This window comes from Ammospiza caudacuta, chromosome 6 (genome assembly GCF_027887145.1).
Source record: "Ammospiza caudacuta isolate bAmmCau1 chromosome 6, bAmmCau1.pri, whole genome shotgun sequence".
Lineage (NCBI taxonomy): Eukaryota > Metazoa > Chordata > Aves > Passeriformes > Passerellidae > Ammospiza > Ammospiza caudacuta.
The window spans coordinates 37,014,884-37,159,062 of record NC_080598.1 but is presented as its reverse complement, the minus strand read 5'-3'; the positions used below and the strand labels follow the sequence as shown (position 1 = coordinate 37,159,062).

The 144,179-nt window shown below is 37.5% G+C and overlaps 1 protein-coding gene across 4 annotated transcripts; it reads left to right on the top strand.

Moving 5' to 3' along the window:
• The first annotated feature begins 40,161 nt into the window (after positions 1–40,161).
• STXBP6 (syntaxin binding protein 6) lies at positions 40,162–138,473 on the top strand. Of its 4 annotated transcripts, XM_058806400.1 has the most exons (8): positions 40,901–41,029; positions 47,449–47,525; positions 72,898–72,996; positions 77,143–77,328; positions 113,261–113,391; positions 115,190–115,355; positions 134,096–134,253; positions 135,406–138,473. In XM_058806400.1, the coding sequence occupies exons 4-8, from the start codon at positions 77,175–77,177 to the stop codon at positions 135,427–135,429; spliced, it is 633 nt and encodes a 210-aa protein (XP_058662383.1). In that variant the 5' UTR covers positions 40,901–41,029; positions 47,449–47,525; positions 72,898–72,996; positions 77,143–77,174; the 3' UTR covers positions 135,430–138,473. The 4 variants fall into 4 exon arrangements, with proteins under 4 accessions (XP_058662385.1, XP_058662382.1, XP_058662383.1 ...); XM_058806399.1 differs by lacking the exon at positions 47,449–47,525 and having other exon boundaries at positions 40,817–41,029; XM_058806402.1 differs by lacking the exons at positions 40,901–41,029; positions 47,449–47,525; positions 72,898–72,996 and adding an exon at positions 40,162–40,326.
• Positions 138,474–144,179: the final 5,706 nt, after the last annotated feature.

Sequence of the window (144,179 nt, the reverse complement as noted above, 5' to 3'; positions counted from 1 at the left end):
AACTCACTGGGAAAATGGAAAAACAAATCCACTGAGATTCCCATAATTGAACAGCAGAGGGAAGTAGAGGGCCAATGTCAGTACAGTTCCAGCTATTGGACTTCAGCAGGGCTATTTTCAGATTACACTAATGACTCAATAATGACTGGAAATTAGTGACAGTTTCTGTGCAGCAAAGTTTGCACCCAAATAATACCGAAGTGAATTTTAATGAGCCAGGTGACAGGAGAGAACGGAACAAATGTTTTAAAAGACCATAGGTATTACAGCGGCCTGAGTGGGTCGCTGCTGGTGAGAGAGAGACGGTGAATCTTGTATCTTGATCAGAAGGCTGAATTTATTAATATATGATATAATACATTATAATTATACTAAAAAGAATATAGAGAGAGGTTTGCAGAGCTGCTAGCTAAGCTAAGAATAGATAGAAAAGAAATCCACAACAAAGTTGTGTCCAGGGACTCAGTCCCCTGGCTTGCACTGATGATTGGCCCTTAATTATAAACATAGAAAATGAGCCAATCAAGGTGAATCCTATTGCATTCCACAGCAGCTGATAATAATTGTTTACCTTCTCTTCGGGGGCCTCTGGCTCCCGAAGACACAGAAATATGAAAGAAAAGGATTTCTGTGGAGAAATGTCTGCGACACATAGGAGTTTCCCCTGCTTTTCCATCAGATCTGAGAAAACGGTCAAGAAAGAATGATTTCATGTTTAAAGTAGGGTTGTGATTGCCATCAAGAAGCTGAAGACAATCAGCAAGTGTTGATCTAGAACCTGGTACAGATACTATTTAAAATATGATTAAAATCCTAAGATTTCATTTCTAGGAGTTTTATAAATATATCCATTTGATAATTCATCACCTCATAATCAGTGTGGAGGAAAAATAGCTTGATGTGAGCATCTGTCACAAGTGTGCCAGACACTGCATAGCTACATCATCAGTGCTGGTTGCTGTCTGACCAGGTTTTCAATCTTGAGTATAAGAGGAAAATCAGAGCAGCAAGGGTGAGAAAGACAATCACCACGTCAGCATGATGGGCATTGCCTTAAACTGCTTAATAATTATCTAGTTTTGAAAAATGTCTATGAACTATTTACAGACTACCAATTCATGTGGTACTCTGAGTACTGTACACTTGCCATGGAAACAGCAGTGAAAGGAAGTGCCTCTTTGAGAACAAGAGTGGTAGCTGAAAGCTAATGGTAACACAGTTCTAAGGCTGATCCTTTCAGACACCAGATAGTAGAAACTGCACAGAATAGTGTACCTTTGCCTTCTGATAGGGATGGCCAAGTCACAGAATGTGTTTTCAGAAAGGAAAGCAGACAACAGGTCATTAAAACGTTTTAAGGTAATTTTTTGAGCTCTTACTAGAAGACTTGCTTTGTTATTAAAGCCTGCCAAATTGCAAAATTTATTTTTCCTATATATATTTTAGACTCAGTAGTTGTTTTTAATTTACTTGTCTTCAGTGACTTTTCTGGAGTGCGGAAATAAAGTTGACATTCCATTTCATTCATGTTTTAGGACTAAATGAATGTACATAGTTTTTGACCCACTGCATAGGCACTTTTTGGACCATTTTACATAGTTTCACAGCATGAAAAGATGTAGACTGTGGAAACGGAGCTGTCAGCCTAATTTGAGAAACAGCAACAGCAGCAGAAAAATAACAAAGCCAACTAACCCTTTAGTCCAAGGAGTGAAACTACAGCAGCAGCAAATGCAATCCCTGCTGTGAGGGAGCATTTCTCATGTATTTCTTTCTTGACTCTTTCCTAGAAGTGATTTTTTTATGCAGGGGAATTATTCCTTACTTGATTTACAAAGAAAATAAAGTCAATAGAACTGAACCAGCAGCCTGAAAATATACTACTAGGTTTCCTTAAAAATTCTTATTAAATCACTTCTGCACATCCACACTGACTTTGTAATTTAATGTGTAGGTTTTGGAACTTCTGCCTTTAGTTCTTCCTGCTTCTCTTGAAATTACCCTTCTAATTTTTGGATCACAGTCACTCTTAATGAAGTTCCACTGCCAATACAAAAGCAAGGCAGGGAATATTAAATTTCACTGCCCTGTGATTGCATAGACCAATGAATCTGCCATGCCTGAACATGGAGTGCAAAAGACTGCCCATTTTGATCATGCAGTGGGAATTTTGTGTAATACCATTGCATACTATCTTCCATACTATTTTTTGCATATTGATAATATGTACAACCCCTACATGCATACAACTATAAGCTTTTGAAACAGAAACCATTTAAGCTGAAATATAGGTTACCTGAGTCATAACTGTCATTTCCAGAGAGTTCTCTGAGGCCCTTTATAGGATCTTCATTTTACATCTTTGAAAGGGACAGCAGTCTCTCTAACAGTTACACTTCATATGAGAACTAATGTATTTTCTTAATTTATTAAATGCATGATAACAATACAGTTCTTGCTATTAATGGTGAAAATGATTCTGCTTTTCTTTCCCATACCTTTGTTTAAACTTTCTAAATCACCACAGAATTCTTTTTCCAGCAAGTGCCAAAAAATCCTCATGGTATCTCAATATTCTTAAATCTTTAAGACAAAAGGTGTGAGAGATCCCAACCAACCTTATCTCAAGGGAACCAGGTACACAGAAATCCAGGAATGCTCCAGTTCTTCTGCCACAGCACATCACATCCCAGAATCCTGGAATCATAGACTGGACTGGGTTAGAAGGAGCCTTAAAGATCATCTAGCTCCAGTCCCACTGCTGTAAGCAGGGACATCTTCCTCTGGAATGGGTTCCTCAAGGCCTTATCCATCCTGTTCTCTAACACAGCCAGGGACTGGAGAGCCACAGCTTCTCTGGGCAGCTTGTGCCAGTGTCTCACTACCTTTGTAGTGAAGAATATATCTCCTTACAGCATTTGTTTGGTGTTAATGTGTGAACACAGGCACTGCATCATGGCAGGCACAATTCCTGCTCTGGAGAATGGTGTCCATCCACATTGAAACTCCTTTAAACCTTTGACATTTTGAGTCCAGTGACCTGCAGTGGATATAAGTAATATTAAGTTACAAATATGATTCTTTTTTTTAAGCCAACTCTTAAATTCCTTACAGGGCTGTTGTTCAGTGGAGAATTTTCTGAGTCTTCCTAAAGTTGTAGAAAAGGATGTGGTGTTTTCATGCTCAGGCTGAGCATGAAACAAGGTCTGCAGTAGATGGTTACAAGGTCCCCCACAAAAAGTAGTTGCATTGTTTTGTTTTGTTTTCTGATAGGAGCTAAATACTCTTATGTTTAACTTTTGTCTTGATGATGAATAACCCATATTGTTCTAGTTTTGTGTATTCTTCTCTTAAGCCTCTTGCATAATACACACAAATATGAATACATATGTTCACCACAAAATTTTCTGTTGAGCTCCCCACCAACAAAAAAAAGCTGGAGCCAAGAGTGATGAGCTGTGATAATAATACTGCTGTCACAATGAGTACAGAACTCTGTATCCTTTAAAGAGTCTGAATTTGTAAAGAGAAGAATATATATTATTAAACCAACTAGAAAACATGGAAAACAACAGACATTTCTGAATGCATATATCTCCTACAGGTCCCTGCAGAACTTTTCCCTATAAAGGGCTTCTCTTCCTAAAACTATACCTAAATTATATCCTCCAGCCTAACGGAATATTTCCACTCATGTTGTATTTTAATTTGAGGACAATTCGGTATCTAGATCGGTTTATTGGCCTGTAACTCCTTTCTCAGGAATATTTTCTTTCTTTCAGCCTAGATAACCTTCGGCTTAATAAAATCTTCCTTTTTCCACGCTGCTTACATATCTTACAGTCTTGTCATGGATGATCAAAATTACAACAATATTTCCATTCCTATGACAACAGTAAATTCTGGAATATTCAAACTCACTTGAGCAGCAAATTGTCATGTATGAAATTTGGCAGCTCTACCTCACTCAGCAATGGTCCTCAAAGAGAAATCTGCATAAAATTTGCAAACACAAAGATGAATGTTGTGATGGTCAGAAAAGAAACACATGTACCGGTCTGTGCTCACAGCTCAGACCCTGCAGTCAGCTGCATTAACTTGTAGCTGGTGGGCACTCTGGCCAAGGTAAGCCATGATCAAAGGGCTCCAGCCCTGCCAAAGGGTGCATCCCTGTGGCTCCAAGGTACAGGACAGCCCTGGTGCCAGGGGGCAAAGACAGCACCTCCAGCCCCACACACCCTGGGAGCACACCAGGCAAGCTGGACAGTCCTGCTCCCCACCTGCATGGAGGCAGGACGGAAATGGCTCTGCAAAGGAGAACTCTGACATCTGGTTTGGTCCCTTCTCCTCTGGAACTTGCAAAACTGGGTTTGAAAATCAGGTTTGTTTCAAGACTTTTCCTTTTTTAGGTAAAAAGACATGGGTCTATTTTCCTCCATGAATTTTAAATAAATAGTTAATATTGATTGCAAAGAGTCGAAATACATTTTCCTGGTCAACAAAATTTTGCAAAGCATTTATGCAGGGCAGGCAATTTCAGCAAAATTATAGGCTTTCTTGAGGTGTATATAATTATTGACATTCCTGTCTCAGTTTTTACTTCAAAATGATCAGAAATAATAGTCTGACGTTTACAGAAGACTTAATGTTTTTCATATTGTCTTTTCTCTCCTGTGGAGAATTTTGATGCATTTTCTAGAAGAGCGTATTTTGGATCAAATTTGGAGGGTTTTGTTGACCCCCCTGAGGAAGACTTGGTCCCACATGCTCAAGTCTCCTGTTGTGTAACCAGCCTGACCTCTGTGATGCTAAGCAGCTGGGGTATTTTCCCTTAAGGGAAAAAATGCCTTTTGTCTTTAAGTACAAAAATGTCAGTTTTCCACACACTTCTGTGTCCTATATATTATCTCAGCAGAGGTACAGTCCACATGATTAAACTCTGTAATGTCAGACTACATTTTCCCCTTGTGGCCTGCGCTGTTCATTTTTCAGGAGAAAAAGTTTTGATGACAATTCTATTTTCATTAATTTTATTGTTTTGTATTAACCAGTTTCATGCTCTGTTCTTTTAGCAGCTGATAATACTGATACTTGTTCTGAGTGATACTCCAAATTTTAATCTTCTGAACCTTGGAGTAAATATAATTGATAAAAGCAAAAGCTTACAGATGCCTTTAAACTTAAGTGCAGATATTTGAGAAGAAAAAAAATGCAAATGTAGCCCAGGACTTTCTTTTATAAGCATATGCCACTCATTCTGTGAGCAGAACAGACTACTCACAAAACACATTTTCTCAGGAGTTATTTTTTAGTAATTAATCCTGTCAGATAGAAAAAAATTAAAGTTTATGTTCTCTGTAATCAACACCACAAATGTTGGTCCACAGTTTGAAAGAGTAAGCTTCTAGAAATGTGTAGAACCTACTGCAAGATTGTAACCTGTTGTAGTATCAAATGTCAAAATTTCCCTATAATTTACTTTTTAGGGTACCACAGAATAAAAAAATGAATTCAAAATACCATTCCATCTCAACTACATAATTAATTCTTCATGAACCAATAACTAATGGGACATAATGACTCTTTTAATTTTCTATTTAAACTGAAGTTCATGGAGGAAATAAAAATTATGTTATTACTATTTACAGAGTATTGAATATACTTCTCTTTTAAAAGACTTTTAATTTTTCATAAGCTTGTCTGTATGTGAGATTTCAGTTAATCTATGGGAGGATTGTAGAACATCTATAGTAAAAATTATAAGGTCAAAATGGCAAAAAGAATTAATGGCCACACCCATACATCTTTAAATTGTCATAACTTTGTAAGATGGTCTTGCTGAAACCAAACACACAAAAAAAGAGCAAGAAGAACTGCTGCTGCTGGCTATGATCTTTCAGCCTTAGTCTTGCCTGAACTTCAAGTAATAACAAGTCTCTAAAGTTTGTCTGACTGTAAGGATTTCAAAGTATATTGCGGTGCTCTTCATAATTCAGCAACTGAGATTGTAACAATCCCTTCAGCCTGGTATGAAGATGCTGGAATCTATTTATTCTTTCCAGCTCTTAATTTGCTCTTACTTGCCTCCCCAAATGCGAGCAGAAAGCTGTCTACTGGAAATTTTGATGTGGATTCCCAATGCATTAAGGTGAGAAGAGTAAGAGAGGTCCCCTGAATCAGCCAGATGGTGGGAGGAAACTGTGGGAGGACACAGGGTGATTATGAACAATTAAGTTACTGAACTTTTATCTTCAGTGGGTGAAGGATTTGTTGATGTGAGAGAACACAATCACTGAGGTCCAAAGCTTACACTTCCAGGCTTGAGAGCTACTCTGGGCTCACAGTGCAGGCAGGCACAGAGAGCCCCCTATGTGAACCCAAGCAAGGACTGAGGCAATATTGGAACTAACAGCACCGGGAACAGACAGAACAAAAGCCAGAATCCCAGTGGGATCAATCCTTCTCCAAGATGAAATGGTACTGTAGTAACGAGTTTTAAATTATTCCATTTCCCCAACTCTGTAAGAAAATTCCCATGAAATAGGTGACAGTGCTGGGACTGAAAATTGATGTGTTGACAGAAGGGTGCATCAGGTAAAAGACAAGGTGAAGGGAAGAACATTTAAATAAGGCTTTTTTACATACACTTCTATTTCTCCACATCTCACACTGTTGCCTTACACTGCCTATTTTTTTCCCAGCAGCACAAAATAGCTATTGGCATTATGAACCTATTCTGAGACTAAGTATTAGCTGAGGTCCTAATAATTAATTCTGTGAAGCCGTTCAGTGAAAATTAGCTGCAATCTGTGCTGTGGGCTACCACAAAAGTATGCAAATTCTAATGCTATTTTATTATTTTCTACTAGTTGTTTCCTTATGCTTTGGGAAACTTCAAAAACAAGCTGTATCTTAACTAGGTACTTGCTGGGACAGTGCTGGGCTTTCACTTAATGGTGAAACTTAATCACTAATGACTCTGTACTGACACTGTCTCCTTATATTTGCAAGTATTTAATTGCTTCTGAAATAATTAATTCCTCTAACAGCTCAATAAATAATGCACAATGAAGTAATCTCTCAACTTTAATTCTAATAATCAAACAGAAGCAGTCTTGGACAAGATCTTTATCCCACATCTAACTTATCTTTTTATATGCAAAATACAAGCCAGCAATCAAGATACTGTTCTATACCATTAGTATGATTTCTCCACTCCAGAATGGTAGGCAATTTTCTTGACAAATTGTCTATCAGCAAGAATTTGAATCAGGAAAGTGATTACCCAGGTATTAAAGCCTAATATTCAAACTGCTATCTAAATACTAAGTACAATTACTTATTTTCAGTGAAGCAAACTAATCTGTTTTTTAACCTATAAAAAGAACAAAATTTCAGGCTTCTTAGCCTGAAGATGATTTAGTCAAAAATATCATAATATTGTACTTTGTTAGGAAAATTATATTAATTTATCTCATGATATCAAAATTTTTAGTGAAATCACATAGGAAAAAGCACAGAAAAATAAACAACCTATGATAATCCCAGAGATCTTCAATCCTAACTAGTTTATAGTGCAATGCTTTTAATCTTCAATTGAGCAACTGTTTACAGAGGCTGAAAGCTTTCTCAGAATTATAGCATTAATGTTCTTTCATCCCAATTAGTTCCCATGGTTCATTTTTATTAGACTAGACTAAGGCACTGAGTTTTTTTTAAAGAGCATTCTTTTATTGACAAAGAGTCCCAGGGGTTTAAGTAACATAATTCTTAAGCAAAAAAAAAAAAACTTACCAGAAGGATATAGAAGTAAAAAGTATAAAAGAAGGAAAAAACAGTTAAATTACCATAACTCCTTTATGTCTTTTTTTTTTTTTTTTCAATTCAATGAATGCAACCAGTTACCATCATTATTTTACAGGGGGTTTTTTTCTATCAGGGACAGTGTCTTTGTTCCTAAGAACAATTCAAATTATATGTGTTCATCTGAAAAGAAATATGTGTTAATATGGTTGATGAATGTGTCCAAACCTCACTCTCCAAAAAGCAAATAAATCTAGTATCTCTTACAACTGCCATTTAAAATGAAACTAGCGCATGTAACATACCTATTGAAATCCATCCTTGAATAGATCTATTCTTTCCATCCTTGTTAAAATGTAAAAGCTGTTTGGACATAATGCTGGGAAATCTGCCATAGGTGACAGTGCTTGAGCAAGGTGGGATTCGGACCAAATGACACCCAGACATCCCTTCCAACATCAGCCTTTCTGTGATTCTATGAAATTAGGATCAAATGCATTTATTTGTTTACTCAGTAGCTCATCTAGTATCCCAAATCAATAATGTGGTCCATTTTCTGTGGAAGTGATATTTAATGCTTAATTTTGATTTTTGGAAGGGGAACATTTCCAACATTTATTTCAGACTGAAATTAGTGAGGACAGATGAAATAAACTATTATTGTGATCATCCAGCTCTCCTCATTGATTATAAACAGTTCTGACAAGTATCTTAGTCTTCAAGGTATTTTCTAGATTACTAAAGCTAGATAATAGGAATTGTAACCTGATTTAATGCTCTTTGGGGCAGAAAGTCTCCCATGTTAAACAATCAGGTGAGTACTAGATATCCTTTGTCAAAGAACGTGGCAGGAGCAATGAGACAGTGTGAGTATTAGAGATGTTTATACTTACACTGCAAATTTCTACAGGTGGGTGAGATCCATATCACTCCTCTCTACACCTAAATCTTGCAGTCAAATTCCAAAAATGTCTGCCTACTTTCTGATACCTGGTTTCAGCAATGCTTAAGACATGACTCTGAATTTGCCACAGAATGAACTGGGATAATGACATAACAAGGTTTGGAATTCCCAGGAAACACATGCTTTGGAACTGATGGGCAGTCTCACATGAACTCATAGGAGAAAGTCTTCCCTGAAATGTTTTGGGTGTCTTAGGCACCCGGACCTCTGAGAGAGGTCCAGGTGCCTAAAACACCCAAAACACGTACATGTGCGAGATTGTAGTCTTCATCATGGAACTGCCTTTTTGACAAGGGCTTTCTCCTGCATGGGGTGTTCTCCTGCAAGGAATGTGCACTAATGTATTTACAAGCAATTCTACAGGTGAAGGTACAGGTGTTAACATGTTTGAAATGGGCCTTACTGTCTCTGCTAACTTCAAGCAGCAGGTTGGTTCCAAAGCCGGCACAGCTTAGCTCCTGAAACTGTCAAGGTTCTGCACAAGACTGAGTTTCTGAACTTTGAGGTAAAATGACAGGTTCAAGGAGGGAGTAAGAGGGGAACATGTGGTAGGCAGTTCAAGAAGGCTGTAGCTTCCCAATCCCTCAGCAATGGGGAAAGGAAGAGGGCAACATGTGGCCAGGAGTTTGGGATAAAAGGAGGCTGCACCCTCTAAAACGTCGAGAGAAAACCCCATGGGCATGTGTTCCAGTGGACTTCTCTCTTTATTCAAATAAAGTTATGGGACTCCTCTGTCTCCTAAATGGACAGCTTAGCTTTTCATAACGTGATTTTAGGGGGCGGTATCTGGTTTCCTTTTTTGAAGTCAGATTTTCAGCTGCAGCCTTTCAGCTCCAGGTGATCTTACCAGTATCCCAACAGCTCTTTAGTTTACACATCCAAATCTCATTTAAAACACTTGATCAGAGTCAAACTTCTCCTCTATATTCCTTTAGGCAAAGGATGATCTAGTTCCCTTAAGTATCAAAAGCATCTCAGCAGGATACTGCGAATTTCAACCTTCACATTTCTAAGTTTTTTTAAGACAAGACAACAAAGTTTTAATATACTTTTCAGATTAAACAAAACTTGTTTGGTTGTGAATTTGTATGGATGATTGTAGTATGATTTAATTTTCAATAAAACGGACTGAAATAAATAAACATAAAATCTTCTCAGAATTCCAGATAATAATTCAGAATATCACTTATGTCACATTCCATGCAAAAGAGTGTCTCAGAAAATGTCAGAAACATGCCATATGTTTTCTGTTCCAATTAACAGAAAATACCTCACAATCCTGCAGTCACCAAAGTGAGATTTGTTGCAATTCAAAGGCAGACATGATCATTCATACCAGTTAATACCGTTGTGCTAGGGTTATAGGGTAGAATATGGCTCCATCCTTCTAAATATGAAAGTATGTGAAAACACTTTTAAGACCTGAGATGTAAATTGATGCTTATGTAGACCATTAATTCAATATGGCACTTAAGGACTTGGTTTAGTGGTGAACATGGTGGTGCCAGGCTTATGGCTGGACTCAATGATCTTATATGTCTTCTTCAACTTATCTTATTCTATAACTCTGTTACTATTTTTAAATGTGGCTAAGAGAATATATGTCCTAAATAATTCGTACACAAATTGTCCTGGTTGTGGACAGGGCAGGTTAATTTTTGCAGTACCTGGGAGAGGGCATGGCCAGGAGATGGAGGTTGTTTTATACCACCTCACATCATTGCCAGGGGTGGGGGGAAGAGAGCCCCTTCCAGGGAGAAGGAATCCCTTCCTGTCAAGAAAACATAGAGGAGGGAGTTGTTGGTGTTGTTTATTGTAGGGGGATTATTTCCTGAATCCTTCCTTTCTGCACCTTCTCTCATTAGTGCTGCGGCTGTTAACCTTTGTTTTCTTATCTCCCTGTGGTTTTCAGCAAATTGTCCTTATCTCAACCTGTAATCTTTGTCCTTTGTGCCTCCAGTTCTACTCTCCAGCCCAGGGGGTGGAGGAACAGGGGAGTGAGAGGTGCCTGTGTTTAGTGGGAGTGTTAAATTGGGCAATATCATTCCTAAACCACCACGCAAGTCCTACTGAATATTATCAGGGCTTGGGCTGGTGCTGCAGTGTGCCTGTGAGTTGCAAACTTACTACATTTGACACTAAAAACCCTTGTGATTTCAAAAGAGTTTTAATAAAATGGCAACACATTGTCAAGCACACAGGAACATGCCCAGAATCAAACATTATGAAAGCTTTCATCCTGCAAATGTTCTTAAACGTCAGTTTCACTTTCAATTTTCAGACATATGGACTCGGCGCCTGTTTCTTCTCCACAATTAATGTTTCTGTAAGACAGGAATCTTACACTTTCTGAGACTTTCTGAATCTTATACTTTCATCTCCTGTGAGTACAACATTAAGGGAAGATAAAAAGAACAGAAGAGGGTAATATTTATCAACACCTGAGTTTTCTTCAAGTTAGTAGGCATATTGTGTTCGTTCACACACTTATACGGTATTGGTACTATCTCAACATGAACATGCTTCAAGAGAAATCTTGCCTGTTTTCCATCTTCAAAAGTCTCACTCACTGAATATAAGCCAAGGTTGACTCAAAATCTGATGATTCTTTGCTTCCAGAATGTTCATATGGTACAAATTCTATATTCTGTGTTTTATACTTTTGGGAAAGTATATTCTGTTCTAAAGGTAAAATAACAATTTGTGGTTCAAAAAAAAATTAACAGTAAAAGGACCTGTAGCTTCACATAATTTTGTTATTTAGAAGATCTGTGAAACATTTCTCCTTAAAGTCAACCTTGCATACTGAAAGTGTTTAATTATCAAATTTATCTTCCTCGATGCGCCATTTCCCCAGTAAAATTCCATAGTTAAAACTTTGACCTCCTTAGACTTTTTGATGATTGCTAGATGCAATTTCAAATAATTAACAAAATTACTTTGTTAGTTTAACACAAAAATTCAATACCACTCTTCTCAAATATCCTGTCAAGTAAAAATTAAGGAAAAGTAAACCTACAGAGTTGGAGAAACAGTGAGGAAAATGTGAGGGACTTGTGATTTTGCTGGTGTCTGGAGTTATATTTTGGTATAAGAGGTGAAGAAATGTTCTGAGAGACAGATGGATATAATAGGCATTAAGTTTTTACCTTTCTGGGAGTATTTTTCAGATTTGAGGTGAGGTAATATTCTCTTTGAAGTATTTTGTAGTAAAAAACTAAAAAACTGGGAAATTTATCCTCAAGATCTGCAGACAGGAACAAGCATGATGGCAGCCTGAGTGTTTAAACAGCTAAACATTTAAATGTCATTTTAGGCACCTTCTGAGCACTGGCTTTTTGTTGTTTTTTCTTAGAAACAGCACAGAGAAGCCACAGTCCTGTTTTGCTGGCAGTGCATGAAAACCTGCCAAAGTGCCAGGCCCCACAACAGAAATCTGCTGCGCTCAGAGTGCTGCCTGTGCTTCTCAAATCTGCAGTCACCCATGTTCAAGGACCAGACCCTTATCTGATCAAATCAACTTAATGCTCCCACAGTAAATGCTTTATGTTCATTTATATCAGAAGGAAGGACTTCTGTGGATAAAGAAAAATAGAAAGTAGTGTGAGAAAAGTACAGAATTTGAGGAATTGCAAATGTAGTTGAAGATTTCCTTGCAGTGGAACTTCTTATGGATTTGCAAGGCATTCTTGAATATAACATTTTAGAAAAATGAGAGAGGAAATCAGTTGGAGACACAAAACATAACTTTGCATTATTCTTTGTGAGAAAAATACAGACCTGATCTCTTTCTGAAGATCTTACATTGAGAAGCTGCATTGTTAGCAAAGGCCCCAGTCTCAGTAGCAGTAGTTTTAAAGCAGCAATTCAGACAATAGATTTTCTTTCCATTCCTTGATCATTACCTTAAGTAGAGATTTATCTAAAAGCCATTTTTGGACACTGTCCCAGAGCACAGACTTCCTTTTTCTTTATTGGTACTACTAAAAAAGTAGAACCAATAGCTTCACTACACAGCCCATATATTAAATACATTCAGCATTCCCCAAATTTTAATGGCGATAAGTGAAACTAATGACCACAAATGGATTAACTTGATTGCAAAAGTTAATTTTAGAGGTTGAAAACATTAATGTCTTATTTCAATGAGCTTTTAAAAGCATGGAACATAATGACTTTCTTGTGCATTGCTTTTAGGGTGTTGCTGAATATTAAATATAATTTTATTGGATAATAATATGCCTCTGCTATCAAGAAAAGTGACTCAGACTGGAAATGTTTCTACTTAACATAATAGATTTTCTATAATAGTAATTTCTTCAAAAGTCGTCACCAAAGAAGTGGTGTTTCTCACACTAGACTACTTCTAGTATGTAACTGAACCAAACTTGCAGGAAATAAAGCATAATTTTCTTGTAAGTCAATAAACAGGATTAACTGATGCAGATTAAATTATTTCTTTCAGAGATCCACCGTGCAGGAAAAAGAAATAAATTACTTTTTAAATTACTCCTATTTCCTCAAGCTGTTTCCTGCTGAGTTACCAGACCTACAGTCACACCTCACATCAGGGAACACCCAATTTGGCAGTAGCTGCTATATCTGCTTTTACAGACAAGAATGCACCAATATTTTAGATATTAAAATTAAACTGCTGCAGTTGGGCCACAAAGAAAGATGCTTGTTTACTAATGCAGTTCATATAGAATTCTGTATTCGGTCTCTCATTTTCATAAGACCTATGAACCAATAGTACTAGTTAAATCAGGATAGTTAGTTAAATTAGTTAAATAAGCATTGGAATAAATATTTCAGGAGAAATCAAAGAACTGTTTTGAACTTTGATGAAACCTTTCTCATCCTAATGACTTTTATTACTTGAAGCTGCTGCTGGCCAGCTGTGACGCTTATCAGATTCTCACGCAGCAGTTTCTTCTCATGTGTGAGAGCTTGTGATTAGACTTTGGGTGTAGTTATGTGTGTAAAAATGTGATCAACAGCTCATATCCCGTCTGTGCCTACTAATTGCTCCCCTGTCCATGCTCAGTGTGAAGGTGACAGGGGAATGTGGCTGTCCCTAGAGCCCACAGTCTGCCCCTGCACTGTAACAATGGGTTCACTGCTAGACAATTCAGACAATTCAATGTCTCATTGCTAACTGTGAGGCTTGGAGGAGGATTGGTCATGCAGCATACATCCAACCTACTGGAGAAAAGGTTTCCTTGATTGCTTTTGTCGGTATGTTCCTCGCCTTATTTAAATTATGCAAATAAACAGGAATTCTGTTAAGGAACAAGGTAGATCTTTCACTTTCTGCTTACAGGTTTGTAGTCTATCTTCAGTTCAATTTTTGCACAAATTTTTTAATAACAGCTATTAATTCATACATGTTCTTTTGGAAATAAATGTCAAAACATTTTTTATCCCACCTTGTAGTGGAGCACAGAGTGGCATGAAGTGATTTGGCCAGTGTCATACAACAGGTATGCCCAGCCCTAAGTTTTGCAACATGCTTTCTTATGCCTAGTACAGAAAAAAGAGAATTCTGCCTACTTTGATTCCTAGAAAAAATGCATTTTCTCTAGAAATATAAACATAATTTTTCTTCTTCTCTTCTAGTTCTGAAAAGCAAATTGATTCTTCCCATATTGGTCATAGATACCTGCAGCTAATAAATGATTTTAAAAACTAAGTACCCAGATTTTATTAATTAATTTCTAATATAATCCCATGCAAAGTTGTTTGCATGCACCAACTACAGTTCCAAACTATCTGATCAAGCAACAAATAAACATGTTCCTCTGAGAGCTCAGATCAGCTTTAGTATTCCATGCCTAGAGAAAAATTCTTTCTCAAGAATTGTCTATGCTCAGAAACCAAAACAGAATATAATTTTCTTTGACTTAGCTTCCTCTTCAAGCAGTTTCTGCACAGCACTGAACATACGTCTGTAAATTAAAACATTTATTTGTGCATGGAGCACAACTGCATCAAAAATTATGTGCAATAATACCATGAGCAAATTATCACCGTAATATACATATGCATAAATCCAAGTTTTCCATTGTACATGTCTACAAAAGAAATTCTCTGTGGAAATGTACCCTGATGCAAATTTCAGGATAACAATATTTGAATCTTTATTTTTAGTTCTAACTGGAGTTCATTAATCAACATATTTATTGTGTCAATAAACACTCTAGGGAAAATTTTAATGTAGTTGTGCAGCAACCTGGAGACTTATTTCTAATGTTCTGATGCATTTTTTCAAAGGTTCTGTAAGTAGCTGTGATGAGTCAGATGGTGTCCACAAGCAGAACTGTTAGAAAAGTTGCAAACTATGTTCAACTGGTTTTCACATGGTGAGTTAACTTTGGCTAAAGGCCAGACTCCCACTTGGCTGCTCATTCCCTCCTCCTACTCAGCAGGATGAGGAGAAAATAGGATAAAAAAGATTGTAACGAGATAAAGACAGGGACATCAGTTACCAATAACTGACTTGAGGAAAATTAATTTATTGCCCATTATAATATTTCAGATAGTGAGAAACAGAGAAAAATATTACAACATACTGCTTCTCCCCACTTGCCTACGTTCAACTTGACACCTTCACTCTGCATATGAGCTCTGGAAAATTTAAAGCAGCTCAGTTTAAAGAAAGAATCCTTCCTCTATAATGCTAATAGCTTACCTTGTTTCTTACACACCTTCTAGAAACTTAGTCTCTAACACATGACCTTGGTAGAATCACAAATTCTTAGGATAAGCTTATGTGGAAGGGACATACAAGGAACATCAAGTCCAGTTGCTGGCCCTGCACAGAAACGCCTGAAGAATCACATCATGAGCCTGAAAACATTGTCCAAACACTTCTTGAACCTCATTTCTCTCTGTGATAGGTTATGCCAAAAGATAATCAGTATTCTCATCTAAGGAATGCATCCATTTTTTTCCCCATTCCAGGGTGATGCTTTCCCAGATTTGATCAAACTTTAAAGAGGTTCTTAAATTAATGTGAACTTTGAAATTCAACTGCATAACTGTTACTACAGTAAATAGACACCATTTGTAGCACTGTAAATAGAGCTTCCAAGAAAGCAGAACTATTGAGCCACAGACAGATGGTATCTGAAATTCTGTATTCATTTTCCTGGTTACCAGCATTTTGGTTTTTTTTTTTTTCTCCTGGCTATAATAACAGGTATATGTTAATAAAATGGCAGTTTTGTGATTTCCCTAGACATCAACATTACCTAGCAGATTTTGGATTTTTTTTAACTCTAGCACTTAGCATCTGTGCTCTCTTGGAGCCTCAGGTTTCATGGTATAACAAGTAAGGATCTTGTCCTCATTAATTCAGGGAAAAACTTTGGAGTACAAACAATAAAAGGTAAGTTAAACAAAAAAAATAAACAAAAATATAACTCCATGTGGAACCCAAATGGATTTGTAAGACAATTCAGCAGCTTTAGAAAGCTTTAGGGACTGGCAATGCTAGATGCAAGCTTCCATACTATTTTGTCTTTTTTAAAATTTTCATTTGTTTTTCATTGTTAATTATCATTGTATATAATTCATATGTTAATTTTCATTGTTAAAATTTTCATTGTTTTTCATTTGTAGGAGAAACTATTATTTCATCTGATTTAAGACATATTACATAGAAAAGCACTTCTGATACTTGAATAACTCTTCAAGACTCTAAAATAATAACTCTCTGAAATAATGATGCTGACAGAGCAGAAAGTGAGAAGGTTGAAGGCTTAAAAAGAGGAGTAAGAGATTTATATCTGGAACAGTTATACTTTGAGGGGGTTCAGCAGGTAATGTCAGACAGAAAAGAAATATTTTTTTCCAAAAAAGAGAGTAAAATCCCTAGAATTCCAAAAATTTGGTTGTTATTGCAAAATGGGGCAAATTTTCCATCATATATTTTCTCTGATGCAAACTATGCATCATATATTTTCATTGTATATTAAAACACATGCTATATATGCAGTTTCAATATATCAATAATGTTTAGTCAGTTTGGTGACTTATAGAATTCATGTGTTTTTACCAAAATATTGCTGAAAATGCATATAAGAATAGAGTCAAAGCACTAATTAAATTTTACATCAGATTTACTGAAGAGTCAGCTAGGTTGTTCAATAAACATCTTCAGCACATGTAAGCTGGCACAGATACTGGGAAGAGCATTCCTTGCCACCACTAAAAACATGCTCCTGTTCTCATTCCTCCCATCCTTACACCAGCACAAATGACTGGGTGTGCTTGTACAGCGTGCAGCAAGAGAGCTGCACAGATAAAAATGGAAAGAAGGAGAAGAGGCAAAGGAATCATTTTCTGTCAGATCAGATCCTGCATCCAGTGCACTACTTTACACATGAACAAATTTTGGACACATCTGAGCCTTGAGAGCAGGGAGCATACAGGTAAGGAGTGAGAAGGATTTCTCTGGTGGAAGTGGTGACCTGTAATTGCTGAAATGGCTGCTGAGAAATTTCCTTGTGAGAATTGCCAGAATTAGATTGTGGTATAAGCTTACTGTGCTGGTTCAAATATTTTTTAAAATGACAGTTAGAGATTTTATTAGCAGCATTTATTTGTTGCAGGATTATATTGGCAAGTAAATCAGACAAATATGCAGTAAAGATCAGAATGAATAACCTACCACAATCTTACTTTTCTCTTACAGTTAGATTTCTTTTCTGCTATATTACAGGTTTCTTTCTTATACTTTAGCCTGGATTCCATGATTTTCATCTATTCAGTGATACTGCCATCTTAGGATCTACACATGGTCATACAGAGAAAGGAGTGAGGTGTTAGGCCATTTACACTGAGATGTGGGTTAGTCTAGACTCATTACAGTTCATTCTGCTATATGAGGAATGCTCTTTGCTGTGGGGCTTACTGGAGCTGAAGTACTTCTTTAAGTCTATTTTTTACTACTGGTAGAATGGCTGAGACTTTTTAGGTGAATTTAAAAGAGGATTTCAAATAAAAACTTGGCTTCAGTTTCCTATTCTTAAGAAGTCACAGAGGACATACTATTCTGCTTTTTATAGAGGCTGTGTTTTGAGATGTAAAGCCATTTTCCAAATACTTGAAAATACAAAATGCTTCCATACTGTTGGAGCCTCCTTTCAATATCTTTCAGGCTTAGGCTAAAAACAGAATTACCTTCTCTCTGAAGCACAAGGCCTCCTCATATAAAATACTGTCCATGCATATATCTAGAGGTAAAAATGCATTGTAGCCCTTTAAGAACTTCTCCCTGTACAGCTTGTTCTCTCATAATGTATGAAGTTGGGGAAAACAATGGTATCTGCTCCTTTTGGCACTAAAGCACCATGTTTTTATACTGTCACATTTCAAGTCTACCATGGCTACAACTGAGTATGCTCAGTATGTAAGTCTGCAAGTGAGTGGGTGAGGAGTGGCTTTGTGTCCTGTGCTGTAACATCAACACAAGGACAGCTGCAGGAGTTCTGGAGATTAACTATCCACTGGTCTTAGGGACAGCTGTGTCAGCTGCAATATAAATTTTACTGGTTTGAAACTTAAATATATAGAAAATAAAAGGGCTGGAGAATAGATAAAGCAGAGCAGGAGTAGTTTTCAAGGTACTAAACAGACAACTTGGTGCTTGCAATTAAAAAAAAGCAAACAACAGACATAGTACATAGGGTTTGCAAATGCAATTTCCAATCTATCATAGGAAGTTCATTTCATATTGTGGAAATTTAAGGCCCTAATAATTTTCTATTAATCACACCTTAATATAAAGAAATAATGATAGCTTCATGAAATTTTACTGTGTTCGTGTATATTTTTTTCTGGTTCATGTATATTTTAGTTCTTCCAGGGTTGATAAATGCTGGAAGAACTAAAATAATAAATTTTTTATGACCAAAGGGTAACTGCTGGATTGGGTACTGACACTGATACCAGAACAACTAACCTGTTCATCCAGATGTTTGCCTTCCAGTGTGGGAAGGAACCATTCACCTCATTCTTCTGACTACTGTCATTTGGCCATTTCTCACACCAGATCAGCCTTAGTTGAAAGGCACCTCCCTCAGCATTTATCCCAGCCCCCTCCTCAGAGCAGGTCTCATTTCACCAGGTTTCTCCAGGCTAGGAGCAGCCCTGAGCATCTTGCAGACTGGGGAGCCTGCAGCATCTGGGGCCACCCTGATCCTCTTGGCAAAAAGGTCTCTTTACACCTTGAAGGAGTTTCTCCTGTCCCAGATGTTTCTGCTGCCCCCAGCAGAGCCCATTCCAGCCCAGAGCCACGGAGCAGGAGGCAGCCCTGGGAGCAGCAGCCTGACAGCTGTGCCCATCCTGCCTGTGGTGACCAGGTAAAGAGGGGTTGAATGCACAGAGAGGAGACGGAATTGGACGCATGGCCCTTTGCTAGATCAGCCTTCTCTCCCAAAAAACAAAACCTGAGGGCCTTGAAATGTTACATCAAGGCTTGCATTTATTTTTGGTGAGAATAATGAAAACTTGTTCCCCTGGCGCTTAGAGAACAGTAAGTGAAATTACAGCATTCCTTGAACAGACTAAACTTTTTGTGTTTAAAAAAAAAGGTGGGGTCAAAATGGAAGAATTGTGCATATTTTCAGAATTCTAGCCTGTTTGTCAAAGGCTTTTGCTAAACAGTGGTAAATTTGGACTGATCTACAGTGATAGATGAGCTGTAACTTGACAAAATAAGGCTTGACTTTTTTAATCAGTAAAAAATATGGGTTATAAGAAAAAAAATCTCAAAATATGAGCTTTATATTACACTAGATGAAGGGCATTTCTGTGTATATGTGAAAGGTAGATTAGTTATAAAACTATTTTTAAAATTGTGCTGACTCCATTTAAATTTATAATGACTCTTGGAATTAAGCTATAAATATTTATGAATTATGTTATTAATTTCTGTAACAAGTCAGATTTTATTTGAATATTTTTGAAGCAAAACTATTTCCTTGGGTAATGGAATCCAAATGATTAAATAAAAATGTTCATTTATAATAAATATCTAACATGAGAATTTGCAAATAGTTGTTTCCTTTGGTTTTTATCTTCTCTTAATACCTATCATAATAAGCTGTGAGCTGAAAAAGGTCATTTGTACTATGATAAAACTGTTCAAGTGGTGAATTAAGCCCTTAAATTATATGGAATACTAGAATAATTTTTTATCTGAACAAATCAAGTTTAATCCCCCCAAGAGGGCTGACTTTCTAGACATTAAATAAAACCAAAGGAAATATCTTTAGAACTTGAATGTCTTTTAATCTATTGTACTGAAACTAATGGCAAATAATTTCTTAAAATGTCCTTTTTATGAAATATTTTTGTCTGTTTAATAGGCTAAATGCTATGGAAGAAATCTGCAGAGAACTATTACCAAGAACCAGAAATTTACAACTGATTCATTTCTAAATTACAGCTTAATAGCTATTAGAAGTTAGCTAATACTACATGAATCCTTGTTCAGAGAAGATATTGAATTACACATAACTGAAAGCTGTTTATACCCATGATAAAGGGAGTTTGATAGGATATTAGAGGACAAAATGCCAATTGTTTCAGAGTCATTCTAGTTCACATACCTGTGATGCATATATTAGTGACAAAGTTAAAAATATAAAGCAGCAGGTTTAGGCAGTAGCCAAATTTTCCAAAATTTCTTTTTGAGGCCTCTTAGCTTCTGTATACAAAGAAGACCAAGAAAATAAGCTTCAAAATGAAAATCTATGGAAAACATTTTGAGGGTGTGGGAGTGTTAAAAAAAATAGCTGAATATATAAATGTACTTTTCCCCAGGAATAAAAGGGAAAAATTAACATAAATATGTAATGAAATAATCTTCTTCTGCTGCTGGAAAAACAAAACATGTTGATGTTGTTATTTTCTGTTTTACCTGGTGGGTTTTTTTGTGTTTCATTTTTTGGGGGTTTTTGTGGTGTTTTGGTTTTTTTTTTAATGTATCCATGTTCCTAAGAAAAAAAGCTTTTTTCCTATATGAAGTAATTTTAATAGTAATATTTCTCAACATGAAATGGCAAAAGCTTCCTTTTATAGACAAATATTGGTAAATCATGAGAAAAGAAATGACATTCCTTACTTTTTTTTTTTTTTTTTTCTTTTTTTTAACAAAACCACCCAATACGTGTGGTTCATCCCGTGTGGTGGTTCAGAAGGTGGCACTGTTCACCCTGTTGAGTTTAAATGCTTGTGTGGCATATTGGAACAGGGAACAGCTGTCATTTAATGAAGTAATATGAATTCCTTCCCCGTCCATTAGCACATATGTCAAGCAAATGGAAAAATAAAATGTATTTTAACACTTTTCTTATTATTCACTGATATAAGTCAAGTAATATCCTTTAACAATTCCAATTATGTTTCTTACCTGCCTCTCTGTGCTTTTAGTAGGTAAATAATTCTTGTTCACACAATGGAACTACAGACTGCAGAATTTCATTATGAATATCTTTTCTTAATTGTTTTTCTCATTGTCAGATATTTGTTATATGGTCTATTTTGTTCATTCTGCCCACAAGTATACGCCAAACACAGTAAAGAGAGCAGGCCCTGAATACCTCTTAACTCACCCAAGTAAATTACTTTGTTTTCTCTCATAAAGAAAAGAATATTTACAGTTTTCAGAAAGGGAAAATACTCCACTTTCTAGCTGTATTACATTAACTGAAAAACTGTAAAATAACAGATGTCAGTGCAGATTGGATTTATTTTTCCAATATGCTTTCAAATGAATGAATGTGAAACTGTTTAATACTTGTTGTATCTCAGAAAGTTGGTTATATTTACATGATTTGAATGTCTGTTTTTTTAATGTTAGAGCTGCAGTCACGTATGTGGGAGGTAACTGGCACTGTCCCAAAAAAGGCTAGCTCTATGAGCTTGTCATTTAAGATGACAGATATCTTTTATTTCCTATTTATTTTGTGGTTTCATAAATCAGATCTTTTGTTGCTGTTGTCGTTGTTGGAGTTTTTTCATACTTAGGTACTGAATGTGTGTTTCTACTCACAAGAGAACACAATAATCAGATTGAGTCTAACAATGCTCTATGGGCAACGAAAAAGGCTCTCCTTCTCCAGGGAGAAAGACATTGTAGTCTCCTACAGTGGTGTTTCTTGTATTGTTGTTGAAGCTGTACAGAGATGTTTTCTTCTTGATGCAGATAAAGAAATAAATTCATTCACGGTTCATTACTTGTTGGCATCGTGAGAATGTGATAAAACGGAATACAACAATAAACCAATCTGCAGAGCTTATGGTCAGGAAAACAAATAATGTTATTGTCCTGTTACTCTCATCTACACCCTTGGATGCTGTGGAGTCACATGTACTTCCATTAATTTTTTTTCCACTTCTGTGCTATGGTATCAATACAGTTATGGAAGAACGAGCTGAGCTGGTCTCCAGCTTTCCTTCTACATCATCCACACTGTCAGCTTAGCTCTCTGTCTGCAGAGTCCTCATTAAAAGGGGAGTGGAAGGAATGAACAGATTGCTTTTTTCAGATTCCAGATGGAGTTTGTAAATCTGACAGGTGAAGAAGAGAAATGAGTTGGAAAGAAAAATTTTCGTGCTTGTGAAATTACAAAAATCTGTCTAGAAATTATTGAGAAAATGAATATTGGACAAATTGGGGTTGTAAATTATACTCTTCCTTAGTATAACAGTATCTGAGGGGTTAATCATTCAAAAATGCTTGAAATTGCAAATATGTCAGATGAATACCAGCTGAGATCCTTGTCCATGAACAGATTACTTTGTGTAAAGACTTGTGCTATTAGGTGTTTCTAAAAATTTTACACAACTTAATATGCTGAATTCTTTTGTGACCTTGTAAGCACGAGGCTGTAATTTTCCAGATATGTGTATTAAACTACACTGCACAGGTGTCTCACCAGGTAGCTCTCTAGCTTCAGGTCACTCCTTGTTTGCTTGCTTGCTTCATATCTGACTGTGCTGCTTATTTGAAATGAACCAGACTTAAATAAATACAGCAGTTAGTTTATATGGAATCATCCTTGCTATACTTCCATACATCCATTTATATGGAATCATTTTGCACATTTGCAAATATTGCAGGCAATGGAAAAGAAGTCAGCTTGAAAGCTTAAAAGCTAAGGTTTATACTACAAGCCACTAAATTTCTATGTTTTCCCAAAAGGTAAGGAAAGAGAAGGGGGAAATCCTATTATCATGTGATAATGAAATATATAACACTGCAATACAAATTTTCTTTATCGGTGTGAATAAGTATGTGGCTATATCTGACTGGTCTCTGCAAATCCAAGCTAAGCAGCTATGCAATACTACTGGCAGCAGCAGGTTGAGATGAGATATAAACTATTAAATATAAATATAAACATACTAATCCATATTCCAGATTACAGTGTGACATGGTGGAGCCTTTACCTGTTTTGTAAACCCCTCCAGAGTACAGAGAGGTGAAACAAATGCTAGGTAAAATAAATAACTATATGTCACTGGGTTGAGCACTCCAGTACTTTAGAGTATTTAAAGACTAACGCTACAAGTAACTCACAGAAAGTCTTTCATATTAATTATGATCCAGACAGGGATCATAATTTTATAGAAAGAAAATTAAATATGTTCAGAATATGATGGTAAGAATTAAACTACTTAATTCTGCACAATAATATATGCTTTTATAGAATTACTTAAAAATATTAAGAAAGAAATCTTACTTTCTGTTAGCCTCTCCCTTTGGTATTACACCGTTAATGTTAAATTTAAAAAATAAATCTAATTTTCTTTGTGAATTTTTTATTATTTTCCCCAGTTTTGTACATCATTATTCTTGAAATAATTTATTAGTTTTGCATTTTCTTATTGTGAGTGTTCTTATTTTATGTTTCTCTTGACTTTTCATGCAAGAGCTGAAAATTGAAATAAAAGGAATATTGCATAGGGTCAGTGCAAATGCTTATCTAATCCTTGCAGTGGCTGAGAGTGCATGCAGAAGAGCACAAGAACCAGGGTATTTATATTATCCTTTCTCTTTTGGATTCTGGAAGATCAGTAAAACTTGAGGCTTAAAAGAAACATTTTATGTTTATCAGCTATAAGTGGAACTATCATCCTAAAGTTATCTTTCTCTATTATTTTTTAATACAGGAAAAAAATTGTGTTTATTTTTCATTTACTGTGCTCTACCCTCCTGCCTTTATAGTAGAGACTGAATCAAGATGACTGTACTTTCTCCTGAAAGAGCAGCCCCAGAAGCTGTGAGTCCATCAAATCATGTCAAAGCACCTAGAAAAAACTGATATGTAAAAAGCTATTTCTACAGCCTGAAATGGGTTATTGTCAGGGCTTCAAAATCTGGATATAAATTTCTTCTGACCACAGAAGGCCTGCATATGGGTCAGAGCAGAGCAAGGGCTCTCAAGGAATATGAGATTCATGATTTTGCTCTCAGTGGACTGTAAACTGCTAAAGGCTGCATGCCTGCAGTCTGCATTCAGAAAACTCTGTCTCCTTTGTATTCACCGAGGGATATCAGACTCCTAGATGTCCTCTGGGGAAAATATATATATATGCTGGGAAAATAAAGTTCTTGTCTCTGCCTCAGGAAAGTGTTACACTGATGCTTTTATAAACTGTGGAAGTATATTTGTGACCTGCTATGCTGTCTTGTACACTAAAAATTCTGCAGGCTTTTCTTACAAGATGTTATTTTTCCTTTAGCTTGATTTAGAAAGGAAAACTACCTTTTAGGCTAGTATTTCACACCTCTACTGTCTGCAAAGTATGCAGGAAAAAAGGATTATTTAGTCATTGAGTCAGAGAATTCTAATTTCTCTTCCCATTTTTTATCTTTTTGCCTTAATCTAAGCTCTTTAGGAAACAGACATCTATTCTCACAAAGGCTCTGGTAGAGATCGATTAGCAACATACTTCTAAATTCTTCAGATTAATATATGACTGAAATGCAAAGTGCCCTTACTGACTATAGAAAATGCAGCTTGTATTGCCAGAATACAGCTTTTCTCATTGACTTAAGATAGAATTAAATTCTGCTGCATTTGTGTCCAGGGTGTGTATTAGTTAGGTAGTAAGAACTACCAGAGTCTCATTTATTTTGTTTCTGACCAAAAAAACAAGCATTCTAAAAATATACTTAAAATATTACTTGGGCAGCCTCTAACAGAGCTTGGCTTTGAATTAGTCACCAAGTATTGAGAGATAATTATAGCACTTAGAGTGAGTGTGAGGAATTGTGGTTCTAGTTGCTGAAGCAGAGATAATTGCTGTGAACAGACTCTCCACCCATGCCATTCTATAAACACTCCTAGAGTGTTTGGGAGAGTGGTGAAGAGATTGCTGAATGTCCACGAGTTCATAGCCTAGAGCATGAAGAGAAAATTTGTTTCAGTGAAATCAGTGGTAATTTTTTCTTCCATAGCTGTGTCTTACTCTACCAAACTATCTGAGGCTCAGATGTGTTTATCAGTCCATCTCTGCAGTGTTAGCAGCATCCATCTGACAACAGTACCTGCTTTCTGCAGAAGTGTCCCCAAAGGATCGTGACTTCCTCATGACCCTCTCTTCTCTTTCCACGTCAGTCCCAGATGTCCTTACAAGCACCAGAAAAGCCACACAGGAACTGAATAAAAACAGTCCTCTCCTTGCTGATGCAAACCCCCTCGTTTCTGGTATCTAGCAACTCACTGGCATGTGCAGGTCTTTTTTTGTCCTCAGGATATGAATGCCCTCCATCCCATTTACATGGGAATATTTGGCATGTAATAAGTTTTTAGGTGGTCCCCACAGATGCCTTGATTACCACCATACCTTTTTTCTCCAACTTTCACTAAAACTGGAACTGTACATAATAGCAATCTGCTCTATGTAGACTGCAGATAAAAATGCATCCAAGGACTCCAAGGTTTGATGAAGATGTTGCCTAGGCTGGTGCCAGAACATGTTCTAGAAAACTTGCTGTTGTTTCTCTGTCCCCTTGTCAATCCGACAAGCCTTTTCATGTTTTTCTCAAGATATCTCTTCTCTTTTTCCCACTTTCAGACTGGCCAAAACACAACTCTGAATTTGGCAGCAATTCCCCAAGGAAAGAATTCATCCAGATTTTTCTCCAAATGCAGCAGAGCATGTGGGGATACTCTGAAAGAATATGGAGAGGGATTTCACATGGAAGGAACTATGAAAAAATGCATACCAACTGAAAAATTCCCAAGTAGTAAGTCATGCATGTGATGACTCAGCTGGCCTAGGGAGCTGAAGCACTCAAAGCATCTCTGTTTCAGGTACAGACACTTGGACACTTATGTCAGATGTCCTTTCCACAACGGCAAGAGAGCAAGGAGCTTGTGAAGAGCTCACTATCCATTCTCACTAGGACAAACATGACAAATTGGTAGATTTTCTGAGACCAAGAATAGAAAATTAAGGCCCTTCCTTTCCTCTTTTCCTATACTTACATTTCCACCTACGCAAAGGAATATCTAACATAACCACGCTCGCTCTTCCAGAAACCTGAATCTACAATGTGGAGTTCAGCTACCTGAAAACCCAGCATCTAAACTTCCTTCTGGAAATAAAAATAAACCTCCATAGTCCCCTATCATCATCTAAGAAAATATAAGAAACATTTTCAGAGTATGACCATATACTGAAATAACTTTTGTGTCAGACACAGTAGCCTATGAAGGTGTTTTAAAAATACAGTTCTGATTCAAAGTGCTCTTCATTATCTGAGTATGGACTTTTAACTTTTTGTGTTATGATTTTATCATATCATGTAAAAGATTCTATTGTTAGACTTGTTTCACCATGAAAACTGAGTCTGAGTTTGTGTCCCATCCTCCATTTGATCAGGCAAGTGTATGTTCTTTATTATAGACTCTGTGTGTTTTTAAGGCAATTGCATCTTATTTGCAGATCTCTACATTTTGGAAAGAAAAGCCTAGTGCTCTTGTGTCTACATTAAATGAACCATATTTTAAATATCTGAGAAAGAGTTTTCATATATGATGTGATATATCAAAAAACTAGGAAGTAGTTTTTTTCAGCCCAGTCAGCAAAATTAGGTTCTAATGGAATTAATTATCCCCCACATGAGAAGCAAGCACTTGCAATGTGGCATCTTAAGAAGCAAAAGCATAAATTTATATATGATTTTATATGTTTTTAAATTAAAAATCACATTACATAATAATATTTATTGTCTATATACAATTTTTATCCTAGACAAGTTGTTGTAACACAAAATGTCAATTCCCAGCTAATTGGTTAACACAAAATGTCAATTCCCAGTTAAAAACGTGAATTCTTTTTTGTATTTTAAGTTGCTTCCCCTTGAAATGACATTGAAAAAAAATATTTTTGGGAGTATGTTTCAGTGTTTTTCAATATTATGTGCTTCTTCTGTGGGATTTTTACCTAAAAATAACTACCTACCTTGATATCTGCAAGCTCTTCACTCTGTCTATTTTAAATATTTTTTGCACACTACAAAGTGGCAGTATATTTTTAAGGAAATGCACTTATGGTCCTTTGTTGCTATATTCTGTTTCCAAAGATCTGTAAATAAAAATTACATAAAACTCAATAGTGGGTGGTTTGAGTTTTTTTTCTTATTTCTTCTGACAATTGTCCAAAAGTATTGACATCAGTATCTGTATATTTATGTAAAGTTCTTCAATAATTTTGACTTTAGGGAACAAGCTCATTCTAATATTTAATAGCTAAATTCAAAACAGACTCTTTGTTCAGCTCACTTTGCATTTTCAACAATTAGTTGATCAGTGGTGATTTTTGAAAAATCTAATTACAATCTCAGAGCTGTAGGACATTTTGGATTTTTTAACAAATCCTTATGTATTGAAAAATCTCTTTACTCATCATGAAATTTGAATAAATACTAAATAAAATTTTTATTTTATTATAGAGTCATAGAAAAAATTACTGAATCGCCTTAACTAACATCTTGAAAGTAGAAAGTGAAATAAATATTGACTGATTTTAATGTCACATTGCTTTGGACTGTCAGGATGACTAGCTCTTTAGAAGAATTCCTTCATGAGAGCTTGGGGCATCTATAAAAAACACCAGAGTTAGACCAGTTATAATCTGAGTAAATTGTTAGGTTTTGAGTTAGTGATTCTTCTTCTTCTTCTGGGTGCTGATTGGTGAAGAACTGAGGATTAAAAAGAACAGACAAGACAGGCAGCATCATGTTCGTAACCCAGACACAACTGGGGTGAGAAAGCACAAAGATGATCCCTTCTGTACCTGTCACTCACCAAGATGATGGGCGAGAGCTTTTGAACTGGTGAATGCCACCTCCCGAATTTCCTTGTCAGACGATACTCAGCAGTAGCCCTTCTGATGGCCAGAAATGCCCCTGTCTACCTCCCCAGCTGCAGGGGGAGCTCGGCACGGATTTATGTGCATGGGCATCGACTCTCTCATCTGGAAGCTGCCCCTTCACTGACGGCCACACTACAGCCCTCAGTCAGTTTTGTGCCCAGGCTCCATCCAGGCACTGCTTGGTGCTGGTGTCTGGGTGTTTCTGAGAGACATCTGGCAGTCAGATGCATTGCCAGCTCTGTTCCCTGCCTACCACTCTGCACTTTTTGGAGAGCTGGGAGATGTTCTGTGGCTGCACAGCTCCATTCCCAAAGCCCAGCTGCTCTCAGGTTGCAGACCAGAAAGGTTTCTAAAGGGTACGCGGGAAATCACGGGGCTGAAAGGCAATGCTGTCCTGACAGTGATGTTTCTTTATCAGGGGCTATTTTTGCAGGGCAGAGCTAAGAAACAGGAGAGCCTAGGAACCAGCTGCCAAAAGCCTCCTCAGTGTGCCATGCAGATAAGCAGAGAAAAAAAACACCAGGCAGTCTGGAATGGCTCCCACATGCCCACAGAGCGTGCAGATGTAAATGCCATAGTATGAGCTTTTCTGCACTCCTACCTACTCCTATTCAAATCTGCACTACTAAGTGAGCTGAGGCCATAGGGATCCCTCTTAAATTGACAGGTGTGGGATCTCAGCACCTCAGGATGGAGGTGCAGAGAGGCCGAGACCACCCTTGGGGGGCTCGGGAGTCCTGGAATGCTGCCAGAAGTGTCTGGTGGCAGGATTTTGATCCTACACAGGAGATGAGACCTGTATGAGGACTGGGAGGATTCCACTGGGTGAATGGTGAAGGGATAAGTTAGTTAAAGTGTAAAACACAGGGTTTAGGATTTTGGTACAGGGGGGTCTAAAGAAGTAAGATGGAGGAATTGGGGCGTGTCCTGTCCTTCTTCTTCTTCTTCTTGGCCTCCATCTTCTGTGGTGGTGGTGGCACTTGGGGATTGGTCATTACTAGAAGTGCACCGGTTAATAAGGGTAGAAGGTATTGGGGAGAAATGATAAATATTGTACACGTAACTTAGGGTATAAAGATAAGTGACCGCCCAGGGGCTTCGGGAGTGTGCCCATGGCTGACTTGCTGTGCAGACCTCTGTTGGGCTGAAAGAAAATCTTTTAGATAAACAATTAATAAACACCAAGACCGAGACAAGATCAGAAGTCTCTCCTCGTCCTTTGAAGCGCCGGGCTCTTCAAGGCCATCTCTGGGCCTTTCCAGGCCACTTAAACAGCACAGAAAATCTTACAGACAGGAATGTATGGCCCTAGGTACTCACAAAATCCTTTCTCTCCTAAAAGTTTTTCCCTAGTTTAATTTCATTTTTTTCTTATGTCAAACACTCCTTCCAGCTAAAGTTCCCTGATTCAGAGTTCTCAGTATTAACACCTGAGAAAAAAATCACATATCAGTATTTTGAAACCAAATATGTTCTGAAAACGGTCAAGGGATCCATGACGTTTTCAATTTATTTAGTTTAAACTGCATTAACTTCTAAAAGGGCACAGTGCAGTTCTTTGTATATCATTCTCTGTATTGCTGCAGTGTACCCGGTTATCTCGGGGAGAAGGCTTTACCATTTTAAATATTTGTATCTGCACTGTTGCACAGAAGAATATTAAAGACATGCAAACCAAAGATTGCAGCTGAAAAGAAAAAATGTCTTGTGAATTTGGTTTACTAACTGTAAGCAGTAGAAGAGTGTTGGGGGTTTTAAAATCCTATACATATATATATATATATATATATATATATATATGTTTGTATGACAACAGCTGAAAAAAAAAATGTTTTTCCAGTCATAGAAAGATGTTTTACTGGTACACAAGCAAAGTATTTGCTTTCATCAGAGCAAAATGGAGAAAATAAGTTTGAGAAGATTACAAGATCAAACAAGAAGTAACTCCATGGAAATTAGGGAGCTACAAGAACAGAGCAAAGTCAAAGTGCACATTTCAGAGTAGGGCCAGCACATCCTGATTATCAACATTGATATGCAATGGAAAAACACAAGTTAGCTGCAGTAACATTCTCATCCACAGAACACTAAAAAACAGGATTTGGACATTAACAAGAGTGTATAATTTCACAGTTTTCTCTTCCTCAACTGCCCTTTTTATTTTAAGTATTTTTAGCCTGACTACTTTCTTCACTTCCCTTTAGAAGGAATCAAGCCTCAGGAGGCAGAAGTTGCACAACATGGATATTTCATTTATTTTTCTTTCACCTTAAAAACCAAAAAGTTTACCTTTAGATACAAAAGCAAAAGTACACAAGAGATATCCACAGTTTTTTCACTTTTTTCACTTAGGATGGGTGCAATGAAAGCTCATTTTAGAGCTGCTTATTTAAACACTAAAGTGCTCATAAAAAAAAGAATTTATCCTAACTGTTTGCCAGAGATATGCAAGTTAAAAATAGTATGGCAGTGAAGCAAAACACATGATGACACTGTGCCAGATGACAACTAAATGGCCTAACAATGGAAAGCACATTAATTCTATATACAGTAAGTTTTTTTCTCAAATGCTCTTATTTTCTACACAGATTTTCTCTTCTCAGTTATCCTGTATGATAGCATGACTCAAAAGCAGAATAAGTAACAAAACGAAGTGTTAATACAAATTAGAGATATGATACTAGACCTTGGTGTTCGGGGAGGTGGGAGGGATTATTTTGTAGGAACCAAATTCTAGATTTTATCCATTGCATATCTTCATCGTTATTTCTGTTAAGTAACAACAGAACTTGTTAACAAATTATCAACGAAAGCCATTCTAATATTTTGTATATAATTAGTTGAAATGCCTCACAGGAAATACTTCTGGTAACAGTACTCAATGTGCTTTGAGAACTGAATTTATTCAAGAGTTTGTTTGGTTTTCATATTATGTTATCTCTTTCTTTTATTGACAGAGGATGTTTTATTATTTTTTTTTTCTTCTCTTAGTTTGCAGAAAGTTAAAGTTAGGGAAGAGATATAATTTAGAATCCATTAAAAATAGGTCATTATTAGAAATGTTAAACACAAAGCCTAATCAAGACAAAGTTTAAAGTGCAAAGAGGTTCTTCCTACCTTATGCTAAGAAATGTTTACATCAATAATTAAATGAAAGGAAATTTGTCTATTGTTACTATTATACAGAGACTGAAAGCTTTTCAGAACAAACCACACTTTAAAATTACCTGAATATCTAGAAGACCAAACTTCAATTACTTGGAGAGTTTATGATCCTTCTTGGGAAGTTAACATTACTGGCCATAAATGGGTGTGCAATTTAAATAATTTTCTAACACTAAGGCAAAGTATTCTTATTTAAATCTCAAGACTATAAATTTTTAATGTACCTATCCATTACATGTGCTCAAATCCCTCAAATGCAGTATTGTTAATACAGTAACCTCTCCCCAAATTGATTATGTCTGTATATTGGCTACAGATATTGAATCAACATTTTTAGTATTTAAAGAAACCTCATGGTGTTATCAGTTGTATTATTTGGTAAGTGATTTAGGGTCAAAACCACAGTATTGATCAGACTCCATCTTTGAAAGAAATAAACAGACTGAACATCTATTGCCTTACCTTTCTGTGCATGCATATGTGTGTGTCTGCACACATGCATAGCTGTTTATTTTGACAAATATGGTTTCATTTGTCCCCAGAGGAAATGGTGGCATTAATCAGCTAATTATGAGTGCATAACTATCCATTGGGCATTTAATTATTTGTCAGAGTACACAAAGCCATTTCACCTGACTGATTTTTTTAATAGCTAAAGAGGCTAAGTACTATGTTATGTACGGGCTGAAAATTTATTATCTTACACACAAAGTGAAACTCAAAAATTATTAAGTATTCGCACTTGCTGCTTTCTTTTTTTTTCTACGCAGTGGAACCTTTTTATGGCTGGAGATGGAGCTGACTGAACTGCAAGGCTCCTGGCTCTGCAGCAAGGATTGTGCAATCCCTGTTGCTCCTCCAGGGTTGGTGGGACACAGAGAGGATGCACTGGCCTTGCACTGCTTACGCCCCCCTGCGAGCGGCTTTTTCACCTCTGCTGCAGAAAGTCTCAGGGCACTTGTACTTAATCCTCAAGAACTGTGGTTATTTCAGAATGTGACAATCTTAAATAGTATCCCCACAGAAATATATGCAAATGTAGGATATAGATACATATTTAAACATTAAACATTTTTATTAAATAACTTTTTAATTTCCTTGTTAAGACCTCTGATTTTACTCTTTCTGCCTCTGAATACAAGATATAATTTACTGTCGATAATTGGGCAATGCATCTTACAGCTTTCAGATTGCAAGTGGGTTTCTACATAATAATCCTTACTATTCTAAAAATCATTCTCTGACATTCTCCTACTTTCATAAATCCTTATCCAAGCAGCATGTCCACACAAATTATTTCTAACCTAGTTTCAGTATGACCTCTGGAATTGGCAAACAGTGAACATCTTTTACTGTTAAATGCCTTAACAGGGCCTGTGGCTGATTTTACAGCAAGACTCAAATCTATCCCTGAATTTAACACTACTTCATACATTAAGTCTGTGACAATTTTGAAACTATTTTCAATTTAATATGTCCTTACAAGAGGCAGACATAAGGTCAGTTGTAGAAAAACAAAGATAAAACCCTATGAAGTCTATTTTAATTTTACAAATCTGTATTAGAAAAAAAAATTGTCAACACAGTTCAAAGAGCAATAATGCAAAATTATTTTTGGAACGATTTTTTGTATCTGCCTTCTTGTGTTTTATTCAGGCTGGTTGCAGGAAGTAAACTCATTAGAACAACAAATCTGAGGTCTGGAGAATAAAGCCTGGCAAGATCTCAAAGCTTCTCAAAGATTTATGTTCTTCCACTTTTTGACTGATGCTGAATCCACTGCTCTGCAGATACTAATTTTCTGATTTTTTATGGTTTAATTTGGTGATTCTTAAAAAAAATAAAATATAAGGAGAAATATTGGTGAGTAAAAATTTTTACAGTTCAGTGTGTAATCCAAAAGCATGCCTTCTCATTGTGTTCTGCTTATGATGAGTATTTATAAGCAGAAGTTTCCCTTTTTTTTTTTATAAGTAAGTGAGTCCTTTCAATTTTTCTTATGACTTACTCCTGCTTTGAAGATTCAGAAATACACAGTTTGGAAATCCTTGAAGGATTTTACATGGGATGTTACAAGAATTATAAGAAACTTTCTCAGTCTCTGAGAAAGGCATCTGCCCACCATGGTGACAGAGCACAGCTTTGCAGAAGGTATTGCAGTCCAGGTTCATCTCCTCGTGTCCCACTCAGGGCTGTGTCAGGATAAAACCTTCTCAGGCAGGTTTTGAATGTCTGCGCTAGCCTCAAAATAATCCAGATCCAGAATGTCTGGGCTGGTTCCTACAAAAAATTCAAGATCCTACTCCCAGTTCCTCAGGTGGACACTTGAATCTAACTCAGTCATGGAGTGACTGGAAAATATTATTGGGTTGAGACCTTGAGAGGTAATTTTGCCCAAACTCAAAGCAGGGCTCACTTTAAGGACAGATTTGCCCACTCCAGTGATGGCTATTCCACTGCTCCCCTGAGCAACCTCTCCCTTGGTTCTGAGAGAGTACCATCACTCTCATGCCCAAGAATTTAGTTACAGATGTGTCTATGGACAATACTGTAGTTGAGGCAAAATTATTATAGTTACATCAGTAAATCTCATTAAGAAAACAAGCCCCCCTTAACCACAAAGTTACAGAACAAAATGTACTGTTTCAAACCTAACAGCTGCCTTGAAATCATGGCCACACTTTTAAAATATACTTCTAACTTTACATTTCTTATTCTTGTGTATTATTTTATGCATTTAAAATGTTTATTCAAGTCTAAGATGCAGTGTTTTGCATATCTGGCCTTTACTCGGAAAGGTAAAATATACTTTATAAACTTTTATGCATGCCATTTGTCAAAAATTGGAGTAACTCCGTTTATTGGTTTAGAATGGTAAATTTGACCTGTCATTACCTGTGGATTTTCACTAAAAACACTCTTTTCACCTTCAAAATATCTACAACTGCTCTGGAGCATATGTTATCCACATCTCTCATCCATGGCTCCACTTATATTAGAAAATCTGTTAATTTCACAACTAGAAAGTACAAGGTACTCTTCTAATTCTGAATTGTAATCAGACATGAGATATGAGATGCTTGTTTTTTAGGTACAATGTATTATTAAATGTGGATTCCTTTGTATTGACAATTTTCTGTAAATATTTGTGTTTATAGCTTTGACTGTCTCATAGAATTACACTTTAAATGGAATGCAAGACTCTGCCTAAATTATTTTCCTTTAATTAAAATTCAGAGAGCTTGTATATATATATTTATATATATGTATTAGGTATTAGTCCAGGCAGTTGCACACACAAGCAAAAGCATTCAGATAGCTTTCAAAGCCAACTGAAAGTCAAGGTGGTTTGACCTTAATTTTGTCACTTGCATATGCAAAAATAAAAGTCAGATTAAGGAGGCTTTGAAAACTGCATCTTCATAAACAATTGGGAAACCAACAATATGATATTGATAAAAAGACTACAGTTTCCAGAAATCTATTTTCAATGCCTTCTCTAGCATATAGTGGCACATATCTTCAGTTATATACATCTATGGTCTTTAAAACTACCTCTCATTATCATCAAGCTATTTCAAATATACTATTTAAAAAAAATACCTATCTGAAGGAAATATATTTCATGTCCATTTTATATTTCAAATATAAACCATATAATGGTTTACATATTAAACAAAATTACGGTTCATAATCACTGAAATAACACGAAGTAATGGTTTTCTAGAAGAACAAAACTTTCCCAAAGCAATCAGATTTTTCTCGTTTTTTTATTCACAGCTGCAAGCTGAATAGAAAAATAAACTTGTTTCTTTCATTTGTATTATCTAGTCTTGGACATAATTTAGCAAAGAATACTATGGAGCTGATAAAACATTACACAAGGTCTTTGTACAGGCATCACAGTAAATTATGCAGTGCTATTTGCTTTTTCTCCCCTTTACCATGAAGGGTATTTTTTCAAATAATTGCTGTTAACTTTCTATGAACTCTTGACTCCAAAGCAAATAGCAAAATGTAAAAATTTTTAAATTAACTGTCATGAAAGCATATTTCTAACCTTTCTAAAGTCCTTGGATGTCATACTCAGACCCGTGATATTTAACACCACTGTCCACATGGCTATGATACTAACCATTAAGTGATGATAAATAGTAAGGCATGCTGTGCAAATGATATATAATTTTATGTTGCATTCCCCATACCCTATTACAAATCACAGCAGAATTTCTGTGGTTAGGTCATATACTGTGCTAGGCCAGGCAGCACATGATGTCACTCCCCTGATAATCATAAACATTATGCACAGATTTTATCTACTGGTCAAAAGAAACCTGTAATTAGTGACTAAGCCAACCAGATCTAATAAAATGACAGGGTCTTTCCAGTCCTAGGAGCATGGAAAAATCAAATCTCTGAAAAGCTTCCACTGCTGCCTAACACATTGTATGTCTTTTCAGAAAAGTGCATGTTCTAAAAGAAATTTAGGAAAATATCACAAACATTTCCAAGATGTCTGAGGCTCACTTGTGCCTCCTCACCCTGCTCTGCCTTGCTGTGCCTGCAAGTCTTCTGAGCCACCACTGGTCAATGAAGGCAATTACTCACCTCATTTTCACATAGTTATTTTTAAACTTGTCCAAGCATGTTCTGACAACACAATCCAGTACCTTCATTGCAGGAACTGGGACAATTTTAATGTATCCCAGTAATTAGGGATTTGGACTGTCCACATATAGATACACACATATCTATCTATGTCTCTGCATATCTTGATGTTATCTTAATTAATTTGAATTAAAGGTTATTTATTTTGGACAGTGTTCCTACTTAATGAAACATTTTAATTTTCAATTGGCAGGCTTAGACATCTGAGTTTGCAGTTAGAGATATTGCTTTTAGTGTAAACAGGAAATTAATAAACACCAGAATATATCAGTGAATAAAGAATGAACAGAAAAATGGTGAAATATTTATTTCTCTTGCCTCATTTTGTCTGTCTTAAAGAAAATAAAACCATCTTTTGACTGTGGAACAGCATTCTCCATATGCTGTTCTTTTATTGACATACTGGAGTAGTGAAACTTCCTGCTCTTGTTTTATGGTGCCATAAGATGAGAGGCCCACAATGAACCTCCTTTGCTTTACATGTCCCACAGATCCTGCTGTGGAATATCCCATATCCTGACATGCTTTTTTGCTCAGCCTGTCTTGCTTCCTATGCTCAGTCCTTGTGGCTGCTCTTTCAGCTGCACAGAAGGAATACTTTCAGGAAGGTGTTTGAGGGGAGATATGTTTTTATCATATGGGAAAGGCACAGTCCTGGAGATAAGAGAGAAGGAAGGCCTCCTTTGCTACCTGCCAATGCATTCTGCTGCTGAAAGAAATGCAGAATTCCTGAATGCTCCTTCCATTGGTAAGAAAGGGCTAGAAGCAATTCGTCAAATGACCCTACTACCACCAAAAAGTCTCTATCTATTATTATAAACATCAATTTTGCATTGCATAGACACATAATGGGTTTTTTTTTGCAAACAGTAGTAAATCATATTAATTCTCTGGATTGGCTTGTATTAAATTTCTTTTTGTTTAGCAAAACTTGCTCATACTGAGGACTTCTACAAGAAAATACGACTCAGCAAGGATCATGGGAAGTATCTTTTTATGTTAAAATTTTATTTGTATCTTTCACAAAAATACAGAAGAAAATCTGTCCACTTTTCTACATATGGAGGCATTCTTTCATCATTGGAAGAAACAACACAACCTATTTATTCTGAAGCATAAAGAAAAACAGTGGTGGTCCTTCAGATGACACAGTGGGGATGTGCTGTAGTTCTGCATTGGTCACAGATGAGTAGCTTCTGCTTTTATCCATGCTGCACAAGGGTTTACCCCTCCTGCCACCAGCTCTTCAAAGGGCCCCTCTTGACTCAGAGCCTGGCTGCTCTCCCAGTAGGCAACAGGAACACTGCCTGCCCTAGAGATTGCCCCTGCCACCACCCAGCCCCTGACTCTCTCTACTTCCACCCACAGACTTGGTGGATTTGCCATGAGGGGTTTCATGATCTGAGGACTAGAACAATTAGCTGGGGGGGCAGTGTATGCAGGTGACTCAGAACCCAGTGCTGGCTCCTACCTGAGAATTCTAAAGTCCAGGACACAGCTCTGCTCTCTATATAGTTCATCAGGAAATTGTATCACACACTTTCTTATGATCCATTTTCTCTGTCTTGCCACTGTAAAGCACTTAAATTGCTTAATGACTTTGGCTATGCACTAAGCATGAGGCCCAGCACTTGTCATTAGCAGCCTTGTACATTCAGTTTATGCTACATATCTTTAAATAATGCATTTAAAAATTATTTCCTATATAAGACTTCGGGTATCCTGCACTGTTAGTGCTGTGAGGAATTGTAAATATCTGCTTGTTAGTCCTTTATCAAGCTGCTTATCAGTGACATTCTGGTAGTTCAACTGCATAACTGCAACAGTCAGACTTCTGCTCTCTAGGCCCACAAATCACTTCTTTAGCCTTAATCCTGAGGTCATGTTTCTCAGAAACAGTTTATTATCTAAACGTAATTTTAAGTATCTTGCACACAAACCATTTCGATAGCCTTATGTGTTCCTGGAGCAAAGGCTAAGGTTTGCTTTTGAATACTCAGATGAGTCTTACACACAGAAAACCACCAATATCTCTATTTCATCTCTATTCCAGTGGAACTGATGAAGAGGGAACCTTTCTGAATCTGGACCTCTCTCCTGATCCCACAGGATTACAGGACATACAGGCAAGCTCTGACTTTGTTTCTCAGATCTCACTCCTACAAATAGTATTCTTCTTAGAGATGTGCTTTGGTACAATAATTTAAAATTATTTAAAACACTATCACTACCTCGGTTCAAGCTCTGTCTCCTGGCCAGAGATTGCTACAAGGAATGTTTATGTTAGAGGTGAGGTTTGTTTGTACTGAGATAACAGACTATGAATTGGGGTAGGAGAGACACAAACATGTCCTGTTCTACTATCAAGATGGTAAGCTCTGTGAAGAATTCTGGAATACTGCAGTGGGATTAACCTTTCAAATTCATTCATCTAACTGGACCCCTTAGGAACTTAAATAATTTTATGTGGTTGACTGACACATTTTTTTGTGTTGCTTACGGCTGCTTCCATGTTGAAACCCACTTGCTTTCCTTGCTTTCCATGTGGAAACTCACTTGCAACCCACCTGTTTGGCATGAAGGTTGAAAGCTGCTGGACAGTTTTTGTATGCTAAATCTGTAACTAATAAATTTATCCAGCCATAGGAGGAGAACAATGGCTGAGCCCAAGCATGCCACTCAGCCTGACAAGCCCAAGGACACTGAAGACATTTTACAAGCATACATGTCACTGGAAATGACAAGCTATATGCTTAAATATAAACTCAAGGCCAGCAATACAATTTACATCAATACATTTCTAGCAACATCAGTCCAGTAACTCAAATTAAATACTATCAGTTCAAAAGACAATGGAAGCAAAAATTAGACAAATTTGAAAAGTCTGAGTAGCTGCAAGAATAAAAGCTGGAACTTTAATTTCTACTCTTACCTAAAACACATTGCTTGCAAGAGGGGAACCTACAAGAGGGGAAAAAAAAAACGAACCAGAAAACAAAAGAAGAGGAAAAAATCAAAAACAAAATGAAAAAAAAAAAAAAAAAAAAACAAACAAAAAATTCCCAAAACCCAAAGCTTGCAAAAATACACTAAAAGAGAAGAAAAAACGGGTGAAAGGCTGAAGGGCTGAAAAGTGTCATTATTAGTGCTCATGAAGACATATTCAGCTTTTCTCTTGGTTTCTGTAATCAGGCAATACCCATTGTAACTTCAGCATTCCTAGTCTGTATGGCTGCACAAAAGTTAGAAAATAACATTTTAAATGACCCAGTATTTGGATAGTAGATAAAGATGCATCACTTACCTGGATGTTCCCAAGTTTATCTTTCTAAAAAAGGTCATGCTGAACTCTTTGAAGGCCTCAATGCTCAGATTCATCAGAAAAAAAATACCAAACCTTGTTTCCAACTTTGCCTTTCCTAACTGTGGCCTGTCGTCCCTGTTTTCCATTCATGCCTATCCATCTGGCCTGAAATTCACAGATGCTGGAGACACTGAACTCTACTGGCCATAATACTCACAGAAAAAAAGGGATCTCCCTTTTGAAAAATTGGTTTTAATACAGAGGGGCACCTGAAGGCCACTGGAGGTTGAACTTCTAATACATAAAATAGGAAAACATTTGCAGGAGGCTGTTGCCTACAAAAGTAGATTGACCTATTTCCATTATATCCATGCAAAATTTATTGGAATTAATATGAGTCACTGAATGGATTTCACAGCATTTCTAAGAGAGATCGAAAGGAACAGCAGCACAAGTGAGTGTAATGGTCTGAAAAACTGAGGCTGTAGGGAACTGCCACTATGTAGCATCAACAACCATTGATTAAATGACAGGATCAAAACACACACACCCCCTGAGGAAACAGTCCGCTTACATTTCTATTCACTAACGGAAGTTGTACCAACTACAGTTCACAATGACAACCATGCAAAAACTCAGCGTTAAACATTGTAAAATAGAGTACAAAAATATTTTGCAATGTTGCGAATGTTTATTTTCTAACTGACTGGTTCATTATTTCCAAGCATTACATTCCCAGCATTGCCACAGTGGACACACAGCAGTGCGTGTGGCCCAGGATCTGGACACGTCACTGACACCCAATGTAGAAATACAAGAGCAGAATTTGTTTCCAGCCTTATCCTCCGAGCGTGGAGGAACAGCCCGCTGTGATTCGTGTGACGCTTTAGCGGGAGACAATGCCTTCCAGGAACGCGGCTGGGGGCCTGGCAGCGATCGCACACCTGACCGCTCCCGGGATCTCCGCGGGCCGCTGGGAAGAGCCGAGCCCGACTCCCGCCCGCGGGCTCTCTGTGCCAAGGTGAGAACGCGTGTCTGTTCCCAGCACGTTTAGCGCTGCGAAACTCGCCAGAGAGCTGAAAGGGCGCTTTACACGTTCATTTTGGAGGTTTGCCCGTCTAAACTCTCAATTCCGGCGCCGGGCTCCTCCGCCTGCCCCAGCGGCTCCGGCGGGACTCCGGCCGCGGCGGAACCCGGCCCGCGGGAGCCTTCCCGGCCGCGGCGGGCGCACGCCTGTCCTGCGGAGCGCTCTCGCGGAGCGGCGCTGCCGCCAGCCCGGCCCCACGGCGGCCCCGCGGGCGCGGAGGCGGCGCGCAGCCCCCGAGCAGCAGCGTTTGGGGTTCCCTCCCTTCAGCGCTCCCAAACTCCGCTCCAACGCACTTATTTCCTCCTGCCTCCCAAGCCAGCTTCCTGCCCGCGCAGCCACCGCTTCTCCCCGGCATCCCGCCCGCCCCGCCGCGCCACGCCGCCGGTTCGCGGGCGGCCCGGGACGGTGGCGGCGGGGGCGGTGGGCGGCCCGCGGGCGGCCCCGATTGGCGCAGCCGGCGCACGTGGGGCCGCCCTCACGCCTCGGCGCTGGCAGCGCGGCCGCCGCCGCGGGGCACGGCAGGGCAGGGCGGGGGAGCTCACCGGGCTCCGCTCCGCCCGGGTCTCCGCGCACCGCACACGGCGCTGCGGCGGGGAGGGGAGAGAAGAGAGAGGAGTCAAGCCGAGCCTGCGGAAAGGTGGGTGTGGAGGGGGGCAGGCGCCGCGCTGCGGGTCGCGGTGGCCGTGGGGTGGGCGATGTGCCCGTCGGCTCCCTCGGTGGCGCGCCGCGCTCGCCCCGTTGGGGCTGCCGGCTGCGCGGCGCCCGCGGGCGGAGCTCTCGGAGGGAGCGGGCCGGCGAGTTAGTGATCAACTCCGCGGCGGCGTCCCCCGCCCCGGCACGGCGCCGGGACCGCCTGGGCGCGCCGGGGGTGCCGGGCCGAGGCAGCCGGGCGCGCACCCCGGGGCGAGGCGGCCGTTCCCGGGGCGGCCGGGGCCGCGGGGCTCCGCCGAGCGCGGCTGGGGCGAGGCGGGCGGCGCGTCCGGCAGCGCAGCCCTTCAGCCCTCGCCGTCGGAGGCTGCGGGAGCGGGGGGGCCGGCCTGCAGCCCCGGCACGGGAGGCTGTGCTCCGACACCGGCCCCGAAGTCTGCCTGGAGCCGCTGCTGCAGCCCGGCAGTGGTCGGTCCCTGTGGACCGTCCTCGGGAGGCTCTGCGGGTGATGGAAGAGAAGCACAGAACCGGCCAGTAAATGTTAAGCTGATGCAGTGCTCCCCTTCCAACACGATGTTTCAAAAGCAACCTTGTCAGTCCAGTGGACCGACCACCACCACCTTCCCCGCTTTCTGTTTGAGCCAGCTTTGCTAATGGAAAAAAGTAAAATTTACAGTAGCTTGTAGTCATTACCCACTTGTGATGGATAATCCACAGCTGATGAAATCTGAAGTTCAAGGAAATATTTACCATTATTTAGAGAAATGTGTTATTCTTTTTTCATCATATTTTGTCCCCTGTCAAACAGAGGAGCTTATGTTTAAGGAATTGCATCACTTTGCAAATCCCTCTATCTTTCTCTAAATATAAGCTGTCTTAGGATGTCTTCAACTTGGCTGTTTTCCTTTTGTGAGTCAGAGCTAGTGTTACTGCTTTTCATTGCTTGAACGGGCTCCACAGACCCATGACACGTCTCTTCAGAGTTTTAAGAGTTGTTGCTCATGTGATGGGGATCATCTGGCGACTCTGCTTAACGTTACTGAGGCAGACAGGACCTTTTCCAGCCTAAAATACTGGAAGATGACGATAAGTTATCTTGATTTTCTTTTGATTATGACATCTAATCAGTGCTGCAGTGACTAACAGCAGGGGAGGTCTGTAACGTGTCATCTCTTGTAAGGGAGGAGTAAGCTGAGGGCAGGGAAGTTGTATCTTGCTGGTGATGCATTGCGTTAGCAACCCAGAGGTTTCTTTGTCACATCTGTATTTTCCAAGCACACTTTACCTCTGATTTTTTCTGTAATTCTAGTAAGTTATTTTAATGAGGTCCTAAGAACTCAAAACATAATGAACACAGAATACTTGTGGTAGTTTGAGTGCAAGTAATCATAATGAGGTGTTGGGCTTTATTTTATTTTCTTCCCCATGCTCTGTGAATAGGAATTTACAGCTTCTTGCCCTTAGGAAGAATGTCCCCCTTGGGGCTGATCTTGCTCTACTTGGTAAATACTTGAAAAAGTCACTTTCAGTGAAATGTTTAAGGCCTTTCTGCTTGAGGAAATGCAGTTACATTGTAGTCATGCTGCCTTAATTTCCTATCTATTACTCTTGATTTTTTCAGGACTATGCCTTAAAAGTTGCATGGCACCTTTAAAAATATGCTGAGGTAAAACAGTGAAAATAAAATGTACTGTAACATTTTGAGTGTAGAGTGAAAGCACTATTTTGGAAGTTAGCCCAATCACCATTTTGTGATAGCTTCCTCAGGTGAAGAAATTTCCAGGTGGAAAAAAAAGGCTGTGAAGAATTGTGCAATGGAAAGTAAGGGGTATCTTTCCCTTGAGTAAGAGTGTTTTCTTGGTGACTGAGATTTCTGTTAACTTGCACATGTTGATTTCTCATCTCTATTTCATTTATTCTCAGGTTTCTGAGTGTCTCCTAGACATGGTCTGGATAGGAACATGTAAAGTCAGGGAAGTGTGATGATAACATGGTGTTATGAGCTATAGAAAGGGCAAAGAGAAGTACTTTATGGTTTTTTTTTCCTTTGAGATTTGTGTTCAGATCACCTCAGTCCTGTGTGGATGTGGGATGTTTGGACAGTGAAAATAATATAATCCATTTATAAAGTCCTCAGTCTGAAGGTTTTTTTTTTTTTGTCCTAGTTGAATATTCTTTCTTTGTACTATTTAAGGCTTCTTTTACTAGAAGTTCACTTCTTAAGTAAGATGAATTCATCAATAGCTGTTTTTTGTGTTTCTAGTATTGTTATTAGATTAAAGCATACATTTTAGAAAACTTAAAAATACCTTTTTTTAAAAAATGCAGCATATAAGACTATATGGGATATCTTCTGTTTTATAATGAATTAAATTCTATTAAATGCCAGCTCTGCAAAATAGTAGCTGTTAGTTTCCTTTGGGGAGAAGCATGCTGTCTAAGTAATAGTGCATTTGTTCTTTCTTTCTTCTTTCATTGTAACTTAATGTCTATTTCCAGTGTCCAGCTGGTAAGCTAACATTGCCAAGGTTGTACAAAAGTGTATTAACCACAGGTGTTCGGATATTATGGTGGTAAGACAAACTTGTCTTCTGTTTTTAACCAAGCAGGAATGCCATAGCTAACATGTGTGCAGAGAAAAATCAAGTCCATCAGGGGAACACTTAATTTTCCTAGTCCTGGGTTGGTGATCTGGTGATGCTGGGGATTTGAAAAATGGATGAAATAAGAAGTCTTGACATTAATTTATATTGTATCCAGACATGCCAGTGAATTCATTAATACACTTTTGCATATGACTGCAGAGTTAGTGCTGCTTTAACTGTATAGAAGCATGTTTAAATTTAGGCTTTTGGTTTGCTTGTTTCTTGTTCTGAGTCAGGAAATGCAAACTAGGTTGTATCTAGTATTTTATCAGTTCTAATAAACATTGTGTGTTTGTTTACGGTTTCTTGTTGTGTAGCATTCCTTGGTTATACAGATCTTTAATCTTATCCCCAACAAATTTCTTAAGCTTGGAGAAAAGGAGAGGAAAATAGTAATAGTAATTCAAAACAAGAACTGTGTTAACAAGACATGGGACTACTGGTTTTCCTGCCTAAATGATGTCATAGAACATTTAGGCTGTAGTGTGCAGGGAGAAAGTGGTTTTAGGGAGGTGGGAAGAAGGACATTGCCTCTTACTACTTTTTTCTCTCCTCTGGGTAACCTGCTATCACAGAAAGGAATGATGATTTTTCAAAAGCAAATGCATTTCTGAAGCTGTATATAGCAGAAGTAGACTCATGAAATATATGCACTGGGTAACTGAGGGCCAAAAAGATATCAGACCATTTAACGAAATAATTGTATTCAAACTCTTTCAAAATTGCCAGTATCCTCTTCCATCCTGAAAAATCTTTTCCCAGTAGTCCAATTTCTTTTGCAGTAGACATTTGTTGGAGGCCCAGCTGACTTCTGGCATGTTGTTCATTGTGGTGCTCTAGAGCTCATAGTTGAACATTAAGCTGCCTTTTTTTCCATATTAAGCTTAGGCAGACGTCCTCTTCACCTGAGGTTTTTGACACAGACAGTGCTGTGGGGCTTCTTTATCATAAGTATAAAAGATTCCTTTGTAAATGGGATTGCATGACTATGAGTTAGCTTGATACATTACATATTCCTACTTTCCCTTTCATCATTTTTCTTTGCAGATAGTTTTGGGAAAGGATTCCTGCTGTGCTGAAGCGCTGCAGGTCTGGGAGCAGTTTGGACTGTAATGTTCCTGTGTTCTTTACAAGACAGCAATTGTATTGGATTTCTGATGCTTGGAAGACCCAGGTTTCTCTATGTGTGTGTTGTCAGTTTCAGACTTTTATATGTAGATAACAGTGCTAATCTACTGTCAACAGCCCCAAGGGGAAAAAAAGCAGACACTTCTGTAGCATTTTGATTTCCTCAGTGAAACAGGAGCACTGTGGGAGTTCAAGGTTGCTCAGTGGTGCACAATTCTTACCAGTGGCTGTGAATCCAAGTTACTGAAGGTTTTTAAGGTCATGAACTGCGGATTAAAGTCCAGCACTAAAAGCTGAACTTGGGGGTTTTTTGCCCTTTTAACTTGGTTCTAGTCTTGCTGTAGACATGAGAATGGTGCCAGCTCCAGCAATCTTTTTTTTTTTGTTTTTCTGCCTTTACTGTCTTGTGTGGTTTTAAACTTCAGACACTTTCACTTCATTATCTCTTCGGAGAGATTGCACATGTTTTTTATATATGTGAAGTTTCTAAGTAGTGTGAGACACTCTGTGTAATTACAGACAGATCCGTTAATAATAGGGCAAGCCCCCAGATTATATATATCTGTATGAAACACTTAGCATGGAGAGACTTTGGAAAACAGGTTTCTGGGTAGGTTGAGTTTTTCTTGTCTGTGCATAAAACAGTGCAATTAAATGTATAACAGTAATAAATAAACTTGTTTTGGAGTAGATTTCAATATAAGAAATTAACATACTCCTACTTAAGCCATGGTTAAATTATTAAGATTCTGCTGCTGTGGAAACAATTCCTTTTTCTTGATGCATCACCATGAGATAAAACTGGAACTGTAACTTCTCTAGAATTTGGTGCTTGCCTGCAATTCATCTGCAAAAAAGAAATACTTTTAATTTCTTCTTGCCAACTGTGCTGGCCAACAAATTTTTTATTAACACATTTTGGGTTTGGGTCTCCTTTTCACAGGCCATTCTGTGCTATGTTTGCAGGCTGTTTTAGAAAACACTCTTTGTATCTTGTGAATACTTGCTTGGAGAGCCAAAACAGTAATTCCTTAACTTTACTTATAGGTTTTCTTCAGGGTTGTTGAGGTGCAAAATTGAGATGTAATCTAATATTTTTCCTACCTTTCCACTTGCTAGTGTATTTAGGAGGAGGGGAAGAGCAAACAACTGGCCATATGCAGTATACACTTGGAAAACTCCCTCTTGGTAATTAATAGAAATTCTAGGATGTTCATGTGCTTCCTCTTGAATTGTTTGCCTTTAATGGGCCATTATATGAGCATATCAACTTTCTGTATTCATTTAAAGCTACACAATGCTCAGTTCAACATTGTTAATCATATATGGAAAAATATGATCAGTTATTGACAGATTTGAATTACACAGAGTGAGTTCCTGTTAGTTATTTACTTGAGCTGGTATGGCAGGTTCCTGACAGTATAAGAAAGTGTCCAAGAGCTTTGATATACCCAGAGGTTAGTGACCAGTCTGTAAGCACCTCTGTGACTTAAATATAAACACGGCAAGCAGTTTTTTGAAGTGGCAGTTTGTTCAGTGTAGGTTAACAATCAACTCTACCCTCTAACAGCAAACACTTGTCAGTCTGTAGGATGCCATGCTGGGGCCTTAGGCTTTCAGGCAGTGTGGAGAAAGGACGGGTGCTCAGAGACGTGCTCTGCTCATGTGTGACAATGCAAAGGGGCTTCTTTCTGGCTTCCTGCTAGCCACCAGCTCCTTGCTGGTAGGCATCCACTGCAGCTGGGCTCTGCACCTGGGCCTTTGCCACGTTTTTCGTTGCATGAAAGTTACAAGATTCAGAGAGACAAAAAAGTGTCTGGTGCCTTTCCACAGGAAAGGGCCAACAAAAAACTTGAATTCAGATGCCTTTAGTGTCTTAAGGACAGATTTAAAGGTGAGTGCTTAAACTACAAATTTACAATTTTAATTTACCAATTAAAATCTAGATCTATGCTGAAGGGGTTGCCTTAAAGAAGCAGTCTGACTTTAAAAAACAAAAACCCCCCAGAAGAATCATAGAACAGCTGATTTTGGATGGGACCTCTGGAAGTTCCTTTTTACAGTTTTATTATACCACTCTCTTTGGGAGAAGTGCTGTGTTAAGCTTAGCTTTTTTTGGGCAGTGTTCTCAGGCCCATGGTGTGATTCTTGGGCTTGTCTGTGCAAGGCCAGGAGTTTGATTTCATGATCTTTGAGGGTCCAACTCAGGATGCTCCATGATTTGTTTTGTGAGATATAGAAAGGAAGTTGCAGCTTGTAAATACAGAGGTTCGCTAGTATGAGGGGATATCAAACAAAGAAGATTTTGTTTTGTAAGCAGACAGCTGAGTGAAGTCAGAGGCACATTCACAGATGGAATGGAGTTCTTGGTTACTGGAACTGAAATTTTCCTAACTTACATTTTTTTGAACCTTAAATGAGGACCTTTTAAGAATCATCTTACATTGTGCCCAAGCTATTAATTTTTGTCTCGATCAGTACAGAATTTCAGTTTCAGTATGAACACACTTTCAATATGTTCTTTGAAAAAACATTATTCTTGACTGATTTTAGTAAAACTCACAACTTAAGAAAATTAATATGTCAATTATTTATTTAAAACATTGGTTTTACTGTAGCCTGTGTGCATTTTCAGCTGTTCAGAAGTGACTGTCAGAGGAGCAAAGAATGATTCAACAGCATATGAGGTGCTGGATGCTTCCCACATCATTGGTAACGTATGATCTGTAATTGAAAAATGTAACCAAGACTGAATCTTTACATGTTTTCATGTTTCTTTTTCTGGGCAATTGACTAGTTTGGCTATAACATCAGACTGCGTTTGCTATAAGTTGGGGTATTTGGATCCTTTTCAGTTTACCAGGGCCTGAAATATACATACCGAAATTCACAATGGAAGTGTTTGTTTTGAAGATTCTGATTTAATTTGACTCCTGTGGAAGCTAAAGGCTGTAGCTGACTTCACTGGGACTTGAACAGAACAGGTAGGCAAGCTTTGTCCCACAGAGTTTCTTTAATGTTTGTTTCCTGTGTATTTAGTAAGGCTTCAGATGTTCCTTTAGTATGTAACTATAGGGCTGGGTAATGTGTTTCATAGATGCTGAGATGCTGTTACAGTATATAAACTATTGTTTAAATATCCAAATACAAGATTAAGGATTTGCCATAGGTGATCAGTTTTACCTTGCAGAGTTGTTAATTAGACACAGATTGTGTTTTTGACTGAATCTGGGCTTAAAATGAGTCTCTTTTATGTCAGTTCTGCATTGACTTGTGAGTTAATGCTGTCTACTTAGGCACCTGATTGTCTTCTGACCTGAGGTGTCCACATTTCCTGTCAAGTCAGTGGAAGGAGTTGAAAGCCTTGGGGGCGTGAATCACAGCATTGTAGTGTTTCACAAAATAGTAATGACATTACTTCAGTAAGCAGTGTTAAAAAGCATGAACAGAAGAAATAGCTTTTATGTGTGTTGGGAGTAAGGCAATACAATTTTGTCACTGCTGCGTTAGCTGAAGGTAGCTGTGTCTGTTGGGTTCCACCGCATTTACACATCTTGACACGCCACTGTCCCTGCTCGCCCCAGTTTGCCAAGGTCGTACTGAATTGTGGATGGTTCTTGTCCCCAGCCCAGGAAATCAGATGTTTGGGGGTGTCTCTTGAGAAAGCTTTGGGAAGGTAAGCTAATTGATTATCTGTGAAATTTTTCAGAAGGAAGCTAGGACTTAGGACTTCTAACTTACTTTAATGATTTGATGGGATCTGAAATATGGCATTTAGTGTCTTAAAAGTAAACTCCTTGTGTCCAATGATATTTTAACTCAGAGCCCTTATCTGACCAAAGGCTAATGTGACAGCCTTTAAAGGATTAAGAAACCAGTGTGCCTATACCTTGATACAGGAATTTAGTAGATAGGAGCCATGTATAGGGCACCTTCAGGTCCTTGTGAGATTACATAAAAGACTAGTTTCAGGTTCTGTTTGGTTGCTAAACAGTGTTTCATTTTAGGGGACAAGAAGTATGCAATTAAAAAATATTAGACTTCAGTAACTTAATTTTTTTAGGGGGCAAACATTATGCATTTCAACCTCCCAAAAAGAAAACTTTAAGGATAAGCTGTGTAAGCTAAGAGATATACTGGAGTTAGTCATGTCATGTAAAAGAACAGTGCATTAAACTGCCCTTCTTTTTCTTTCAGTGGTGGTTATTGTGAAAGATACAACAGTGTTTTGGAGTGGGAGTATAAGGGCTTATGATGGTTCCAGATGCTTGTGGGTCCAGTTCTATTCCTAGTTACTTCTGTATAAATCTTCTCATCATTCTTGTAGAAATGATTGCTTATTTGTGAGAGTGGGCAGGTCTGGGCTGAGGCAAGGCTTGATCCTGTTGTCCTTGGAGTGCAATAACAGTGCTTCTGCATTCCTCTTAAGGGACTGATAAGACCATGTTTGTAACTCTGCTTTCTGTTCCTCTCCACTAGTTTATTAGGGAGCTGGTTTAGTTTTCTGGATGTTTGGGTAAAGAAAACTGCGAATTCTCCAGAAGTATCAGACACTTATTTCGTGTTTGTTCCCTGTGGAAACTTGTGAAGCAGGATATAGTCAAGATGCTGACATAGCTTGTGATTAGCTTGTTTCAGACAGTAATAGCTGATGTCTTCAAATCTTAACTTGGTAATACTGACTGGTTTTGTGTGTGAAAGTAGGCTTGGTGTTAATTCAAAAGCTAAATGTGCAGTTTTGTTTTTGCTTTTTCTCTTCTATTTGGTTACAGTGGAAAGTGCAGGAATGGATTGTCTGACAGTAACCCAGGTACCACTTCGGGTGCTAAGTGAGGCTTCCTTCCAGCTCTCTCTGAGCAGTGATTAAGTTGAAGAATGCGTTTGTGCGGCCCTGTAACACTGACCTGATGGTCCCATAAGTGCTTAGCAGATGCCAAACTCTCCCATACATTCATGAGCTGGGTGTGGTGACCCCTCATTTTCTGCAGAAGGAAATGATCGTAAATGAGTTGTTCAAGGTGATATCTGTAGTAAAACTGTGATAAGACCTCTTTCTAGTTCTGTTTTTATATATTATCAGTGTATCCGACTTTATCTTTTAAGCAGTAAGAAATTTGTAATCAACTCTGTGTGCATTTGAAGGCCTCTTAAAAATTTGTGAATTCATCTCATGGAGAATCTTGCCCAATATATAACACAAACATCTTCCCTTTCCCACTTATAACAAACCTGTTACTTAGGTTTTTAGAGTAAAACAGGCAGTGGTGTATATGGACTGTTCTTCTGTCTGTTTCATGGTGCATCTGTTGTGTCTTCCTCTGTGTCTGACATAGTTTGTGCATGTACCCCACACATAGTCTGTGCATGTCTCTGCACAGAAGGAAGTGAATTCTCACAGGTGGAGCAATAAAAGCCACCCTTGTGAAGGTGTAGTGTCTGGATGTTTCCTAGGGAGCTGGTTTGGTGGCTGTGAGCATTTTCTCACTTCCTGCTGGTGACAAAGCAGTAAATCCCAAGTTGTTTTTCCCTATGTTCCCCCGACTATGTGGATTTATTTCATGTTTGTACAGCACAGGCTTATCTGAACTTCAGGATGTTCCCAGCTTTGACATGAGCACTCATACTTACTTTTGCCTTTTCATTTAAACATTTCTCCTCCCTCCATTTTCAAAAGGGTGGCATGAGGTGAGGTTGACAATTGATGTCTGTTATGACTAAAAGGGAACCTTGCTTTTCTGATAGAGGGGTAAATACATAATTTAGCTTGCAGTAAGAGGAAAGTGCTTTTCGTTTCACTCAGTGAGCTATGCTGAGGAGGGGATAGTAGGGGTTCAGAAAAGTGGAATCCAGACTGTGATATACTGTATTGTAGTATGTTATGCTGAATAAAATTTCCTGAAAATAGAAAAGAGATATTAGAGGATTCCCAGGAAATGCAGCAATTCCCCTAGAAACATGTCTGAGATGGGAGGAAATGAGAGTTCAGTACCACTGAAACACAGAGAGGTGCAATGAGTTGTCTTCTGAGGTGTGGGAGCTATGGGAGGTATTTATCTTATTAATGAACCAGTAGCACTGGTTCAGCTGTCTTCCATGGATGAGGATTATTCCTGTAGCATGGTCTCAGCTGTGTCTAATCTCCTTCTAATGTCACTCTTTGTTTTCTGCCTTTATAATTTTGTCTGGTTTTTTCTTCATTTCTCACTATTTTTTATCTTAGCATCCTTTGTACATTATTTTAATCATGGGGCTGTTCTCTTTCAAACCTCATTTAGCAGTCCCTAGTGATTTCTTAAGGGCCTTAATAGGTGTGTATTTCCCTGTCATGTGTCAGTTTAAACATTAACTTTGGCATCTTTAGTCAAAGAATGTTGACTAGAGATTGATTTCCTCTATTTATAGGTGAGTCGTCACCTTTCTTCATGTTCTTGCTTCCTCATTTAAATAATTACCCTTTTTCTAGTTTATCTCAGAAACAAGGTGACTTTGGGAAGAGTAAGATGTGACCCAGATGACTGGAAAAGGGGAAGAATTTTGCCCATCTTGAAAAGGGATAGAAAGGAGGATCCTGAAAGCTACCAATTTGCCAACCTCACCTCTGTGCCTGAGAAGGTCATGGAACAGATGCTCCTAGAAGCCATGCTAGGGCATATTGAGGACAGGAAGGTGACTTGAGACAGCCAGCATGACTTCATCCAGGGCAGGTCCTGCCTGATCAAGTGGCCTTCTGTGTTGGAGTGACTCCATCAGTGGACAAGGGAAGCTGTAGATGTCATTTATCTGGACCTTTGACATGCTCCTCCCCAACATCCTTCTCATTAAACTGGAGAGAGAAGGATTTGCTGAGTGGACTGTTAAATGGATAAGAAATTGGTTGGATGGTCACATCCAGAGGGCAGTAGTCAACTGCTCAGGGACAAGGGACATCAGTGACAAGTGGTGTTCCCTAGGGATCTGTAAAGTGTGTTATTTAGTATCTTCTTCATTGATATAGACAGAGGGATTGAGTCCACCTTCAGCAAGTTTGCAGGTGACACCAGGCTGAGTGGTGTGGTTGACACACCTGAAGGATGGGATGCCATGCAGAGGGACCTGAACAACCTCAGGAGCTGGGCCCATGGGAATCTTAGGAGTTCTAACAAGAGCAGGTGCTGGTGCTGCTCCTGGGTTGGGGCACGGCCCAGTCTCAGCACAGGCTGGGGATGAGCAGCCCCAGGGCAGCCCTGCCCAGAGGGACTTGGGGGTGCTGCTGGCTGAGAGGCTGCACATGAGGCACCATGTGTTATCCAGCTGGAACTGGATAACCTTTAAGTCCCTTCCAACCCAAGCCATTCCATAGCTCTGCAGTTGTGTGACTTACTTTGTAGTTTCCATTTCCCTCCACTTGCAATTCTACTCCCCTTTCACAATGTTTCTTCTGAGTTGCATACTTTAAATGAAACAACAAAGTTATTGATGATAAGGGGTGAAAGGTAAGTGTTCTACAAATGCCACTGTGGTATGTTCTGGATCTTTCCAGATATGTTACTGCACTCTGTGACAGCATGTGAAATATTCCACACACATTGAGTAAATAATAGCTGTTATGAATAAATGCTTTTAAATTAGCAGAGCTGGATTACTTGTTTCTGAACATCTTAAAATGAAAAGTCTGAAGAAATGTAGATAGAATAAGGAAAGACCTGGAATTATGTTAGATATGTAATTAAATGGTTGCTTCTTATTCTGTTGTGGAACAAAAGAAGCCAATGCTTTGCCAGTGCTGAAGGGTCACTGAAAAGAAAAAGACAAATTTGAAATTGTGGGTGGTTGTTTGCCTCCGTATGGTGCTGGCAAGTCTAATATACTTTATTATGTGCAGAGTATTCTGTATTCCATTAAGCTTAAAATGTGAGTAATGTACATTCAAACACAAGAGAAATGCATCTGTTATCTTTTAATCTTTCATTGAATGGAGCAATTGATTTCAGTGTAGGATTATCTGTATTACAGGGTGCAGGACACTGAAGGGCTGCTTCTACTTTTGGTTGGCATTTTTCATTGTTCTAAAATGTCTGAGCACTTTAAGTATGGGCAATATATATATAATACTTTGAATTTTCTATTGTATTTCTTTAAAATTACTGGTTAAAGGTTATCTTTAGTACATAATTTACATTATTTCTAAATTAATTACATATGTATGTGTACCTGAGATCTTTGCTTTTTAAGAGGTGAATTCGCATCTCTGCATAACCACAATATTTTGGTTTTTTTTGTTTTGGTCTTTGGTCCACATGGACATCTGAGGCAAAAACATTTTTGGAAGGTTTATTAGCAGTAGATCCTTGCTTGATTCCAGATGGAAATCTCTCAGTTCTCTTGGGGGTCCTATGAAATTGTTCTTTCCTACAGTAATAAAATAGTCTCTCAAGTACAAATGGTGCTAGAATTGTCAAGCTGAGCGAGCAACTAAAACTAATGAGTTGCAAAGAATTCCAAGTATGCATCTGGTTTTAAGGCTATACCCACAGTTTTGTGATATCTTTATTTGGGAAAACATCTCTTGCTTTCTTTACTTGCTGTGCAGATGGCCATACAAAAGATTGGTCTTTGAAGAAAGACTAAAACATCAGTAGGCATAGTAGATAAAAGCACAGAATGCACTTAACACTCCCTTTCTCAATTTCAGAATCTTTCTCATGAGGATTTAGAAGCAGCTCTTATAATGATGTAGCTTTTGAGAAATTAGTATCCTTGTAAAAGCTAGATGAAAGCCTTTTAAGAAGTTGTAAGAGCAATATTTGTACCATGTGCTATGTGCCTACATTCATGACTCCTTTATTATAGATCTTGATTTTTACAGAGCTGCCTGTCCTTGCAAACCTTTCTGTATGAAATTTTCTTGGAGAGACAGAAGGTTCTAAAATACTAATAGATCTTGTAGTCTATAACACAAGTGTACTTTGCAAATGAAATGCTTCTTTCTTTTTTTCAGCAAATGGAGTAATGTGAATACTTTTTTGAATAAAAAACCAAAACCCTAAGCTTCCCCTTCCCTCCTTTTCTCCCTGACCAAAGTATTTTGGGATATTAGCTTTAAAAATGTAGTTGACTCTTCTTTTCATTTTCAAAAATGTTCTAACATGTAGACAAGAATAGTAAAAATTTTTAATCACTGCAATCCTGATAATATCCCACTTTTTAAAAAGTTATTAGTTCTGTTGGACTCTTGGAAGTATATGAACTTATGGAAGACTAAGTTCAGCTACCTTAGTGATGAATGACCGGAAGAAAACACATCTAAATTCCATTTAGGATGCACTAAGACCTTAATAAGGATATTGCTTAGTGGGTCCTTTTTTTGAAACTTCTCTTCCTGTCTGTATACAGTGTGTTTCATTGGTGGCCTTGCTGTACTTGTCAGGCTGAATAAAGGCTGTTAGTTCATATTGTGACTCAGCATCACCCCTGAAATGTGTACTGTACATCTGCATTGTATGTAAACTCACTATTAAAAAACCCCAAGCAACTTCTTAGTATTTCTTATACCTACCAAGTCTTAGATTCAGACCTTTGAGTTTCTGTGTGGGTTATTTTGCTTGAAGACTGAAACTTACATAGGCAACCCTGAGAAACTGTTGTGATGGTAACATGATAGCTGATACTTCCTGGGTAAGGATGAAAATGTTATTTGCAAAGTGAATGTGTGCAGAATCAAACAGATCTGCCTTATCTCTGTGGGGTGTGGGAAATTTTTGGTTCATTCGAGGTTGATGTGCCTTTGTCTTTTGTTTATACTGTGTTTTATTTTATTAGTGATAACATCTATGATAAAATGCATGGCTGAATCCTTGCATAATGGGAAAGCTACTGAAAGAGCTCTTAAATATAAGTAATTATCTGTGAGGCTTTACCTGCCCGTCCTGAAGATCTCTCCCAGGGATTTCTCCAGTTGTTGAACATAATGAGCACAGACCGTCATTAGCTTTAAAGATACTTGTGTGCCTCACAGGATTCTGGGTCCCTGTTGAATGGATGACACTTACCGATTGTCTTGGAAGAAAACATTTCTCCTTTCTTTTGTCTGTCCTGTCATTGTTGCACATTTGTTTTTATATAAAAATCAGTAGGGATTCCCTTCCTTTTCTTGTTTTCGTCTTTCTTAAGTTTCTTTCTCATTGTTCTGGTGTTACATACTCAGATTGCCTTTCTTTTATCTTCTGTTTCATTCTTTCACCAAATTTCACATAGGTATGGGTGGTTAAAAAGACTCTAGTTGCATCAGGTTGCCTACTCAGGTTACAGCATGATTAGTGTGAAAGCTTGCTATTGAAAGGAGAAGATTTCAAAGATAAGTGTTAAACTACCAGCAAAAATGTACAAAACCTTGATATTTAACAAGGTGTAGAATGCCATGCACACTTCAGTAAAGAATATTGATCACAGTACTCACAGAAGTGTATTAATAATCTGGATAAGATTTTCGCAATCTAGAACAATCAATCCTAGTTGATGCTAATTTGCTTAAAAATATTTTCCTTCTGACTTCAGTGTACATTCTCACAATTCTCTGGCCTTGCCACTGTATTGTAGCAGGGCTTACACCCCCTGAGTAAAGCTATTTTTAATTCCTTTTAGGAATTAATAGAGGAGGGAATTGTGTTTCTGGTGAAGCCAGAGCTGTGTACAAGGAAGTACTAGGTCTGAATTGTTCTTATTACAGTTGTGAAAAGGCATCAGAGCGGTAAATAGTTCTGTTGTATAGCAGGAAAGACAAAAGACAGTGAACATTTGCATTTGATCTTGAATCTGATTTACTTAGTTTATTTAACAAGGCTATCTGCTTTGACTGTAGAAGAGCAGGAACTTTTGGTGATAAGGTGAGTAGCAATTTGACTCTCCATTTATGCCTTTCCTCTGGTGTTTGTACCTTGGGCTTACGGGGAGTCAGATACCTTGAAGCAGTTAATAGATCTGCAAAAGCTAGAAGGAATACTGCTCACATTTGAATGCTCAGCAAACATATGTACGTTATTTTAGGAAACCTGACAGGTCTTAGAGTAAACTTAAAAGTCACCAAATGTACTGGTACACTGAGAACACATCTCCTCAGTGTGAATACAGCTGCACTACCCTCCTGACTACTGGGAGATAAGATCCTGGGAGGGGTGAGTTCTCGTAACAGAAGGCAGAGAAAACCTGCTGATGTTTGAAGGACCTAGTTCTTTCTGTGTGTGAAGCGCAGTTAGCATCATCTTTGCAGTACAAGGGAAGAGAGAATGAGGTAACCTTCTTGTGAGAACTTCAGAGTCCACACTGACTGGGTTTGAAAGCACTGTATGAAAACATTCTGCAATTTTCTGTCCCAGCAATAGTGTAGCCTGGGAATAGGGCTGAAGACTATGGTTAATATCTTTGGGGTGTTGACAAGTTGCAAATGAAAAAAGATTACCTGGGCTTGAAGGGAAGATTCAAGATTGTATTCATCTTTCATTGTCAATTACAGCAGAGATTGCCGGAATAACATGTTAATTTCAAGTAGACTGTTCAGTGTAGATTTGAAAGCTCTGAAATATGTAGACTCACATTTGTTCATGAAACTTGGGTAACTTGAAGCAAGTTGGGAATGTTTTTCTGCCTTTCACCTGCACCCCTCTATTCACATTTTGAAATCATACTGGGATTGTACCACCGATTTCTGTCATGTGTGGTTGCAGTGTTGTAGGTTTCTGCCTCTCCTTAAATGAAGGTAAGAAAAATGACATAATTCCTATTGTCATTGAAAGCGTGTTATTGATCAATAACAATGAGGGCATTTTATTAGAGCTGGAAAACTGTCCTAGATCTCTCTGTCTCGTCAAAACCTTGTTCTTCAAACAAGACTGAAATACTCCAAAATGTAGTCTGCCAATATATGTGAACTAGAGGACACAGGCTCAAAGATCAGACACCACATAGTGTAAGCACTTACTGAAACTAAGTTTATGTAAAAAGTGGTAGTAGGTAATTTCTTTTTCTGTTTTCTTTGGGCTAAAGCTAATAAAAGCAGACTTGTGTGGATCAGAATTGGTAATATTCCACAGGTATGGCATTCAGATCCAACACTTTGCTCCTAATTTCTTTTCTTCTGTATCACCTGCATAGTACTGCTGTCTCCTTCCCCCCCCAAAAAATGTACTCTGGAGATCCATAAATTGGGAAGTTATTTCATCTCCTGTAACCAGCTAAGTTCATTATCACTTCTGTGTATTCAGGTTGTGGTATGAAATTTGCAGATTTGAATTGCTCAAGACATTCCTCAAAACTATATTGAAACAGTAAGCACAGGACAGGAGTTACAGCTTGATGGAGTTGGCACAGGACAGGAGTTACAGCTTGATGGAGTTGAAGTACAGGTGTTGAACAGAAAGTAGTACTGTGGTGAATAAATAATCATGTGCCTGGATTATCATAATTTTAAAGGATATTGGGGCTGATTTAGCATAGAGACAAACGTTTTTTTCTTGAACTACATAATGAGAGGAAACATTACAGTAAGAGACAGACTGTTCCTGCCAGACACTAGAATTATGACTACATTGATAAAGTTAGTTGGGATGATTTTTTTTCCTTTCTAAGGTGGAGGTGGCAATTCCTCTTTTAGAATATGATTTCTGAGATCTTCTGTTAATATGCGCAACAGTGAGACTGCCAGAAAATGGCTTTCTAAAAATGCAATCTCTTAAGTCAACCAAATGCTTCATTGCAAGCAGTTTCTTTTAATCCACAAGTCAGTAGGCATCAATCCTGTTTAGTGGTTTGAGTTTTAAAAGGAGAACATTGATGTCACACTGAAGCTTGCATAATGCCAGTGGTGGCTGCCTAATACATACTATTTCTATGAGCTGTTCTAAATTCTAGACTTCACTGGTAGTGCAGATACTGTACATAATTTTATGGAAATAGAAATGGATGCTCTTCTGGATATTCTTTTTTGCATTGTTTTCAATGTTCAAGATTCAGAATGACCAAAGATGATCCTTTTGCCTACCGTTTTCCACCAGTGGGCACAGCAATGTTTGTAAATATTCCAAATTAGCAAAACAAGCTTATGAAGGTAATCAAAGAAAGGTCAGTTTGAAATAGAGCAGGAAGAGAAAGGGAACCTTCCCCTGTGATACTGTCCTTCTACTCAGGTGAGAATGGCTTGGAAATCTGACCTTTGCATATGGGTTTGCTTCTTTTTTTCCCTTTTTTTCCCCTGTTGGTTATCAATAGAGTGGGTATACTGGAGATTAACCTATGTTAAGCCCTCTGTTATAGTATGTGGAGTGCTGTCTCTGAACTAAAATGGGAAGAGGGAATCTTATATGAGCCAGAAGGATACAATTTATGAATGTGAGTTTTCAAATCTAGTGTTTCATTTCAGTATACTTTCAGTTTGCATCTGTTTATGTACTTGACACAGTATTACTACTCATAACTTTAGGATTGACCATTCAATTGTTTTTTTTTTTTTTTTTAATTTTGTATTTTGGAGCATTTCGTATTATTAGACCAACTAAAATGTAACAGTTTGTCGGTGAAGTTGATAATATCTTTTGCTGCTCTGGCTTGAAGAAAGAGATGTGCTCTCTGCTCATTGAGTTACCTCTTTGTTTTGTATGATTGTGTTAGAAGGTGGTAACTGGCACCTTGCTTTTTCATACTATTTAAGGATGCCTTCTAGTTAATATAATTTACTGTTCTTCAAGTAACTAATTCACATGTGCAGTAATTCAAAGGAAACCAAAAGGAGGTTACACAGAATTTCACTATTGGCAGTGCTTGGTAAGCATGTTTCATCATCCCAGAAATTCTGTTCAGTCAAAGCCTAATTTTGGAAAAGAAGAAAAACTGTCTGTTTCTGTCTGGAACTTGCTTGATACAAAGCAAGCAATTAAGCTTTCTGCCTAAAGACTTGTAATTTGTATTTGAAAAAATTAATAACTGTAAGGGAAAACTCAATAGGAGTTGGAATCTTTCATTTGATTTCAACTGTCACTAAAGACTTGACTGGTTTCATTTCTTCACCTAACCTCTTTTTATGAATATGCTCTATGTTTCTAGTTTCCTTCTCCTTTGGGAATGCTTGATGGCTGTCATTGTGGATTTTTATTTGAGTGAAAATGACAGCTTGAGTGTAAGTGACAGTTTTCAAATCCACTTTTAAATAGATACAAATTTTCCAAATTTTTTGTAGATTATATCAAACCCCTTGCCTTTAATGGGTCTGTAGGATCTCTTCAGCAGATTCCAAGGAGCCCATCTTAAAACACTGTCAGGATCACCATTTATCCTTTGCCCATTGTACTGTCTGTGGTTTGCTGCAAAAGTGCTGAGCAATCCCAGCATGGATACCCATGATTCATGAGTCTGTTGCATACCTTTATCTTGTGCATAAGCCCTGCAGTTACCTCATGCTTATGTGTCACAAGCACAGGCATGAGCCTGGTGTGTAACAGGGAATGCTCAGGTAAGAGAGGAATGCTTGGCAGAGCACTGCAATTAAGCGTGGCGCAAACAGGACGTGTCCGTCTGTCAGATATGAGCTGTGCATTCTGCGACCAAAATGTCCAAGTAAGTGCTCATCCTTTGCATGGACAGATATGTGGTGTTTTTGATCTGTCAGATGCTAAATGACAGAATCATCATGTGCTAAATGGAAAGCTCTTACTTTTTTCAGTTTTAAATTTCGATTTCAAAGATTTAAATCTGTATTTCTTCTAATGCTGTTCAAACTCATTTTATCCAATTCTAATGCTGTTCAAACTAATTTTATCAAGATAGGGACTTCTGATTTTGAAATGTTAGATTACTAGTTTCATTACTATTTTTTAATGCATTTATGCACCCTGGCAGTGTTTGTGAGTTTGAAGTATTATGCAGATGCAGCTGAGGTATAAATAAATGACATTAGTAGTAAGTTAGACTAAAGGATATTAAAACAGGCCAAGCAATTACTTGTTCCATTTATTTATATCTTGTATGCTTAAGGGGCGTTTCCTTTGGTTTAGATAGATGTAGCAATGACATTTCCTGATTTCATGTCCTGGGGCAAAAAGATACCTTTATACTACTATTTACCTAATATTAGCTGCAGCTGCAGTTAATTCTCTGTTCTTTCTGTTTCTAAGGCCTGCTTTCCCAGCTTTCTGAAAGCTTCTTACCTTTACTGTTTCCCACAGGAGGTTACCTTGAGTTGGTGTTAACTGCTTAGAGAAATATCAGTTCTAAATAATGTATGTTTGAGTTACCCCCAGTAGGGAATGGATCTTTTGAAATACTTTTGAAATCTATTTCCTGAGTTTCCGTAGAGTTTAAACTTCTTTCTGAACAAAAGCTGCCTCATTCTCCTGTCACCAAAAATGAGTTGATCCATTGTTTTTGATGTTCTACTATAAGTAAGTCTTAATTGAAATTATGCCTGTCATTGGTACCTGTTTATTTAGGTTTTATTGATATTTTCTGCTTTGAATTTCTAAACGTCGCCTCCTTATGCAACAGAGAATGCTGTAAAGAATCTTTTTTATCTGTAAGTGGGTATAAGAGTGCTTGTTTACAACAGGCAGTTGTGCTTGTCATTTTATATATTCACTGACCAAACAGGGAGCAATCCTGTGGAAAATCCTGTGGAAAATAAGCCTTTGAAATTCAGCAAGGTTTATTTTGAAATATTACCTCAAAATTTCTCATAACTGTTCAGGGAGAAGTTTCAGTCTTATTTTTTTATACACCCAGCATTTTGAAAAATAGAACTAAACTATTTAGGCTTGTAGCCTAGTCTCTTACTGCTAGTTACATCTTCTAGTATCTGTGAAACTGCTTTTACTTTTTTTGAACCACTGCACAAATTGCTCAAAAATCTGATTTTAAGTGTGAATTCCTCTGTTATGTGTACACCATAGCAATGCTAACTATTTGAACTTGTTTTTCTTTCTGTTCAGATGTGGTTATAGGTTCAAGGTTTTATTTTCTGTTTTAATTTCGAGTTTACTGTCTTAAATTCAGATGACTGCCTACTGGTGGCCCATATGGAACAGGAACCATTCTTAACTGTGAGCGAGACCATTTTGTGCATAATTCTCCTTTTTGGCCTGCTCTATTTATCATCTTACTAGAATGGGATTATGCTCCCAGGATGTTGATAAATGTTGATGAGTTGTAGTTTGAGCGCTATTATGCATATTGTATTTGAATAACCAGGAATTTTTATTGACACATAAAGGATGTATATGTCTCTCTAATTATCATAGTGTTGTTGAAGTGCTTATCTTTTTGTCTTGACTTAGAGTGGAAGAACTGGCAAGGCTTGGCAGCTCCTTTGCCTCCTGTCTAATTTGGGTTTCTTGCCAGTGTCACTGAAGCAATTTTTAATGTGCTCTTATTAGACTAGAATTGCTTGTATCATTTTTCTTTTCTACTAAGTCTCAGCTCAGAGCTTGTCAGCAGGATTATGTATGTCCTTGTGATGCTGGTGTTTCAAAGAACATTATCAGTTACTTTGGCCCTGTGCATTGAGGCTTGCCTACAGGAGGTGTGGTGACTGAGGGAGATGCTACAGCCTTTTTAGGTCATCCTTAAATCAGGCTGCTGCTGTCATTCTGCAGAAGTTTTGCAGCCCTGCCTCTGAAGATCTCCATCTGCAGTTTTGAAGTCCTTGCTGCCCTTGCTGTACACATATAAGCAGAAAGTTTTTGATTCAGTGGTATAGCTTTTCAGATGCATGTTGTCTTCTTTCCCACTGCTGAGCTGGGCAGTCTCTTGTATAATTACCTTTTATTTGAAGAAGAAAACTCCAGCTGGCTACTGCTGCTGCATTTCTGTGTGCAGGCAATGATTAGGTGTTCTGACTTTCCTTCCTTGTGCTTCTCTACTCCCATTGCTTTGCCTGGTACCTTCTGCAGTAGTCACTCTCATTATCTGCCATCCATTACTTAAAACCTTCTAAAAGCAAGTAAAAATAAGTTTTGTTTGCTTGATTCCTTTGTTTTCCCTTCCCCTGTCCTTATGAAGTTGGAATAATTGCAAAAGGCTTGAGTAAGCACAGGCTTTGGATCCTGTTTGCTGCTTAGTGCGTTTACTCAAGCTGTTGCTGGTGTTCCTTGTGCAAACAGCTGCTGGTGGTTTAAGTTGATCTTTGGTTTCTCACGTTGTTAAACCTGCCCAGGTGCCCTGAGAGCTGGAGGTTCCCTGTGGTTGTGGCACCAGGAGTGGTGAGGAATCCCTGGGGCCCGGGCTGTTGGGTGGCCTCAGCCTGGGGCATGGGACACCTCCCTGGGGATGAGGGCAAGCCCAGGCTGGGGTATCAGCCCACCAGCAGCTGGGGGGGCTGGATCAGAAGTTCTGCTGAGAGGAACTTGGGTCTCACAGGGCTGTAGGGATGGCCTGAGGCCAGGCTGGGGTGTGGGCCCACAGGTGGGACTGGCTTGGTGGGGCTCATGGCTACCTGGAGGGAGCTGGAGAGGAGCCCTTTAGAAAAGAGTAATGCAGCAATAGGACTGTCCTGCTTTATCTTTTGCATACAAAGTAAAGCCTGATTATTTTTTATTATGAGCAGGACATACTGAAGGAATTAATTCATAAACAAAACATCTGTCTCTCCAGCAGTTTTTTTTGCTGGGATTGGAATGAGTCATGGGTTTGGGAACTGTGCTGGTCTCAGCGCAATGAGATCACCAGAAGACTTAAGGATTTTCACTGTGTTTTCCAGGAAGAAAAAAATATTTTGTGAAGTTAGTAAAGCTTACCCTCCTTTTACATTTGCACATGGCCACCTACTTTTATGCCTTTATGATATTGGGAACTGTCTTCCAGGAGAGCAGTTTCCTTTTATTCTCCAATAAAGCATTACAGAGACTTGGACAAGACTTTCTATACTAGTAAAAGTTAACAATCTGAATGTGATGAGAGGAAATGAAGAATGTCAGGAGTGGTAAGGAGCAGTATGTTGTTGCCAATTCAGTTTTGGCCTAAACTTATATATGGGTAAATAGCATTGTTGAGGGAAAAAAATTGAGTTGACTGACTAAAAGTAGTCCATAAATGTTTAAAAGGAAATAAGATTTTAACTGTAACTTACTTGAAAAGCAGTGTTACGGCGCTAGGAGATGGAAAATAGTCATTGAAAATGAAACTGTGTTCTTCTGCACTTGCCTTTTCTGAGGTTTTGTTTATGAAATGTTAGTTTATTTATCTAGCTAAGTTATTATTTACTTACAAGAAGAAATTGAAGTGATCAGTGCTTTGCTGCTCAGTCAAATTGAATTGACTCAGTTAATTCCTTTTAACTTTTATAGGAGCTGTAGCAGGTTTTTTAATACTGTCTAGCAAGGCTATTGTAGCTGTATTCTCTGGATTTGGTGCTGTAGCTCTTAAGGTGAGAACAGTCAGTAATTTTGTTGGCAGAAATGCACACAGTCATGTTAGCGCAATCACTTTGCACTTGATCTTTCCTTCCTAACACTTTATACAATTCTATAAATTTGATTTGTATAGAAACTGATCCAGTCTCAGGCCCTTAAAAGAGTCTAGTATTTGTACCTTAGCTGCTGGATCCCACGTTTGAGGTGTTTTGTTACCGTGGTGGTCAGTGGCACTGTCTCCATGTCTCTTGCATATATTCTCACTCTGAGATTCTCTGTTTGACAATCTCATTAAGCAGTGGGCTTCTGTGCTCTATTTATTAGTAATAGGCCCTTGCATAGTTTTATTTCCTCTTCAGAGTGGAATTTTCTATGGGGGTTTGAATTTTCAAAGTTTATTTTATATATGTTAATATGTCCTAGATGCATAGAAGTTGAGGAGGAAGACTTTTGGAGCAAGAACTGTTACTTTTATCCTTGGCAAGGCTATTAGGGCACAGGACTGAACTGCTTCTTGACAGTCTTTGACATTTTCTTATCTCGCCAGCCCCTGCCATAGCTGTAGCCCAGCATGGTAAAGCCCAGTCCTGGATTTCACCATGCACACTGACACTCAATGGAATGGCCTGTGAGAACCACCTTCAGTGCTTCTGAGGGGAGAGGCTTGGCTTCCACTAGCACAGGAGTTTCTGTAGTAAAAGAAACATCTTCCTCAGTGCTTGAGAGGAGACTTGTGGAGGCTGAACAAAATGACAAGATACGTACTCCCAGTGCAATGTGCTTCTCTTCTGATGGCATCGTAGCATTTTGAGAAGTGGAGCTTTGTCCCTCCCCTTTTTATCATAACCTATGTTATTTCTGTTATTTAATAAATTATTATAAATAACTTACTTATGTTATTAGTTTGTTTCCTCTGGTAGAGTTTGGGTTCTTTCTGCCTCTGCTCAGAGATGATTATGTTATGTGGGTAAAAGAAGTTTTACCCTTTTGTCTGGAATGTGGAGACATCTTTGTTAATCTCTTGTGGTAAAGTAGTTTGTTACTCTGTCACTTGCCAAATGCTTCTTAATCAAGGTCTTGTGCTTGGAGTTATACTTGATTTTTACTGGTGTTTCAACAGATATTCTCTGTGTCCCATCTATTCTTCACCAGAAGCTGGGATTGCTCTGAAGTTTCTTGACTGTAACTGTACCCATACTGTTTGAAAAAAAATGTATTTGTTTCACATACATCCTACCTTCCTTGTACCTGTGCTCATGGTGCCTATCTGGATAGCTAGTGCTTTAAGGCAGATGTAGTAAGCCTTTTGTTTATTATGTACTTAATGTTGGCAAAGTGCTGTTTTCACTGTGTATCAACAAGCCACAGAAATAAGCCTCAATGTCAGTTTCTCAAAGTACATTGTTTGTCTTAATAAGTTCCTATATACCTTAAACATGCAAGCATATTTTAGGTGTTGGAAGTTGTAAATGTGTCTTGTGAATTTAAAGCCACCTGTGTAAGTTCTTAAGCTTCTTTGACTGTTGCGTTAGCCATTATGAAATGAATATGTTTGAAGTAAATTGTAAGAGTGATTAAGTCTAATGAATGGCCAAGTATCAGGTTATAAAGTCATGCTTATTTACCTACTGACTATGTGAAATGAAAAGTAAAGGGTAAAGTGAAGCTTGATTGAATCATTCATGTTATTAGATTAACCATTCTCTTTTAATGTACCTGATTTCTAGATGGGTGATTTTGAGGAGTTACAAGTCTGGAGATAATGCTACTGATACCATTTATGAATTTTATGGGTTTTGTTGTTACTATGTCTGCAAAATATATGAAAGGAAAAACCTATAGCAAAAACACCACTTGATTTAACATAAGATGTACTTAAAATTTTTTCTGGGTGCTGTATGTAAGCAGTTAATTACTGAATTATGGAACTTCATTTAACTACTTACATTGATTGTTGGATTACAAAGACAAAGTAGTTTAATAGCTTTTAATGAAGTGTGGTGTTAGGATTAGTAGGGGTTGTGGATACTGTTGAGTAAAGAAAGAAAAAGATAAAAACTGCAGATGAGTCTGTAAGTTCATTGTAACAGGATGTATTATTGTCTCTGAAATGGAGTCAGGATTCAAAAATAATAAATTCTAAGAATGTAATTTTAGGGCTTGGTTCTAAAGGAATGTGCAGAGATGAGGGTAAGGTTTGAAGAATGAATTAACCCAGTGAACTGTAGATTACTGCCAAGAGTAGTGCATATTCCTTCCACAGTCTCACTGTTTTGATACTAATGTGCAGCTGCAAATTTTAGTATTGGTTGAGTGTTCTAATGAATCAGGAAAATACTGGGAGATGAAGGATGTTGACCCCTTTATTTGGTAACATCCCACAGTTTATCTGGCATAAGCCACTACTGAAAAACTTCTTTTGGTTGAGGACAGGACTAGATTTTTTTCTCTGAGAAACAGTATTCTTATCTGTAACTGGAAATTTCTGTCCTTGAGCAATTGTATGAGTTGCTACTATTGTGTAGTGGTGGTTAGGCTTTGCATAGGAGGAAGATTTTCATAAGGCTGTTTATTGTAGAAAAAGAGTGATTTGAGATAAACACATCTGTATCTACATGAATTTGTTTTGTAGGCTGCACACCACAGCCAGGCCTATGTGGCTGTCAGTTGTTTTCCCTTACCTTGTATTCAGATGTCTTAGTTAAAGATGGAATATATTTCTTCCTGTTGTTGGCGCAGAATGTATTTATGGAGTAAAAATCATAATTCTGTATGGAATTTGTGCTTATTTTTTTGGTTGGATGCCATTTTATCTAGGGGTTTGGCCATGTAAAATATGATGTGGGCTGTATGAAGTTGATTTTGGCACAGAATTGTTGCAGAGAATTTGTTGCTGTAGACCTTGTGAGTTACTATACATACTAATCTGATAGGGGAAAATTGAAAATGCCACTCAATTTTAAAATGTGTATTTATCAATCAAGTGTGCATTTGGTGCTAAAATTACCTTTTCATAAGCCTGTGGAGATATACTGAGAGATTATATTATTTCAGGGTCCATAGCTGTGCCTGCTCTTTAGAGACTGCATAAATTATTCATTGCAAAGTGGTGGTTGACATTTAAGTTGGAAGGGTGTCTGATACATTGATTGAGCTGGTGTCTTCTGGGATTTGTCCGAAGGAAGACATACATTGTATATTTTGTCATGGTTTTTGTTTGGCTTATTTTTTTTTAAACAGCCCGCTTACTTTGACATGTGAAATTGGTAGATGTCTGGTGCCTGTAAGTCTAAGATCTGTGTGCAATAAGCATGGAACCTCTCCTAAATGTATGAAGTGAATGACACAGGGAGTTTGTGTTGAATTGTCTTGCTGCATCCCCATTCCCTGGACAGGATGCTTCTTAGCAAATGTAGGTGTTACTCCTTCATCCACCTTCTCACACCCTCATGTTGCATTGTCTTAGTTTCAGGCATGCAGAACAGACATGATTCTCCTAATGTTTTCACTTCAACTAAAGGCATCCCAGTCTCTTCCTTGGCAAACTATAAAAAAACATAATAGAAATAGAGAAGGATGTTTTTCGTTTGCTTGGGCTGTCTAGGTTACCATAATTCTTTCATCCTTCACTGTGCTGTTATACTGTTGCTCTCAGAATTTAGTGTAGAACTGGAAAATTTCGCTGTGTGTTTTACAGGTATCCCATACATTGATTAATACCACACTGATCTGTAAGAGATACTAATCTAAAACTTAATGGTATGTCCGCATCCATAAACCTGATGAAACCTTCCCCTACCTCAAGAAGTTCCTACTTGTTCCCTGCAAGGAACAAGTACTTTTATTTTGAAAGAAGACTGTCTTCTTCCCAAGAGGCTATCACTTGACAAAATTTCTGCATTGCCATGTTTGATGGAAACTTTCTAGCTATTAAAATAAAACAATTCTGCCACTGATCACTGATTGGAAATTACCATGAAAATAATTAAGGAGAACTTACTTGAGAGGAGATGAGAAAAGCCAGTAGTTTCCTTTCTAGGTTTTTCTCAGCTTTCTCTAAGATTGAACAGGTCAGTCCTCAAACCCAAACAACCAAAGATAAAAACCCCCACAAAACTCCATAAATTTAAATGTGCAAGGTCTGTTTGCAGTTATGGTTTTCTTAAATAGATTCTGCCAGGAGAGCAGAGCTAAGTATCAAACATAGTGGGGGCTAGAAGCTGTGGATGACACTTTAATCATTTCTGAGCTGATAACATCCCTTGAGCAAAACACTGGATCAGACCATTTTATTTTTGTTCGTAATTTCTTAAGTTTGCAGAACACTCTGCAATTTTGCAAGCCTTGTTGAACTCACCCATTTTGAAGTGACTGATCCTTGTAACTGCTGGAAGATTCTTGGAAAGAAGTATGCAGCATGTCAGAAATGTGTTCAGGTTGTGTTTTTTGCCAGAAAGAAAAACTATTTATTTAACTGCTGCAAAGTATCAGCACATGGCCAACAGATGGTTTACTACTTTTACAGTGTTTGTTTTCCCTCAAGAAAAACATTCATGTAGTAGGTCATAGAGGTGTGTCTGCTCTTACAGATATCTTAATGTCCCCAGAACTGCATACATTTCATTCTTAAAAGCATTATGCATTTTGCTAGTAAGTTATTCTTCTTAGGCATTTGGAGTGATTGATAAAACCCCACTATTTATATTTACCAAGGAATGTTGATTCACCTTAGATGGATGAAATGAAATGCTTTAATACCTCGATGTTATCTTTTATTGTCTAGTCCCAATGTATTACTATGCTTTTGTACTTTTCCTCAGCATTAAAGTAAAAAAAGGAACTTTTTCTTTCTTTTTTTTCTTGTGTGGGTGTTGCAGGTTGCAGTTTAGAAAATTGAAAATATATAGCTTGAAAGGCCTGACTTTGTTCCCTCCTTCTCTTTTGGGATATTTAATTTAATGGATGACTGCAACTTGTACCAATATCAGTTATGTGAGGAGGAATGGAAATGGAACTGGGAGGATTTGTAAAACCTGATTTCAGAGTGTACTGAATTATACTAGTTGGAGAAAGCAAATGGTAAGAGTACTATGTGCCAGCCGTCAGTTCAAACAGTTTTGTGGATTTTTATATTTTTTTTCTTTAAAACACCTTCGGCTGATGCTGTAGGAATAACCTGTCTCTCTGGCAGCCTGTACACTAAATTATGAATCCATTTAATGTGCTTTTTCAGTTATGAGTACTTAATAAGTCAGAATCTGGTTCCTGTGAAATGTCTTGACAGAGTAGGTGATGTGAGTTAGTGTGTTGTAGTTATGGGCGCTATACTGCAGTAATAGCATTGCATCATTTGTTTTGTATATTCCTATAGGCAACAGTTCTGATAGCTGTGTAACAGACAAACTTTTAACATGACTTTTGCTGCCTCTCTGTTTAAGCCAACAAATAATGGAGTCAGTATACCAAGAAGTTGTATACTATCTTGAGCCCCATTTTTTTCTTTTCAAGAAGACCCATATGAGCTCCTGTTTTAGCACTTTTTAGTAAGCTTGGTTCTTTGTAGCAAGTTTTGATTTTGAAAAATTTTGTCTAGATTGGCTCCATGCCATGTCTTCTGTCAGTGATTTCAATATTTGATGAAAGTACATGACGTTTTGGGTTCTTCTCTCTTTAAAGCACAGTTTCATGATCCTTGTAAACTAACACTGCTGGTGGCCCGTGGGAGCCCCAATCTCACCACCTGCACTTCATTCCTGTGTGCTGACACAGAGCTGTGGAGTGCACTGTATCAGGGAGCTTGATCTGAGTAAAACCAAAAGAAATCACTATTTTTTAAAGATAGCTTAAAACTGGATTAATTCTCGTCTAGTTCAGTGCACTACCACAGAAGCATTTATGCTGTCATAAGGAAGAGAAGTACAAAAGGAAATAAGTAATTTCTGCCAGTACAAGTGCTTGTGGTGGTCATAAGTTCAATGAGAAACAACACAAACTACTAAAAGAAGCTGTGCATGTTCTAAACTACAGCCCTTTCAACTAGTTCTCCTTTCCTTGAGGAACATGGCTGCTCCTTCTCACCAGTATCCTTTAATTTCATTTTTAGTGATTTTTCTTTGCCAAAATACAGACAAACAATTGAACAAGCAATAATAGCTCAAATGCAACTTCAGATCAGTTGATTTGGGTTTGTGATAAAAGTATTAGGCCACGTGAATAAGTTGGAGCTGGTTTAATGGTGTCTCTGATGCTGTCTCATGTGATATTAGTCACATTGGATTAACTAAGGAAATTGAGTTCACATGAAAGTAGCATAAGATGTAGAAACAAATGATTTAGACATGTATTCTAAGGAGTTGGTATCTTTCTAGTTCTTACTGGAGGAGCAAAAGAAAGCTGTGTTATGTCTCAAACCCTTTTAACTGTGCCAAGTGATGGCACACAGAATGTACCTCCTGACTTTTGGTGGGTGTCAATCTAGAGAACTGCAAGTGTTAAAAGACAGAATTGGACTATAAAACTGTTGTGCAGTAGGATAAATAGCCTTAAAGCAGTAAATACAAAAATCCCGTTAAGTTGGAATAATTAGTTATTCAGGTGTCAAATGTCTTTTTTTTTCCTTTCCCACAAACAGATTGAAGAACATGGTAGATGTTGAAGTGAAGCTCTTGTGTTTTGCTGACTATTTATGGCAGTAGCTGTGTAAGGCAGTAGCTCACTCCTTATAGGAGTCTGTAAATCTCGAGTTGGTAGGGGCCCATAAGGGCCACTAAGTTCAACTCCTTTCTCCTCACAGGGCTATCTAAAACTGAACCATGTGATAAGGGCATTGTCCAGATGCTCCCTGAACTCTGATAGGCTTGGTAAGGTGGCCATTTACCTGGGGAGCCTGTTCCGAAGACACAACAAATAGTTCTTTCACTTGACTCTGGTACCGTCAATGAAGCTGTGAGTCCAGACTTAAGGATTGCATTTCAGAAAAGATCTAGGGTAAAGGGAAAAGGCCTAGAGAGGTGAGGTGTTTGGAGGAAGAAATCTGTGAGGAATGGCAGAAGAAACTGTGGCAGTTCCTCCTGCAAATGAAAGTCTAGGGCTGGATGTAATAATTGGTCTTAAGATGTAAGCACTTCTGAAAGGTCATAAGAATGAAGCTAACCTCTTAAGACTACGATGTGCAATGTTGTTATGCAAAAGTAGTAGTTCTTACTGTTGTGAATGTCCCAGTGTCCTGAGGGCAAGTTTCTAGAAATGCAAATCTGGTCTCTCTGTGGCTTTGTTATAACATCTGGTAGTTCCTAAATTTCTTGGTGAATCTGTGTGATTAAAAATGTTCCTGTTAAAAAAGGATGACTCTAGCACAGGCTTCCAAGAAGTTCCTGACTGACTTTTGGTAGACAGTTTTGTAGATTGCGGGGTGCTGTTTAATGTGGTGTTGTCCATCTTTATTTTCAAATTCTTACATTCTTGAAATAATAATGACTTTCAGATTGTGGGATTCTTGCAAGGAGAATCTGAGTTGGGTCTCTCTCTAACTGTTGCTCTTTACTCAGAAAGACCTGGAGAGGGCTGTACCTCCTCTACAGAGATGCCTTTGCCTCCCTGGGGCAACTCGCAGAAACACCTCCTGCTTTTCATGCCAGTTCCAGGGGAAGGCACATTTAGGGAACACAGCTGCTTTTGGCAGTTAAGAAAATGCTGAAAGGATCAGCGTCCATTGATTCTTGCATTATTATTTTATTAATTTCTTATGAATATAGTCTCGATCCAGAATGCTGTGAAAACATAAGCAGAAATTAATTTTGATTTGCTGCAGTTCTTCAATATATATTTGTTTTCTGCACACCTGTTTAAAATAATCTACTAACAGCCTGCAGCTATTCACACACAGAATCACAGTATAGAAATGTTATGTCTTACATTTGAGTTGGATTTTTCCCAGATTGCAGTATTTTACATTCTTTTCAGTATTACATCAATTTTTGAACTGGAATCTATGATACTGTTTACTAGGACCTTAGCTTCTAGATGTGGAATTGCTGTTTTCTTTTCAGAACATGATATATGACGTGGAATATACAGTAACCCGTCCCTCAGTATGTTTCTGGTGCCTTATGTCACCTCCTACTTAATTTTCTGTACCATTTAGAAACAGTTTAGGGGCACAGTCTCAAAAGAATGAAGTGATACTGCATCTTCTGCTTTTGCTGCATTTGCCATGAGGAAGGTATTACTTACCATGATGCTCTGTGTATGTATTTCACTCAGCAGAGCAGAGTGCAGAAATGAAAGCAGCTGCTCTGCCTTCCACATCCAAGTGGGACTGGTTCTCATTTGCCCATTTATGGGATTTCTGTGATGTCCCTGATAATCTGTCTTTGTAAGGAGATGTTTGGGTTTTTTGTGAGGTGATAGAGGAGGGTGTACCAAACTTTTAGGTGTTTTTTTTTTTTTTAAGATTGTGTTACAGATTGAATAAACTCAAAAGTACCTTCCTTTTTTTTACTGTCTCTTTATAAATATGCATTCCATTCAGAGCTCTTTATCTCTTTAAATCTGTAGGTCCATACTACTTGCACAGAATCCAAATCAACTTCTCTTGTAATGAAAGGTTTTAGGAAATGCCCAGGGCCTCAGGCTGCCTGCCTCAGGTGAAGAAATGTGTTGAGCATTGAGGCATTTACTGCTTCTGTCTGACTGTAAGATCCTATTAATGTGCACTTCTCCTCTCCAATTTTTTTTTCCTTCACCAAAACCATCACATGTTCTCAGGCCACATAATATGGTAGTCAGTATAGTCTTTCATGGTTTTTTTTCTTATTCTAGGAGCTTTTGAGAAATTCAGTGATTCAAGCAAGGCTTCTGGAAGGTTTCAGTAAACAATGCTGCAAAATTCCCGTAATCAAACAATGTCTTGATTAAAAACAAAGTTAAGGCTTGTATTTCAAATTTACAGTAAATTCTGCCATGTGTTGGTCTTGGATTAGGTGGGCTATGTTATAAACCTTCATTTAGAAGACAGAAAGAAGTTACTGCTTTAGCATGTGAGATTCAAGTTTTGTGTTCGGGAGCTGCTGCTCTCTGAAGTCTGCCTATGTCCTATTCAGCTTGATTGGGCAGTTTATTTTGTAATTACATATGTAAGTGAAAACACATTTCTTGTTTCTAGTTTGAACTGCTACAAATACAGTTCTAATTTAATGATTTTCATATTTTAAAATTAATACATTATTGAAATGAACCAGTCTTAGTTGAGAAGTTATTTGGAAAAATAAATTGGAAATGTGACAGCCTACAAATAACTCTGGAGAATGGTTGAAGCTTTCTCAGTAAATACTTCTAAAAGTCGTAAACCTGTGTTAATGGGAAGTAATGAAATTTTTCTGGCTGCTGCAGTGGCTGCTGCTATTGTCCTAATTCAAATAAATATCTTTCAAGCAAAGTTAGATTTGAAAATAGGATGACAGAAGATGATCTGATTTATTTTTTATGATCAAGCATTTTAAAGATTTTACCTTGACTGTTTTGGAATAAGGTTGGTCAACTGATTTGATCCCTGTATGCAGAGCTAATTAAACTTGGTGTTATTCCTCTACGATAAAATTACAATTAATAAATGTATTGCAAACCAACTTTCAAAACTTGTGTGCTTTAATATTTGTTCTTTGAAGATTTATAAATAAATTTCCTTGGGTTTTAAATGTGGCTTTTTTGCTTTTTTTCAGAATTGTACTAGCTATTTGTTTGAGATGACAGCAAATACAGGATTTTGATGACCTGTAATATTCAAAGTAGTTTAAACACTTCCAGCAAGTAAATACCAGGCAAGTATCACAATAGCAAAAGCCGTTCTTTTGGCAACAGTGTGTCTTGCAATTATTTCCTTAAGTAAATGTCATCTTTCAGGATAGTTGCTTTATTAAAAGCAGATTTGAGTGCTTGCTAGAGTTACTGTTCCAAGAATAGTTGGTTGCTCAGATGATTTCTCACTGCAGGCAGCATTTCAGTGGTTAGCCTGTCCTGTGAGCCCTTCCCTGTTTGTGATTAAACTGAAGATCCTTAAAAACAGCCAGGTTTAGCATACTGAACATTTTTTTCCTTTCTTTTTGAAACCTTTATGTCCTTTTCCAGCTCTTGCTTTGTATTGTAATTTACTCCTATTTGAATTCTGAATCTTGAGGATTAATTTCCTTTCTGCATACCTATACCCTCAACAAAGATACTGTAAATCCCCTTTTTTCCACTTATTTGCATAGAGTCCTATGAAACATGTGGGTGTAAAGATAAATTAGCCATTTGCTGGCTGTGTGCCTGAAAACAGTCTGAGATTCTGGCTGACCAGAAAACTGTCCAGCTTTTTTTTTGTTACTGAACACGTGGGATGCATTAAGGATTCAGCTTCATTATCTTGGTTTTATTAGTCTTCTTTTTAAGAAATTGCCTTTAATTGTTGCCCCCTCACATACTTCTAGAGGAATAGTCAGCTGTTCACAGAGGGAGCTTTTAGTGATAGAAATATAGTGGAGAAGAACTGTAGTAGAGAAAGATGTGAGAAGATGCAAATGAGCAGCGCATTGCAGGCACTTTTTCAAATCCACACAGGAATCTTTCCTCTCTGTGTTTCTTCTTTGTGCTGGGGCCACAGTGTAAATGCTGACATTCTGTTCCATAATGCTATAGTAGATGGAGTGAAAAATTGCAGAAGAAAAAGGGGGTCTTTGTTTAGCCTAAAGCATCAGTATAATAATTTGAGTGGAAGTAAATATGTGGAACAAAGCATGTGAGGTAGGAAATGTGGTCTCTTTCTGAACTGTTAGGTTTACTGGAACATTTAAATCCCCCTTTACCTCAGAGGGGACAATGCTGCAAGCAGTAATGCACTGTCTGAGAGTGCTCAGAGATCCTCCAACAAAGTTTCTTTAAGGATTTTATTTTGTATTTGAGTACAAATGGGAGGAAAAAATTTTTGTTCCAGTGCATGAGTTCATAGGGGCCTTGAGTGGAAACTGCTGATGGTCTGAATTTGTCCTGGAATGTGCACCAAGAGAAAACATAATTGTGCAAAGAAATATGCATATACAACATAAAGTTGTGCATGTACAGGCAGGGGTTTGGTTTTGATTTTTTTTTTTGAGGAAAAGAGGGATTTTGTTGGAGAATAGGAAAAAATGCGACTTAATAGTGTTCCTTGAGGAAGTGTATTTTTTTTTTTTAAGTAAAACTGCCAGATTTTTTAAGTAAAACTGCCAGAGAGTATTATCTCCACTTGTGAAAACAGGGAGCATTGGAAGGCTTTACTAATTTAAACAGACGTCTTCTGCATACCTCTACTAGTGCATAGGTGAAGGTTGCTTATTTGAATTCAGCTGCTGATTTTTTGACCTATGAAAAACAACTTCATCTAAACTATATCGACATCTCAATCTCAGAAGTCTGTTTGTACACAGGCACAGTTAGTTATTTTCTTCTTTAAATAAATGGGCTTTTGTGGTTTGTGTTAGTGTCAGTTTTCACATCAGATTTGGCAGCTGTGTCAAGTACGCTCTGTGTTAGATTAATTGTTTGAATATGGCTTCTGAAGCTGTTGTGAGCCCAAGTTCCGGGAACAGAAGGATCAAGATCACAGTCTCTGAAGTCAGGAGTCCACACTTTAGTTGGAGGTTCCAGTTACAGTGCAGGTATCTGCTGTGTCTGTGTACAGCTGCTGGTAAATGTATACAAACCAGCTTAATGTCAAAGCCAGTGGCAGCACGCAGCAATAAACCACTAACATTTTGTGATACTGTAGGTAAGAAAAACTTGCATCTTCTCTTAATCTCTACATCCCTGAGTAATCTCTAAAGTCATATTTTATTTTACAGTCCGTGACCATTAAGAAAATTTCTGAAAACATCTATTCAGCAACTCAGTTGCAGAATTAACAGCATCAAATCATTGCAATCTGGAAAGCACTTTTTCAGTTGAATGTCACTTGAGTGTCTTTTAACCTGACAGTACTTCTGTGTGTTTTCCCAAAAAGCTAATCATTGAAAATTCTTTAGGCACATGAAAGTCTGGGTTTTGCAAAGATTATCAGTCTCTAGTTCAGTCAGGAGGAGGTCTGTGTGTTTAAATCCATTGTTGTTAACAGTGGCCTTGAATTAAAAAAAGAAAAAAAATTAACCCAAAACTAATTGCAGTGTTCCAACAGTTTAAATGCTGGTATGATGTACTCTGCAAATATTTCTATAACACAGAAAAAGAGAGAAGTATGTGATGAATGTGAAACCAACACATTTTCTTTCAGAACTTTTTTCTAAGTAACTGCCATGTAAGTTTATTCTTTTGATTCTGTTGTCATGTGAATATATTCATTTTAAAGGATAGGTAACTAAGATGTTGGGGTTTACAAGATCACAGCTTGTCAGGAGCTGTGCATTCCTTGATCCCTTGAAATTGGTCTGGATTTTTCTTTTGATGGAGAAAATTTTTAAATCCAATTCACTCTTTTAAAGGTTCATGTAAAATGGCACAGGATTCTGTTTGCATCCCAAAATTAGCAGGTGATGAATTAAGTTTGGACTAAGTTGTGCTGTCTCATATGTAGTTTTTTTTTTAATTTTCTCATTTTTTTAAGATAAGGGAATGTCATAAGTAGTGACAACAAAACGTTGAGACTGAAAGTGTTAAGGCAATTACCTTGCTGATAGTATGTGCACAAAAAATAATGTATCTGTGGCTCTATTGGGTTCATAATCTAATTTGACTGTAGTTTATTGACATTTATTTTAAATTATGGCAAATATCAAATGATCCTACAGGCAGAATTATCAGGTAGTTCAGACCTGAGTATAATCATCTTCATAGTAAGGATGTCAAAAAGATCTGTCAGCTTGAAAGTTTTAGTAATACAGAAATGTGTAAATTAATGTATGTGCATTGGAGTGCCATTACATTGGGACAATTAAAGGTGTGATTCAACAGTTTCTGTGAATGGGGGCCTGTGTGTGTGTTATCAGTGCAGAACCAGTGGGAGTTACAGCTTGCACAAAGAACCTGTTAATGTTGCCTCTCAGTTCTCCCTCCTTTAGAGGGAGGCTCTCCAGGCTGTGGTGAGGTTTGTTTTTTGGGATGTACATGACTAAGCAGCTTCCCTCCTCCCTCCCTGTTCTCTACAATATTTTTTTCCTATATGAATGTGTATGTCTCTCCTGAGACAAACGTCTCTCTTAAATCAACTTTGCTGTTTTGTTACGAAACACATAGAGGAACTGACCTGGGTCAAAATGACACAGCCCAAAAGTAGAGGTGTGGTTGTGTCTGTGTTGATGCCCATGGTGTCTCTGACACTGTTTCCTGTGCAGTTGCCCAGTCAGTAATTCCAGAGCTGAGGGGATGAGGTGCTGAAGCGGCAAGAGTTGTGCAATCAGGTGCTGTCACCAGGAGCAGTGCTCCCGAAGGAACAGTCTCACCAAGTCTGAAGCTGTCTCTGTGCTCTGTGAACGTGACTTTTGTGCCAGCACAACCACGGTGCTCCTTCCCTAAGCCCTTGCAGAGCTTTCCCTGTGTATGTGGGACACAGATCTGAGTTTCCCTCAGTTATCAGAGGGGGAATTAATGAAGCTTTTATGCTGCATGAAGTTAAACAGGGTGTTTCTCTGAGAAGATTTTGCAACATACTGAAGTGCTAGTGCTTCTGCCCAAAATCAGCTAAGCTTGTATGAGCAAATTTAAGAAGTGTGGAGAACTTCAGTGAAGACACTTAAATACTTTGAATATTCTGCCTTTACAAATAGGAAATTATTTTCTAAATTCTTTGAGGCATTAAAAACTTTCTTTGAAGGTCAGAGTTTTTAATGCCTGAGTAAGTAGATTTTGATATAACTTAATAGTTTCTAATATTGTGGACTTTGATACAACTTGAGAGTTTCTAATATTGTTTTATATTTATGATTTTATATTTTATTTTTATTTATGATTTTTATTTTTAGAGAGCACCAGTCTGCTATACTTGTGATCTACGATGAATGCTAAATCTGCAATCAGCAAAGAGATTTTTGCCCCACATGATGAAAGGATGCTGGGAGCTGTTCAAGTGAAAAGAAGAACAAAAAAAAAGATTCCTTTTCTAGCTACTGGGGGTCAGGGTGAATATTTAACATACATATGCCTGTCAGGTAAGTTTAATGACTTTTGACATCCAGTTATTTCTTTAGGTTTATCTTTGATTAACTGAGCAACTGTTGTCTGTAGCCATAAGGAGCTGGATTGTTCGAATCTTCATAGTGTAATGAGAGAATTGTAGCACTTGTACCTTTTGTCTTGAGGAACCACATGCTCTAGGCTGTTCATATTTATATACTATAATAAATTGAACAGGCGGTTTCATTGCTTAAGAACCCCTAGGTGTTCTCACAGCACAGCTGCAGAGTATGAACAAATAGAATATTCAGTAACAGTCTTTCCTTAGCCAGATTAAGATATTTCTTAGAAAGATGAACTTTTCAGGATATTGAAGTGATATACAATGTAATTTTTTATGCCATGTTTCAATGACTGCCAGCTGAGTGTGTGTGAGTACCTTTGGTATTTACGATGATTTAGTCACTTATGTTTTTAGGCATATCAGTTGCTCCCTTTGTGTGTGTGCATCTTGCTGGAAGTACAGCTAGTGGCCAAAAGCAATGTGACTCTCAGAAAAGTACAATTATGTTTGAACTAAATGAGAGCTTCATGAATCTTTCAAATTGTGGTGTTATTTTTTTAAATAATGTTAAAACTTTCAAAGCACAGGAGCTAAAACTCAGTGACTCTACTACTGTTCTATCACATCGCACATCTACCCAAAAAGTGTACATTTACTGAATGTTGTTGAGATGTATTCAGATACATATGTACAAATACTTCTGTTAAAATACAAGCTGCAGAGGAATTCCACACACATGCCGTGGTCAACGAGACAAAACAGAGGACCTTTCATTTACAGCTGAGTATTCTGCTTGTCATTGTAGGATCATAGAATATCCCGAGTTGGAAGTGACCCACAAGGGTCATCAAGGCCAACTCCTGGCCCTGCATTTTGGTAAACCCAAAAATGGCACCATGTGTCTGAAAGCATTTCCAAATGCTTTGTGAACTGTGCCAGGCTTGGTGCTGTGACCAGTTCCCTGGGGGCCCTGTTCAAGGGCTTGAACACCCTCTGAATAAAGAGCACTTCTCTGATACCCAGCCAAAGCCTTCCCTTATAGAGTTTCATGCTATTTCCTCAGGTCCTATCAGTGCCCATGAGAGTGAAGAGATCAATGTGTGACCCTCTGTTTCCCCTTCTGAGGAAGCTGTAGACCACAGTGAGGCCTTCCCTCAGTCTCTTATTTTCTAGGCTGAGCAAGCCAAGTGACCTCAGCCATTCTCCCCACATAGAGAACTTCAAGGAAGGATTTAAAAATTTATTCCCCTAGGCTGTTCCATAGACTTGTGGTTGGAATACTCTGTGTTAATGTAAGAACTGCATGCTTCAGTCTTCTCAAGGTGTAGAGGAAACCAATCTAGGCCTCTGAACTCTTAAAGAAATGTTCAAATCATTAATGTTTTTAAGCAAAGCTAAACTCTTCTTTTGGCAGTCATATTTTTCAAATGTCAGTCCAGTTTCTTTTTCTTAAGTCTTCTTGTAAAGAGCAATCACATTCTAAGTCTGTGCAGTAAGTTTTGGGATACACAGGTGTTTGATACCCATGTTCATGATTAAAGGTTAGAGATGTTCTCTATGCTTACAATTTTCTGTAGGCTAAATATTCTATGGATGGATTTTTTTGTCTTTTATTTTTTGTTATTTGATATTCTGTAAAACTTAGCCCTCCTTCTGCTTCCCCACCCCATATTCACATATATCAGTCAACATGGATTTTAAGACAGTGAATGGTCTTAAATGCATTTATTGTTTTACTGCCACAACATATTATGAGTAGGGAAGAAATAGTGGATGTCCTGACTTAAGCAGACTTTGCAACTCATGATAAGGAGAAGCATTCAGGATCTAAATAAAATTACTTTGTGGCAGACACTGAAAAGCTGCATATTGATAGTGCAAGAACCCTCACATATGGCTCACTATTCATGGTGTTTTGCACTGATCTGAGACCAGGTTTCCTCATATACATTTATAGTTTATACTATGAGAGTACAGTATGATTGGTAATATCAATAGGCAACAAAGTGACATGGGAGAGGACTGCCTGGCTGTGTTTGATGTCACATTCCAAAGAGCCTGCTCAGCAAGATTATGCAATTCAGTAGGGTCAAGTGCAGTTATGTATGTAGTCTAGAATCATCAAAGGTGCAAAACCACGCATTGGGGAGCCAGTGATTCTGCCACTGTGTAAAAGAAATCGTGATGGGGATAAACTGTGAGTTTTGCCTGTTCCTAATGGCTGTGAAGTAACAATGCTTTTAGTTGTAGCACATTGCAACAGAAAAAGTTTCTGCTTAGTAGGGCTAAGTTAATGTAGTCATGGCAATTTAGCTGTGCCCCAAAGGTTCCAAGATGGATTGTATCTTGGGACAGCAGAATATACCTGATTACCTTCCTTTTTTGATGTAATGTGAGGCAGTGTACAGTGTACACTGTGAAGCAGTCAAAATGGTGGCTACCTCTGAATTTGTATTTACATTTCAGGCAACATTTCATGTGCTTTAGTGCTGAGTGTTGCAACCTCTTCCCTGGAAATGCTTTTATCAGCCTTTGACTCTTGTCCCAGGTTTGCTATGTATTAGGTAAACAAAGTGACCGGAATATCTCTGTGTTCATAGTTTTCTTGGACTTATTCAGTTTGGCCTTTGCTGAAAGGAATTTGATAATTTACTCTTTAGAACCGAATTTGACAGTTGAAAGAATAGAAACTGACTCCTTATATCCTTAGGGGATATAAATATAAAACATCATGTCTAGTTGTAGTTTCATCCAAGATATGGTACAGAAAATGAAACATCAGCCACTGTGACAGCTACTTCTATTTGATGCTCACTTTGAAACTGAGAAATTACACAAATTGTTATAACCAGAGTTGAATGTTTGCCTTTCAGTGTTGAACTGAATTTTGGTGTTGAAAAGACATTTTATCATAGTTATTTATTTGAATTTCTGGAAGCGTGGATAGAGATGCTGAGCAGGGAGAATGCCTTTAGCCTCAGAGATGGGCCAGTGAACCTTTAAAAGAATCAAATATTGAGCAGCACAAGATGGAGAGTAAGGAAGATTCTTCTTTAGTATTGGTATTTGAAGTATGTACTGGGTTTTTTGATTGTACAATATTGAATACTGAGATGTTAGAAGTAAACATTAATGCTTGAAAGAGGCATAGATAAAGCCTGTAATCTGAAACTTATTGAGCTAAGAAAGCTGTAGCAAGATTGCTTGATAGCCTGGTGGTAGCCAAGCAGCTGGGTTACCTGCAGCTTTCAAGCCTAGTGTTGGAGCTAGCCAAGTTAAACTGGCAAACAGAGCCAAGACTTTAAGGAGTTATTTAGCTGAAGAAGAACAAGAAAGGAGTAGACAGATGGGAAACACAGAGGTGGGGTGGCTGTAGGCAGAACAGAGAAAATGAACACTGGGATTTTTGTAATGTAAAAGAGGATTTAACACAGAGAAAAGACAAGAAATTCAAAGCTGAAAGTGGATATTTATCACCTCCTCCACACTAGCAGACCTAGTGAGAGTTATTGGATCAGGTCTAAGTTTTAATTTTGTCGTCATTGTCTTATGTAATTGAAACATAATTGTTTAAAATAGTTCTTAGCCTTATTTAGAATTCTGAATTAAGGATAAAATGCTTAAACGGTCACTTAGAAATATAGGTCATTGGCCTACTTGCCAATGGCTGGTATTTTCCCTTCTGTTTAAATGTTGTGAGAATTTTACTTCAGTGTTCATCATATTGACTTTCAATCTGACCCACTTAGATGTCAGATTCCATTGTGTATTTGAATATTTATACAAAAAAGGTCATGACTGACATAAGAGAATTGGTCAGCCCAGAAGGGCACACCAGCCAAATGATGGTCTGGTCTTCTGCAAGCTCTGACCTGGACAGCTGTTTGCAGACAGCTGCAGGCCAGTTGTGGTGCTTTGCCCAGCCCCATGGACCCAGACTGGATCATGCTGGACATCTGGGCACAGACTGGGATGTTCAGCAAGGACTGAACAAAGTCCAATGCAAGTTTCATATTGTGTTTTGTTGTGAAAATTTAATTTTTTAAAAACAAACAAGCTTCTTTCTTCACTATCTTATCTTGGTAATGGCTTCTTTAAGGTGAAGGTTTGATAGTTCGGATATTTGTAGGGCAAATAATGTCTAGCTCCTCTTGCTGTGTGTTCAGTGACCTAAATTTACTGCTTTAAACTGGCCATAAGTTGGATAATGGAAAGCACTGATGTTTTTCAAATTGTTGCACAGTGTGGTTACATTCATTATATTCATGTACGGTATTATGTGTGTCTAAATAAATATATATTAAATGTACACATACAGCATATAACTTCTAGTGCTAATATTAACAAAACATAATTGTCTTCATCTATTTATAATAAATTATTATGATACTGACTATAGTTCTTAACCAAGACTCTCTTCCTTCCTTTGTCAGAACATATTTTGTCTTTGTTAGGTACTTCTGGTATTTTAGCTCCAAGGTTCCCATGAGGAATTTTATAAGGTCAAATATCAGTTGCTCATAATTTTAAAGAGATTTTAAAATCCTTTCTTAAGGGTCTTTGAAAAACAAGATTGGTGCATTTTGAGTGGAAGACAGATTAACCTTCTCTTCTTCATTATTGATTTTTCTGTATATATTGAAATAGAAGAGAAAATGATGAACTACTTTGGAGGGTAGGATGCATTTATTGATTGTATCCTTAATATGTCTTGATGCTCTGATCCCTCCTGATTCTGAGTTGTCCAACGTAATATAACCAGTCCTTTTCCACAAGAATTTTGTGTAGGAGGGCATCTTTTTACAGCAACACTACAGAATTATGTATTTGAAAGCATTTAGTCTTAAGATTTGTGTGTTTTGGTTTGCTTTCTTTTTTTCTCTTTTTAAGGTGGAGGAGGAATGTATGTGTGTTCCTGTGCATCCTCCCAATACCCTACTTGAGCTTATTCACATGTAGGAAATATTTTCTAAATGGCAAGCTGAAGACGTGGTTATGTGTCTGCTGTTCAGCACTTTTTTTTCCCCCTCAAATTCCTTCAGAATGATAAAGCTTAGCAGTTTACTGTGCATCAGTATTGTTCCCCAGAGCTCAGTATTGCACCCAGTCCTAATTAATATCTTCATTTATCATCTGGATGAGGTGATCAGGTGCATCCTCAGACAGATTACAGACTACACCAAGCTGGGCAGGAGTGTTGATCATCTGGAGGGCAGGAAGGCTCTGCAGAGGGATCTGGGCAGGCTGGATCAATGAGCCAAGGCCAGTGGTATGAGAGTCAACAAAGTTCCAGATCCTGGAGCACAAGAGCCCCAGGCAGCACTACAGGCTGGAGACAGAGCAGCTGGGAAGATGTCATGTGGAAAAGGATCTAGGAGGGCTGGTCAACAGCTGGAGGAACATGTTCCAGTGTGTGCCCAGGTGGCCAAGAAGGCCAGTGGCATCCAGATCTGTATCAGCAACCGTGGGGGCAGCAGGACCAGGGCAGTCCCTCTGTACTCGGCATTTCTGAGGCTGCGCCTGAAGTCCTGTGTTCAGTTCTGGGCCTGTCGCTACAAGGAAGACTTTGAGGTGCTGGAGCATGTCCAGAGAGGGGGATAATGGAGCTGGGGAAGGTTCTAGAGGGTAATTCCTTTGTGAGGCAGCCGAGGGAATTGGGGTTGTTTAAGCTGGAGAAAAGGATGCTCAGGGAAGATGTTACTGTGGCTGCCTGAAAGGAGGTTGTAACAAGGTGGGGGTCAGCCTCTTCTCCCAGGTAACCAGTGATAAGACAAGAAAATGGCCTCAAGTTATGCCAGAGAGGTTCAGGCTGGACATCAGGAGGAACTTCTTCACAGTGGAGCTTCTTAAACATTGGAATGGACTGCTCAGGGTGGTGGTGGAGTTACCATCCCTGGAGGTGTTCAAGAGAAACGACTGGATGTGGCACGTAGTGCCATGGCATATCTGACATGGTGATGTTCAGTCAAAAGTTGGACTTAATGATCTGAGGTGTTCTCCAAGCTAAATGATTCTGTGACTCTCTGAGCCGTTTTAAAAAAATGTGTCAATACACAGAATTTCTGTTACTAATGTTGCTTTCAATTCTATTCAGAATACACAGAATTTCTGTTACTAATGTTGCTTTCAATTCTATTCTGACTTGGTCTCTTGAAATTGTTTTTCCTTCCACCTCAATCCGACATAAACTCCTTGAAAAGATTTCCAAAATCTCAAATGAGAAATCTTGGAAAAATGAGAAAGGAAAAAATGTGAGCAAAACAAAGACATTGAAAACAAAGACATTGGAAAATGTGAGGCATCAGATCTGTTTATTCAGTCGTATGTAAATTTGCAATAATTAAAAGGAATAAATTCAATATTCATAAATACAAAGCCAGTTTTGATGCAACAAGATTTATGCATAAAACAAATTGGTTGTAAAACTGTAGACTGGAAGTTGTACAGTGAGAGCTGCTTGTTGCCTCATTCATCATAAAAGAAGCTTGATGATATTATTAGTTGGACTTTGTGGGCATTTTCATGGAGGTATGCAAAAATTACTACATGAAGTAGTTATGTTGCAGACTCCCTCACTCATCTCCGTGTTCCAAAGAGAAAGGGGGCTGTGTAGAGCTTTATCCATTTATTGTAATTACTTGTGCTGGGTAGGTTTGTATTCCTCAAGAGCTGGCAGCACCTTACTTCAGTGGTGATGATGTATTTCAGTGCCATGTTTTGCCCAGAACGTGGCAGATGCTTGCATCAAGTTTAATGCCAGGTTAAAATGTTTGAATGTCATGATGTCTTTTGAAACAGTTTGTTCACTCTTGGTCCAAGTGAGGCTTTTGGCAGGGTTTGGTGCTATCTTGTATGTGATAAAAATGCAGAGCTGGAAAGTAAGGCTGTACTTAACAAATGTTCATGGTAGCTGTCCCTTCAAGTTGGAGTACAGCAACCATGCACATAAGACCTGTGTGAGTATCCCCTAATTGGTAGCTTTGGCAGAAGCTGTTCTTGTGGTACCATAACAGTTAAAACTGCTGTGTTTTGCTTTGCAATAGGATTCATTCTGAACAGTCTTAGTTTTTGTAGTGCTGGAGTGTAGTATGTATAATACCCTGACTCACTGCATTATGGATTGTTGAACTTGAATCATACTGGGCAGAAAACATCTGGAATGTTCCCTTGATGTTGCATTTTAGAAAGCATTTCTATTGATTGCTGTATAGTTCTGCTCTTAGGAGTAATATCATCTTGTGAACAAAACCAGAAGTTCTCTTTCTGCCTGACCAATGCTTACTGTATTAGACTCTTTTAGTAGATAAACATCAGATTAAAATCTTATCCTTTTATAGTACTCCAAGCTGTATGAGTCAAAGCCTGTAAATTTGCACCATACATCTGGCCTTTAAATACTGTACTATGGAATAATTTTCAGCGTGGAGCAGCACGTAAGAAATACTTAACAAAGGAACTGCTAAGCTGATTAGAATACTGCATCAAGCTTCTCTATCATTAGGTAGATTTTATTGTTGCCTTGACAAAGAGAAAGATAAATAATGCAGTTCTGATCTCTAAATATTTTCTGTTTGGAACTTTAATCTGTAAATAATCCTTTTAAAGCAAGTAAAATTGAAAAAAGATCAGAACTGATGATTGATTTTCTGGTTTGTTTAGCCTGTGTCCCCAGTTTATGCAAACTGCTGCCACAGGAGCTCATATACCAATCAAGTAGCAAGACAGACCTGAAAAACGCAGTAGGGTGGAATTAGTTAATGGCTAAGTCTGTCTGATCGTCCCTTACTCTTACAATATCTGAATGTTTCAGACTTTTGCATTAAAAATAAGCTCATATTCTCATGTATGCATGTATATGTGCTACTGTGAACAAGTGCTCTGCATTTACAGCAGGCATTGTTTTTCCTCCAGCCTACTTGCATTTAGATTTTTAGTAACTTGTTTTTGTACTCTGATTATGCATATCCTAACAAGAAGGAAAAAACAACATATGAAGGGTGGGGAGGCTGAGAGAATATAAACTATGCAAAGTTTTGTTGGCCTTGTATCAGGGAGGAGCCTACCCATTAGTCCAAGTTAAAACAATCTCTAGTAACTGTTTAGTTGGAACAACTTCATAGAGAAAGTCTGGCACACCCAGTCAGCTGCTTTTCTGTTCATTAGAGCTCAGCAGCACACAGTAACTCTCAGATAGCCTCAGGGAGTGACAAAGTTAAAATCCTACAAATTCTTTAATGTTACTGTTTTAAACAAAATTTCATTTGGGTGAAATTTTCAGGGGCTGAGTCTGAGAAAACTTTATAACATTGCAGAGCATACTTGTCAGGCAGTAAAGTTCCTTGGGCATTTTTAGCCCCTAATTCTAAATAGTTATTGGAAAATTACTTTAAGCATTTCATTCTCTTTTCACATTGTCTACTTAGACCTGTCTTGGGAGGACAGGCTCAGCTGGAAGGGAAGCTGCAACATAAATGTCTTGCTGGATGAAATAACTGGGAAATGCTTTTCCTGGATAATATGATATCAGCCCCTGCTGTGTTAGTTTTCTTAAACCTGTGCCTCATGTCACTCTGTGGAACACAGATAGTGTGGAACACACATAATAATGGCAAGAGCAATTTTCTGTGACTAGATCAATGGCTTGGAAGGGAATAGAACGTTCAAAGAACATTCTCTTACTTCTAGCAAGAGAAGGGTTTACAACATGTATTTAAAGCAGTTATGCAAAATATGCTTTTTCTGAGTGAGGCAAAAAAAGTGGAAGCTGAAGTAAACAAAAGCTTTAGACCTTCAGATACTATATTTATTCACTTGCATTAATGACAGATTGCTAAAGAAAATTTAAGTGTCTGGGAATATCTAAAGTTGTCTAGAATACTATCTGAGAAGATTTTAGGCAGCTGAAATTTGTTGAATTTGCTTAAAAAGGAAACAACATCTAGGTAAAGAATGCTTAAAAGTTCTGGAATAATTTCTGTTCGCCTTTATTTTTGTACGCATATATCATTATTTCTTTTAAGAGTAGTTTTCTTAGGTTTGGCACACATAAGTTTGCCATACAAATATGCAAACAATCCTTCAGCTGTACCATTTCAGGGAATGCTGCATTTTTTCCCAGTGTCCAATCTGTAATGAAAGGTAGTTGGGAAACAAAACAAAAATTGTCTTTAAGTATGGGGAACAGAAAATGGGTCAAGAAGATGCTTTGAAATATTTTAGGAACTGGGAGAAGGCAGGGTATTTACAGTGACATTAGCAAGAGTCTAAACTCATAAACCACTGTGTGTATTGACTGGTAAAGCAATTCATATTTTATTCATTTGGACTCCTAAATTATTTTTTTAATTTGAAAATAGGTATTCCTTTTGTCTCCTGTTTTCCCCTGACCACCTAGAGATAAAAAAAAGTAAGCAAGTTTGCCTACAAGTTTGCCTTTGGATTTTGTGTTGTACTTTGGAAGTATTGTGAATCACATAATTCCATAAATTCCATTTAGGTTGGAAAAGATCTCTAAGGTCATTGAGTCCAACTTTGAGCAGTCATCACCTTGTCAGCCAAACTGTAGCACGAAGTAACATGTTCACATCTCCAGGGATATGTTCTGTGATCGGTGTTAATATCATTTTTAACTAAAAGTGAGGTTTGTTTGTGTTCCAGCTAGAACCTGACGTATCCTAATAAAATATTTTTGTGCCTAGGTCAAATAACTTTTGTTCTGGCCAGGGAGAAGGGTGAGGAGGGGAAGAACAGAACAGAAAGAATCAACGTGTGCAACTACACCAGCTGGCTGAACTGCATACTTCTCTTGCCTCTAATGATGTGTTGGAGCATGAGTTGCCATTGTGCAAGTTAGCATTTTCAGTCTGTACTGAGATACTGTGAGGACTAAAGTATATAATGGTTGTGAGAGTTTGTGATCCGTGTGATGAGAAACAACTTTTCTTTAAAGGCTCTAATTGCCTTTTAAATATGATAAAAATGTTTCCTTGTTTAATCATTTTTCAGTCCTTGTGTTACACTAATCAGAGAATAGCAGAATAGCCCGGGTTGAAAGGAGCCTTAAAATAATCATCTGGTCCAGTCTTTATTTGTTCAATAATATACTAAAAAAATAGTGTATAGTGAGGCACTGGTGTTGCTCAGACTGTCTGCTGGAATTATCCAGAGCAGCAGCCTAAACAAGTAGAAATGGTGTCAAGAATAGTTGTAACTATTCATTTAGGTAGGTAGCACAGTCTCGAAGACTTCAGTGACCAGAAGTGTACTACTGCTTTAGACTGGAAATTTAATGATGTGTAGAAAATCTTGTAAAAATTACATGTATCTGTGACTATCTGCTGTTCTGCTTTTTCTATTGTGTTTATCCATAACCCATGGTTTCTCACTGATTCAGCTCAGTCACTTCTTTAAAGAATTTCATATGATTCTCAGGTCAGTTTGATGTGGACCTGTTCAAACAGTATTTCTTTTTTTCCATTTGCTTTTTTCTCTCTTTAAAAAACACCTGCATTATTTAGGGCAATCAACTTGGTTTCATGATGTCTTTCCCCTTTTCACATATCTGTAATGCCTTTAGAAGATGGGAAAAATATTTGAAATTCCCTCTTTCTGTGAGTAGCTACAATTCTAAAACAAATCAGTTGTGAACAACTTCTTTTAGTCCTCTGATTTGTGGAAGTTTTACTTTGGCAAGGTTTCTGTTTTGTTACTTCCACTTCTAAAATATGCCTTTTTCTTTATGATAAATCAATTGCATTATTTAGCCATGGCTATTGCTTCTTGGAGAAGTTTCAGTTGCTAACCATAGTTGTTTCACTTCAAGTTAATTCTTGTTTTAATTTTGCGCACTTCCTTCCTGAATGTGAATATTCACTAGTAGCAAGCCATTGTCCCCTTGGCTCTATTTCTGCTTAACTCAATCTCCAGCTGTCCAGCTTTGTGCAAAAATCTCTCCTTTCTTGAAACAAAACATAACACTAATTCTCTCTGCCTATGCCAACTTTTTCTGTTCCTAACACTAGTAATGTTACTGATTGTTAACGTGATGAGATTATTCCACCCTCTTTTATCTTCCTGCTCTTTTTAAAGAATCCACTTTCTGGCTTTTCCATCTTGCAGTCAAGCTCCTAATTTTCAAAACCTCATCTGCTCTTTTGGACCATATTTTTGTTTTTTCTTTGTTTTTTCCTTTGTTTCTAGAATCCTGCTGCAGCTGTAAACCCAGGCTTCCGCTATGCCATTTCCGTGAAAATTTGATATGCTATCACTTGGCTACATTCCAAGTTCAGGAGGAAGGAATCACTTGGAGTACATAATTCCTATTTCTTATTTTCCCTGACCACTTTGTCTGCGCTTCAGTTGGATGTTTGATGTTTCTGGCAGGTTTTGGGAACTCCATGCTTTGTTAGTGATTGGCTAATAGGAGATCAGAAGGTATCCAGTTGAATTGTGTAATATTTGATTAAAGCAGTCCTAGGAATTGCTTTTCAGCTCTGTGCAGAAAGCTTCTGCACATAACAAAAGGGCAGAGAAACTGTTCCTACAAAATGGTTGGAATTTTTTTGGCCATAGAGCTAGGTTTTAAAACTATTTAAAAAAAGTAAGACACTCACAGAATAGTGAAGAAATAATGATTACTAGAGCAGCCTTGTAGGCCTGTATTTTTGTCAGTAGTGAATGTCCATTAGGACACATTTGTAGGGATGGAGTACTGGAAAAAACTGTGTTGTATTCTTTTAAATGTTTGACATTTATCTGTAAACTCCTATGGTTGTGCTCTGGCTTGCTTTCCACCTGTTTAAGTGTATTACTCCTTCCCTCTAGGAAAGCTTTTTGGCTTTATCATTCATGCTTCATTCTCTTTCGCCTGTTAATCTCAATGAAAAGAGAATTTGCAGCCTCTTCAGCTTTTTTTGTCTTCCACAAATACTGTCACATATAACAAATAGTCTATTACATTGTCCATGTGTTGAGGCTTAAGTAAATATGGAAGAAAGGGGTACAAATTCAACACATACACCTTCTTATGTTTTAAAATTAGCTTTAGACATAGTTCCTCTATTATAAGTTTTCTCACAGCATTTCTTGCAAAAGAATACAGATAAAAAAATCAGTAATATGGTGACTTCATTTTTTCTCATAAAATACTTTATCTCTAATAGTGTGACATGTTAATAACACAGTTTGTCAAACATCTGCATGTATATAGAAAATAGAATAGAAGAAATGAAAATTCTTTCAGCTTTAAAGTGCTGCCTAAGCAGACAATTAAATTTAATCATTACAGGAATGCATCAGTTTGAGGGTTTATATTAAAATTGTTTTCCTAACTATAGAAATGTTTTTTAAAGCATGGGGTTTGTTTCATTTTGAACATACTACAAATATCTCAAGAACTAGATGGAATTGATATTCAGAAAATTCTGAAAATTTAATATAGGCAAATGCAGTTTTGTCAAGCTATTTCGTGACTATATGCTTTATCTGTCAAAGCAATCTGACTCAGAGTACACATAGAATTTCCTAGAATAGGAGGAACTTGACTGACATGTCCTTTATTTTAAGATGTTATTTTTACTGAATCAGTAGTTTCATAATCTAGTTATCAATATTCTTGAAACAAAGGCAGTTGCCACCAAGTTGCTAAGTGACTATAAGCTTTCATGAGGGGTAATTAGTACTGTAAAGAAAAGGGGTAGACTGCTCACTTTTGATATTTCCAGTATAAATCTAAAAATTCTTGTCTAACTTTCCAGGTTAATTCTTTGACACTGGTGTGGCTGCAATTTGTACAGAATTTAGTTTTGTCATATTGGATAGTGAGTACCAAAAGATATCTTACAAGAACCCTCAAATCATAATGTAGTTGATTGTAGGATTGTGTTTCCACAAGGTGTGGTACTGCCTTCTTACCTAAGTGTTGGCTAGTGCTTAGTTTCATTTTTAAAGCAAGTGGAAGCAGGATCTTTGAGAGTTGCAGGATCTTTGAGAGGTACAGGTGTCTGGAAGTGTCAGGACTAGCTGATGCCATGCTGTGCAAGGTGTGCTCAGTACAATGTGCAGCCTGCATCTTAAGGTGCAGCTGGGTAACTCCTCTGCTCATACCTGCTCTCTGGCCACATCTTTTTAAGTGGAATCATCAGCCACCGGTGAATGAGGCTCAGAACCTCTGAGGGGTCTGAGCACATGTTCATAGGGCATGTGTTCATAGATTTGTTATTTTAGCTTTTGGTAGTCATTGTATTGAAATGCAATCTGGATTAAGGGATTAACCAGCATAAATTAGAAAGAATATTATTCACTGAATAATATGCCACAAAGAATATTATTCACTGGAAATTATGATGGCTGCAGAACATCCAAAATGGGATTTAACAAGTCATCAAGATACTATTTCTGGATATTTCAAATGCCATGAGGATCTGCAGGAGTTTCTTCACCAGTAGGAAAAGAGTGAACAGTAGTAGTAGTAATAGTAATAAATGAGATGGCATTCCTTTCAGTGTTGACAGTAATGAATTGAAAAAGCAAACTGAGGCCTATAAAAGGAGTTTGATGTACTAAACTGATGTTTATCAATAGATGGAAACCATGTGTTGGTAAGGCTTAGAATCTGGAAGGGGTCAGTATAATATATGAGCGGGAAACAGTGTTTCTTATGGACATCTCTAAAGAACTGGATGTACTTTCAAAGGAAATGCAGAGTGATGTCACATGTTAGCCCTTTTCATATGTGAAGCTTTGGGATTGTTTTGTTGCTCTGAAGTGCAGAAAATGTTTCAAAATTACTTTGTTGTCTTCCCCATCTTTTCGGTTGTACCAGTAAATGGGTGATGTACAATTGATTACACTTGTGTAATCTGTAAAACCTCAGTCTATGGGTTAGCATTGTCATAATGCAGTAATAAAATTTAATGGTTTTCTGCTTATGCATTGCTGGGAGTTTTTTAACTCTGCAGGGTCATTCATATGATAATCAGTCTTTACTGTGTCTTGTTTGTATTACATATTCTGTAGGATCTCTGTGGGTAGCATTTGTATAACCTTTCAAGATGCAGCTGCTGCTGATGTTACTGAATCCTTTTCATTATGTATTCATTACAGAAAGATAAATAAATATGGGTTTAATAACAATGGCAAGAGAAATCTATTGCAGTCTGGGATATACAGATGCAATTCATATAGCCTTTTTCTTCATTTTGTGTTCAGTTCTAAAGTTCTTAATCATTAATACAGCAAGAATCCACTATGAATTTGCTGTATAGTCTCTTAAATTAAGTTTAAGGCTGGCCATCATAGGATCAAATAATGAGTTACTAAAGTCTGGGATTCCTATTAAAGCCAACTGATTAGTATACTATATTGGTAAAGGAAATCTCTGAAAGAGATATTAATCTGAGAGCAATGGTAGTATGTGCTGTATAAGATTCTGATTTGAAAATAATCTGTTAAAAAAATCTCATTCTCTTTAGTACGTAGGGTATCAGAATTTCTTGCTTGCTCATGGAAAATCTTAAAAATAGAGGAGTTATCCCTCCTGCAAAACACTACCAGTAATACTGTACATTTTTTTAACTTCTCAAGATACAACCCCTCCTGAGACTTGTTCAACAGAGGAGTTGGTCGGAACTGTGTGTGTGGAAAGGTAAAGAATTATAGGAACTTGTAGTAGATGTTGAGACAACTGATTTTTCTCAAACAGGTACAAGCAGGGATGGAGAATAACTCAGCCAAGTATCAGTATGTTTCTACTCCAGGGACTTGAACTAGCTAATGTTATTCCTAATGTTATTCCAGGCCATGGGCTTTTGAATCCATGTTTACTTGCTTCAGTGAGAGAAGTACATGCAACTCTGATAGCTCTCTATCTTTCTCAGTGAAGTATTACTTGAGTGAGATTTTTGTGGTGTTGAGGAGGACTCCAGGCATTCTTAAACAGAATTTGTGTGTTTATACATGAAATTTTTAGACTAATAGGTATGAAAGAGCACACACTGGTGCTTCTCAGGATGCTGGTATGTAGCTCAAACCCCTAGTCTCACCCCTAATGCAGCAAATTGTGTGGGGAAACCTGCAAATATTAAAAGTCTTGATCTTATGTGTAGGGAAGACTTCAAGGTGGAAAAAAAGAAGGATGTATCTGAGGCTGAGTGCAGGGCTGGTCTGTTGCTTAGATTTGTTTTATTTTCAGCTTTCTGACTTGGTTTATGAAGAAAATCCTGAAAAAGCCTTGTTTGATAATGTTAAAATAATTGATCTGCAACAGATCACAGATACTTAAGTAGAATTTTTGAAAAGTGTACTCATATATTGTGTGTTAGGATTTGGTTATCCCAAGAAGTTGTGGATGCCCCATCCCTAGAAGTCTTCAGGACCAGGCTGGATGAGACTTTAGGCAACCTGATCTAGCCTGCCCACAGCAGAGGGAGATGGAACTAGATGATCTCTGATGGTTTCTTACAATCCAAGCCATTCTTAAATTCTGTGAACAAAGTGTGAATGTATTTGTGTTTTAATTTGATTTTCCAGATTAGAGTGATTTATCTTCTAACCCTGATCTGTAATTAAATGCAACTGGTGGATACCCTTCAGGCATATGTGAAACACAGTATCTTAAGCAGCTTCATAAAACCATGTGTTTGCATTCCTGTTTGAACAGCAGCATCTCTAGCAATAATCCAGAGAACTTGCCTCAGCATTAATATAGGTACTTTGGGTGAATTTAGTGATATATCCAGTGGTGCCTATTGTGCTGGTAGTTGTAAGGTTTTAATTATCTACTTCGTGCTGTCTTTCTTTTGTAACTCTTACAGCCAAGTCTAATTGGCAGTGCTGCCATGGGAGACTGTACTTAGTGTTCTGTTGTCAGTGGTTTTGTTAAGGAGAGAAATGTCTGGCTGACCTAGCAGTAAAAGACAGGTAAGATGTAAAACATGAACAAAATTTGAATGCTATTTTAGTAATGGTATCACATTGTGCTACATTGTTTGGTGAATTGGAAAGTGGATAGGGTCCTAAGGCATTTATAAAAATGAAGGAATTGAGCTGCTTGATGATAGCTTCATATTTAATTGTTTGCTGAAAGACATAGACCCTTTCTTTTAATCTCATATGTTAAGCTGTCATAATTTCGGATAAAGTTATTAGGTAAATATTTAAATTAATTGAATGTCAGAAGATAGAGTTCAACTCTATCTTGAAAAGTATTATAGGAAACACAGGTCACAAAACTGTTTTAAATTAGTATGGTCTGTTTTCTTTATGAAAGTGTATTAATGTGGTATAACTTCTGACAACTTCATAGCTTCTCACTCAACCTGCTAAGTATTGGTTGTTTTTACTTTTTGACACTTGAAATAGTTTTAAACAAGTGTTAAATCAACAGGTGGATGACAGCTTGAACCAGAACTTACAAAACATTAGATTAGAAAAATGTCTGTCTACCAAATGATGTTTTACTGATATTTAGTCAGCTTTTATGCAACCTAGTGGGGACTGATATAGTCCAAGTCATGAAAGAAAAGGAATTAGCTCAATAATGTACCAGGGGATGTTTCAAAATGAAAAAAATTACCAAACCAAAACAAAAAAAAAAGCAACAAAAAGAAAAAAAAAAAAAAAAACAGAGCAAGAAATAAAGTCTGAAAAAAAATCTGTAAAGCAAGTTCTTCAGCATAAGTCTTTACTTTTATTTCTTTGGTGGCTCTTTAGGGAGTTGCCATTCTCTCCCTCTCCAAATGGCACTGCAGTTTGTGCAGTCATATTACTGATCCAGGTCAAGAACTGATTCAACTGAAAAATATTTTTTCTTTTCCTGTGTTCTTTTTCATCCTGCTCATTCTGCAGTGTGGTTCCACCTGTGACTGAAAGCCATGGCATGGGACAGAGTGAAAGCCAAGGCAATGTGAGGAGGCACCTGGCAGCAGTACCTGATTTATGGCATAGAGGTACCAAACTTGTGACCGTGACCTCTGCTGCCTCTGCACTGTCGCTCTTGTTTGGTGCTGGTGCAAATCCTGAACAAATTGATTCCATGCATTTGGCCAAAGCTGTATTTGAATTTGTTGAGACCAAATGGTGTCTTCATAAACAAGTTCTGCATTTATTAAAAGTAAAAAATAAAAATATTATACGTTAATAAGCAAAACAGGAACAAAGTGAAATTCACAAGGCTTATTTACTATGCAAGGGCTTTCCTAAGCAGCGACAAGTGGTGTTACCCCGCTGCTTCAAATGTGCTTCCCCCCTTATAACTAAAATAGTAATTTCCATAGGCTCCCCTTGATGAATCAGTTATATATACTAGGATATACATTTAGAGGAACTTAGTGACATAACAGCCCATTATATGAATGAATATATTCACAAGCAGCAGAGCATTCTCAGCAAAAGTATTTACATCAACCCAAATAAGTGTTTTGGTTCAGTCACCTAAGCCTCACAGATGGCTAGCCCATTGTAAAGAGGATATCTGTCTTAAAACATTTATTTCTACCAGATTTATGTGAAATATATTATTTATTTCCTCGAATCTATTGTACTTTATTGTCACTGAATGAAGACTTACTAAGTATCAACATTGTATTACATCAATGTTGAAAAAATTTACATAAATAAAAATATTCATTTTTATATGCTTGGCAATTAACATGTCATGAGTTTCAAAAATAGATGTATAATATATCCTTATCTTTCTAAGGGAAAATGTTGATTCTGATTGGTAGCATCAGGTGAGTTGGGAAGAACATATGCAATTATTTTTCTTGTCACATTCTAATCCTTGTATCTTATGGTGGGATATCAGTAAAGGACTGCTTCTCTCTAAAACAGAACTATTGCATCAGATAGCACCCTTTGTCATAGGAGTACAATACTAATGAGTGTGTTCCTATGGGTGGGCACATGCATGGATGACCTTTCTCCAAGGTCTTTTTAAAATTAAATGAGTAACTTATGTCTGGATAATTTGACCAACATAGAAGTGTGGAAATGTTTCTGCCCCTTTTTTAGATTCCTTTTTCTAAATGCCTGGTATGTAGGGGTGTTGTAGCTGTGAAACAGCACTTGGCTGATTATGCACTTCAGCTCTCCTTAAGATACATTGGTGTGACTTAATTATTTGCTTTAAAGTAATCTGATCCTGGTTGTATTCTTATACTTTTTCTAGTCATATTCAATACCTGTTAATCAGGGAATGTTCCAGCATAACTTGGCACACAAAATACAACTGAAGCAGACATCCCTTTAAAATATAATTAAAACCTAGAGACCTTACTATTCCCATGTAATTGTCCAGTAATCCTTGAGCATTTGTAATCTGTTGAGATGCTTCTTTTAAAAGTCTGCTCATCCTTACTGTATTTCTTGTGCATCATGCTGCTGAGTTTTACTAGGGAGAGCAAGATGCTAAGATGGAAACCTTCAAATGAGATAAGGCTGCTCTGCTCCCTTCCCCTGTAATTTTAGTCCTTGTATCCTTTTAGTCTAAATGCCTTTGCTTTCTTTCCATGATGTAGTTTCTATGGCTATATTCTGGATCACATTCAACTTCTTGTGTTGGCAGTCTTTGCAATTATACCACATTCAGTAAATCTCTGAAAAGGCTAAATTGCCTTCTAAAGAGCCTTTTGAAGGCCTCATTACCATCATTTTTTGTCCTGACATGCTAATAGGAACACACCCCTGCACTTTTAGCAGTGCCAAATTATTAAGTAGTTGAATACCTGTCCCTGTAGCATCTAAATTTTCTAAGGTAGTGCTCCTTTCTTTTAGTACCAAATAGCATATTCTGTATAGCTGTGATAGAGTCAGTCTGTGGGAAACCAAGAACTGGGATGCAGATGTGTTCCCTTAAGAACTGTTGAACCAGCTGATGCTGCAATGTACTGCTTGTACATAGCTGTCTCCAACAGACAAAACCTTTTTGGATACATAGGTAATCTTGTGGATTTAAGACCTTAGTTCATGTAAGAGAAAACCATTTCAATTTTCTCAATCCTGGCAGGACCAAAGGGTTCAGTGAGCATCTCTTGCTGATGCCACGGGAGATTTTGCAGCAAGTGTTATGAACAAACAGCTCTTGCAGTAGTTAGGCAAATCAAATGACAGGTACTAATTACTGTGTCCCAGTGGTTCTCGGGTATTCTCATGTCCCATTTACTGTTTCATGAACAGAGACTTAAGTTTTGAAAGACAAGTTATTGCTTCTTGAAAAGCCAGTGACAGAAAAAAGGCCAAGTAAAGAAGAACTCAAATAGAAATGGTGTGATGATTTCAATATGTAATTTTAATTAAATTTTTTGAGTTCTCAAATGATCATGTGAAAAGATGGAATGGGGAATTAAACCCCTTATAGTAAGGGGTCCTATTCTTGATCTTTTATTTATGTATTTTGGGGTAAAGCACAACAACTTTGGTTTTAGTAGAACATCTTATCTAGTAGCAGAATGCTGTTCTGTGTAAGCTGAAATGGCTGTATTTGCAACGGGTCATTAACTGGGAATAACTACCAGATGGAAAAGTAGTGGAAGTTAATATTTGTGAAACAAGGTAAGGTTTCTCAGCAGGAGAATTAGCCTGTAGGGTGGGCTGTGGTGTTTCTCCTCCCTTCCCCCACCCCCCTTCTTAAGGTGCTGTGTCTAACTGCCACTATTAATGTATACTTAGGCAAGTCAGCTATTGAATACTGATAATTTTTAAAAACTTGTGTTTCTAGGAAATTTCTCTTAAATTTCACTCCAGAGCAACTTATGTGATATGATAGCTTTATTGCTACAGTCTTGGGGTTTGGAAATATCCAGATGATTTTCCAACCTTCACCGGGAGACAGGGTCAGACCTGCAGAAATTATGATAGCTGTTGACAATATGCTCATATTGTAAATTCTTCAAAGTTGTGAAAGCAAGTCTTTAGAGTGTGAAGCAAACCCTGTGTGGTTTTTTTTAAGTACAAAGATTTTTGCATTTTTATTTCAACCCTTTTTAAAATTTCAATTCTGTTTCCAACTTATAACTCTAATCTGAAATTTATTTATTCAGTAAGGTTCTAGTATGCAAAAGAAAGGAAAATAAAGGTTTGTTGAATGGGTTTGTCTTTGCAGGGACTAATTTTTGATTTTTATTGCTCCTATGGAAAAATAGTAAATGCTTTCCCCCTGTCTAACAAAAATTCTTCAGCAGCCATTCTGTTTAATTTTTTTTGTTTTAAGGAATTCAACAAATACTCTGAGTTTTCTAGAAGGAAAAGGTCTGGAAGTGCACTGTATTTTCTTGGTGGGTAGAGGACAGAGAAACCAGCTATAAAGGCACCACATTTGGCTTGCTTTGAATTACCTTGGTCTCCTTAAGGTGTGTGCTTATCTGAAAGAAACAAAACATTAAAATTATTCACTGTTTAGAGCTTATTTGTACCAAAAAAATGGATTCCTGGCATTGAGAGAGCCAACCACAAAGTATAGATCTTAATAATAAAGCAGGTCTTGATGCAATGTAGTGAGTTCTTCCAGGCTGAGCAAATCAAAGCAGTTATTTATTGCTGAAGCAGGACACAGTTTGGCACTGCATGGATGAAATTGTCCTCAATGTGTACAAACAAAAAAATGTTAGCCTTAGGCCGTGTGTATATGACAGTGGTCAGGAGCTGTTTTCTTCTGAAACATTGGGCAGGGACATGAAGCTCTGATCCAGTTCTCTTTTGATGTCTGGGCCTGGCTGGCTGGGAAATGATACAGAAGAGAACCATTAGGGGAACATAGATTGTGGCAAAGCTCCTTGTCTGTTCTCCTTTTATCTTGACTTAGGAAGATTGTCATACCGTTGTTGCAGTGCTCTGATAGGAAAGGGAAGTGTTAGGAGTCTGAACTGTGCAGACAGTAGTGGTGTGTAATACAAATGTGGGGCTCTAAGCATTGAGAAATTGATAGATGGGCTGCAGTCCTGCATCTGCCAGCCCCACTTCCTGAAACTGCAGAGAGCTGAGCCCAGTAAAGTAAATAACCTTTGATTTGAAATGAGACTTTCACTAGCATGCTTTAGACTTTTACAGTGTTCTTTTTACTGCTCAGCATTTTCCTTTAGCCACCTTGAGTCTGTCTTTGTCAGATAATGATTATTTATTCTTCTCTCTATTTTATATTTCTTTCCTTTTTAGTATTGGATAATTTATTTTGTTGAAATGATCAGTAATTCCTTTTTAAATTGATGGTAGCACAGACTTTACAAACCTTTTCGTTCATCTCTTGGGTTTAGTGTTTCTGGTTTTGCTTCTAAGCTTGAACTTTTTAAGTGGAATTATATGGATTTGTTGCTGTGGTACCAATAATACCTTGTTCAGCAGTATAGCTGGCTTCCAGGCTAGAATAGTCACTCTTGAATATGTAAAATTGTCTCTGCATGAGAAAAAGGTATTACACAGGAATATTGGTTAAAGGGTTTTTTTTCTTATGTAGATGGGAGTGGTCTTAATAGAGTTGCACTGAGAAAAGAAGCCTCTGATCATGGCTATGCAGTCCTAATAAGTTCTTTAACCATGGCAAGGGGAGGAGAGGAGCACAGGGCACAAGGAAGCACAGATAATTCAGTGGTAAATTCTCTATATTCAGAAAGAATGTGAAAGGGTGTTAGAGTATAGAAGATGATGTGTTTCAAGATAAGATATGCATTTTTTCTTAATTTTTGGCATAACTTCAAAAATATATATCCTTGCCAAAAATACAAAAATAATCTCATCTAAATCAAGATGGTTGGGGTAAGGGGCAGAGGAGAGCAGTCTAAAACCTGTTTACTAGAAATAGCCATTCTTTGGCTTTTATGTAAGTCACTATTCTCTGAAGTAAGTCCTGGTTCAACTTTTTAAGTGCCATTTAGGCATTAAAAACTAGAAATAGATTGCTTGTAATGCTTACATTTATTTACTAACTATCCTGTTACACTGTTCTCCAAGACTTATTTTTTGTAAATTTGAGGGTTCTTAATAAGTCTTAAACAACATAAGTCTTAAAAACAACATTCACTGGGAGCTGCTTATGATGCTGAAGTTACTTCTCTTCTTGCTTTGGCTGAACTTTGTTGTTCTTTTGCTTCTTTAATCCATAAAACATCCAATCTTAAGTCCTCGGTATATCCAGTCATGAAAGGATTGGTATTGATTGCATCAGTTGATGAGTGGCTATAAAGGCCATGTGTGTAAATCAGGATTGGACTGGGACTTACACCTCTTGACAGCCTGTCAACCAGCTGGACAGACTGCATAATATATTGTAGTCTGTGGAGAGGGACTTCATGTCTTCTGTCTTCAGTAAATGCTAAAGTTCTCAGTAAAATAAGGTATCTTAAGTCAGTTTTGCTTTTAATATATTGACAGTGATACACCAGAAACTTACAATTTCACAGTATTTAAATTTTTTAAATCTGAGTCAACACTGTCATATTTTTTCTGTGGAATTATAAAAGTGTTATTCACTGAGTGTTTTTGAGGGATCAATTTTGTAATTTACATCTCTGGACAAAGTTGTTGAAGCTTAACCTAATTGACAAAACCTGCAACTTAAAAGGAAAATTAGTTTCTTCAGGAAGTTTTGACCCTTTTTTTGGTCAGCTCTCATCATATTGTTTTTGAATTTTAAGTTTAAAAAGTAATTATATGTGCCATTGTTCTGTAAGTATACTTTTCTCTTAATGCTTTTAAGCTCAGAAGTCAATACGTGTAAATTATGTTCTGAATGTTATGGCTTCGGTTCTTAGTTGATTGTTTGATCACATGGCAAATGTAATTTCAAAGGACATTAGCTTTTTTTCTTACATTGACTTAACATCTGTATCATTAATTGATTTACCAGGGAATTACTAATCTGCATTGAAAATACAAAGCATTACTAATACTCTAGTATAGAGATTGGCAGCAAGGAGGCGTAGAATGAAGTAAAATTTTGAAGTATCTTCTAAAATATGTCCTTAATTCATGTAGAATATGCAGAAATAGTTCATGGAGTATCTTAGGGAAAGTGCTTTGATTTACCTACTGATCAGTGTTCAGAATTTACTTTCTAAATTGCCATAGCTGAATATGAGTGCATGTGTTGCAGTGATACTGATTTGCTTTGTGAAGATATTACTCAGGATGCAGTCACATGTTTTGTCTGCAGCTATTAATAATTTCAGTAATGCAACTGTATTTTCATTTCAATTTTTATAATAAAATTTTATATTGGACTTTTTTATTTTGGAAATGCCAGTTATTGTCTTGAGGAGAACATGGCTAGATGCTGGTCTCTGTAGCTACACTATAAAGGTTTTATATGTTCAAGACTTTTGGCAAGCTTAGAAAGACTTTTATTTCACAAAGAGTAATGGCTTAAGGAAACTGAAAAACCTTAAAGCCATTCTGTTCATGTCTTAAACAGCAAATTTTAGTGTAGTTCCAAGCCCTTGAAAAACACATTGATACATTTAAACTAAGCCATTTACAGTCAAGATGACAGATTTTCTTCTTTGCTGCACCATTTGTCTTGTTTTATCAAAGAGTATTTATGGATGACTCAAACAGGTTAATTACAGGACAGCCTTCATGGACTAGGCAGCAGACAAGCCAACAGTCATGGTGATTCTTGCCTGTAACTGTGCAGTGGGAAGAAGCTATTAGCAGCAAATTTACAAGCTATGAGGCTTAGAATAATGGATGATATTAATACTGTGTATTAGAGGACAGAAAAATCAAGCAAGTGCTCTACTGTACCTAAAACTTAAGAAGAGACAGAGGACTTTTTCTTTCAGGATGGGAATTTTCTGTGTTAGAGGTATATGAAGCAGACAATAAAAAACCTCCCAAGAAGTCATAAACTAACTGACAAAAAACCCTTTTTACAAAGACAACTGCAAATACAAAAATGTATGTAAGTTGTATAGTAATAAATTTCATGCAAGAAAAATAGGAATTGTTTTGCATATGTTGACAATCCGTTGTTAATCCTGGTGTTTGGAGATTCTTCTCTTTCTTTATATGTTTAATTTTGAATGGAGGGAAGAGAAAAAAATTATAGTCAGGTAGAAGTACTGTGCATTTTTTCTTTTACTTTATTTCCCTACCTTAAAGTGCTTGCAGTTTTTACAGAGTGGTCGGTGCAGTAAAAATGACTGACATAAATGTTAAGAATATAGAACTTGATCAGAAGTAAATGCTGACAGGAAGAGGGCAGTTAAGTTGAAAAACAGAGTTATTTCTGGGTAGTGTGTCATTTCTGTGTATTTTTAGAGTTCATTCAAGCTCTCACTATAAGCTTAAGGAAAAATTACTTAAATTGAAAATTGCAAATCAAATTTAATTTGTAAATCTGCTCAGCACTAGGCCCTTAAACACTATGTTTCATCTGATTTTAAGTGTTAGACCCTGAGCTTTCAATAATTAAGTAATGCTAAAGTAAAGTATTGGTGCAGGTAAAAATTGTGTTACCTAAGCTGACACTAAAAGACAAAATATCTATAGTTCATTACATTAATGTTCTACATTACAGCAGTAAATTGGTGCTTGTAAAGGAATTTATGAATACCTGAGTAGATCTAATATCACTCACTTAGATGGGAATAGAGTCGTGTAGCACAACTTTCCCTGTCCTTGTAGGCAGCTGGGGTAATTTGTGTAGCAGAGCTGGAGCTATGAGGTGAGAGGAGGAGCTGAGAGGAGCACACGGGGCTCAGAGCTGTGATTCTGTGTCTGTGCAGTGGCTCAGTGTCACAATGGGATGGCTGCTGGTGGCATGGTGGCTGTGGAAGCTGCTCTGCAGCCAGTCCTGGTTCATTTCCTTTTCCATTACTAAGATAACAGGATGTGCTCTGTCCCTCAGGTTTGCAGGTGATGCCTAATTGGAGGGGAGGGAGGTAGGACTTTCAGTAACGTGGCTCGTGTGGCTTTCAATAACGTGGCTCTAGATGTGGGAATGGGGAAACAGAAAGGGACTTCCTGATGTTTGGCCAGGACAAGTGTGAAATCCTGCACCTGGGCTGGAATAATTCCCTGCCGGGGTAGAGGGCTGCCTGTCAAGTCAGGAGAGGAAAAACAATCCCCATAGGAAAGTGAAGTTCTTCATTTGATTTACTGTCTTTGGCAATTAAGTAACCTCACTGAATGATAATGTTTGCCCCAGTTTGAGCAGGGGTTTGACTAGGTGACCTTGAGAGAAGTCAGATTCACTTTTGTGATCCTAAATTGTATAAATGGGCAGGCAGCTGTGAAGGAACTCTGGCATGTTTTGACAAAGTAGTTCCGGTCTGTCTGAAATCAAGAATGTTTTGGTAATCTGAGTGCTGTGTACAGGCTTCTTAGAGTTTCATGATGGAATTGGTACAAGCAGCATACACTTTTCTGCAGAAAGAGCAGAGTGTTAAATTCAGATTAAATCTCTGTCAACAAGCTGGATGCTTTTGAAGACTGTCACGTACCAGTGGCCTTTTTTTTTCCCTGAAGATTGAGTTTGGATATCTCTGTTAGTCCTGAATTGGACTTTTCTTTGAATGACAAGTACAATAAATAAGAATGAGGATGCTGTAAAATGCAACACGTCTAGTGAGAGATGAAAGGTTCTATCAAAAAAAAAAACTTGATTTTATACTTGCTCCCTAAAAGTACTGTCAAAAGTATCTCTGCTCAATCATAAATTAGTTGGTTATCTTTTCCAGAATTTAGCAGTGTAGTGTGTCAAGATTGGAACAATATTATGCTGTGAAAGAAATTGTGTTTGATTTTAATTTTCCAGAGTAATATCCCATGTGAGGAAGTCTGACAGTCAAGTCTTACTTATTAAAGTTGGTATTTGAATCTTACTTTGCTTTTCAGTGGTGGATGTTACATGTTAATTCTGAAACTGTTGGATGGACATGGTTTTATTTGGTGTGTTTCTGTATCTTGCTGTAGAATGGGTGGACCTGATATGTTCTGCTTTAGGTTTAGTGTGGCAAAAGATGTATGAAAGTGAACACAAATTACCCATTTTCTCAAGATTTAGGCAACAAGTATGGTGGGTCTTCTCAACAGATTATGGTAGATACAAGAAGTGGCCTCATTTAGGGTCTTCCATTTTAAACAAATCAGAATAATTATTTTCATCTGGTCTAGTTTGAACCTTCTAGTGTCTGGCTGGAAGAACTCAAATGCATTTTCTATTTCAAGTGTGTTTCCAGAGTTTCTTGTGAAACATGTAGCGTGGTACATATGATACACTCTGTTACCTCCAATGCACTGCAAGGGACTGAAAAAAGTTGGTCAAAAGATGATAAAATGTCACGAGACAAAAAAGCTGCAACGTCGCATTTCATTTTTCAGGTTGTGCTCGTCTTTCAATCTGCTTGTGTTTAGAGTTCATAAATTCAAATATATACTTTTAGAAAGATTGACAAAACCTGCCAATATTTTTTGTTGGTTTTTTTCACATTTTCACAGTCTTGCCAGGTACCAAATTTGCCTTATCATATGCTGGTCTGCACCTCAATTTCTACTTTAGGAAAGCTGAAAATCAGTTAGAAGGGTTAAGTACAGGGAGATGTAGTGAGCAGTTTGTCCACTGTAAAATACACCCCTCCCGTTGCATTTTGGATGAATGCATAGTGACAAAAGTAGGAACAAGCCTTCAAGACATTATAGTGTTGCTTGTAGTATCAGTTCTCTCAATGTTCAGATTGTTGGCAATTTTTCAGCATTTCTTCATATCCAGACTGTGTTCTTATGGCCTTTTTCTTTTTTCTTTTTCTTTTTCTTTTTCTTTTTCTTTTTCTTTTTCTTTTTCTTTTTCTTTTTCTTTTTCTTTTTCTTTTTCTTTTTCTTTTTCTTTTTCTTTTTCTTTTTCTTTTTCTTTTTCTTTTTCTTTTTCTTTTTCTCCCTCCCCTCTTTAAAGTCATTTTACTGTACTTCTAGTTTGGAGAAGTGTCTGTCCTCTAAATGCTAATATGGTTTAGGGCTTTTTTGCACTATTGTAACATTGTATTTTTTCTCTCCTGATATATGATTTATGGAGGAGCTTTTTTTAAATTTGACTGCAGTACTACTAATGTTCTCTGTAGAACCACCCACCAAGACAGCAGGCAGCTGCATCCATTGTAGACCTTGTACCAGCATTCGCAGCATGGCTGGAAGCTAAGGGGGCATGTCTGGTGTCTCAAGTTCAAACTGCTGAGTCCTAGACAGTGAAACTAAATATTTGAGATTATAGCTCTCTCTGATCCAGACTTTGTATATGTTTCATGCCTGTTCTTTGGGCATTTTTTTCTTCTTTCACAGACAGTCTTTCAAACTGTTGCATTTATCTGCTATAGAATATCTTTAGTCTTAACCTTTTGAATGTAGAAGAAACCCAGATCTGAGGAACAACTCTTCTTTTTTCCTTCCCCCCATTTTTAATTTGGCTATAAATATAAATGTATTTCTAATACACAAAATCTGCAAAAGAGAATAATTGGATTTTCCCCTCTCAAGGGCTGTTATTAATGTACTGTGTCAAGGAACAGTATGGATATTGCTTTAAAAAAAGTATACTTCCCTCAGTGTAAGTTTCCTTTACCTTATCCTTTGTGTACTGTCAACTAATTTATACTTTCACTGGCTCTTTTCTGGTAGGAAATTGGTCCAATTTAGTCAGGCAAAACACATGCTTTCAGATAATTCATACTTATCTATTTGGGCAGATAAAATCTTATTGTTCAGGTACTTCAAAACAAAATTAACCAAGCAGTAGTGCTGTTAACAGACATGAGTTTATTTCTGGCTTCATGGCAGTTTTTTGTTTCAGATTGGATTTTTTTGATAGTTGTTACTTTGTAGAGCGAAATTAGAATGTACCTCTCTAGTAGTAGCTTCTATTGATGGTATTTACAGACTGAACAAAATTAGTTCAGTCCACATAGACTTGTTGAATAATACTTCAGTATTGACCTGGAGTCCAAAATAAAACTTTAAAATGTTTCCAAGCTGAAATTTATTTTCTTATTTGGCTTTATATCACATTTCAGCTGTACCTTTAGGTATCTCCCCACTGATATATTTCTGGGGTGTTTATTGGTTTGGGGATGCGTGTATGTGTGTGTTTCAATTTCTTCATAGCTTTAAGTGGTTGAAGTCTGACAGACATTTTTAGTTGCTTATATTGAGATTTAGATGTTTTCATAGCACCTGTATGTGAAGGGTTCTCTAGAATTCTCTCGGACAGACTGAGTTACAAGTGCGTGGAATAATTTGCCCACTGCTGTTCTGACTTATGCCATTGCATAGCAAAAGCTGGGGATTTTGTCTTGGATGACTGTAGTAGCCCTTTCTCACATCTGCTAATGGAAAGTATTTTTTTAGTAGCAGTCTCATCTGCTGTATTTTAGGTCATTGATTCAGTGCAAAATCAAGAAAAACAGAGTTTTCTAAGTAACTTTGAAAGCTCCAGTAAACCCTCTACCCTCTTATAACAGGATTCTCTTAGAATGTAGGATGTTAAAAGTTGTTGGCCAGTTTGTTTCATAACCTGAAGCCTCTCAAGTTATTTGAGCAAGCTTAGAAATTGAGCACTATTTGTTAAATACCATTCTCCTTGTATGAGTTACTGAGTAACAAATTGAGGCTTTAATTTTCCAGAGCCTCTTCCTGCCTCTCAGGACACTTGCTGTGAAGTTCAAACATTGTTTTCAGGCTGGTGAGGTAATTCCTAGTGTACTCTCTGCTAAGGATGCACATCTGTTAACTTGCGCGGGAATTATGCCAAATTCCACTTAAGTTGACAAGTACTTTTGTGCTATTGATTTTAATTGGTTCCTCACAGTTTCAGGTGCTGAAGTGACCAGAATGTGATAAAAGGATGACCCACACATGTATTCACTATGGTTTGTGTCTTGAGCCATGATTTCTAAAATAAATTGAAATGAGATTTTCTGCAGCGTGCATACATGCTTACAAGGTGATTTTAAAGTATGCTTGCTATTCAGCAAAGTCTTTGTAGAATGCTGCCTTCCTTTTAAGGGAAGGAGAGCAAAGAAGATTGAGGGTATAAGTGATCCAGAAAAATAGAGTGAACTGAAATTCTCAATCACCAAATATTCTCCAATTAAGAGACAAGACTATCATGCCAGGAAAAGGTGAACTACTAAAATAAAATGCTCTAGGTCAGGAGCAGCTGGAGCTCTATTCTAATTGAGAGGTCCCCTGATGAAGATTTTGGTGTCTGTGTTGTGAGAAATTCATCATTCTTCCCTGGGACATGGCTTGAATATCTATTATCTTCCCTAGAGTGACCCTGCTTTGGTAGATCTGCCTGAGCACCATGCTGTCCTCTCAACTAGGTTTTAACTAAAAACACACACAGTAAATCTGCTGGTTTTGACTAGAAGTATCTTGAGTCCTCAGATGCAGCTGACTGTGCGCAGGAAAAAGGAGGTGGGAAAAGTTTGAAAGTTGGCTGCTTTGCAATATAAAGTAGTAAAAGGCAATTCAAACAAAACCTGGAAGTTCAGTCATCATTCTGGAAGTGAAAATGTGTTTAATAAGATTCCTTTGCAGATATTTGCAGTTAAGCAGAAACTTTCTCTCTGGTGACAAAATGAAGTCTGCCATTCTTGCCACTGTTACCTACATTTGTCTATATGACTGCCACTATGAAAAGCAGTTGCCTTGATATCAGTAACTTAAACTATATTGCTGTAGTATTTTAAGAATTATTTAAGCAAGTTATTAATTTAAAACTGAAAAATTTCTATACTTATAGCTTTAAAATTTTGATAGAAACAAAAGATGAGTCTTCTGCAATGGATATGGATGATGAGGGGTTCAGGTGTTTGAATAGTCATAAAGTTTGTTTTTAAGGACAATTATTTACATAGTTCTGTGAAAAATAAATGGGGGAGGGGGAACCAAAGGCAAGGCATTCTGCCTCTAAGTAGCAGTTTTTTATTAATACAGTCATGTTCAAAGACTCTCACTTCAGGCTTATAACACTTCATGGTGTCATATGCATGAACAAAAAAAGGTATTTTTTCATTGCAACTCAAAGCAATTTTTTTTTTCATTTAAAGTCACCAGAACACTTTTTTATCTAGTCCTTTATCTTAAGAAGATACAGCACGTATCTTAACCTGAATTTCCAGGTTAACCAATTTTTTTAGTACTTGATTTTTCTTTTACCAGTCAACAAATAAAGATAACTTGCATGTAGAAAGAAAATTTATTACTTACATAAGACTTCATTTCAAACAATGTATGAATATACGTTAATTAAGAGAAAGGCATTTCATAGATTTTTATCCTGAAGCATGAGGCTGGCAACTTATGGGCAGTGATGCAGTAGAGCTGATTTAAGCAGACAGATGATGCACATTGTTATCTGAACTACTGAGAAGGGCTGTGGGAAAACCAGTATGTGTTTAGACTTAGGAGTAGTTTGCCTCTTTTGTATCTGAAAGCTTCTCTTTCTTCCAATTTGATGTCAAAACATTATGCTGTGCCTAAAGAAACAGAAGGAATTAATGTTTGGTTACACTGCTGTGTATTTAGGGCCATTTACATCCTCATGTCCTATTTGGCAAGTGGAGAAGGTGGGACTGTGCTGCTTGTCCCTGCTTTCAACTCCTTAGATCCCAGATGGTGAGAAAGCAGCACTGTCAAATGAAGGAAAGAGGAAATATGGGCAAAAAAAAAAATAAATAGGAGATGCCATTCTGAGAAGTCAGGCCTCAACTTATGAACATTTTGACCAGCAAGCGGGAATTTAAACCTGCCCCAGTTTTAGCTGGTTTTGTTTATTTTCAGTGAGGCTAGCTGTCTTTTGCTGCAAACATATCCTTTCTTTTCTCTGTACCAAAAAAAAAAAATTAATCCTGGAAGTGGCAACATAAGTCTGAATTCTTTTTGCCACAGTCTTCTCATAGCATCCTTTTGTATTATATATAGATCGTAGAGGTCTAAGAAGTGTGGCAGGTGTGCAAGAGCTAATAGTTGGACAATCACAGTGGGAAGGCTCAAAGTTCTAGAATTAATTCAGACTGCACATTAAATCAGTATTAGTTGAAACTGTTCTGAGAAAACATGAAACACTACGAGTTTTGGTGCTCAAACTTGGAGCTGGAATTGATAGGTAGCAAAGCAGATTGGAAACAGTTTTCCTAAAATTCACATGTTATACTAAGACAGTTTCATGTATATCTGGCTCTTACTCCTCATGACCTAAATAAGTCAGAATGCACCTGTTTGCTCCATCTTGATCTCAGCTTTATTTTTCTGATTGTTGGAAAGGTATTGTAGGAAAATCTGGAAGTTGCCTGCCAAGACCATGCTTTGGGGACCATGTGACCTGAACAGTAGTAGCTTGAACTACCTTGTAGCCTTGCAGAACAGAGTAATACAAACTTCTACCATCATAAGGGTTAAGGGAATATGTGTGTGTCCTTTCCCCTGCCTAGTCTTCATTTCCTTGCTTTGGGAAGAGTGTAAGATTTTGAAATGAGGGGAAAACAATTGTAAGGTTATCTTAGTGACAGAAATACCTTCTTATACTGAAGGAATAGAGATAGATCATCTTTTCTTTCCTTTTGCTTTGGAGTTATATAGGTAAGAATAGCAAATGGGGGCCAGGCCTCATAGAATCTTAATGCCTTTTCTTCGAGCCTTTGTATTTTGACATTTGAAAGAAAACCCAAGAAATGCTTCTTTCTCAAACTTCTGAAGCATTTCTACAAGTTACTTGTGCTTTGTCCTCTGAGACAACATTGCAGAATTGAGTAGCAACTGGACAAAGATACAAAAAAGTCACCAACCTCACAAAGTCTTCCATCATAAATTGCTGTAGCTGATTTCTCACATTTTCTTACTTCACTGATAACTCTATGTTGCTTAAAAAGAATAAATCTTATTTTCATCTATGACATGCAGAAATGTTATATGAACCTACCATTTATTGATGGCTTCCAAATAAATGTATTTTGTCCACACTGCTACAGCTTGTTATTTTGAAGGCACAGTGTTACAGTTTTAGAAAAAAAGGCAAAGCAAACAAAAAAACCACTTAAGATTGAAGCATAACTTAAATATTGGCTTTTATTAAGATAGATGATGATTATGTAAGATCTTAGCAAAAATGCCTAAATGATTTGTTGGAGAGGGAATGCGTCTAGGTATATGTAATTACTTCAACATTTTTTCTTTTTTTTTTTTAGAAAATACTTTTTACGTGTTTGCAAGATAACTCCCAGTCAGTGGCTGGTGAAGTGCTTTAGTTTTTTAAGCAATATAATGAGCAGCTAGTGAGGATGGTTTTCCTGGCTGCCAAAGGGTTTCTCAGTAGTTACAGTGACTGCCATATTACTGTCAAGCTGTCATGGACTAAGTGATGGTTTTAAAGCATGTTTGGTGGGTTCATGAGAAGCTGATTTTTTGAATGCTATAGAAATGCTAATGTTTCCTAAAATACTACCACACAAAAGGTGAAATGCAACTAGATCTGTTTGGCTGTGCACAGTAATCATGAGTGTGAGATGTAAAGGAGGAGCTGCTGTTTTCTCAAGAGGATTGCACCATTTATTTTAAGACTGAATTTCTGCTTAAGGTGATGACATACCCAAGGTCCTTGTAGATTCCTTTGTGGAGGAGTAGCCCTCTTGGCCTCTCCCAGAGTTATGTGGTGGATGATACAGAAACAGTCATCTAATCAAGATGCTTTTATAATTGATCAATAATAGGCATTTTTGGGAGGTAATGAAGTTTGGAAATGTAATGTAAATCTTTCACTGCAGTGTAGAGCACTAATGGCTCCAAATGAAGACAAAGCTGCAGTTTATTGATTATTAAAAGTGCTATATAAAGAAGTTTGGAAAAGTAGATTTTGGATGTGTCAAGTGAACCAGTTTCTGGAGATGCTGAGATTGGACATTTAGTGTTTAAATATCATCTGTAAAATTTTATATTCTCACCTTTAAAGATTAATGCCCCCTGTTTCCAAGAGCATTTAAATGTATGTCATGTATAAGCCTTCAGAACAATAGGAAGTTTGCTGTATTAAAGTTTAAGGCTATACACTTTGTGATTGGTTATCCGTGAGACTCAGAGGGAAAAACATGTAGTATTTCCTGGTGTCAAACCTTTTGTTTTGCAGTGCTGATAGTGTTAATTATATGTGTGATTTACATATAGTAGGCACAATTTTTTTCTTTTTAATACAAAGCTCATTTAGCAGTAGATCATTGCCCATTTTGCATGGAAAGAGAATAATCCATAGGCCATAAAAGTTGAGCCACTGTTAAATAACCTTCAATTAGTACTGATTTGTAGAAGATATGTGAAACTTAGTCTAGTAGAATGCTGTAAAGTGTTTGAATACAAGCAAAGAGTAAATTTAGGGAAGATAGGCACATAAACTTGTACAGTTTTTGAGTTTGTTTCGCACTCACTCTTGTGTAGGTTTGAAGTAGAAGCAGAATCTGTATATACCCTGTAGGTATTGATAGGTTTCCTGACACCCCTGCTTTATTGGGATTGTTACATTTGGATGCATGGGCCATGGAGCAAGCAATGGATCTTTAATACTAATCTCACTTCTTAGTAATAGCAGTCTTTGCATTTCAGTAGTCATTGTGGTCTAATTTTGCTGCCACCTTTCTGATACTACATTGATCTTCTGTGTTCTGTACCATTTGATGTAAGATTCTAATCACCTACTTCACTATGCTCCAGTTTGGCTCTCAGTGCTTCCACTGCCAATGAGATTTCTGGCAACTTGTTTGCTACATTCTTGTCAATAGGCTGATCAATATACTGAGTCCAGCTGTGCTTTCCATTCCAAGGTAGCTTCTTAAAAACAATTATCTCCCTTGTGGAATGCTAGTATCTCTTTTTTCTTTTTCCCTGCTAAAATTTCCTTGGAATGAATATTCTGTTTATCAAGTTGGTGTTAGGACTTTCACAGACACACTCAGAACTGAAAACATCTAAATCTGAGATACTGAATAGAGCTTTTCATATTAATCTGCTTTTGCTAATGTATTCCAAAGTACATTTAAAAACAAGACACTGATCTGTGTGTTTTAAAATTTTCATCCTAAGAAACAATATTAACTTTTTAACTTCATGGAATGATAAGGTATTATATCAGTATTTACTTAGTGTTTAACTGTCTTCTGAATGCACACTTTTTCAGAGTGGGAAGCCTGTTACTTTTCCTGAATATCTGGGCAAATGGGGTGCACAAAAATAAGCAATCTTGCTGTTTAAGTCTTGATTATTTTAGAAGCTCTCTTTGACTGCCAGCATCTAAAAGCAGAGAAAAGCAACTTTTCCAATAATACTCTTATTTGGTGGACCATATGGGTAAAATTATTTTTGGAAAGAGTTTAGGTAGGAAAAAAATAGATGACACACCAGCTTTAGTAGATTATGCAATACAATGATTATACAAATTATTCCTTCACTGAAATTGGAAATGTGTTTGTGAGTGACTTAACGTACAGCAACAGAAAACTGGCATGTAAATAAAATACACATTTGACTACAGAAAGTGTCTAAAGCTACTTATAGAACTTCCATGGGGTTACACTGATTAAAAGAATATTTGTTTAGAGAAAGCATCTACTGCAGGAAGTCAATTTTCCTGCTGTTGAAAAGCCAGCCTTATTAAGTGCTCTCTGAAAACACGATTCTGACTTAATGATACGCTTATTTGAGAATTGTATTGCTTTTTTTTATTCTTTTCCAAAATCAGTGCAGTCTTCTTTTTTGTGGTTTTTAACATACCTTTTGTTTATAATAAGTAATATTATTATTCATGGTTGTTTGTGGTACCTAATATTTGGAAGGGAAGGTGTCAAAAAAAAATTTAGTTCCTTAATTCTTATACCTGTGTTTTTCACAGACTATTGTCTGATTTGATGGATTTACTATGTAGTAAGCACATATACCTATGTTTCTTGGCTGGCAATCAAATGTCACAAATGTTGGTGGTGTTATACAAGTATGTCCTACATGTACTATATTTTTCAATCAGCAATATGAAATTTAGTCAAAAGTAACAGGTTTTTTTCATAAGGTGTATATACTTACATGGTCATATGGTTGGGGTTTTTTTCCTTCTCTATTTTCCTAAATTGAGAGAAAGAAACTATTAATACTCAGTGCTGGATATGAGACACTTAAGCAAATTAGCATGGGGGAAAGAGAACAGTAAGGTAATTGATGGTGCACCTTTCCTATGAGGAAAATCTGAGAGAATTGGGTTTTTTCAGCCTGAAGAAGAGAATGCTTTGAAATGACCTAATTGCAGCCTTCCAGTACCTGAGAGCCTACAAGAAATCTGGAGAGGGACTTTCTACAAGAGCATGTTGTGATAGGACAAAGGGAAATGGCTTCACACTGCAAGAGAGTAGATTTAGGTTTGATATTAGGAAAAAAAGTCTTTACTGGGAGGGTGGTGAGGCCCTGGGATAGGCTGCCCAGAAAGGTGGTCAGTGACCTGTCACTGGAGATGTCTAGCACAGACTGGATGGAGCTCTGAGCAACCTGACCATGGCAGGGAGATAGGAACTGGGTGATCTTTAAGGTCCCTTCAAACCCAGACCATTTTGTGATTGTAAGAATGAAATGGAAAGACCTTTGTTGTAGTGCTGGGTGCTGGGGTTTTTTACAGAATGTTGGTAACTTAAGTTGATAATGGCTAAAATATATCCAATTTTGAGTACTAAACAGCTTGTTTGGCATCATACCACCATTCTGAGAATAAGGAATATGCTTTTCAGTATGTTATCTTGGAAAGATAATGCATTCTGCTGTCAGAATTGGTGACATGTATTTGCTTCATGAGACACTGTAGAAAATACACCAGCAAAACAACTACCGATAAGTGAAGTAAACAGCATGCTCCTGAATCACAAAGCCCATTTTAGTTATATGTTTTTCTATATGTTCAGTGACAAACAAGAAACCAGCCCAAGCATCTATTACAAAGGTGAAGCAATTTGAAGGCTCCACGTCATTTGTGAGGAGAACGCAGTGGATGCTCGAGCAGCTCCGCCAGGTCAATGGTATAGACCCTAATCGGGTGAGTTTGAACTCTTTTCTAGAGAATGAAAATTGAGCTGTTATCTAACTGATTTGGGAACCAGGCATTCTTTCTGTTCAAAGGGTATCTGGAAATATAAGATACAGGTTTAAGTGCAAATTCTCAAAAAAAGAAATAGCTAAGTGGGATATGTGAAGTAAATTTTAATGGGAAACATAGGAGGAGACTAAAACTCAGTCCTATGTATTTTTTCTTCTTATCTTTCCATACTTTCCTTACTACTTTCTCTTTTCTTTGTTAAGAGCAGAGTAAGAGCCTTGTTTGCTTCAGCTTTAAGCCTCTTGGGGTCTATTTTGGCATGCAGCTGTGCTATGAGATAGAGCAATAGGTAGAAGTAGTACGGGGAGGTTGCTGAGATTCAAGTTTGTGAAATCTTGTGAATCCTGCATTTTTTCTAGGACAGTCCTTTCCTCAGATATTTTGGCATTCCTTATCTTATGCTAGAAAATGTGGTAGTGTCCTTTAGCTGCAAATGGCAAGTGAACACTGATTTAAACAAAAAAGTACCAAAAATAAAATAAAATAAATCAGCCCTATATTAAATAATTGTGGAATTATTCCTTTAATTTGGGCTATACAGCTCACCTTGAGCTATCTCAAGGTGAGGTTGTACAAATATGTCTTAGGCTTATGAATGCAATTCTCCAGTACTAAAACAACATATTTAGAAGTTAAAAATGTGTCTCATATTATGTGCTCACAAAGTGATTTTGTGTTCTTTTTATAGCAAAATATTTTTGTGACTAGCTCCCTTGTTTCTTCAAAGCTGTGCTCTGATCAGCCACCTAAGCATCTTAACTATGGTGCACCAAATTCCATCACTCGCCAAGTCTTAGTTAGTACCTAAGTCCCTAGTACCAAGTCTAGTTATTACCTAAAGACTTGGTACAAAAAAGAACCCCTTGGCCACTGCCTTATGAAATGCAAGGAGTGCAGTTATGTTTTCTGTGGGTAAAGGGACTATGAAAGCAAGTGAAATGACAAAGAAGTAAGGGATAAGAGTTTTAGGTCCCTTTACAGCATCTGCTATGCAGCTAGGTACATAACAGATTGAAAGTCCTACCAAGCTCTTAAGCTTAGAAATGTTTCCTTCAAGCTCCTCTCCTTGAGAATTCTCAGGGTTATCAGCTGGAATAGATCATTTACTAGATCAGCTTGCAAAGCAGTGTTTCCCAAATATTAAATGTATAGCATGATTCTTGCATCAATTCCTTTTATTTTGGCAGCCAAATCTGGTATAGAACTGCACTGTGATTTGTTCTGGGAGTGGCCTTTTGCTCATGTTATCCTGAATCCTTTGCAACACTTTATGAAAATGCTTTAAATACAATAACTAGGACTTGTTATTTGCTGGAGGACTTAGCTTATTTGTTTGGTTGAGCATAGAGAGTAGATCCACATCTTCTATAACGTAGAGTGACCATAAATTTTGTGTTGAGAGACATAAATGCTTGCATAATATAGACGACACAAATAACTGTATATCTGAAGATAGCAATGGTTTCTTATGAGAATTTGGCTTTTAATTTTTTGATGTAAAATTCAATTTTTTTTCAGATCTTTTTGTCATAGCTGACTACTCCTCATTAAAAATAACAGTAAAAGAGCCCTCCTGCCTGTTTGGTGTTTTTCATTCAAAAATATGCAGTAATACCAGGATGGTTATTAGTTGCATGACCTTTCTACTTTTTGCAACACAGTATGTTTGATAAAATATCTTACTCTAAGTCATTTGTAAAACAGGTATAGTAGTAGTCTTCTTTTTTTTTTCTTCTAGGATTCCCCAGAATTCGATTTACTATTTGAAAATGCGTTTGATCAATGGGTAGCAAACACAGCTTCAGAAAAATGCACATTCTTTCAGGTTCTACATCATACTTGTCAGCGATACCTTACAGACAAGAAGCCAGAATTTATCAACTGCCAATCTAAAATTATGGGAGGTAAGTGAATCAAAGCTTAATACTTTGCAGCTGGACATGAAATTATTTGCATGTGATTTATTCTGTGTTCAGATAATCTTGCAGCCTAATGACATCTTGAAATCATGGGTCTGAACATGCTAACTTAGCAGTAAACTTCTAGGCTTCAGCATTTCTCCACCAAGCACCACTTCACACTCTTATGTTACCTTTTCATTCCTTTTATTTTAGGTACTGAAACTGATAACTATTGATTGACAAATTTATCTGTATCTGTTTTCTTTTAGTGTCTTGTCAAACTAAGAAAAAATGTGCAAAATTTCTTGTGTGTTCTCTCATTCTTCCCTTTTCCATGTGAATAGAAGTTCTTTGTTTTCTTCTTGGTGTAGTGGTGAGGAGGGAGCTGCATTAGTGGGAGAAGATATACTCTACAATTTTTCTATTTCATATATGAAGTCTCATGTTGGTTATCTGTTTGCTAACTTTTCTTACTTCATTCCTTCCTGCAAATAAGTTGTTACTAATAAAGCAAAACTCATTTTGCCTTTGAACTTGTGTTATTCTTTTAAGCTTGACCTGTCCAAAATCGAGTTCCTGATTCAGCTGACCCAGTATTAAATTTATCCTGAACAAGTGTCATCAGAGTGGAAAAAACTGCCACTGAGGTTCATAAATAGATGTTTAACTTCTACTTTTTCGACACACAGTAGACTCTACCATGTCCCATGAAGCACACCCAAATTCTACCTTTGGCAGCTTCCTAGATAAAATGGGAGTATTTAGTAATCCTCTGATAGCAGGTGATGACCATTTCCATATTCCTTGCATGCCATTCTGACTGGGCACAAGTCTGGTCTGTGTATGTACGCACACAGTGCTGCATATAGACATTGTATAGGAACTAATGAATCTGCTCATGGATACAGTCCTTCTGCTGTTCTTCACACTATCAACTTTTCCCTCCCACTGGGTGATACACCCCTATGGGTAGGTTTAAATTTGACAGAACCTGTACAAACTGTAAACCAAATAATAGTTGACTAAATTTAAGTGACTTGCTGTGTCAGCCTCACTGAGCCAGCTGTTTGTATCAAAACCCATTTAGTCCAAAACCTGAAATGCCAAGAGGATTTTCTGAAATGTATGTTGAAATGTGTTGTCAAGCTCAAATTCATCCCGACTAGAGAAATTAATGTCCAAATGTAGCCAAGCAAACCAAAGAACATAGACCTGAGGATATAGTTTGAACTATATTATATCCAGTTGAGATTTTACAACTTGGGTTTTTTTGTTGTTGCTGTTATGTTGGTGTTTTTTGCTAACTAGTCAAAGCAGTATATTCAAATCATACTTAAATCTTAGTGCAGTCAGATTTCAAGGCTTGTCACTTCATCCCCTCAGCCAAGGCAGCATAACATTTAAAGTGATATTCTTGTGAACTTTCTGGGGATGTGAAATTAATACTTTTTCTTTTTGATGGTTTGACAATTTAACTTCTAATACTCTACAAAATTTTTTAAAAATAAATTATTAGAATATATATATGCATGCATTCACATGGTTTTTTAAGTCATTATATAGATATGCTCATCTCTAATAGGCATGTGGGTAACATGTATCTTGTAGCTAATACATATTTTCAAAAATTTTAAAAAAATTGCCGCCAAAGAACAGTTCTTCCTAAGTGGAACTGAAGATGAAAGAACTTGAAGGGATTGTTTACAAGCCTACTTATCTTATTGAACCTTGTTCCTTCCTAAAGGATAAGTGCGAAGAAAGTGAAACTCATGCTACTCCTGTTTCTGCAGGGAGTGCTTAGGAGCTTAGCTTTAAGTAAATAAGGGTATTCTGGTGGAATTCCAGATCCTCTTCATGGCCTTCCTCTTTTTACCTCCTTTCTCTCTCACACACAGATACCCATGCGTTTCCCCCTATAGACCAGAGCCCTGCTACTGACTCTCCTTCTGCAGAATCATTTTTTGCCTTATTTTCATTTGTGTGTCATGTAATTATGGTTTGCAGAGTTAAATACGCTAGACTATTTTCTGTAACTTGATTAATGACATCAGTACTTGCAGCAATAATGAGAACTGACTGATGGTGTGGGGGCTAATTCTGAGAACAAAGAAAAAATTCCAGTTTAGGCAGACTGTAACAAGATTCCTCCTACTAGTGTCTTAAACTAAATATTTCAGGTTTGTCTTATGTTTAGAATTTAGGTGAGCCCTGTCCATAGCTTACATGCATTCTGGATGTTATTGTGGAGAAGAAAGGCAGGCTTTGGGGCTAGAGGCCTTTTTTGACTGATTTTTCCCCTTGTGTAAATTTATGCCATACAGGTTCTGATACTGGAATGTGTGTAATTTGGAGTATCTTTGTGTTATGTTATTTGGTGGCCATGTTAGTCAGGTTGTATTGCTTTTGCAAAGCAAAGTTGGAGATGGCTGGTGTGCAGAAACCCTTAGAGGTTGTGTTCATTGGAACAGCTTGATTCTTGACATAGCATTGAACTGACACTGAGGATGCATTTGGTTCTCATTTCTGGATAGAACCTTGAGATACAGCGATTGAAACTTTTCAGAGATTAACTCGGGCCCTATAATAAAGAACAAACATTTGCTGCCACCTTTAGATGCATATTAGAAATGCATTTGGTTTTAAGCTTTGTCCTACCTCTACACATTGATATTTAACAATTGTTCTGCTGAATTAATCAAAATATTCTTGGAAACCCAAAATGATGGCATCTTCACCTTTGTGACCTTTTCTGTAGGACACCCTGCAGGAGTTATTAATGAATCACTGTGTTTCCTCCAAGAATAAAATGCCAGTGTGGGAATGGTAATGAGTACTTTTCCCATACAGTATTACTCATCTTGGCTTACCACATTTGAGACCTGCTAAGCATATAGTGGTGTTTACCATACACAGCAAGATTAATGACTGACCAAAGGAGACAAACAAAAACCTGTGTTAGAAATTGCCCTGAGCATCCTGGTCTAGTGTGTGGCATCCCTGTCCATGGTGGGGGTTTGGAAATAGATCCATCTTTAAGGTCCCTTCCCACCCAGGCCATTATATGACTCTGTGAATTAGGATGGGAAAAAAGACAATTGTTGCCCTCCCTTCTGTCAGATACCTGGTAGTTGGTTGTTTGTTTCAGTTCTCACCTGAAAGACATTGAAAACAATGTATATTTGAGCATACTACTCTTGCAGACATTCACATGTAAATTAATTCTGATAGAAATGAATTTGAAAAATTAAAAAACTAACAAAAAACAATAACTACAAAGGTGAGTTATCTGCAGTTATCTGTTATTTTGGTGGTTTGCTGTTTTGAAATGACCAATCAAATTTAGCTATGTTCCCATACAGAAACATTTTTTTTTCAGTTTATTTAGGTATTTTTTGCCAGCATATACCAAATACTCAGTTATTATCATTCTAGAGATGAAAATATTAGAAGTGTTTTCTGCTGCCTAAGACTATTTCAGATGCTTGCTCTTATGTCCTGCATATTCATGTCAAGATTAATTCTGCTTTGCAGTTTTACTTAACTGTATGTATTTTACTGATCTTAAACACGTAAGCCATGTATTGAGATTCAAATTAATAAGAATAGTTGAGATCTTTTTTGATATAGAAATTTGGCATATAATCTGAGCTCTAAATTAACTCTAAAAGAGGAAACTTGTAAGGAAAACAAAAGTACATTATGTTTTTGCAAAATCTCCATTGATACATAAATTGAGAAGGGACATTTATCATTATGAAGGTTGGTTCCTTTTTCTGATACGTATGACTCTGAGACAAGGTAATGTAGAAAGCATTAAGCAACATATTTGCTTGACTTTCTGAAGACTGAAGGTTTAAGTAAGATGTTCTCTTCAAGATGCAGAATATTGCTGTTTGCCATAGAAATTGGTTGGTTTTTTATTTGTTTTTTTTTTTTTTTTTTTTTTTTTTTTTTTTATCTAGTTGTTAGATTTTGATGTTTACAGAGCCAGACTGGGGCTCTATGCTTTGTTATAGTTACTGATTCTGAAAGTGTCTGATTGGTTAGACTGTCATTTAGTATAAATCTTAATTATTATTGAAAATATTGCTTACTTAGAATTAATTATAAATGTATTAGATTAGAATTTAAAGTTTTACAAGTTTAAATATATTTTTCCATTTGGAAAGTGGGTATAGATTGTGTTAATCTGAAATTGATCCTAGTTAGGTATTTTCTTAATGTATAACTAATACTTATTATATAGTAACAACCTGTCCTGGCATCAATGCCAGTAATTAAGGACATTAATGGGAGAAGATAAGATTTTCTGTAAGGAATTTGTGACCTGTCCATTCATCTCTTAATCCTTGTTGTGTATATTCTCCAGAACTGCTAGAACTGTAAAACATAATGGCTTTTCTATTTCTTTTAAAGAAGGAAAAAAAAACAGTCCTGGGTGACAGACAAATGAAATCTGTAAAAGGGAAAATTATTTCCTAATTTCAGTAATTTGAGTAAACTTTAATACTGTATTGATGTAGAAAGGCAGAGACATCAAATGCTATGATGGTGTTGAACCCTAGAAGAATCCCAAAGTGTGTGAATGTATTTGGCTTGGAAAACTACAAATAACAGCCTTTTTTTTTTTTTTTAATTTGAACATTTATTAGCACTCAGACCAGATAATGACCAAAAAAAAAAAAAAAAAGTATAAAGAAAATAAGAAAATCCTTACCTATGAAAATCCTACCTGTGAGAAGGGAAACTAGCCTGGCCCCATGGTGTGTTACAGGGAATGAACACTAGAGATCACATCCTCCAGCTGTACAGTTAAGATGAAATACAACTGCCTGGACTCATAAACTAATGATGATATTGATTAAAAGGTTGCAACATGTTTCAAATACTCTCTGCAGGTAGATGTTATTTGCTTTGCTTTCCTATAGAAAGTTGATGATAAGTAAGCTGAAGGTTGATGTTTTTCTTCTTTACTCATGGATTGGTCTTAGCACACCTGAGTTATGACACGCTCAGTTTGTCAGTCCTTTCAGCCCCCCTCAAGGAATTTTGAGGCACTTCTTACCCAGACGTGGAATTTATCTTCAATGTAATTTATGATCATAGTGGCAGAGCTATTCACTGCCACTTTTACCCTGATTTCTTTTACTAAGATATCTTTCACTGTTTTACCTCACCGAGCTTCATTAGTTTAGTGTTTTTGATAGATTTTGAAGGTGCAAGTCTGATTTACACATACTCAGTATATTTATACTTACATAGATAAATTTTTATATGGATAAAACATAGGCTTAGGTTTGAATATATATTTTACAGCATTTTGGAATTCATCAGTTTTTGCCTAAAATGAGATGGATGTCAGTTCTGTTTTGTGCTGCTGAGCATTACTTGATTGGTGAAAGCTATTTTCTGGTCACCTTTGTGTGTAACCAAGCAAAACCAGACAGAGTTTTTTGTCCTATATAAAACTTCCTTTAATCTAGCTGACCTCTGATGTGGAAAGGTGATTGTCCATGTTCATAATGACTTCAGAACTGTTAGAAATGTAAAATAGCATTGCTTTTCTATTTCTCACAAAGAAGGAAAAAAACCAACCTTGGTTGATGGACACATTGGTAAAAGGGAAAAACCCACCGCCTGAATGCCCAGGTTTCAAATGTTTCAAAAACCTGTTTAAAAACCTAAAATCTTCCTTTTCTGTTCCTGCAACCTGGTATTTCCTATGTTTCAATTTTAGTTCACTGTTACATCATTTAATGCAGCATTTCTCGCAGTCTGGAAAGTGAATGCATGTGGTGCATCAATAGTAATAACTATTCAAAATACCTCTATGGAACACACTTTGTTGAATGAACCCAGAAACATTTCTCAATATTTCTGAACTTCGTAGATTCTTGAGAATAATTTTTGCATAAATTCTCAGGTTTCTTGAGTCCAAAAAAGTCAAATGAAGCATTAAATAATGGTTTTTTCCTAATGACATTGCTCTCAATATTTGACCTTGTCTTGTTTGTAAATCACACAGCTGCTCGCTCAAATATGTTGCTGAAATAAGCAGACATATATTGTGCTTAATGAATTGCTGCAGAGTTATCATTTTCTTACCTTTCTGAATTTTAATTCTTTCCAGTCTGTCAGAAAGGATCTGTTTAAAGAATCACTTCTTGATCTTCTTATGAAAATCCTGTATACTATGTTTTTCATTATCAGTCCCTATAAAAAATCATAAGGCACTGGCATTACTACGTATCAGAACAAAGTCAGCAGGAAGTGTGAATTAACTTGTACTTGTTGTCCAGCATTGTCTCCATTCCAAAAATCATTCTAAACTTAGTACATTGTAGTTCCTCATGACTAGCAGCAATTCATTAGTGTTGACATTTTCAGTCTTCTGAACTTCTTCTACTGACACAAGTAGGATCAATTCAGTATGTATAATGGCTCTCTTTCTACTTTGATAGCATAGGTCATTTCTCTTCTTAAGCATTTTAGAATTCTCTTTATCTTTCACAGTTCCCATATTGACATAAGAAAGTGGATGACTGTCACCGACATCTTTTCATAAAAATCCTTTCTTTAGGATTTTTCTGCCTTCTGAGAAGCTGTGGCCTCAGCAACAAAATGTAAACAATGGTTATCTGCTGCTGGGGAATGCAACTGGTGGATCCGTGATTGGTCTCGGCTGGATGTTTGGATTTACGGACCACTCATGGCAGAGCTGCTCTCACTTTCTGCCTGGACACAGACCTTTGTTATTCATTCCTTTTCTATTCTTAGCTTAGCTAGCCTTCTGAGAACTTTCCTTCTATGTCTTTTCAGTATAGTCATAATGTAATATATATCAAAAAATAATAAATCAAGCCTTCTGAACATGAGGTCAACATTCTCATCTCCCTCTTCATCCTGCAACCCTTGTGACCCCTGTGACAGATGACCTTGTTTGGATAGTCTTATTTACTAACAGAAGAAACACTATTAATTTTTTTTACCGCTGAACAATAAAATACTCCATATTTTCATCTCTTTCCTCTATTTCAATTCTGTGTACATAATTTATTTTTTTAAGTCTTTTGGCAATGCTGATGCTTAAAATAGCACATTTTAATTCTCGCTCTCTTTTCCATCCCTTGATATTGTCATTCTATCCTAGCTTATTTATATATATTCAGCATCCACATTGGAATAGAATGTTAGTCTCTACTCTTCTTTGAATTCAAAAAAAAACCTAGTTTTTAAGTGTCTGGGATCTTTCATTTGTTCTCCAAATGTACATGTATATGAAAGTTTGCTCCTAACCCAGCTTTCTAAGCTCTTTAGATTTCTGACATTGAAGAGGTAAATATAAAATACAGAGCTGTAGACCATTTGTCTAGGTAGCAGAGAAAAATGTCTTCCAAGGCTACTTAAGCCATTTGAAAAATAACTCACAGAATTTAGTTTCAATGACTTGATATTTTGCTATTCGTGGATTAGCATTATTGTTTAATATAAAATATTAATAAATAGAACACAGTGTGTAGTCTTGGTGATGTCTTAAGGTCAAAGTGTTGGATTTTTCAGAATTACTTAAAAAAGGATTGTTTCAGACAGCCCACTGTGTTATGATAGTAATTTCCTAAGTAGGTTATTTATTGATTTTTCTGTCTCTCTCTTTACAGTATTTAAACTCACTCATAAAATGCAAAACAGATTGGATGTACATCACCTTCACTCACTGTGGACTTCATTGCATTACATATTTTTCTTCATTAAATAATATATAGTTGATGGATCTGTATAACATTTTCTGATCCCTCTCCACTGCCAGGCCACTAACATCAAATGGGTTTTTTCAATGTTTGCTTTTATTTACCTTTGGCAAAGATACAAAATTACTACCTCGGCCAGGTGCTGGTTTTGGAAATCAGTAGATACCCTCAGTTTGCACACCTGTATTAACACTATTCTTTCTGTTTCCTTCTCCCCTCCTTCCTTCTCCTTTAAGGCTGGTGCTACGGTGGTGCTTTAAAACTGGTTATTGATTTGGTCAGGAAGGTGCAGAGTGTGAAGTTCTCTGCAGTGTTGACTTAAAGGCTGCCAGTTTGGAGAATCATTGCTGGCCTGGACAGGTGTTTAGTAGCATATGCTTTCATAGCATAGCAAATTAAGGTCTTTCAGACTCCCTTATCTCCCTTTAGGGACCATAGCAGACTTCTCTTTGTTCACTGTGAGCTTCAGCCCACGGTTAGTTGGCTGTTGAGCACCTGGATACTGTGATTGCTCTACAATTTTTTTTTCCCCATCTTAAAATGTACCTTGCACATCTAAGGAGCTGACATGGCTAATGAGAGCAGAGGAAGAAATTTATCTCTGTTGTCAATAAGGCTTATCTTGTTTTGTTGCTTGCTAATGAAGATGCTGAACAGTCAGGATGATCATTTTGCCTCATATATCCTCTGTAATTGGTAGGACCTTTTTAAAAGTATAATGTTGTGATGCACAAAGTGTTCTTTGTTATTGTTAGAAATAACTTGCAAGCATCTGTTTAACTCCCAAGGTTATAGGTATTATTTAACTACTAGCAGGAATAAAATACACATTTTCTTCATATAAGAGTTGAGATAAATTTGCTCTCTTTTTTACTAAAAGTACAAGATTTCAGATACACAAAAATAAATTGTGGGCAATGTAAATAATGTTCAGAAGCAATGAAGTGACAAACTAGGGTTGTATTAGAACATGCTACAGTATAAAATATTATATGTTACTATGATATTATAGGCTTTATTTCATTGCAAATCAGTAAGACTGAAAAGTATGGGTCAAATATGAATAGTTTTACTGAGGTTTAAAATGCATTCATAATATACTGGGTTTGGGTTTTTTTTTTCCTTTTTCTGTCTTACATCCTTTGAACAAAATACCAGATTAGATGAATTTTTAAGTCTCTTTGCATCAGCATAATACACAATATTTGCCTGCCTTTTTATATTTAAATTTGTTCCTGGCCAGTTTTTGTATTGATGGATATTAAAAGATCCAGATGTGTCAGAAGAAATTGCCTAGCCCACATGGGAACAGGGGAAAGTACTGTAACCAGTTTAAATTTGGGATCACTTCTTACTCTGAAACCTATATTTCTTTTCAGGGTAGAATAAGATTTTTACAAAGGTAAAATCAAAGGACACATTGATTGTGTCCCTTGGGAGTACAATGATTCTTAATGTTGCATGATTGGTAAAGGCTTAATTCAGTGCAGAATATGTACCACTTATATCAAAATAGTTGCCAGGCTTTTTGAAGGCTATAAACTTTCCAGATTCAGGTGCAAAGACTTACAGAAATGTTTTGTTTACTTTCAAAGAAAGTGAAAGTCCATGGCAATCCTGCTGTCCAGGCTGTGAGACTTCTAGATTTTATGGTCAAATATAATTTGGGAATAAGTTATGTTTGAAAGATAAATTGAGAAATTGATGTTCATATTTAAGTTCAGATTCAAGTTTTCAAAGCTGGAAATCCAGTGAAGATTGTACTTTTTATAAATGTACTGTCTTTCAGATCACTTAGGCATCCTTTCTGGATGATAATTTAAATATTGAAATTATCTAGAGAACATTCAATTTGTGTGGAATTCATTAAGTTGTAAGAGTGTATCATCTTACAGGATTACAATCACAGAAGTACTATTTCTTATTATCTCAAGCTGTTTAACAAGGCTTTCACATGGCTGTTTAAGGGAGGTCAGTGAGAGATGTTTTTTTTCTGTTTGGGTCTTTTTAGTAGCTCTTCCCTCTTTTATTCAAGAAGCTCTTAACCAAGGCTGTCAGCACAGCACCAATATGCATGAAAGGATGTGTAACAGTGAAGAAGGAGGGGAAGAACATGTTTGTCCTGTGGACCTTTGTAATCAGCTGTTGTGTTACAGATGTGATGGAAAGCCATGGGTTAATGTTAGTCTAGGAAATGTAACTCTGTGGTAGTGATGATTTCAACAAAAGAAATGTACTCAGCAAGGAGAGGCAGCTAATGGATGTGTGAGGTAGACCATCAGTTGAAATTTCATCAGTTGATGTTGAAATTATGTAGCATCCTGAGTTAGATGCTTAGACTTCACTAAATCCTTTATACTTATTGTGGTGTTTCTTGGGTATCATTCCAGACTAAGTTATTCTTTATTGTCAGCAGTTTCACGACAGTCTTAGCAGTAGAAGAGGTTTGCCTTCATGTCTTCAGTGTTGTGTTGTAGTAATGAGCAGCTCTTAACTTTTTTTTTATGGCATAGTTCTTTCTTCCAACAAAATCTATGATTTTGATTGGTGAATATAGCTAATGTGTGGGAGTTGCCTGAACCTTGACAGACTTAGGAGAAACTTTCAGATCAGCAAAACCTGTAATTACCTCTTGAGCTTTCTGTGGTCACTTGTTTCATTCTAAAGTGTTGTTTTCAGTGATTCAGTACAGTTTGGAGGCGGAGGAAGAGATTGGGTTTTTGTAAAGTGCTGTCTATAAGAGCAATGTTCAAGCTGGTTTTTATTGACAGTGGTTGATTGAAACAGATGAGAGTAATGTGCATAATTAGCAGAAAAAGCTATTCAGACATAAACATACGTCAGTCATACCAGTCTTAGGTGATTGGGATGGTGCTAAAATACTGTCCATATAGCTCCTGCATTTCCCTGAGGAAGGGCTGGCACAGCTAGTTGCTGTCAGGTCTGATGCTGCATTTTTCATTTGATGGTTTGCAGCCATTGCTCTTGACTGATTTTATCCTGACCTTGAACAGTTCTTACTCAGTTTTCATTCTTACTCATGAGCCATAACTTTATTTTCAGTTTATGTGGTAATAGAAGTTGGTGATTTTGAATATGCTGTTTAGGTGGCAAACACAGAATTTTCAAACTCACTTACCTCATTAAGAAATAGGAATGTGTTGACAAATACACTGTGTTCCATACCTCCATTGTTGCAGGTTAATGCATTATGTTTCTCAATAATAATTAACACTACTTAAGCAGAAGCTCAATCAATAGTATTGACACAATGTCTGCAGGAACTACCTTTGTTTAACAGAATCCTGTGGTTCATTTTCAGGGCATGTTGCTCTCTAACTCTCCTGCCCATTCTAAAAGAAATGTCAATACTTCAGTGAGTTCAATTTGAAACAATACAACAAAATTGCATCAGGAGATGTGTTAACACTTTGGACTGCCTTGTCAGGGAAAAGTGTGTTCGGCTTTCTGTTGGTTTTGGCTGTGATGGAGCTTGTTTTTCTTCATAACAGCCAGTACAGTGTTGTATTTTATATTTGTGACCAAAACTGTGTTGGTAACACACCAGTGTTTTAGGTGAGGTGTGCTTACACAGTGTCAAGACCTTCATGGTCTCTTCCTTCTGCCTTGTCCCCCATAAAATGGCCTGGGAGGGGACACAAACAGGGAATCTTACCAAAACTGACCAAGGAGATGCTCCATGCCATGTAACAGCATGCTCAGCAATAAAACTGGAGGGGAAACTACCTTTTCCCAAGGTAGACATTGCTCAGGGACTGAGCATTAGCCCAGGCTGGTAACTGATTCTTTTCGCATCATTTATACCATAGGCTTTCATTAAAAATAGATTTTTTTTCTTTTAAATATTAAATATAACTTTTCATAGTAGTCATTGGTTGGGTGATTTTCTTATTCTATATGAAATCTGTTCCATCATTCTGAATATTCCCTATGGAAAAATACTCCACTTTTGAATCAAACTTGTTTGTTTGAATATTTCAGTGTGTGGTCATGAAGAAATGTAGTAAGTACAGCATTTGATTAATGGCAGAAATGGCTGGAAGGATTTAACAAAAAAAAACCCTCACATTTTTTCTTTATAGAATGACATCAATATGAGTAAAAACTGACATGGGAGTTATCCCATTTCCAGTTATTTTACCTGTCAGCTGATCAAAATCAGCAAAGCTTGCAAGTTTTTTCGGTGTTCACGATGCTCACAGCTCTCACTTGTGACCCCAGGGGAGCAGCATCTAAGATTAATATTTAAATTTGCCAGCTCATTGACAAACAGAAGCTTCCATGGTGCATAGCTGCTGTTCTTTGTTTTAATTACACGTTCTGCTTCTTGTCAGGTTGGCTGTAATATGAGATCCTGCTGAATTCCAGAACTTTTCCAGAGTAAGCCTCTTTAACACAAAATTGTCATAATGGGTAAATGTCACTTCACAGTAAGGTTTTTGGGCATTATTGATTTTATACTCCCCAAGAAAATTACCCTTTCTAGAGAACAAATCAGACTTTCTTCCTGCAGGGTTTTCAGAGTTATTACATACAAAGTTTTTTCACATTTGGATCTTCAGAGATGAAGTTTTTCCCATTTTCTTCCCTCTGGAGATCAGAGGTCCCTTCTTGGGCTGGAAGCCCAATCCCCCCATTTAAAATGAATCATCATGATGGAATGTAATTTAATACTGATTTTAATTTGTTGGGATATATCTATAAGAAGATATTTGCTTAAAAAGAATCAATTTGCTGAAAATGCAGTAAAAGTAACAGCATAATCCACATACCTTGCCCTCACCCCAAGATTAACAAGATTTTGACCAGAGTAATGATCAGAGACAAATTCCTATAACAGAATGATGCAAAGATAATGCTAAAGTAATTTTTCTGATTCTACTGCTTGGAATTTGACTCTGTAATTAGTTAAGCTGTTCAAAAGTATGAATAATTTACATGATATTGTTGCTGTTGAGTACTGAATAAAAGAAAATCTCAAGAGAGCAGGAGGTATTTTAATTATCAAGATACCTCATCAATGAAAAAACTCTTTTTTGTTTTACTCTAATGGCCCCTATATCACTGTTTAAAATAAAAAGGCACTAGCATCAGAGCTAAAACTTCCTTTTACTTATGACTGTAGCAGGAAAACTTGTGCTACTTAACTGCCCAGAGAAGAGATTTTTCTAGTGCCTTGCAGAACCACAATAAGGGTTGTTTTTTTTGTAATACAGCTTTTTCTTGATCTAAGATTTTGCAAGCCACACTGAGAAATGAGAATACACTGTGTTTGCTAAGCAATAAAAATGTTGAACCCTTAAGGTTATTCAGGTAATTTATTTTGTCATGTTTTGGGGGGTTTTTTTGTTTGTTTTTTAAGACCTCATCTTCACAACATAATGAAATTTTATTTCCAATGGTCTGCAGAAGTCATTCTGTTCATGTGCTGCTTTCAACTTTTTGTCAGCTAATAGTCTGCTGTGTTTCAGGCTATGTTGATTTTCTTTCATTTTTGTGTTTCTGGTTTGCATATATTTAAATATGGGAGTTAAAACACCAGAAATCATCCAGATGTATTTGATATGTTCGAGATGATAGTTTTTGAGCTAAAAGTAGGGGTGGTTCTTTTTTGGAGAAGTTTATGGAAATAATTTAGTCAAGATACATATAAAGATACTCTTTTACTCAAGAAAACCCCAAAGCCACAAATAGTATTGTAGACTTGGAAAATATATTAGTTAAGTATCACTATATATTTATTTTGCTCTAAAAATTTTATTGAAAATGTCTGCTGATTCTTGCATTTTTATAATTTTCATAATTGTCCACTGATTTTTGTTAACATCTTCAGAATTTTTCTTGAAACATAGAGAACATTCAAATCAGATCAGTGCAAAATGTATTTTAGTCTTGTATTTTGTTTTTTATAGTAGCATTGTGGTTTAGGAATGGTATTCCTCTCTCTACTGCTCCAACCAAAACTGTGACAGCATTCACTTCCCCTCCCCCTCCAGCAGAAAGCACAAAAGGCAAAGATTAGTGCTTGAGATAAGAAAAATTTACTGAAAACAATAATGAGAAAATGAACAGTGATAGCAAGAATACCAATTACAAATAATCAAAGCTAACTGCATTTATTTCCTTCTCAGAAGTAGGTAGTTGCTAAATGCTTTATTAATGCACGTACAATTAAAATTGAATACCCGTGTTTGCAAATCAGTCACTGTAGAGTCTGATCACTAATCTAGAGATAAATCTCTGCATTGAGCTGAAATATATTTGATATGGCTAATAAAGAATGTGATGAACCTTTTATGAATGTGTGATAAAACAAATGATGCAATCTAAATAATGGTATCTCTAGAGACCAATTAGTTTCTTTGAATACTTGATTACGACAGTATTCCTGTATCTTTCAGGTATTGGGCATGGTGGCTAAAGGATGTATTTTTCATTGTGCATGATAGAAGTCCTAAAGCTGACTTCTTGGGGTGTAAGAGCCTCTTGATACGGACCTACAAGGGTTATCAAAGTTCAGCACCTGGCTCTGCACAGGACACCCCAGGAGTCACACCATGCGTCTGAGAGCGTTGTCAAATGCTGCTTGAGCTCTGTCAGGCTGGTGCTGTGACCACTGCCCAGGGGAGCCTGTCCACTGCCCAAACACCTTTTGGGTAAAAAACCTTTTTCTAATATCCAAACTAAACTGAGCAGGTCAGTCCGTGCCTGCCCCTCCTCTTCCCCTCAGGAGAAGTTGTAGACTGCTGTGAGTTCTGCCCTCAGTCTCCTTCAGGCTGAACCAGCCAGGTGACCTCAACCACTCCTCGTATGGCTTCTCCTCTAGATCCTTCACCACCTTTGCAGTCCTTCTTTGGACACCCTCCAATAGCTTTACATCCTTTGCTTGTTGTGGTGCTGAAAACTGCACACAGGACTCGAGGTGAGCAGAGCAGGACAATCCCATCCCTTGCCTGGCCAGTGATGCTGTGCCTGATGCCCCCTGGCCCTCCTGGCTTCCAGGGCACTGCTGGCTCAGATTCAACTTGACATTGACCATGGCACTGCTCTCCAGCATCTTGTTCTTCAGTCTATACATAAATCCAGGGTTGCTTCATCCCAAGTGCAGAATCCAGCACCTTCCTTTGTTGAACTTCATGTAGCTGGTGATTGCATGGCCTTCTAATTTGTCAAGGTCTTTCTGCAGGGCCTCTCTGCCATGATGGGTGTCAACAACTCCTCCCAATTTAGTATTATCTGAAAACTTAGTATACATCTGATTCCTGCATCCAAGTCCTTTTTGAAGATGTTGAAAACTGGGCCCTGCAGAGCCCTACTTGTGACAGGTCAGCAGCCTGGTGTCACCCCATTCACTGTAACCCTTTGCACCTGAGCCATGAGCCAGTTGCTCACCCATCATATGCTCTCTTTATCCAGCTGTGTGCTGGACATTTTGTCTAGAAGGATATTGTGAAAGACAGTATGAGGAGCTTTACTAATGAAATCCTAAAGGAATCCATCAGCATGGAAAACATCTCTCAGGATATTTTGAATCAGAGTAGTTACCTCCTGAAGAACAGCTTAGTTTTCCAGGTTGTAGATTATTTATTCATATGAATGATTTTCCAATATGTCCAGTGCAAGGCTTGCTATTCCTGCAGTGATACTAATACAGGGATGAGGCATAGTCAGTCATACCAGCAACCACCTACACATGCTCTAGAAATACACTGATGAAATTCCATAGACTATTGACATGTGGGTTTCTGAGTGGCTCATAGATGAGCGCAGATTTTTTTTATTGTTTTACTGACATTCCATTGGTAAGGATACTCCAGAAGTAGTTCTTAGGAACAGTCTCAGAATAGCAGCTTCTCTGCAAGTCACTGCCTGTGAGAAAATACAGCAGATCTTACCTGGAGAGAACACAATATTGTGTTAGCTAGAGGGAAAAATAGTTACTGTCACTGTGCCAAACTTTCAAGTTCATTCTTCTGTGCTGAAAACAACGTGGAGTAAGAGATACCAATCTTTGGCCACAAATCTACAAACAGTAGGAGTATAGAAAATAAGGAATATTTTTAGGAGTATAGAAAATGAAAAATATTTTTGTTCTGTAGTTACCTATTGACATGATAGAAGGTCAGCAATATGTTAGTCTACTCCCCAACACATTTTAAAACTTCAGAAGATGCTTAGTTTTATAAGTTTGTCCATGTAGCTTGCTTTCCTTGAATTCAGCAGAGGCTTTGTGATCTTGTAAAAAACTGATTTAATTCAGTGTTGGGAGCTTTTAAAACTCTTGTCCTAGAGAACTAACACGACACAAGAGGCCAAAGCCATTAGATCACACCACCAAAAAAGGAAAACTATTTCCAGTGCAGTGTTGCTCAGTACATGTGTTTATTTGAAAAGCTTCCTGAACAGAAGCCAAAATAATAATCTCCTTTAAAAAATTATGAACAAAATAGCAATTGACTGAAAAGTTTCAAAGTAAGAAAGTGTGCAGGATGTGAAGTTGTTTGGTTTTACAATCAAACTCCTCAGTGTCTGAAAGGAGATCACTTGAAAAGATTATTCTGTATCTGCAAAGTTCCAGCTCACAATATTGTTAGATATTTATCTCTTCAACAAGCATGCCAGTATTATATTCCTTTTCTAAATGCAACAATAGAAAAAAAACACCAAACCTGCAGCAGTTCCACATCTACTTTTTTTTTTTTCTTTTTTTTAACTCCTGATGTGTAAAATGTAACAATATTGGTATTTAGGAGGCCAGGATGTTCTTTTATGGCTGTTTCTCATATTGACTCATCATCTGTGAGTCACTTTGTGTAGGTTCTTAAGTCTCTCCCTCACCTCCATAGTTTAATACTAGTTGAGTTTTAGCTTAAAATTGCAAGGCAGTTTTCTTTATCTCAGGAATTCCTGCATATGCAGCTTGTACTGTGCTTCACAGGCTACTCAGGGCAGCCTTTAGCTTCACAATTCATTGTTAGTTTGGCCTTTCTAAGGAAAGGATTATCATTTGAAAACTGAGTCTGAAAGGATTGTTTGTTCTTTTTTCTAATGAAACTGTGTGCTAGTTTCAGCTGTGTTGATTTTTTTCTCAGTGGTTGGTACAGGGCAATGTGATAGATTTGTGCTGAACATGGGGTTGATAATATGGAGATGTTTTTTATTATTGCTGAGCTGGGCTTGCACAGAACCAAGGCCTTTTCTACTTTTTGTTCTGGCCATGCTGGCAAGGAAGTTTGGCCTGCATGGGAGGTTGGTAGGAGGAGACACAGCTTGGACAGCTGACCAAAGGGATATTCCAGACCATATGACATCATGCTCAGTGCATAAAGTGAGAGGAAGAAGGAGGAAGGGGAGGAAGTTTGGGGTAATCACGTTTGTTTTCATGAGGAACTGTTTCTGTGTGCCTGCTCTCCTGGAGATGGCTGGACCCCTGCCTGCCCATGGGAAGGAGTGAATTAATTCCTTGTTTTACTTTATTTTAGTGCTTAGCTTTTGCTTTCTCTATTAAACTGTCTGTATCTCACCCCATCAGTTTTCTGATTTTTACCTTTCTAATTCTGTCCCCAGTCCTGCTGGTGGGAGAGTGAGCAAGGGGCTGTGTGGTGCTTGGTTGCTGGCTGGGGCTAAACTACAATAAACTAGTAGCAAAGTAGCCCTTTAAATTGATGTTAGGATTTGATTTTTTAACCCGAGAATATTTTTGAAGTAGGTACACTTCCTCAGATTAATGAGAAAAGCAGTCAGTGTGTTTTTGTCTATTTTCACTTGTCCTTGTATGCTGGTAAGAACAACAGAGTTTAACAGCAGATGTGCTATAGTGCTCGCTTTGACTGTGTTGAATTTGTTTCATACCTTTACCACAATAACTCATTTAAGAGCATTATATATTTGGTTTTAACACTGTTGAAAAAATGAAACAGCCAGGACTACCAGGGTATCAAGCCCGGCCAACATGGATTATGAGAGGAAGGTTCTGCTTGACTCTGCTGATGTCTGTCTATGACAAAGTGACCTGTTCAGTAGATGAGGGGAAAGCTGTGGATGTTGTTTATCTAGACTCAGTAAAGTGCTTGACACCATCTACCACAGCATCCTTCTTGATCAGCTGGCTGCTTGCAGCTTAGATGGGTGGACTCTTCGATGGATAAAAATGTGGGTGGATGTCCAGGCCCACAGAGTTGTGGTGAATGGAACTAAATCCAGTTGGCACCCCATCACTAGCAGTATTCTCCAGGGCTCCCTTTTGGTGCCAATTCTGGTTAACATCTTTATTGATGATCTGGATGTGGGGATTGAGGGCACCCTCAGTAGATTTACAGTGATACCAAGATGGGTGGGAGTGTTGATCTCGAGGGAAGGAAGGCTCTGCAGAGGGATCTGGACGGACTCAGCCGGTGGGCTAAGGACAGCAGCATGGGGTTCACTAAGGCCAAGTGCCAGGTCCTGCTCTTGCGCTGCAGCAATCGCAGGCAGTGCTGCAGGCTGGGCAGAGTGGCTGTCCCGCAGAAAGGGGCCTGGGGTGCAGGTCAGCAGCAGGCTCAGTGTGAGCCAGGGCTGGGCCCAGGTGGCCAAGAAGGCCAGGGGCATCCGGGCCTGTATCAGCAATGGTGTGGCCAGCAGGAGCAGGGCGGTGACCATCGCTCTGCACTCGGCGCTGGTGAGGCCACACCTCGAGTGCCACGTTCAGTTTTGGGCCCCTCACTTTAAAAATGGCATTCAAGTACTGGAGTGTGTCCAGTGAAGGGCAACAAGGCTCTGAGAGGTCCTGGGAACTTGTCTTTTGAGGAACAGCTGAGGGAGCTGGGCTTGTTTAGTCTCAAGGAGGCTCAGGGGAGATTTCATTGTTCTCTACAAACACCTCAAGAGATTATAGTGAAGTAAGGCCAGTCCAAATGGCAAACCAGCTCTAGAATGTTATAAATTCAATTAATTGTATTTATTACTGAGTACTCTAATGGCTTCTTGGTGTTGCAGGAAACAGCATACTCCATTCAGCAGCAGACAGTGTGACGAGCGCAGTACAGAAGGCAAGTCAGGCCTTGAATGAGCGTGGTGAAAGGCTAGGTCGGGCGGAAGAAAAGACAGAGGAGCTGAAAAACAGTGCTCAGCAGTTTGCAGAAACTGCACATAAGGTAAGATTTCAGCAGGATAAAGTCAGACATTTGCCTGTCATAGTTTGTTGAATGAAAGCATGTATCTATACTTTGTTGTATAAAGGCTTGAACTTAGCTCAGGGTAGGTATTGAATCCTCTTCGTGACACCTTCACCTTCTTTGCCTCTAAAAAATCCCTTCCATTTGTTGGTGACTGCTCGGGATCTCAAAGTTATAAATTATGTAAAAGAAAAACTTCTCAGAGTTGCCTGCCACATTTAAAAAACAATTCTGTTTGAGGAAAGAAAGGAGAATGTTGGTTTAAGTTCTTTAGTGCTTAAATGCAATTCTAGTATATCACTACAAACATTAATTTCTTTTAAAAGCATATTTGTAACCATATCCTTGAGTATCAAAGGTTTATGACAGTTTAGTTTGAGTCATTTATTGGTCATCATTTCACCGTTAGCAAATGAGTGAATTTTAACTGCTGCTACTAGTTCTGATTTCTAGGTGATTTCCCAGACAGCTCACTCATCTCAGTTTTGTTAGCATGCTATTATCTACAGATAGCAATTTTTTATTATATGGAACCTAACCCTAAGCTCTCTGCCTGGTTTGCAAAGCGCGTTTGCCTATGCATTTTTTACAGGTTTTAAGTCGCTTCATCTCTTTCTTCTCCCTCTCATTCCCAGTTAAGTGCATTTTTGAATTATTTGAAATGGAAATAATTGGTAATCACAGAGGTGGAAAGGCAATCAGTCCTTTATTTTTCATCATTTTGTAGCGGCAGAGCTCCTGAATACGTGTTTTAAATTACTTGTCTGGAATTTCTGATTTTAGTTAATAATCAAAATCACTGGGTCAAAATTACTATTCTTCTAAGCATGTCTTTGTTTCTGGTGTCTTGCTCTAGCCTTCCTCTCAGACAGCAAAATAATGGAGCATAGGGAAACACAGCTGGGAAAGTAGATAAATCCTGCCTCCTCAGCATGGCAGAGAGAGGCTTTGCCTGTGTGTCCCAGGAAGGGGAATGACTGTATAGCTCTATGCAAAGAAGTTAATGGATTTCAGGCATCTTTTGAAGAATTTGTGTTACAAACTCCTCTTATCCACACTAGCCACATTAGAGTGATACAGCTCACGTTCTCAGCGATATCTCTTTAATTAATTTTTTTATTCCTTTTTCAGCTTGCCATGAAGCACAAATGCTGAGATACTGCCCAAAGTTGAAATCTTCTCAAGAGAAGCTGAAAAGGCTACAATCAGCAACTTTTACAGGAGATTCAGTCTTCTGTGTGCTTTTTCCTTCCCGTTCAGTGGAGATGCATTCTTTCAGTTTCTGTGCAGGAAAAAGTGTTGCGTTTCTACTTTTCTGACTTCCTTCTGTTCCTCTTTTTTAATATTGCTACACAGTCCTGCGGTACTTTCTACCTGTGTTTCAGTTGTTACAGGAGTGAAAGCAGACATTGGAAAAGGACCAAATGACAAGCTGATCAGGATTAAAATAGTAATATTCTTCCATGGTTGTATAAAAAGAAAGATTGAACTGATTGTGGACATGTGTGTGGAAATAAAATCCAAAGAAGGGGTATAATTTTCTTCATTTAATGTAGCATCAGCCAAATGTGAATGAACATTAGAATTAAACATCTGGGGTTGTAGCTATAATGGAGGACAAGCTGCTATGTCCTGGGAAAAAGAAAAAAATTGTTTCTTCTAATGTAGGATGTGCATGTGCACCAGCATTCAGAAGTGCATATCTGAATTTCATTCATATCAGCATTTTACACGTTCCTATTTTCACTTTCAGATTGATTATTTGAATAGTATGCTGAAACCTAGAGAATGTATGCTTGAGGTTTCAAAATAGAGGAAAAAAGTAATTTGTACATCTATACGCACATAGCTGTGCCTCAAACACAATCTACAATTCAGCAATCTTGATATAAAATAGCATTTCCTTTTACCCGTGATTGTGTGGCTAAAGGCCCATGAAAATGAGAATGCAAAGGCCTGGGAAGATGAGAGTGCACTATTTTCAAGACATCTGTTTTTCATAAATTCTCCAGTTTTTGGAACACTTCAGAAATGTGTCTGATTTTAATGCCTTCTCTGTTAGCAAGTTGTCTGATTTTTTAATATAGAGGCTTTCAAATAAGCATGTCTTGGTACACTAGAATCAACTTCTAGTTTGAGTCTCAGCTTTCAATATGTTGTCACTGGAAGGATGACTCTATTTCATCTGCATTCATTATATCAATATATGCACTGTGTTTCTCTTACAAAAATAAGTAGGCTACCTTTTTCCTTCACAGCTGTTTCCTTAACATTTTTAAGATGGTCTAATCTGCTACAAGAATGAAAAGAGAAAAATATGTTGATTTTTTCTTTTCTTAAACCAGTAAGCTAGAAAATAAATCCTTGCAGGAGGTACAGCCTTCATCTTCTGAAAATGCCTGCTCTTCATGTTCACCCTCATCTTACCAGAGAAAAGCTGGCATTATATGAATGTACTGTATTCATTGTAGAATATGATTTTTGCATTATTAATGACACAACAGTCTAAAATCCTCAGAGCAGTGCTTGCAAGAGAGATAAAAGCTACTGTAGTAATTGAGAATATTTTACTTACTGCAGTCTGAAGTAACTGAAAATTTTATGGAAATGCCCATTTCATAAAAAGATGCTTGCCTTTAGGAAAGTATTCTCGTTTGAACTAAGGACACTGTCTAGTTAGCTGACTGCATTCAAACTTAACATCTGTTTGGGTTTTGGGGTTTTTTTCCCTGAAATTTAAACAGTTTTGTATGAAGCTTTTTATTGAATTTCACATGACAGAGAATGGGTCATTTGTGCAGTACCATAGGATCATTTAGTTCTATTTAGCATCAGGCTCAACAGTTACCAAATCTAGCACCCACTGAAAGGGAATTTGGCCACTTCTGTTATAAATCAGAACAGGTTCATTAACAACACAAGTTCTGAACACTCTGTTGAGCTGTGTGTAAGTAATGCTTGCCCTGGAAATATCTGAATGCTGTTGTAATGACTGGGTATTTCTGCAATTAACTAGGGAAAAAGTCTGGTTTTTAAACCAAAATTAAACTTGTGCTAGATACAAAATGTTAGGCTATTTTTTTTTTAAGATGGATTATAGGCCAGTCAGGGAGAACACTTTTGACCACATAGCTATCTTCTTGTCATATTTTCCATTCTTTTAAAATTATATTCTGCTGTTAACCTCGCAAGTCTCTCTCGAGAGAAGGAAGTAGATTCTGAGCTGATGCCATCAAGCCAGTCCTCTATGCTTGCAAATAATTAGAAGAAACGTCTAAAACCCAGGTCAGATAAACCTGAAAATAATTAACTGTCTAAATTTAGATTAAAAGGCATATATTTTCGAGTGTTTACATAAATATCAGCTGGACAGGACAAGATCATAATTGCACTGCTAAGTTCCAGACCTCTTGTGAGCTGAACTGCACTAAAACATTGCTTTAGTCTCACATGAGTTTTTCAGCATTATGGGTTGTTTCGTATCTTCCACTTAAGTGTATGGTTTTTATCATAACTCAGGACTTTAATCCAACCATCAAAAGCCATTTACTATGGGAACTTTAGGTAACCTAAGTCTTCTGAATGAAGGAAAAGTTGGTTTGTCTGTTTACTTTGTTCTTTCTGTTCATTAAACTACAAGGTCTGGTAGTTTTTAGGAAAAAAATCAAGGTGTATAAATGTTTATCCAAAGGTAAATCTTAGAGCATTGCAGTTTCCTTCTGGAACTTAGCTTGTAGTGTATAGAACCTAGTGTTATTAGTCATGTACATAACATATAATATGATTCAGGTTAATGTTTCATATGAAAGAATGTATTTGTAAATTGTAACAATATTAGTTTCTTTATCTTTTTAAAGTTCTAAACAGAATAAAAATTATGTATTGTTAGACTTGACTGCTGTACTGCAAACTCTGTCTTAAAAGGTTACTTTTGTGTCTAGCAAAAGTTGTGTGTTATGTGAAATATTAACAAAAATGTGTGCTCTTAAAACTGATCTTAAAGGTAGGTAGGTTTTGTCATGATTTGCCAGAATTGTAATACTTGCTGATATCTATTGTAACCAATTCCTTGGAAGTTCTCAAAGATGTAGAAATTATTTTGTGCCATTCTGGGGAGAGAAAAAAAAAAGTGGGACCTGCTCTCGACTCACTACTGGAAACCCTGATTTTTGTCATTAAATACTGTACTGTGATGAAAACTGTGTTTGGATTATTTGAGTTCTCTATTCAAAATATTAATTGTTCTTGAGTTAGGTTTTTGTATTTCACTCTAGCAAAATTATATTGAATCTTAGCAAAACTGAATAAAAATTATTTTCTGCTATAGTGATAAAAATTTTCTCTAGAGTACTGTAATTAAAAGAGAAGTAGTAGAAATTAGGTTAAAGCATTTCCTGTCTAAGCAGATTCCAAAAAAATAGTTGCTAGAGGTTGAAGTTAGCACCCTACCTAGAGGCTGTGTAGGTTAAAAAGAATCCTGGTAATTTACTTTGCATTCCTATGAAATGCTTATTCTCAAGTTGTTAATACCTTCTTTTGGCTATCTAATTTTATTGATAATTTTTTTTATCAAAGCACAAGCAGTTTTAATTACCCTATAAGAATAAAACTATAAGGGTAGAATTCATCTGCACACAGACAAGCAATCCCTTGGATTAAATGGATTCAAATGAGGTCTACTTGCACATATCCAATACAAACTGCTTTTGCTGCCATCTCTCTTTTCAGGCTTAAATGTGATCCCTGTGATCGTAATGTCAGAAATTTCTTGTGAACAAGTACTGGCAACTGTTCAATTACTCTAGTTACTAGGTAAGTTTTGCTTGAATTCATGTTATCCATAGATGTTGAATACCATACATCCCCAATGCCCAACCTGTATGAACCTCTTGGTAAAAGAAATAGATCTCCAGTGGATCAGAAGCTAATTTGATCTGGACAGCATTTTGGTGTAGATTGAACAAAATGTTCAGTTCATTTTTGAACATTCTTGTAGATCAATTTCACCATGTCATTTTATACATTTATGTTACAACTTCCATAACTTATCAGACTTATTTGTTGCTGTGTGTAAATTAAGGAAAAGATAGGGCTTTGTTTGTCATCTTTGATTCATGGAAGAAGCTCAAGCATGGAAGTTTGTTGATTCAGTATGTTAGGTTTCCTAAGTAAAATATATGTTAGTATGTTCCTGAATGGATAACATTTGACTGAGAAAACTGTTCTTTCGTGGCATCTCTGAAGATACAGATACACACTACTTCAGGCAGAGCAGGAGTGCTGTCCACTACTTAAAAAGGCTTGCAATGTCTCAGATTAAAAATAGCTTTCTCTTGTTTCATAGTTCCCCATGGAAGTGGTCAACTACTACTGGGGTAAGACATTAATTTGTATAAACAGTAACTTCCCTAATAATTTCAAAGCATCAACTTCTACTTTGTGGCACATCATTACAGCCTGTTTCGTGCATCATCTGGAAACACTGAATGCTATTTAATGTCTCTTTCATTTATACTTTTTCTATTTGAGCTGTTACTGTCTTTTTTTCTGCTGTCACCTCATGCGGTCTAAATTGTGGCAACATTTTTTAATTTTGGTGGCTAGCTTTGGCAGGGGTTGACATGGGATTACAGGCCCAAAAAGTATTTCACTGTTTATTTTTACAATAACTGAACAAAAGTAAACTGCAGGTAAAGGTCTGTTACGTGGAGGCAGAGTATTATGTTAGATCTTCAACGTTCAGGGCCAGTATCCAGAGTAGAAAAGTAACCTTGTTAACTAAGCAAGTCAGGTGGCTTTAGAAGTGTAGAAAATCCATATCTAGCAAAATACCAATTGATATTTTAAACTGTTTCAGAGGTTTCTGGTAGCTAAAAGTGTGATAACTCACACAGAGGACTTGAAGCCTGTCTTGTGTTGAAATTCTGTTGGCACTAAAGAGGAAGAAACAGTTTTTATTTGTGTCGAGTATTTTTTCCTCTATTTGTGTCAAGTATTTTCTCTCCTGAGAAGAGAAAGAAAATGTGGTAAAAAATAAATGAGAAAACAGTGATAGTGTTTCATACTGTATTGAAAACAAAGTCTTCAACATGTGCAACTAACAATAATCATGCTGATTCGCAGCCAAACCAGTTGGGGTTTTTTTCCTGTTTCAGAAAGAATAGGCATATGAAAGCTTTCTTTGCTTTGGCATGATGCTGGAACTAGGACTTCTGCAGAAAACACATTTACTTGTCAGAAGTATAAAGACTTTAATGAGAATCCTTTCCAAAATTTTTACTGGTTTTATGAAAAATAGCATTTGGAAACACTTCTTTGTTTCTGTGAGAAAACCTAGAATAAGGAAACGTAAAAGAGAAGGCTATTAGATTTATTTGCATTTTTTTGAGGATTGTGAGAGACTCGTCAAAAGCATGACACTATTGCTTTTTAGGAATAAGGAAGTGTAAGCAGTGTTCATACTGCCAGTCTGCCTGAACCTGAGGAGAGGTTGTGCAAGATGAGGGACAGATTGGAGACTCCTGCATCACCAGGTAAGCAAGTCAGAGGAGGTGATGAGGTAACTTCTGAGAGTGTCCCACGGAAGAGGAGAAACGTACCCCTTACCTGGGAAGACACTGCTATCACTCCCAGTGTGTCTTCCCCCACTTCCTTCTTGCCCCAGCTTTATATACTGAGCACAAAACTGCACAGTGTAGGATTGTCCCTCTGGTCAGCTGGGGTCAGTGTCCTGCTTGTGTCCCCTCCCAGTTCATTGTTCAGTCTCAACCTCTTTGAGGCTGACGAAACAGAAAAGGCCATGACAATGTGCAAGGCCTGCTCAGCAATAACTAAAACATCCTTCAATTATCAGCACTCTTTCCAGCACAGATTTAAAGCACAGCCCCTTACTTGTTACTGTGAAGAAAATTATACCAGCCAAAAGCAGTAGTCTGTTCAGTGTTTTCTCACAAATGAGTAAAGAACCATTTGCAATTTTAGCAGCAATTTTCTTCAAGACAGTTCTGAGGTGTTTTAAACCTACATAGAGAGAAATGTGAGTGTCCTTGGTCTTTTATCTTACCTGTTCTTTTCTGGTGCTTCCTCATGTGCACTTGTTCAGTGTTTGAGACAAGCTGAAAACAGGTCTGTTAAAAGTCAGAGCAATGAAACTGCATGACAGGTATTATTCTTCACTGAGGCCATGAACAATTGCTGAGCTTCCAGTGTCTGAGTGAAATAATAGCTGTATGTATGGGATCATTTGTAAGACATATGGCTGAGAAAGGTACCATTTATCTACCAGGCAAGGTTTCACAACTTTTGGCCTCCATTCTTGTCAAAACCAGCATTAATGGGTTAGCTATTTGCTAATCACCTAAACTTAGGAAATGCTAGATTAAAATTTTTTTGTTCTCCAAGTCTATTCTAGGTGGCAATCTCTGCAATAGCACTGGAAAAGGGAGGTGGGGAGAAAGAGGTTATGTGTTTATATTCATTGACTGAGTAGGCTTCATAGAATCTGTTCCTCTGTCTAGCACAGTCCTTTTGCAAGGTTATTTATGGCTCCCTTTAATACCCCAAGTGTCCTTCCTAGTTCCCACTTTTGAATAGTCTTCAATATTCAGTGTTGTGTTTTTGCCATATTGCTCATTTGAAAGTATCTCATCGTAAGGGATGGCTCCACAGCTGAACTACCAGGATTTCTAAGGCCAACATGAAGTACAATCTTTAGTGTTTGCTCTTTGGTGTTTGAATAGCTCCTCTTGCATTATTTATTAACTGCAGATTGTTGCTGTTTGTAGATGAAGATGTAGGCATGTACTGCACATGAAATGAGGATACTTCACATCACAAGGGCAAATTTGGAGTGAAGGTGTTTCAGCATGCCTGAAAAATTTAGGATAAGATTTCACAGTCAGAAATTCAGAGTGCTGGATTACCAGCTGAAGCGTTTCTTCCTTATTCTTGTGAAAGGCTTTTTTTTCAAAGTCTGTGATGAAGCTGTAATAAATGATACAAGGTATTTATCTTAAACATAGTAGATTTCACCCTACAAGATTTCAAAAAGAAATATCAAATTTGTTTCATATAAAATAGCCCTGGAAGTAAGTAATGTACAGTAAATTCATGGACCAAAGTAGAATTGAGATCTGAGAATATAAACTCCAGTTTCTCCAGTCCTAATCAAAAATTTCAGGATTATAGTGGAAATACTTCTAGTTTCTAGATTTGTTTAAAAAAATCAGATACAAAAGCATGCTTCTCTGTCTTGCTTCAACCCCTCTTAGCAACCAAGCACTATGCAGCCACTCAATCTTTCTCCAGTGAGACTGGGAGAGAACCTGAAGAATAAGTTAGAAAACTGTGGGTTGAGATAGAGGCAGTTTAATAGATGAAGTAAAAACCACACACACAAGAAAGCAAGACAAGGAATTAATACAGCATCACTTGTTGTCATTTATATCACAAGAGTTCATATTGTTGTCTCCTTAGTGTAAGAGTTTCATACCTCCTTGATGTTTCTCATAGGCAGCTCCTCCAGGCACTGACTCTTTCTTCTTCTCACAGCAGCCACTAACTCCAAGTCCCCTCAGCCAACCAATTTTATACCACTCTTTTATAGCACTCTTCTGATTGGCTACAGCTGTGGCCTGTTAAAGTCAGGCCTGCTCCTAATCTTTAATAATTAGCCCAGCTGCAACTCTTTAGGGGTAAGTTTACTTTATACACTACCTTGTTGCTTATTTTCTTATATTCTAACCTCCTACAATCACTCCAAATGTCCTTGCCTGCTCCTGTGCTGAGTGTGACACCATATGGTCTGGAATGTCCCTGTGGTCAGCTGGGGTCCCAGCTGTGTCTCCTCCCACCCCCAGCCCCCCACCAGCCTGGCAGTATGAGAAGCAGAAAAGGCCTTGGCTCTAAGCCCTGCTCAGCAATAAAAAAAACACCTCTAAATTATCAACCCTGTGTTTAGCACAAATCCAAAACACAGCCGTACACTAGCCATTGTCAAGGAAAACAGCTCTACCCCAGCCAAAACCAACACACTCACAGACATTTGTTCTTCCTGCTCTAGCAATACAGTACCTTTCATGGCATGCAGTACATGCTGTTTGCAAGGATCAATCTGTTGTTGCAAAACATATGTGGAGAAACAGAGGCACCAAAGGAAAGCTGAGAAAAAGCAGCAATAAAATCTCATTGCTGCTCTACTTGGATTTTGCACTGCAAGAGCAAACGTCAGCTTTGAGGCTGAATGCCTTTGTATTAATGAAAGAACCCATTTTAAGGTATTTTGGGGAATGCTGTGTCTGTATGCCTCTTCTCACAGGCTTCAGCAGCTGTGAGGAAAAAATGTCTGTTGCCTTGTGCTCAAACAGTTCTCTGACATTCTCTCATTTAGTCTAAGGACAAAAGGATCTCTGTGTCAGAGACACACAGTGCTTAGTCAGTGTCAGCTTCCATTAAACTGCCATTTTGAAACACATAAACCCTCCCTCCTAAAAGCATGGGAAAAGTAATTCAAGGAAAAGGAAATACATCATAATAAAGTACCAGAAACACTTATATTCTAAAATTATATTTGCTATAAGAATTCATACTGCAAAAAGTATTTCAGGTAGCCAAACTTGAGTAGTTTTCTCATCTCAGCAGAATGCAATTAAAACATGCTTCACAGTATTTTCTGTCCCTTCATTTGGAATTTAGAAATCAAGCATTGTGATTCTCAGTTGAAAGGTATATTACAAAAGAACAATATGGTGCAAATAGGATGAGAGTTCTCATAAAATCAAGACTTACCACTATACCCATGGATGTGACCCATGGGGGAGTCATTTGGTGAGCACTGGAGGCAATAGAAACACCAGTCATGCTAAAGAAATGAGGAGAGACTCGGCCACCTTGAACCTAAACGAGCA

Bases quoted from the DNA above. Each gene is read 5' to 3' on its own strand.
- STXBP6 (XM_058806402.1), top strand. From the start codon at position 77,175: ATGAATGCTAAATCTGCAATCAGCAAAGAGATTTTTGCCCCACATGAT. The intron at 77,329-113,260 runs GTAAGTTTAATG...CTATATGTTCAG, and splicing joins AACATACATATGCCTGTCAG to TGACAAACAAGAAACCAGCC. The intron at 134,254-135,405 runs GTAAGATTTCAG...TTCCTTTTTCAG, and splicing joins TTGCAGAAACTGCACATAAG to CTTGCCATGAAGCACAAATG.